This window comes from Rattus rattus, chromosome 1, assembly GCF_011064425.1.
Source record: "Rattus rattus isolate New Zealand chromosome 1, Rrattus_CSIRO_v1, whole genome shotgun sequence".
NCBI classification, from domain to species: Eukaryota; Metazoa; Chordata; class Mammalia; order Rodentia; family Muridae; genus Rattus; species Rattus rattus.
This window is the reverse complement of record NC_046154.1, coordinates 130,438,291-130,582,469: the sequence shown is the minus strand read 5'-3', so window position 1 is coordinate 130,582,469 and position 144,179 is coordinate 130,438,291.

Below are 144,179 nucleotides of genomic sequence, written 5' to 3'. Positions count from 1 at the left end.
GGCAGGATGGTACCCAGAGGATGCCTTCCCTTCTCAGAGGAGGACAGAAAGGGAAAATGAGAAAAGGGAAATGTGAAGCGTGAGGATGAGACTAGAAGGGTGTCTTCAATCGTGATGCAAATGGAATAAATGAATTAATTAAAGAGAAAACAGTAGTAATAGAATGTCTCTTACTGTCATAGATCATAGATTTTATGCCTTGCTCATCCACAATCAGAGAAGCTTCCTCTTACAGCTACAGAAACAAATACAGAGACCCACAGCCAGTCAGATATTATGCAGAGAATGAGGGAACTTGAAGCACATTCCTAAATGGGGTATCTTCATCAGATTTCTCCTGTCAGGGTTCAAAGCGCCCTGGGGAAGTAAAGACAGGAATAGTGTAAGACCTAAAAGAGAGGATACCAAGGCCCTCTAAATCACCATGATTAAAGCTCATATGAGCTCGTAGAGACTGAAGCAGCATGCACAGGGGCTGCAACAGGTACTCTGCAGATATAGAATGGCTTCCAGTTTGATGTTTCTATGGGATTCCCGAATGTGCAAACAAGTGGGTATCTGGCTTTTGTGAATGCCCTTGTCATATTTATGTTTTCTTATAATGGTTTCCCCAATTCTGAAGCGTTAGTTTATGTTTATCGTACTATATTTTATTTTATTTTATTATTGTAAAAAAATGAAAGAGCAAAACGAGATGGAGGATCCTAAGTTTATGCCTATGTCAAGGGACTACAATTTAAAAAGGAATGAAAGCAACATGAAGCTTATGAACTGAGAAGACAAGTACACCGTGTCAGTTATTAATATAGATACTTACAAATAGAACAGTGTAAATATACCATAGGAAAAAAATCTTATGTCTAAAGATTATGCAGAAAACTATTTACTTAGATATAATACATCAAACTGAAATATTTATACATGATTTTGTTTACTTTTTGAAAGTAAATCAACACTCTGTTAAACAAGAAGAAGAAAAAAGAAAGCCCGTCATAGCTGACCATTTGACTCTCTACTGAAGGTGATTTTGAAAATAAGATCTTAGAAGATGTCAGAGTGAAGAAGCATGGAACAAAAGAAAGAGAAGACAATGATAATAGTAGAGTACTAGTCAAAGGTCACACAGGTTTGGACGGATGAGTAACATCTTCACGGAACCTACGTGTAGCAGGGAGACTAAAAGTTACAAGTACTGGGAGAAAATGAAGGTTTATAAATTGCTTTATAATATGCAAATGACAAAAGATACTTTCAGTGTCTGCAAAGCCAAACTGTGATAAATATAAAGGAAGTCATAGAATGGTGATGACTGTCAGATTACATCAAAAGAATGCAAAGAAATGAACAACATAAGAAATAGAACTCAAGAAGTTAGACTCCAGAGAGCCAAACAACCCTGTTAAAAAATGAGGTACAGAGCTAAACAAAGAATTCTCAGCTGAGGAATATCAAGTGGCCGAGAAGCACCTAAAGAAATGCTCAACATCCTTAGTCATCAGGGAAATGCAAATCAAAACCACCCTGAGATTCCACCTCACACCAGTCAGAATGACTAAGATCAAAAACTCAGGTGACAACAGATGCTGGCAAGGATGCGGAGAAAGAGGAACACTCCTCCATTGTTGGTGGGATTGCAGACTGGTACAACCATTCTGGAAATCAGTCTGGAGGTTCTCAGAAAATTGGACATTGAACTACCTGAGGACCCAGCTATACCTCTCTTGGGCATATACCCAAAAGATGCCCCAACATGTAACAAAGACACGTGCTCCACTATGTTCATATCAGCCTTATTTATAACAGTCAGAAGCTGGAAAGAACCCAGATGCCCTTCAACAGAGGAATGGATACAGAAAATGTGGTACATTTATACAATGGAATACTACTCAGCTATTAAAATCAATGACTTCATGAAATTTACAGGTAATTGAATGGAACTAGAAAATACCATCCTTATAACCCAACCACAAAAAACACACACACACACACACACACACACACACACACACACACACACACACACACACACACACTGTATGCACTCACAGATAAGTGGATATTAGCCCAGAAGATGCAATCTCCCAAGGTACAATCCACTGACCACATGATGCTCAAAAAGGACAACCAAAGTGCGGATGCTTCAGTCCTTCTTAGAAGGGGGAACAAAAATATTCATAGTAGAAGATATGGAGACAAAGTTTGGAGCAGAAACTGAAGGAACGGCCATTCAGAGCCTGTCCCACCTGGGGATCCAGCCCATATACATACAGCCACCAAACCCAGACAATTTTGCTGATGCCAAGAAGTGCATGCTGATAGGAGCCTGATATAGCTGTCTCCTGAAAGGCTGCCAGAGAATGACAAATACATAGGTGGATGGTCACCGCCAATCATTAAACTGAGAACATAGTCCCCATTGGAGGAGTTAGAGGAAGGATTGAAGGAGCTGAAGGGGTTTGCATTTCCACAAAAACAACAATACAAAACAACCAGAGCTCCCAGGGCCTAAAGCACCATCCAAAGAATATACATGGACGGACCCATGGCTCCAGCTTCCTATGTAGCCGAGGATGGCCTTTTGGGCACCAATGGGAGGAGAAGCCCTTGCTCCTGCCAACGCTGGACCACCCAGGGTAGGGGAATGTCAGGGTGGGGAGGTTGGAAGGGATAGGTGGTTGAGTGGGAGAAAGGGAATAACATTTGAAATTTAAATAAAAAAATACCCAATAACAAAGAGAAATAGAAATGGGGTATGTTGGGTTAATGCCTGCTTATTTAAAACCCTTCCAAAAACTGACAAAGCAAAAATAACATAATAAGGCTATTATAGTGTATGTAACAGAAAAATAACTGGCAGTGACCGCAGCCAGAGAGGAAGAATGGAAGCATAGTGCCATGAAGTTCATCCTTTGAAAGTAGACTTGGGAAGATGGACTAATTACCCTGAGTTCACCAGCAACCAAGTAGAGAATTTTCTTGACCAACCAAGAAGAAATGGAATTATAAAATATAGCAAAGCTGACGGTAGTACTTTTTAAATTTAATCTACTTACTATTTCGTCCTCGAGATGAAATCCGAGTCTTGTACATGATAAGCAAATGCTCTGCCACTGCATTAAGCAAACACAAATAAAATTTGACCGTTATTAGAAGGACAACAGTAGTTTCTTTCCTCTTATAAAAACAAAAATGTCTCACAAAGGATTAATGGAATTCATATTGTTTTCCTCTCACTGATGTTCTGAGTTAATAAAGGATACCCAGATTTCTAATTCTTAGATTAGGAAACCTTGAAACTTTTAGTGGGAGTTCATATGAAGGATGCCTTCAGGCATGATTGACACATCCTTACTGAGGTAGAAATATGCATATGGTTATTGCTGAAATGCCCTGACTTTGTGCTAAGCAAGAATCTTAATCTACAAGTGGATGAGAGTGAGAATATCTGTAGTGAGAATTCTGGAACTTTGGTTTCTTGTAAAATAAAACACAGAAATATTGTAAGAATGTGCTTTTGATTTAATCCAGATATAGGCATGTGGGGCTGCTTCAGCTGCCTGAAGCAGCTGATTATGATTTGCTTCGTGCTTTAGTAGAGGCATGGTTTTGCTAGCTGCACATAATCTCTGTGATTGTGTCATGTTTGGGAATCTACCAATATCTACCACCAATGCCTTTCAATATATACTGAGAGGTGGGTGTTTCTATGATGTAGTGTGGGTTGTCTATGGTCTGTGTGGTACCTCAGAACTTATCTAGAATCTACCCATCTACGAATGACTTGAGCCTATTTCTTCAGGCACATCTGACACCATCAATAAAAGTCTTGCTACATGATGTAGTATAAATACTTCTCTTACATTAAAGTGACATGGTCCCCTTCACTCCTTATTTCCTAAGTTATTGTTCCTAGTTCAAAAATTTTTCAAAGTTTAACAGTCTACAGTATAATTCAAATGTGGAACTCATGCCATAGATCTGGATTTCAAACATGAATTAGTTGACTATGGTTTTAATGGGTAGTTAGATGGTACTCAAACAACTAGGACAGTGAGAGCTCTTGATTTATCAGTCTGTTTCAGCTTCTGTGTAGCCCAATGGGATCTCTTTCAAAGCAGTAAAAATATATTGAGGAACTTCCTATACCACATACTACTGGAAGATTACAGCAATGGACAAATGCTGGCTTTAATGAAGGTTCAGTCCAAGTAGAGGAAGAACAATGGTCAGTAAATCTGTATTATCTTTGGGAATGGGTAAAATGGAATGACTAAATACTCCCCTTTACATTACTATAATTTTTAAATATAAGGGCAACAACAGATGTTATAGTAAAAGATGTAAATCAGTAACTTTTGTCTATTCTGATTACATTACTTCATCATTTTTGTAGTTTTATTTGTATTTCTAGGCTCAATTAGAAAACAGTGTGTGTCCGTGTGTGTGTGTGTGTCCGTGTGTGTGTCCATGTGCATGTGCGTATGTGTATGTGGAGGGAGGGAAGAGACAAGGAGGTCGGTATCTGAGTTATGGTATCCCTTAAATAGCTGTGTGTTTATAGTTTACAGTGTTATAATTTAAATGATGCTTATGCTTACAGGAGCAAAATAGAGCAGGTTGTACTTCTCCAACATCACTTACTGGCTGGGTGTTTTTATATAGATGTTATCTTTTGATTGACTGCTCCGGGCAGACCACTGCTTTTATACAGCTCTTTATTTCACGTTTAAAACCAGGTCTCTACAATTAGAAAGATTGGCTGAAATCCCAACTAACAGGTGGCACTCACTGTGTTGCCAGGCAGCCATACCCCGAGCCTGGCCTGTCACCTGACAGGTGGATCTGCTGATGAATTTGGGCCCTTTTCAGGCCCAGACTTCACTTAATCAGCTGGATATTCAGGCTCAAAGCCTTCAGGTGTGACCCTACAGTGTCACGGAAGGAGGCATTTGTAAGGATGCCCACAGAGAGCAGATCGGCTTCGGGAAACACTACATACAACCTAATAAACATACAGTGATCATTTCAGATTGCTACTACCCTGAATAAGATGTCACCTCTCCTGCAGTGGGGCAGTGTAAAAGAGTATGTGTGACAGCTGACAGAGGAAGAGGTGCACTTGCAGCCCAAGCAAGCTTTTTGATCTTGGGCCAACGGGCCTCACCTGTCAGCAATTGTGACAGCACGGGCTTAGTGCCAAGAGCAGAAGCCCTGTGACTTTGACACAGCAGATGGGAGTAAGGTGTAACCTTGGGATGGGATATAGGCAACCAGAGGACATTTCCCTTCATTTTCTAGGAATGCAGTCTGTATAAAAGACCCCTGGCCTGCTAGCTAGACCTACGTTCATAACTGCAGCAAGGACCAAAGCTAGGGATTAAAGTTTTAGATTTAATGAGGTCTTATGGACCAGTACATAGCAGAGATATACAGATACTGTCCTTTTCTATAAACTCACCGGGATGATGAACATGGTCTCCTAGGCAAGAAAATGGTTATCATTTGAGGCCAATATCAGAATTACTAGGCTAGAAGCTAGAGAGGTAGGGCAAAACACAGATCTTCCAAGATCCATGGCTATGCAGTTTCTCAGAAATTTGTTTCTACTTTATCAGTTATTTTTACTTCACTATTAGGTTAGAATAGGGGTTAGAACAGTTTTAAAGCTAAAAAGAATGGAGAAGCTGAAATTAAACAGCCAAACCACTTCTGTTTCTTTTTGCTGTGGATATATGTTTGCTTAGTGAAAATTCAAGCAGCAACGTAATAATAGTTTAATATGCCCAGAAATCAATGAAGGGTTTTTAAATTGCATACCCAACATAAATACATACAAGTTTACCAAGTCCATTACAAACATGCTCTACCCTGTTTTTTTGTTTTGTTTTGTGGTTTGTTTTGTTATGTTTTGTTTTTGCTATTCCTATTCCCAAATGAATTTGCAAATTACTCTTTCTAACTCTATGAGGAAGTGAGTTGGGATTTTGATGGGGATTGCACTGAATCTTTAGATTTTTTTTTTTTTTTTTTGGCAAGATGGCCATTTTTACAATATTAATCCTGCCAATTCATGAGCATGGGAGATCTTTCCATCTTCTGAGATCTTCAATTTCTTTCTTTAGAGACTTGAAGTTTTTGTCATACACATCTTTCACTTGCTTGGTTAGAGTCATACTGTGGTATTTTGTATTATTGGTGACTATTGAGAAGGGTGTCCTTTCCCTAATTTCTTCCTCAGCCTGTTTATCCTTTGAGTAGAGGAAGGCTTGGATTTGTTTGAGTTAATTTTATATCCAGCCACTTTGCTAAAGTTGTTTATCAGGTTTAGGAGTTCTCTGGTGGAACTTCTGGGGTCATTTAAGTACACTATCATCTGCAAATACTGATTTTTTGACTTCTTCCTTTCCAATTTGTATCTCTTTGACCTTCATTTGTTGTCTGATTGCTCTGGCTAGGACTTCTGGTACTATATTGAATAAGTACGGAGAGAGTGGGCAGCATTGTCTAGTCCCTGATTTTAGTGAGATTGCTTCAAGTTTCTCTCCATTTAGTTTGATGTTGGCTACTGGTTTGCTGTATATGGCTTTTACTATATTTAGGTATGGGCCTTGAATTCCTGATCTTTCCAAGACTTTTATCATGAAGGGGTGTTGAATTTTGTCAAAGGCTTTTTCAGCATCTAATGTAAAGATCATGTGGTTTTTTTCCTTTGAGTTTGTTTATATTGTAGATTACATTGATGTTGATGGATTTCTGTATATTGAACCATTCCTGCATCCCTGGGGTGAAGTCTATTTGATTATGATGGATGATCATTTCGATGTATTCTTGGATTCGGTTTGTGAGAATTTCTTTGAACAATTTTGCATTGATATTCATTCATAAGAGAAATTGCTCTGAAGTTGTTTTTCTTTGTTGGGTTTTTGTGTGGTTTAGGTATAAGCATAATTGTGGCTTCATAAAATGAATTGGGTAATGTTCCTTCTGTTTCTACTTTGTGGAATAGTTTGGACAGTATTGGTATGAGATATTCTATGAATGTCTGATAGAATTCTGCACTAAACTCCTCTGGTCCTGGGCTTTTTCTGGTTAGGAGACTTTTAATGACTGCTTCTATTTATTTATGGTACTGTTTATTATGGGATGGTTTATTTCATCTTGATTTAATTTTGGTACCTGGTATCTGTCTAAAATATTGTCTAATTCCTCCAGATTTTCCAGTTTAGTTGAGTATAGGCTTTTGTAGTAGGATCTGGTGATTTTTTTGGATTTCCTAAGTTTCTGTTGTTTTGTCTCCCTTTTCATTTCTGATTTTGTTAATTTGGATACTCTCTCTGTGCCCTCTGGTTAAACTGGCTAAGGGGTTATCTATCTTGTTGATTCCAAGAAGTGCTAGCTGACTTCTAGATAGCCTGGTATAGCTATCTCCTGAGAGGCTCTGCCAGAGCATGTCAAATACACAGGCTGATGCTCACAGCCCTCCATTGGACTGAAAACTGAGTCCTCAATGGAGGAGTTAGAGAAAGGATTGAAGGAGCTTGTAACCCTATAAGAACAACAAGACCAAACAACCAGAGCTCCGAAGGATGAAACCACCATCCAAAGAATACACATGGACAGACCCATGGCTCCAGCTGCATATGTAGAAAAGGATAGCTTTATTGAGAACCAATGCGAGGAGAAGCCCTTGGTCCTGCCAAGGTTCGATGCCCCAGAGTAGGGGAATATCAGGGCAGGGAGGTAGGAGAGGTAGGTGGTTGGGGAGGGGAAACGCCCTCACAGAAACAGGGAGATGGTGGATGGGATAGGGGGTTATGGACAAGAAACCAGGAAAGGGAATAACATTTGAAATGTAAAAAAAAAAATCCAATAAAAAATTATAACTAAAAGTATCAAAAAATGAAACATGATCTAGAAGTATCACATAATATGAACATACTTTGACAAAATCTGAGATGCCACCCAAGGACAAGCTACAGTGGCATTTACATTGTGGAGTCTGATAAAGTCTTTCTAGAGGAAAATTGCTCTTTTATTTTGAAAACAGTTTTCAGACCCATTGAGTATAGGATAAAACCAAAAGCATGTATTCAATTCAGACATTAAGCCAAACGCTAGATTGGGTGACACTTTTTTTAAGTAGCTTCCTGAGGACCAAGGTGAAGTTTGCTCAGAAAGGGGGTGGGAGGCAGAGAAAGGATTGACAGATGAATCCTTGCTCAGAGTGGCCAGAAGAGAGTAATGTCTGCTATCTAAGCTCAGGTGATAGCTCTTCATATAGATAGCTGAGTTGGAAAATCTATTTTGAATAATAGTAGTTAGTTCATCCTTTCAGGCACATGATCTACTGGGGATAAGCACTTGTTTTGGTCAATTCTCTGAAGACACAATTTATCTATACTTCCATGTGTTGGCTGAGAGTGAAGCAAAGAGGTTGGGTGCATGTTGAGGCAAGATCAGCAAAGAGAGAGCACAACAGTCCATTGAGAAGCTAGCATAGTCTTAGTCACATCCAAGCAATAGCTACTCGTGAGTTATAGAAGACACTAATGCTGTCAGGAACAGAGCAGAATGGAGCTAAAATTATCAAGTATGAGCCAAGTTTCCATAGGGGAAAAATGATAAGTTGACACTAAATATCTTCTGTGTGCAAGTTACTCCTTTGATTACTTTATCCTCTGTCATAGTTTTAAATAAAGCCTATGTACTTCTATTTTAAGATAATATCCAAGTGCAATTAGTTGAATAATGCATGCTAGTCCAGCATCTAGAATGCTAAGAATATTGTGAGTATCAGGCTCACTGGAAATTCAAAGGCAGTTCAAGACCAGCCTGGACAATACAGCAAGCCCTTGTTTTAAATAAGCATGCTAATATCTAGTGTCATGTTCCTTACCTGCCAAACACCTTCACATGTCTCAGTGGCATCATACACTTCAAAGTTGTGTCCAGTAGTAATTTGTAAACTTGTCACTTCCCCTCCAGCATGTGTTCTTACCACTTTCTCTCTCTGTTGATGGCTGTAACAACCATCACCCTATTGGCCAATCGCCACCCTTGAAGCCATCTGAACAATCTCGCCTTGGTCCTACCTCTCTGCTGTCCCACTAACCTCCTGACACCTCTCTGTGAACTTACTCTTGCCCCGTTCCCCATCCAGGTATCCTCGACCCTATGCCTCCCAGTGCAATTGATCTGTAGAGCAGCGAGAATGAACAGTCTGCCTTTGCTGATTGCCCTTCAGTAACCTCCGTGAGAAAACTGGCTTATAGTTCTCCCAAGCATATGTGCATCTCAGTAGCAAGCACAGTGCTTGGCGCAGGATAAGTGTTTAATAATGTGTTTGTTCGCTGACTAGATGAGTCTAATATTTTTCTGTTTGTAGAGGGAGGCAGTAGGCATTGGGAGGTGTGTATTAGTAAGGTGCTATGTTCCCCTCAGCAGCTTTCTCTTCAAGGCTAATTTCACAGCAAACATAGGATTATGTTTTAACAGTTTCTGAGAAATGATATCAAATGGCAGAAAATCTGTACATTAGCAACATAGACAACTTCGTGGCTCAGGAAATGAGAAAATGCAAAATTGTGATAGCATAAATAGGGGGTTTATGTATATATAACTTCCTCATAGCCCAATCTTGTGTTGATTGAATATTCATTGGGGTATGTTAGAGCAGTGCACAATATTTTATGAGTTTGGCAAGGGGATAAAGAGCTGAATGGTTTATGTTTTCGCTACCAAGAAAGCTCTATAAAATGGGCTTAAATTGGGTCTTCACTGTGTGCCCATTAAAGATGTTTGAAAGGCAAGTCTACATCATGGCTGCTATTAGTGCAGCCTTTTCCATTGAGTGGATGAACTCCCATTTTGTGTTCCTTGTTGGCTAGTGACAAATGTTGTTTTATAAAGATTTTTTGTTATAGGTGTCTATCAATATGGCCCTTTAAATATGCACCCATATTCTTTCCAAGAACAAAATTTCTTTCTCAAACACTTTATTGTGAGAAGAGTTTTCTCCAGATGCAATATGCAATGATGTGTGAGTCAGAATATTGTGAGAAAATTCTCTCACATCACTACTACAATTATTTATTTAGTAGTAGTACCTATTACTAAAAATCACACCCCTAACTTGTATTCCTCTGTGTTAGTCTACTTTCTGAGGGTGTAATGGAATGTTATGGACTTTATACTTAGCAAATGGTAGAAATCTAATTGTTCTATGGTTTGGGAAGCTGAAGTTCTTAGGGCATGAAATGAGCTCTCCCTCCGAAGATGGCAGAGGGGCGAATGTACACTGGAGACAGAGAGAGGAAATGGAGAGAACTTACTATTTCTACAGGAGTTCATTCTTAGAATAATCAGCCCACTCTCATGATCACAACGTTGATTCATTCAAGAGAGCAGAGATTTCAAGACTAATCCCTTGTTAAAGGGCCCACAGCTGACAATGTTACCAGGGTGATTCACTGTGTTGGAGAAAAGCATAAAACATTCTTCAAATTTTCGTTTGGAACAACTGACTTCTGGGAAAAGACGTGAAGGATTCTTCCTGTCATTATTTTTATTAACCTAGTTGATTTATGTTAGAGCAATAAAAAATAAGTCATATCTACAATAATTATGACTGTCCAACTTCTTAAAATGTAGTGTGTATATGTGTGTGTGTGCATTTTAATATATTTGCGGGTACTTTTGCCAGTGTGAGATTCAGATAGCAACTCTAGGTGTTGTTTATGAGACAATAACTTTTAAAAATCTTTTTTTTAATACAAGGTCTATCATTAGCCTGAAAATTGCAAAGTAGGCTAGGTGGCCTGCCTAGAGAGCTCCAAGGAACTACTTGTCTCTGCCTCCCTAGTGCTAGGGTCACATGCACATGCATCCTGTGTGGCTATGTTTGTGTGGGAGGAGTCATTGGAATGGAATTCAGTTCTTCGTGCACGTATGTGCTTCATACACATAGGCACATATGCAAGACCAGCACCCTAGCCTTATTAGAGCATTTTAAGAAGTCCTTTACTCATAGAAACCATATTCATGAAAACAGTGAAAAAAGTTTCAGGCACTGAGTATCTACAGAAAACACTGAATGAACAAATGAGCAATTGATGAAATGAATAAAAGCATATTATTAGTAGAATTTAGACTCGGCATAATAATTTACAAGCAAGTATAAAATTTGAATGTTACTCGAATGTAATGGGCTAAGCAGCCAATAACCTTATGGTTATAACACATTATAGGATGGTTTATGTTGAAGAATATAATCCTGTCAAGAAGCAAGTGACCATCACCTAATATAACGTTTGAAATCTGGCCAGGTAAAATTATCAGCAAGAAGTGATTTTTATCCTAATTAAAAGCTAACCTTGCTTCGTAATCATATTATTTTAATTACCTTTATAGAGTTGTTAACAAGTTTAATCTTTATCAGACAATATTATCCTACATTTCTTAGATGAATAAAATTCAATAGCTTAGTATCTTATATTTATCAAACGATTAAAATTTCACATCAAGTGGATGGCTAAATGCCAAGGCAAAATTTGAGTCAACTTAGTTTGTTTTAAATTATTGTTAATCTCTGTTAACCTTCTGTGGTTTAAAGATCCCGCTTTCCCGAATCTGAGGAGATGGGTAAGTGAATACTTTTCCTGCTGCCCAAGCACGAGGACCTGGATTTCAGTTCTCCCGTACCTGCAAGAAAGCTTGCCAGGGTACCCGACACAGCTTACGGACAAAATAAGTGAATCCCCAGTGTTTGCTGACCAGCCAGTTTACCATTAGCAGTGAGTAGCAAATTCTGGGACAGAGTATATCTCCGCAAATAAGGTTGGCAGCAATAGAACAGATACACGCATGCGCAGACACACACGTTCGCCCCTTCCAAAGTGCTCCCACTTTTGTTTCTTCATCCTTTGGGTTCCGGTTTCTCATTTCCTGTAATCTTCTACCTCACTGCTCATGCTCGGCAATTTATGCTCACTGCTCATCTTGCTTTGCTTCTTTGTGTTGCAACCAAGAAGAAGACAGTGCCGTAGTTTGTCTCTTACGTGGTACATTCCTTACGTGTCCCCAATCCTCACTCCCCTTCGCTTCTACATCCAGAACTGGATCTATTACTTGTTGAACCTAATATAAACTGATACTGTGGAGTTATTAATTAAAAAAATTTAAGATTGCAGTACATTTGTTTTCCTCATTGCCACAACCATTTACACATTAAGCCACAGACACAGTTGGCATGCAGTTGGCCTTCCCCATGTCATTTCACAGCATTTCTGGATGTGAAGTATATACCACTACCCAACTGATGTTAAGCTTGAACATGACGTTGACTTTGGTCACTAAACTATGTACACAATTGACATATACCAGCTCTATCTGGGTCTTAAAAACATCAGTTGCCCCTGTTTGGTCCATAGTTACGTAGTTATATAACGTTCATACCCGCATCTCAATTTACCCATGGGACCACGGAAGTTTCAAGCTGTAAAATACACTTAATTGGAACTGAGTCCAGTCCACATCAGCTAATTCCAGCCACGCTTCAGACACAGGAGTGAAAAAAAATGGTATTTGAACTTTGATGTGTCTCATTAAATAGCAAAAGTCAAGCAATACGCTAAATTCAATCATACTTTATCTACAAGACCGTAGCAGCCAATACGGTAATTGGCTGGTCCTTTCAAACGTTCTCTGAGCAGCCAGATCATAGCCTCATTAGTCAACATACTAAGATCCTGATTTGTCACTCTGCTATCATCCTGGCTCCTTCATCCATGCTATAAACTCTACATGTCATGCCGGCCTTTTCATTTCAGGCTAGTTTATGACAAAGGTTCCGTCTTTCTAGTACTAATGATGCCATTTGAGGGAAAAAGGAACCAGTAATTGTGATATAGTTTGTTATTCTACTTTCTAGCTATTTTTTTCTGGTCTCTGTGTTGGGAGAATTTTGGAATGTAATAAACATTGAAAAGCATTGTGTGTTCTTATCACACTGATTTGTATTTAAATGTCCTCTTTGGTAACTAGAATGATGCCAAGAGCCTACAGGTAATGGCTTTTGCCACAAGGGAGCTCTATTTGGACAGAGTTAACTCTGTAGGATGCCAGGATGAATATGGTGTTTTTAGGTCATTGGAGCTGTGTTCTTTAAGGGGAATGCAGGACTCTGTATCCTTTGCAAGATAAAGCTTTGCATTTTATAATTAATTACCTCAGGAATTTCATGATAGGAATGGGAAGGTACCTACGTATGAAACAAAATCTAAACTTTTCCTAAGGTTTCTGCATTTTTTACCTTCCTCCCTTCCTTTCTGCTTTCCCTATAATCCAGTTACACAAGCCCCTCATTGCTTTTACCTCCCCAAAAGTTCTTTATTTTGATGAATATGTATTTTTACCTTATCTTCAAGGTATCTTTGAATGCAAGGTGCCCCCCACCCCAGTCTATTTTTTGACAGTCCTGCTACATGTACAAGGTGCTGTGACTTAAAAGACATTGTAAATTGAGCACAGAATTGCACCGTATACAGCTTAGCACTAAACAGAGGTAGTGAAAATGGATCAGCGATCTGATTTGTGATGCTGTGTGCTCTGATCTTTGAACCAAGGAATCTGACTGAGAATTCGCCCTGAACACCTTCTGAAAGAAAAACCTTAAATCAAGGCCTACTGATTCCTACTTTTCCTTATGAAGTAAAGTAGAAATGGCCATTCAAATGTGTTTAATCATCATGATTTCTCAGACGTATAACTGATAAAACAGCTTATGTGTTAAGATATGATTGATAGATGAAATAAGTCTATATTTAATGTATGCAAATTTGTATACTTGGAGGGGAAAGCTGTAATTGTGCAGTGATCACTTTAATTTATAGGAATAACTTGTCTGTGACTTCAATAGTCATCCTGCCTTTTTACTCTTTTTGTGTGCACTGAGAACATGTACCTGGTGGTCATGTATATGGTTTGCTAGAGGGAATGTCTACTCAGTTTCTTTGTCCATTTTAAAATGTCAGGTTGTGTGTTGCTGTGCTATTGAATATAAAAGGTTTCCATATTTTTTGCATTTTAACTACATATCAGATAAATATTTTTTAGATAGTCTCTCCAATTTTAAAGGATGCTTTGAATATAAAAGATTATTTTTTATTTGAAATTAATTCTAGGGCCTGGAGAGATGACTAAGCAGTTAAAAGCATTGGGTGCAGGGTTGGGGATTTAGCTCAGTGGTAGAGCACTTGCCTAGGAAGCGCAAGGCCCTGGGTTCGGTCCCCAGCTCCGAAAAAAAAAGAACCAAAAAAAAAAAAAAAAAAGCATTGGGTGCTTTCTATCAAACCTGGTATGATTCCTAGAACCTAATGTTGGCTCATAACCATTTGCAACTCCAGCTCTTGATGATCCAATGCCCCTTTCTGCCCTCCCTGAGCACCAGTCATGTATGTAGTACACAAGTATACATATGAGCAAACACTCATACACATAAAATAACATAAAACTTTTTAAAGAAAATTGAATATTTCTCTTGTAGAAAATTTGGAAAAGAGAAAAAGAAAAATATGATTCTATAAAACCTAGTTTATATATAAAACTTCTTTCTATGGAATATGGAATTTAACTTATTTAAGTATAGTGGTGCATCTTATTGTTACTTTCTTATAAGGCTAATCGTTAATTTTATTCCTATCTTAATGCATCCCCTTACTAAGTTCATATTTTAGTCACTTTTAGGGAAAAATTCGTTTGTAAATTTTCTTTTGTCCTTTATGGAATTTGTTCCTTGGTAACTTCATACACATGTACAGTACATTTTGATTTCTATCATTCTCTAACCCTCTCCTATTTCCCTTGCACTCTGGTTACCCTCATTCTTTCTAAACCATTTTTTTTTTTACCTTTCTGTGACAACTCAGATGGGCACAACATTTTTTTTTCTTTTCTCTTTTTTTCGGACCTGGCGACCGAACCCAGGGCTTTACGCTTGCTAGGCAAGCGCTCTACCACTGAGCTAAATCCCCAACCCCGGGTACAACATTTTTGACCTGTATCCTTTTGTCCTAATATTTTAAGTATCCCTCAACTGGAGACTTGATAAAGAAGACCTGGTGTATTTATGCCATGGGTAGTACTCAGGTGTTAGGGGGAAAAAAGACATCATGAAATTTGCATGCAAATGGGTGAAACTGGAAAAAAGTAATCCTGACTGAGGCAAAAAAAAAAAAAAAGTAATCCTGACTGAGACCTAGAAACACAAAGATGTTATGTACTCACTTCTAAGTAGATTTTAGGTATTAAATAAAGGATATTCATATTACCTTCGGCAGACCCAGTGAGGTTAAGAAATGAGGAAGGATCTAGAGGGGGAGATATAGAACAGGGAATAAAATAGATTTTGTGGGAGACTGCTGACATGTGAGCATGGGAACAGGAGGGATGAAGTGAGAGAAGGACAGAATACAGGACAGGCAACTGGAATTTGGGCCACTTAGGAGATGATGAGGATATGGATCCTGGCCAGGTTTCCTAGATATAGAAGATCTGTAACCTGGCAAGGCTCCATTGGTGGGACTGGAACACCAACCCAAGCACAGACACAAGGTGTCCTGACTGCAAGATGTGCTTGGGCTCAGATCTTATGTGAGTGCCCAATCACTGACTTGTCTAAACACACCAGGTTAGGGAGCCCATCCTTAACACAGGATGGATGAATGGCTAGAAAGCAGAGGCTGGATAGCCCAGGACTTAGAAACAAACATGACTGGGGAAAAAAAGTCAATGAAATGATTTCTAATGATCTTCTGCTATACTTAAAGATCCTTGCATAATCCTCTTCAGAGAGCTTCATTTGGCAATTGGTGGGACCATAAGCAGAAACCCATAGCCAAATATTAGACATAGCTACAGTATGGGAAAGCTAAAAAAGAGGGGGAGGAAGAGTGTAGAAGTCTGATGGGTCAAGGACACCACAAGAATGTGGCCCACAGAATCTACTAAACAAGGCTCATAGAGCCTCACAGAAACTGAGGCAGCATCAAGGAGACTGCAGGGGTCTGCCCTAGGTCCTCTGCACGCATGTTGTGATTTCTTGTCTTGGGGTTTTTGTGGGACCCCTAACTATGAGAGGATGGTTAGCTCTTGGAACTCTTCCTCCTCCAGCCTCGATATGAGTGTTTATGCCTAGCCTTATTGCACCTTGTTACACAGTGTTCAGTTTATGGTGAAGAGAAAAACAGGAGTAGTCAGTCTGGGTGAGCCGGTAGATGGTAGAAAATTGGGAGGAGTAGAGAAAGAGAAGCCTGAGAGCAGGATGTTTTGTAAAGGAAGTTGTTCCATTGTCATCTGACCTCAAGCATCACAGAGAAATGTAAGGCCTAACTGATACTTCTCCATCTTAGCTCTTTTTCTTCCAGAATGCTTTCAGGAGTCTTGCTTATTCAAATTTATTTTCCATCTGACTTTACCTTGCTATTAATATCTTAACATTAATTTACTTTTATACTCATTAATATAGTCTTAAAATCATTTTCTCACAGGACTCATAAAGATGACTATGGGTGATATCTTCCTCAGAAAATGAGTATATTTAACAGATTAAATCACTGTACACATAACTGGAGAGACTCAAATTCATCATAGTTTCTGATGTTTGATACTTTCATTCATTAGAACTTTAGCACATTCTGATAGCAAGTGGCAGGCTATGATTTTAAAAAAGAATGAAAAACTACAGCCCTTGTCCTTGGCTTATAACCATTTCTGAGTGATGAACCGTAGCAATCATAGAAGTTTGTGCAAGGATGAGTGTTGGAGGTATCTCATTCAGTCTTCAAAGAAGTGAAACAAAGCCTAGTTTATTTTCAAATACCACCTAAGTAAAATGGCCCTGAAGAATACTGTTGCATGACTAATAATTATACACTGTATATGTAAATATATTCATAAATATTACAAATACATAAATATAGGTACCTCACACCAACCGTGAGCACATTTATTATGTGGTAGCATCATATGTATTATATATATATTCACAAAAATAAAAATAATACAAATAAAACAAAACAACGTAGCTAGTATTCAATAGTAAAATGACTTCAATTGAACCAATCATGAATTAGTATTCTGCTATCAAGATCTAATTTTTTTCTTTTCATTCTCTTTTATGTAGAACTTTAATCAGATGTTCTCACATACATACACAAATGTTGATAAAAACTGACATAGATACAAGAGTGCCAAATAAGAATTTCTCAAGATTTGGACAACTGATGATAAACCATTGAATTAATAAAGGTTACATGAGAATTTTAAATCACAAACGGGTTTGAAATTTGCATTTAAATAAAAAAATCCATTCATGATTTTTAGAAAGCATATTGTGAAAATTACCAAGAATTTATTTCCGTGTAATTTACCCACAGAGAATAGGTAGAAGAGGAAAAATGAACACATCTAATTAGATTCTACCAGTCCAAGATGGTATTTATTATGATATGGATAGTATAAGGACACACCAAAACTATTTCTCATATGGATACTTTCACCTAAAATAATTCTTTCACTTACAAAACATTAAGAATGGATATTTACATGAATACATTTTCTGCTAATAGATTCAATAGACACTCCAGAAAGTTAAAATACATGGGAACCCATCAAACTTTGGTGTTGCTCATTATTCCGTCACCCTAGATCACATCTGTAGACATTTTTACGACATTCAAGTTCACCAAACACCTAACACAGTGAAGGAGGCTGACAGGAGCCATTAGCAATGAGTTAGAAAATGTAATTATTGTACTACTCCTTTCCGCAAAGGAAAAATAGAATGTATTTGGAGCACAGTTTTGACTACTTGTTTTTAGCCAATGTTCTTCTGAATATTCTCTGCAGTTTGAAACATAAGTCATATAATTAGGGTTATAGAATATAACTTATAATGATTCAGCCAAGGCATTGGAAGGGAAATAACTCAAACGCAAAGAAGCAAACAAGATAATTATGATATAACATTATATATTAAATAAGCGATATATTATTGTTTAACTTAAAGAAAAATAGTAAATTTAAAAACAAAAGTTGCTACGAGTTTAGGCTGGTGCAGAGATTCCCACACTTCAGGCTCATCACGTGACTCCTTGTGGGGGGTTTCAGTCAGACAACAAAGATCTGATTATTCAGTTGAAAACTGCGCCACAGTTTACCTAGATTCATATTCACGAGCAACAAAGGAGGGACATGGAAGCTGGGAGTGGGGCTGGAGTTGGGCTGGTGGCACATGGCTTGGGGCATGAGAACCATGGCCAGTCTGGAAAGTTCTGCACCGGGGGCAGGAGAGAGCTCTAAATGGATAATTAATGGTGGGAGCAGCAGCGTTTCTCCCCTTCCTCTTTGGCCTTGTTCTCACAGTAGAGACATCGCTTATAGCCCTGAGGAAGGTTCCACTTTAAAGATCATTCTCTTCTGAAACGATTGGTCTTTCTGGGGTTTATTGAGCTAGTTCTAAAGTTCAAGGGGGGTCAAGACAGAATGCATCTTCTCTAAGGCATTAAGCAGACATTAAAGGAATGAGGTCAGTCTAAGGGGTTTCCATGGGGGCTTCTTCAAAAGTGTCATCTACTGAACAGGCTTTGTGTCTGCACGGAAGATGTTTACTCAGTGACTTTAAGAGTATTCATTGCTATCGGTTTTCCTTTCACTAAAAATTTTAAAAACAAAAAAAATTAAAATAAATAGTGACAGTTTACATACCCTAAATCAAGTTAAGGGTAAGAGAGAGTTTATGTCAGATTTTGTCTTCATTCTCCTCACATTTTTATTTAAAAATAGCATATTCAACTGGATTTTATTATTCATTAATAGTTGCTGTCTAAACATAGTTCAAAGGAAGTGATATAGTGATTTCAACTGTGAACTTAATTTAAGCATGTAAGTTTCCTTTTTTGATTATTTAAAATATTATTAATTATTAATATTAAAAGTATTAAAAAATTATTTAAAATAAGAACGTATTATTTTATCAGGGCCTTTGGGCATATAGGAATTTGAAAGAACCCCTTCATATGCGTGATCTATGAAAGCATTTCTCTATGTACTTGCGATGGCAACAGGTATATAAGCCAACTATAGAACAGACATGCCTCAAAAATAGTAATATATACATTGAATAACTTTTGTCAATTCAGCCAATAAGCTGCTATTGGAATACTGTACTATAAGGAGAGCAATTATCTTTATGTGCTTTTATAGCTGTTCCTATTACAGGACTAGAAGCAATCCTCATAATATTTGAACAATGGCGTCTTGTAATTTTAGTTATGAAATAAACAGTTGCAGGATACCAGTGTCTAAAAGTTCCCATTTTGAGTACATATGTGTATATGTTTGCACACATGCACACAGTTCATGTGTCTTCATTTAAAAGCTGACGCTTCTGTAAAATTTAATTACATCTCTCCAAAGTTTTAAACTGTGAGTGGCAAGTGTGTCTTGCAAACAGGGGCAGCTTCTATTAAATGCAGTTGTGTGTCCCTCTGTACTGCACAGTGGCGGTTTAGCTGCTCGGGACACAGCTTCTGTGAGAGTGCAGAGTGAAAACGGTGGAGTGGGGTCGAGGCCCCTCCTGCCTCTTGGAAATGGCAGATAACACTGCTGCTTGACAGAGTCAAAGTGTTCTGAGAAAGCTTTAGTGATGTAAGACAGCGCCAGGAAAACTGAATTTCATGCCATTTTCATGTATGATATGTGTGTCTTTGGAAGCAGTCCATGTATGCTAATTCTTCAATACATTAAATCTGAATTCAAGTGACTGAGATGTAGAGAGTCTTTTGCATTATATTTGAATTTCAGAACCATATGCACCACTAACTTCTAGTCATACAAAAGGGATTACAGACAAAGCAGCTTGGAACTATACTTTCATTTGTTAAAAAAACAAACAAACAAAAAATTCTAGAAGTTATTTTTTATAATTTCTCAAAATGAATAATTTTTTAAAAAATGTCTTATTATGTGATTTTTTTCCTCCTACTTGCTTGACCACATAGGTTAATGCATTTGATCACACATTCATTAAATACTAAAAAGTGAATTTAACAAACCCACGGTAAAGAAAAACGAATGAATAGATCTCCAATAACAGGATATTCACATAGATCACTGTGTTGTTACATGGTTACTGAAGGCTAAAACGGTAAATTCTTATTACACACATGACTTAAAACATGTAGTGATATGTGCAATCTAAGTAAAATGAGTAGTCAGTCTTTCAAAAACATGTTTTATAATATTGAAAAATATATTATGCTATAATGTGTTATCATTACTATTATTTCTTTCCAAGTGTTAGGAAGAGGTTGGTTATCACAATGTCCATCTCAACCAGGGACATAGACTTTTGAATTAAATATTATTAAAAGCAGCAGTAATAGACAAAGAAGCCAATATTCCAGCAAATATTGCAGAAATTCATCTTTCCCAAACATTCTCAAGAAAGTGGTGTTTTTCCTTTTTTTTTTTTACTCCCCTTTTTAAAATAAACCTGGTTCTTTTTCCTAGGATAAAAACAAAAGTAGCCTTTTATTATTGAGCAAAGAAAATCCTGGCCAAGTGTTTTTCTAATTGTGTAGAAATAAAGTCACCTCCTCCGATTGGCGTTTCTGTTGACACACTGAGGTCTGCAGTGGGATGGTCTGGCATTGAGAATTGCCATGCACTGGTGAGACATGTTTACATTCAAATAATCAAACTTGTGATAAGACAGGAGGGGGCGCTTGCCCCTCACCTCTTTGGGGTCAACAAAAGGGATTGTATTGAACACAAATCCTTGTTTTTAACATACTTTTATCTTAACGTGAAACCTTTTCACTTTTTAAATAAATGAAGGGCCTGTAAACATTTGGTTTGCTTTAAAATAATAGATTTGGAAATTTTTCAAATGCTAGCTGTGTAGCTACAAAATATCATATCAAAGTGATCTCTCCAAACCTCACTTTTCTAAGTTAGCATAGTTCTATAAGTAAAAGAGTTGATTCTCAAGGGTCATATTTTTCTTACAGCCTATCTGTGCTCCTGAGAACAGAGCTGGAATTATTACCTCTAGCCCACCTTATTGGACACCTTCGTCTCACAGTGAGAATTCGCTAAAGACTCGTGTGCAGCCACGGGGTATTATCAGGGTCCTCTCATGCCATTACGGTTTCTGTAAAATTTATCAACACATCACAACTTAGCAGGCATACCTTGTAAAAATGATTTGTAGATTATTTGTTTAAATTATGGCCAGCGGGCTGATTGGTCGACTGTTCTCATGTCAACGTGCCCAAATAAATTACAAACCGAGATGTTCATTAGTAAATTGGGGGCACAAGGGTAGAAGAAAGGAGCGGAGGGCACAGAGCTTCGCTCGGTCCTGAGACGCTCAGGTACCAACATCTGTTCCCTCCTCAGCAATCTTTACTGAGTCATTTCCCCCACTGAATCGTAACACAGAGGTTTTTCACTAAATGGCAGCAATATTTCAATTTTCAATAAATACATTTTTACTGCATGTTACGGTGTGCTGTATATATGCAGCACTGTATATGCATATATGTGCACTAAATTGTAACGCTTTCTGCATCCCCTTTTCATGACTTCTAAATACTGTATAAAATAAAATGATTAAAATGTCACCAGATCCACATGCATTCCATTATTTTTTTTTCAATAAGCGTTTCTTTCTGCAGAATAGAAGTGCTGTTTAATTCCAGTGCGACTGTGAAGTTGGTAAAATGAGGATGTAATAACATTTTTACTTAAACTTATAGCATCTTCTGCTCGTATTGCATTTCACAATAGTTCCTTCATAATTAAAGTGTCAAAAAACACATTTGTAACAAGAATGATGAACTCCATTCTGAATAATCCCTTAGCCAATAATAACCTGCACTTCCTGCTCTCCAACAGCATCATTTACTACCTTTCAATCATCCGCTTCTCTCCTCTCGCTTTTTCTTGCTCCTCTTAGAAAATAACTTCCTGGAACAGCTGAAAATACTCTGTGGGCTTAATGGGAGGTTTTCTTTCACTGGGATGGTATATGGTTGGGAAATGTTTTGATGAATATGTAAAATGCTCTTTCCACAGCTCCTACTGGCTGCCTCCCAGTACAGAGTGTTTTCAATACAATAAACAAAGGCATTCTTAAACTAATCAGAAGTCCTCATTCCTTCCAAATAGCATCCATCCATTTTTCTATTGACTGAGGTAAACAGCAGTCATATTGTGGTACAGCCCCGCTACACTGCGATGAAGTCAGGTTGATATTTAGATGCTATAACATAGCATGCTTCTGATATATTAACGGAATAAGCCGCATGATTCCTGGGAGACTTTTTTCCTCCTAAGATTTAGTGCTTTTATTGTTTTATGTTAGCAATCACATTCATTTTATGACTAAATCTTTTAAAAGTAACGTAGAGAACATAACATATACACATATACAAATATGCTTGATGGAGATCCTGGTAACGTGCAAGTCAGAGTGTGTAAGAATTATACATGTAACTAATTCAGCCTGTAGTGCGAGGCCTCGGTGCTCTGGGTAGCTTACTATTTTCTACACTCTATGTTAGAAACTTAGCCTTTGGAGAATTATTGAAACAGGTTCTCTGTCAGGATGACAAACACATTTGTACTGCACACACCCAGTAGACTTCCACCTCTCTTCTGTGCATCAAGTTTAGCGCGGCATTCCGAAGATAAGAGAAAGAGTATAAATCGCTTTTGGATCTAAAGATTTTTTGCTCCAACACAGGTCAGGCATAATTGTAAGAGGGGAAAAAAGTCTTTTGCAAGTAATTTACTCTGTTTCAAATGCTTTGCACCCACTGCCGCAGCTGCAGGACCATGGTGCTTTCATTAAGGCTCACATCTGGGCTGTATTAGAACAGGAGCCTTGCCCAGTCCTGGAGTGCTTGTCAGGTTGAACGTTTTTCTCATCGCTCCTGCCGCTTGTCCAGAAAATCAGGAGCTAAGACAGAGACCAGACCTGGTCACGAGCTGGTACGGGGTTTAAGTACATTCCTGCTCTGTTATTCACAGTCTGGCTCTAATTCTGAGGCACATCTCCCTTGTGTTCACTTTACTAACTTACACATGACTAACTCCTTTGTTTAATGTGGAAATAAAGAAAGCCGAGTCTGCTGGAGAATGCTATTTATAGGATGAGACTTTTATTTGCTAGGTTTGCTCTTTATTCTTCTACATAGCGACTCTTCAAGCAGACTGTCTGTCCTTGAGTTGCCTGTATATTTTAAAAGGTAGATAATACACATCACTCACAGTAGACCTTGTTTCTGTGTCAAGTTTAGAGTTGGAGATGCAACGCATGTCTTGATTCCTATATTGATATTCCTCAACTAAACTAAGGCGTTCAAAAAAGTTTGTTATCCACAGACAGGTAATATAAAAGTAGCCTAAACTTTGGAAAAACAATTTTGAACAGCCTATTTCGAAGTTTGATAGAATGTCAGTAAACAATTAGGGTACTACGGCATAATAAGAATTAAGATGTTTTAGTAAAGCTTAAACAAAATCATAATGTATATCAGGAGGGAATAAGCCACTAACCAAACAAAAAGAAAGCGTTAAAGATTAATTCAGAAGATTGTCCATATGGCTGCTGGTGGTATGGATTGTTAGTGTCTATGGTCTTCCGTGATCTGTAGAGGATCCATACATGGCTTAAAAATCCTACTGTCTCCCGAGGCTTGGAGCAAAAGGAAACATAAACTCAGAAAGTAGGAAATTCAAAGTATCTTAAAGAAAATAGCTGAAGAAGAAATTATATTTCCTCTTGATGTGAACCGAAATAGACTTAGATACACCTTGGAGTCAGTTACTATTTCAGACGAGGCCGTCTCTCACCTGACCTTTGAAGGCCGATTACAAATCCGCCAGATCAAATGTTCATTGATTTTAGCCAATTTTTAACATTCATTTGGGGGAGGGGTGTTGTTTTACGTTGTCCAATAATCAGACTGTTGTTTTAATTTAGTTTCCATTGTTTCTATTTATTGATTCTGACTACCATTCTCCCAACAGGATCTTTCCTGCTTGTGTGAAAGCAGCAGATAGGTTCCACACACAACTGTGAGAAAAGTAACTTTAAAAGTAAGCAATAAAACCAAAATAATTGGAGTCAACCCCCTCTGGCTGATCCGTCTGAACGGTAACTTCACTAATCTCTTTGCGTTAGAGCTTTCAGGTTAGGAAAGGTAAAAGTATTATTTAGCAAACTCTACATTACAGAATGGTGAAATCACATGTACTGAGCATGTCTTCAATTGGGTGAGTAATTGGCTTAAACTTGTTCCCTTTCCTGGTTTACTTTCAGGATATCATGTACTGTGTATACATGCATTGGGCACTAAAGTTCTGATACTCGTAAATACAATTTATTTGATAATAACAATGGCATTAAATAAATTAACAAGAAAATATAGATTAACAAAGCATGATAAAATCTATTCTGGTGTCTTAATGGACGCGAGATCACATTCCTGTGATTTGTATCTCTCGGAAAAACATGTATAAGCTCCCTAAACAAGGAGGTTGCATTTCTCATTGCTTTCATCATCAACGTCTTAGTACCTAGTAAAACAAGTGCCAGTGGCATTTAAGAATTGCTTACTCCCTCTCAAAATTCGAATTCAGAATTTCCCAGAGAACCGGCATCCTCTTTTGTCTGGCAAGAAAGATAGAAACCATAGGTCAGCGAGAATGCTCAGTGGTCAGAAGCCCTTTCTGTCCTCTGTTGTCCTGAGTTTCCGGCCATGGCCCCACACAGTAGGAGAGAACAAAACTCCACAAATTGTACTCTGGTCTCTCTGATCTCCACTTATATGTGCCCCGTGCCATCACTTTACACAGACACACACACACACACACACACACACACACACACATTTTAGCTTTAGGGGGCACATTCACCCACCCCACCCACCCAAATGCCTTGCATGCTTGCCTTTACCAGATTTTAAGTCACATAGAACCCACATCCCCACCTTCAATCAAGTCACCTGAGTTTGTATGCATAAAGATCATATAGTATATAATTTTTATTCTTATAAAATACCAAACAAAATTTCAAATCGAAAGTCATTCCAATCAAAGTCCTCTCTCTTTACTTCCAATATTCACACATAAAGGAACGTAGGCTGGGCGCTGGCTGAGTCTTTCCTTTTTCTGTAACTGTTGGTTGGTTACACTTTATTGGGTTGTGAAGGTAAATGGACCTGTTTTACTTAACAAAGCCAGCTAGCTGTTTTTATGGAAATTCTCCTTCCGTTTCTAACTCATCTGAATGTCAATGTCAAACTAACAGCTGCACCACTGGGATGAAATGGGAAAACTCCTGGTCAGAAGAAGCTCTCTTTCCATTAAGGCTTGCCCTTCATGCTTCCCATTAACCACTGTCAGCTCAGCTTTCTTCATCGCGAACGGCAAGCTGATGGACGCATGCGTACCGCACAGAGCCACACGGGAACATGTTTCCCTTTCTATGCGCTTGTAAGACCTGCGTATGGAAAATGAATTTTGCTAGTTTTCCAGGCAACATTAATTTACACATGAATTGTCAGCGATTTCATTTTTTGAGCATTATGGGAGTTTTGATGCTGTGTACATGTGTGCATATATCCGTGGCGGCGGTTTAATCTTTTGGAGCTTCGGTTTGTTCACAGACGTGAGGGTGAAGCTTCCTTTAGTTTTACTTGGCTAAAGTGTTTCATTGACAAGAATGAACAAATACCATAGATCTAGACTTCAGCTACACAGTAAAGTTGGGAGTGGACATTAAATAAATCAGTTCATACTTTAGCACAGTTTTTCTTAACGTGGATGCTTCAGATTTATTTCCAACTGTGAGTATTTATTACTTAGAATGAAATATCAAAAAAGAGTCAAAAGTCATTCTCTTGAAATTAATTGCCTTTTACACTAATAGTAACAATCCTGTGGTTCCCATAATCTTCAGAACACATAATCAAGTTCCAGACAGAGGCAACACAATCCTAATAGAATTGAAAGGGAGAAGAAGAAAAAAAAACTAATTGTATTGACCACAGTGTATTTAGAACGTACCTGAAAATCCTGTTCTGTTCTCTTAAATAGCAAAGCTAATGTGGTATACTTATAATTGTTATGAAGTTACCAAGCAAGTATTTTTCCTCTTCCATTTTTGCTAGGGTAAATTGTCTTTATACTTGAATTATACTCAATTTGTAAAGAAAGTCAAATAAGGAAACGAATCCGTTCAGTTTAGCAATGTACAAGATGGCCCTGGATCTGTTTAATAACGTTGTCTCAGAAAGGTAGGAGCTGGAAAAAAATAAACGAGTATAAGGAACATCCTAAAGTTAATGAATGAATGATCTGTGGAGATTGATCAGATTAAGAGTCAGTGTAACAATGCTTGTAGCGTTCAAAACATATTACTGTGGGTGGGGACATTAGCTGGATACATAGCAAGTATCCTGATTAGGATTCCTCACCCAACACATATTAGGCCACTCGCTAAAATCAAAATTAAACTGATAGGAGAAGTTTAACTAATCAATGAAAGACCCTGTCTCAAAAGCTCTGTTGCCCTGTGATACAGGAAAACACCTCCCCTTGACCTCTGCCCTGACCATATGCATGAGGGAGCTTATCCTCCCTACTCATAGATATACATGCATCTGTCTCTGTCTCTGTCTCTGTCTCTCTATCTCTAACACACACACACACACACACACACACACAGAAAGACAGAGACAGAGAGACAGAGATAGAGATGATAGAGACAGAGAAGGAGAGTGGGGGAGAAGGAAAACCATTAAATAAGGTTAATCTCTTCTAGTTTTTAATAGAGTAAATTTCCAACAATTAAGGCATATGTCCCATCTGTAATATCTTGCCTTATACTCTTAGTAGGTTGACAGAATGTCTCTCTGTTCCATTTTCCCCCATTCCTTCTAGAAAAGTGGATTTGGAGAGACACTGTTTCAGCCCAGTCTTTCTTCTCTGGCACAGATTTCATTGGATTGACCTCTATTTATCTCTTCCCTTGGAATATAAACTTATCATTCAGAAGAGAAGATTGTGCAAAGTACACAAACTTCCTGCTGTGTGTACCTTTAGTCAACAAAATATCAGAGGATGTAATCTGTCTCACTTTTAACAAGAAGCACACACTAGGTAGGACCATGAGGACAAAGTTCTATATACATTGATAAAATATGGTATCTTTAGTCTATGTATACAAGCACTTTCTTCATTAGTAAGTCAGTTTAAACAGTTTCAGATAATGTAACTTACTTGAATTTAAGGAAAATAAAAATATTATTAAATCTTTGCAAAATCGTGGTTTCCTGATGAGAATAAAATAGAAAAGCATAGCATAATTAAAAATTCTTGAGTCCCTGTTGAGTAGTATTAGAAATAAAAAAAAGATATTTAAGGAAATTAAATACTAAGCCACAAATATTAGTTTAATTTATTAAATTTGATCCAATCTACGTACAATGCAGGATATAACTTACAGACAAAATGGTTAACCCTCTGTCATTAAGAATGGCCAGTACCAGCAAATACATAGGCGAATGCCAGCAACAAAACACAGAACTGAGAACTGGACCCTCGTTGAAGGAATCAGAGAAAGAACTGAAAGAGCTTGAAGGGGCTCGAGACCCCATATGAACAAACAATGCCAACCAACCAGAGCTTCCAGGGACTAAGCCACTACCCAAAGACTGTACATGGACTGACCCTGGGCTCTGACCTCATAGGTAGCAATGAATAGCATAGTAAGAGCACCAGTGGAAGGGGAAGCCCTGGGTCCTGCTAAGACTGAACCCCCAGTGAACTAGATTGTTGGGGGGAGGGCGGTAATGGGGGGAGGATGGGGAGGAGAACAGCCACATAGAAGGGGAGGGGGAGGGTTAGGGCGATGTTGACCTGGAAACCGGGAAAGGGAATAACAATCGAAATGTAGATAAGAAATACCCAAGTTAATAAAGATGGAGAAAAAAAGAGGAAAAAAATTAAAAAATTAAGAAAAAAAGAATGGTCAGTACCTTATTCTAAAGGCAGTGGTCTTGTTTTCTTTTTCTAAGTGAGCTTTGCTTAAGATGAATACAGTTGGAACTCAAATGCATTCAGTCATGTTGCAATTCCTTTGACTGGAGTAACTGCAAATTACAGTTGGAAGGTGATTGACCTCCCCTCTTTGCTAATCCTGTTAGAATGAAGTCACAACAGCAGCAATCAGCATAACCAAATTAGAGCCACTCACACACAAAGGCACGTACATAACAGATATATCCCTCAACAGGAAGATGACGGCTGATCAGATAAAATGCTTTTATTATTTATTTTCAACAGGTTTCTATAGCAGTACCATGACCATTGTTAAGTCATTTCAATAATCTTGTTATAGAGCTGGTAATAAAAGAAAAGACACTTCAGTAGACAGAAAGGACCTGCCTGCCTTCTGACGTCTCCCGAGGCTGCAATGACAGTGATGTGCAGATTACTTTTTTGTTCAAACAAACAGGACCATCGCTCGACCTTTTTAAATCCTAGTTTATAACGTCGAAGGGCTGATGTAGACTTGACAAGGAAGACCAACAGCCTACACTGCAATTTCACCACCACCGGTAGGGGGGGCAGCTGGTGCAGTTTGACAAGCAAAGCGGAAGGAGGGGTTCATGGTAACTTTATAACTACCTCAAGACATAATGGCTTCTGCACAGTCCATATCTCTTACATATAAACAAGTAGAGATGAATGATGATGCTTGGATACATAAAAGGATTTTGACCTTATTAAATTAACCAGGGATGGACATCTCACAATTTATGTGTGTCCTTTGTTTCTCAGGGTTCAGAGTGTAAGACATGTGTAAGTATTTTATCCTATGGTGATAGCTGAAAGACAGTTATTTCTTTGACATTTATATCTAGTCTTCCAGAAGAAATTTCTGAAAAATTAGCCCATCCAAACATTTACACATTGTTCTGTCTTCTTCTACTCTCCCATGGGACCATGATGGAAAAGACAATCTTGATATCTGATGCCACCCTTATTTTGTCTGTAATAGCAATGAGGTATTGTTATATTGAAAATGTGGATGCAAAGGACCTGCAAGGAGGAAAACCTTGTATTTGTTGGGAAGAAAGAAAAGAAAAACAGACTACAAGAATGACTCAGCAATTAAGAGCACTTGCTACTCTTGCAGAAAATAGAGGGTCAAGCCCCAGCACCCACACAGTGAGTCCTCTTTTCTGTCCTCCAATAGCCAGCTGCTACTCACAGACATGCTTGTATGTGAAAGAATAAAAAATGCAGCTAAGAAGTCAGAAGTTTAAAAAAGCCCTAAATACCTCAAATTCCAGACCCTGCCCTCTACCTGTACTAGCTGACCATAAAGTTAGATTAAAATCTTAGAGAATAATCTTGAGAAGCAGGAAGCTTCTCCCAGGAACTGATGGACCATAAAGTAAACAATCTTGAGAAACAGGAAGCTCCTCCTAGTGATTCACTGGTATTCTCGACATTTTCCAATGACGCCCTCCCTACCCGCTTGGGTTGAGGTTTCTTCCTTTAAATTCCCCTTGTCTTAGTTACTGGGGGTCGAACTCCACAGCCCCTGCATGGGATATGAGTCTCGACCCCAGTGCACTGGTTCCTATCAATAAACCTCATGTTTATTACAGCAAGGATGGTCTCACATGAGTTCTTGGGGGGTTGCATCATCCTGAGACTTGAGTGAGGGTCTCCTCACTCCGGGGGTCTTTTATATGCAAAACACCCATGCACACTTTCTTTTAAGAAAAAGAAAGAAAAGGCAGAAATAAGAAAGGAAAAGAAAGATTATAATGAAATCAGAAAATGAATCATGGCTGGCTGAGATGTAGGTCACTGGTTGAACATTTGTGTAACATACACAAGGCTCTGGATTCTACCCTCAAAACTGCTAAACACTAAATCAGTGGTTTTAGGCTTATATAACTCTGTGTCTATTTCTCGGCTTTATATGTATGTGTGTGGGCACATGTGTATTATGGTGTGGGTATGGAGATCAGACAATGACATCTGAGAGTCAGTTTTTCATCATGTGATGTCAACAATCCAGCTCGCATCACCACACTTGGAGACCAGAGCTGTAACCTGCCTAGCTGTTACTCTGGGCCTATTCCTTCCCTTTTTAAGTTGAGTTTGTGTTAACCAACTCAAATTATATTTTTGACCTTAAGTGACTGCTTGAATTGGTCCTTCAGTGTTTATGTTGTGGTATCTATTATCCCTCTGTAAACAAATGGGGAACTGATGTTTGGCAAATTGGCAGGGTTCTCCCAAGACCTGTCTTCCCTGCATCAAGGCCTTCCTAGAAATCACTTTCTATTAGCTGAAAATTTCCTTTTCCAGTGTTCAGTGTGCCCCTAGGTATGCATGACTTAGAAGGGTATGTAACAAAATAAGTATCAGGCAGCAGACTCAGTCTAGCTAAGAATCCAGCAGATAGGTCTCTGATTTCCTAAGAAGTTTTTACTTTCTATATTATAATATATAGTTATTAGAAAATATTTTATAGTGAATATTTAAATTTTAATAAGAGCCATTTCTTTAATTATCAGAGTTTTAGGCATCTTATCTACAAGATAAGCTCCAATAATGAAGTAGAATCCTGAACCATGTTTTGAATAGAAGAATTGGTTCATTATAGAGGTCACTGGAGGGTTTTAGAAGCCTGATATTTTTATGGTAACATGAAGACAATAGCATTCTTATGAGTATGTACCATCAACTAGTTGATGAGAAGTACCATCAACTAAATTCCATAGCATTATATAATTGTGTTCTTATTATTTTTTCCAAGATTACTATGCCAATATTATGTCTCGGGACATCAACACTATTGTTCCAAGTAAATCACTCCTGATAAGTTTTGTTATTTGGAGAACATATGACAAGAGAATTAAGTTCTAGCAATAGCTTCTTTGTTCTGTAGCACTATGGAGTTACTTCAGTTCTGAAGTATCTCTCATTGGCTTTACAGATTTTGTATGTCTGATTTTCTTGTTTTTGTTTTTATTTATAGGGAATAACATCGTCCAGGAGAATGCTGTTGCTGTTTTAGTCCTAGTGGAACTACATTGTAGAGTTACATTTTGGTGTCAAAAATTAAATTATATTCTAAATAATAGCCATTTGCATCGTATAAAGTAGCATTAAAAATAGAATTAAGCAGAATGGGCATATAAATAGTGTTTCTCTTATACTGATAGATGTGTCGAAGATGGGCCAGGCTCTTTTCCGTTCATAGCAGAGGACTAGCAAGTATACAATACATAACATAACATGTTATGTATTAGTGGTCAGCTTAGAATAGAACTATTGTTCCAACCATGTCATCATATGTAATATATGTGTTTGACAACAATAATCAATGCATTTAGTATAAAATGAAAGTATATTTGTTGTTTGTTTGTGCTGGTGACAGCTGTTCACATAATTTGCAATAATTAGATGATAGTAAAGTCTGAGCAAAGTGATATTTAACATTTCTTCTTGCTATGCCCTACACCTTGAAGTGAGCATATGATAAAATTGGAAAATGTGTAAGAAGAGCAAGTAATCACCTTTTAAAGACTTGGGACATCTGAGTGAGCAATTTGTGGAAAAACATAGGCTTTGAGAAGAAGGTGATGTTCATGGCAAATTCTGTGGAAGGTACTGTTGTGGATTTACAGTTGAACAACAAGGGAATTTATCACATTCATATCCTGATAACATCTGTCTTTCTCAGGGGAGATATTATCTAAGAACTATAACTGGTGTGCTCATTCCTGCAGGGCAAACATAACGGCAACATTGAGCTATTTTCTGAGAAGCTCATATGAACTTGGAGCTCAGAAGAGAAAATATACCTCAAGTGGCCGTTCTGTTATGAGGTGGGATGGTATGTGGAGACTCAAATCCCCCTGGTCATAAGGCAGGAAATTTGTCAAAGGCATTAGAAATTGAAGGGTATCTTTTCTTTCTTACACAGTGGTTTTTGAGTCTTCCTTGCTTACTAGACCTTCTTGGACCTACTACTAAACAGGCTTTTTGGCCACACTAAATGTTAATGCTTGAATTTTTCAACCTTGACATGAAGGACCAGCCACTGGAATGAAATCACTGATCTAAGACTTGTTCATTATGCTCCCTGAGAGCTTTCATTTGATCCTCTTTCAATACAGGTGTTTCTTCAACCAGGTACCCTAGTCCCATTTTGGAGAAATGGTAAAAGGTGATCTTGCTGCAATCTGAGTTGGGGAAAGAGCATTCTGAGTAGAAATCACTAATATATAATGTTTATTTCTCTTCTCATAAGCTGAGTTGTAAATATATTAAAAATTTATAACTTAATATATATATATTTTATGTGCTTAACAGGTCTCAATAACTGTCTTGAATGTTTCTGTACATTAACGTGTTTAATCCTGACTACAATAATCCACAGTATAGATATTATTATTACAATGCAGGAAAATTGCCAATATTTTACTCCTTTTGACTATAATGTTTGTCAGTTTTTAAATGGATAATGCAAATACTGCTCTTATTTGACAGAGAGAGATTAGAAGAATAGAGAAATGAACTTCCTATATAGTCAATAAACAACACACCACACAATGAAAAACATAATGCTTCTACTCTTTCTTCTCAGTTTCCCATGCTTTCACACTACATCAGCCTGTGAACCTTAAATAAGCCATCCTAATTATAAATTTCTTTTTTTTTTTTTGATCAAGTCCTTGGAGTAAACCATCACCTGTCAGACACATAATTTTTTTTAACGCAAGCAAATTTCACTCTGATTGGAATAATTTATGTGAGAAAGAACCACACGAAATTGTGCCCGCGGAGCAACTTAATCAACTCGACAATAAACAAGCCACACTGCTACATTTATTGGTTAAAATTATTTCAAGTATTCAGTGTGTGGGCCACAAATGTAACACTTCAAAAATTTAAGCAGTTTAGATTAGTCAAGATAGACCTTCCCTAATGAGATGGAGGAAATGGCTTTCAGGAATTTCCTCATGCTTGTAGCACAGTATAAAGTATTTCCCTTTGTGAAAAACTTTGAGCATAAAATTTCTTGTCAGATTCCCTGACTGTATTGGCTTGAGGTAGAGTCTGACTGAGAATTCTGCAGGCAAAGTAATTAGCATGGGGGCACTGTGGAATCTTTACAGAACTGCCAATTAGCACTTAAGAAATAATTTGCTTCTGGTACAAAGACAAAGTGATAGACAGTGCATTTGAAAAGCTCTAACTGCATTTGAGAGTCTTGTGTGTGTATGTGGGGGGTGGGTATTAAAAATGGAATATTTTCAGGTTCTCAATGCTGGTCATACTAATTTGTATGAATTCAACCTAGCCAGTTACATATCTTTAGGTGGAATTTATTTAATGAGAATATAAATGTTTACTTAGTATTTTAAAAATCCCATATACTAGGGTATCTTAATTTTCACAATATGCATAAGACAGAGATTACATTTTTTGTATCTTAGCTACTATTTTACTTTGTCCAGGAAGTCCTAAAATTTGAGTCATTCATACTCGTAACACTCTGACACTCAGTGCAAAACAGAATATGAAAGTGTGGTCAGTTACTGTCACCTCGTGTCATTGGTTCTATTGGCTGAAACATAGAAATAAGGAACTGCAATGGCCAAATCATTATTTCTTCTCAAGAACGGATATTTTGGGCCTCAAGTTAAGCCATCTTTGATGACTTCTGCCAAGGAGGGAGTTCAGTGTGGCCATGTTTGTGGGTTTGAAAACAATGTTGATAAAATCAGAGTCCTGGACTGGCTTTCACCTTAATGTTTGTGACTTTGCTTAGGGAAGGCTATCTCGATCAAAAGGCCAATTCTGCCGTTTGTATGTATGTGCTACTTGCTTTCAGAACAGCATGAAAAACAATTCACCCCATCTGAAGCCATAGTCAAACCAAACCAAACCAAACAAAAGAGCAAAACAACAATAATAGAGAAAACGCTTAAAATTATGTATAATTAATGGAGATGATATCTTCACTTTTGATATATTGCAAACGTAATCTTTCAACTGAAGTGTCTTTTTTGCATAGACATATATCACTTAAGGGCGATCAGAATAGACAATATTATAACACAGTTAAGGTAACTGATGGCTTTATGATATCATTAGTTTTTAATGATCTAGTGTACATTTGACTTAAAGGCTATTCTTTTTCCTTCCAAGAGTCAGTCTGCATGTACTTCAGGATTGCTCTGGTTTATTTCCTTTTATTAAAGCAAACAAGCAAGGAAGCAACACTACTCTCTCTCCCTTCAACACCAAAGAGCCTCCATTCAAAAGTAGCCTATTGGTTAAAGCAAAACAAAAGTATTTATTTAATATATTTCTTGGAATTCCCGAATGGTGGCGTTGAAAGCAGAGTATTACTAAATTATTAAAATAAAGTTTTACCTAAGAGATAAATGAACCCTCAAGGTTGATTCTATGTATGACAACCTAAAAGTTTGACAAAGCAAGCCATTGGTCAAGCAAGAATTGTGACCAATGATGTCTAATTCATGTGTATGTCAAAATACAGGTCAGCACTTTGGGATATATATTTATTCTTTCAGTCAATGAATGACCTATTGTAATCTTTATTTGGATGAAATCCAAGTGCTCAAATCTGCTGCAGTTAATTGTTTAGACAGGAAACCTATAGACATTAGAATATTAAAATGTTAATTAAGTGGTCACTTCCCAGAACAAACCTCTTTGAAATGGAGCATGGAATAATATATAGTGATGTACATCCAGTATCTATACCTGCATGGGGAAGGTAGGAGAACTGAAAGTCACAGTCAGCCTGGGTGTCATAGCAAAAGCGTGGTTAAATAACAGAAACCTATTACCGCCACCACAACCAAGTTGAATAGAGGTTCATAATTATTCTAGTTTAAACTAGTAATGGTGTTTGTTAATTTTAAGCTAACTCCTTTTAAACTCTAGACATTTCCACATTATGCATTGAACCTGTCATTTCCTCATCTCTACTCTGTCATGGATTGATTGACCCTGTGAGACAAACATTACTCAAAGTACAATGGTGAAGTTGAGACGCCTAACCAAAGACACTTGAGTTTCAATGTAATTTCCATGAGTGCACACGCATTTCTCCTCCTTTGTCTTCTGTCCTTGATTAGCTCGAGGCTTCATCCAGAACTGGACAGAGCTCTGACATTATTCAGCTCCTACGAACATGCTGACCAAATCTGGATCAAGAGGCCAACTGTACAGCTCTCTCCCTGGTGCTTGAACGGATTGGCATATATAATAGAGCATAGGCATAAAAGGTCTAATGTAGTCAGATAAGTAAATTTTATCCTAAATTTTGTTTTATTAGTTGAGTGCTCTTGGACAAAGCAATCTGAATGAATTTCAGAAAGTTGAGTAAGTGAAATCTGATAGACTGGAAGTAATTCAAACTTCGGCAAACTAAGAGTTTATGTGGTATTAGCTAGATATAATCAATTAAAATAAACTCAGTCATATCCTTTGGTTTTGATCCCTTCTATCTTTGATCCCAAAGCCACATATTTTACCTCCTCTCAAAAGTATTGTACATTATATTATATTATTCGTGGTCCTGACAATCTGACACCCACTGCATTTACCAAACTATGGCTATTACCAATTCTATAAAATATAAACTATAACTCCCCTCCACACCCATTAGCATCTGTAATTAACAGATCATAAATACTCATTTCGATTGTTTTTTTATCTGTATTACTGATGTAATTACTTCTTTTCTTTTTGAGGCCATATCAGTGCTTGCCTGGATCCAACTTCACTGTATTCCCTATGTGAACTAAGGTGCTTTCTGTCCACCTCTGCCTCACTGTTGGAGTCTGGGCTTCTATGCTGTCACATGCCCGAGCCCCTGCCGGACAGATTCATGAGTTCACTGAGCACATTAGTATCCTGCGGCTGCGGCAATAAATTACCACAATCTGGTTAGCTGAAAACAAAGCAATGAATTCATTCCCTGTTCTGGAGGACAGTAGCCTAAGATCAAGGGACTCTCCCTGGGGGCTCTGAAAGAATTGCTATCCTGCTTCTCCTCATTTCTGGTGGCTGCTGCATCCCTGATGTTCCTTACTTGTTGGTCGTTCCACGTCCATCTGTGCCTCTCCGTCATACTATGTCCTTTTCCAGCATGTCTCAAACTCTTTTGCTTCTCATGTGCATGGGGCTGCACTGTGGTACTCACAGACTAATAAGCCCTTCTCAAGATTTTGAACTCAACTACTTCTTACACCATGCTTTTGCCATCTAAAATATACACTAGAGGATGTTGACATGTGTTCAGGAGTACTAACGTTCTAGTGATGCTAACCAGTTTGTAAAATTTGTGAAAAGAAACCACAAGCCTGCAGTATTATTCTATATAGTGTGAATTTTTAATATTCCTCTGTAGCCAAATATAACATGCACCATATTCTCTCTCTCTCTCTCTCTCTCTCTCTCTCTCTCTCTCTCTCTCTCTCCCTCCCTTCCTCCTTCCCCCTCTCTCTCTTTCACACACACACACACACACACACACACACACACACACACACACACAGAGAGAGAGAGAGAGAGAGAGAGAGAGAGAGAGAGAGAGAGAGAGAGAGATGTTTGAAGATATTCTTCACAACCACATGTTGGAGTAGACAATCACGTCAGAGATTAAGCAAGAGAAAACAGAATTGATTCCGTGTCCCCCAGGCTGTTTCTCACATCCTAAGCCTGAGTTCTAGCAATGACCATGAGAAATAGGAAAAGTTGAGGGCTGTTGGCGTTTAATGGGCACTGTATTCACCCATGTGGGTAGCATGTGTGCCTGTGGAAGCTTGTGGGTCAATGCATAGAACCCCTTGAACACATTCACTCCTGGAACATGAACGTCCATTGCACATGTCCTTGAGAATCAACCATAAAGCAAAGGAAGGACGGAAAAAATAAAGGGAAGAAAGAAAAGAGAACTGCTATATTTATCCATTCTCTTACAACTATGTAACAAAAAACAAAGCTTTCTTTTTTCTAATTATTTTTTTAATTTCCCAGAAGAAGGATGGGAAAGCTGGCAAGGAAACAGTAGTGTAACGGAGACAATTTCTAGGCCACCCAGCTGCCTAATTCCTGGCAGAATCCTCGGAATTCTACAACAGTCCTCTTGAGACATCATCCTTTGAAAAGGAACAATTCTGCATTATAATAAAAACAAACAAAAATACATATATATGCTATTATATATAAGCAAGCCTGGGCCTTCTAATAATCCATCAGAAGATCCCATGCCATAACAGACAATGCAAAAGAATAAATAATGACTGCACAATTTCTGCCTCTATTGTAGTGTTCTGAGAAACCCATCCCTTTTTTAAAAATTAATTACGTTATTTATTTACATTCCAAATGTTGTTCCCCTTTCCGGTCTCCCCTCTGAAAGCTCTCCACCCCATCCTCCCTTTCCTTTGCCTCTAAGACTGTGCTCCCTCACCCACTCATCCACCCACCCACCCACCGCTCACATCTCACCCCTCTAGCATCTCCCTTCTCTGGAGCAGCAAACCTCCACAGGCCTAAACACCTCCCTCCCCACTGATGCCTGATAAAACAGTCCTCTGCTTCCTATGTAGCAGGAGCCATGGGCCAGCCCATGTATACTCTTTGGTTGGTGGTTTAGTCCCTGGGAGCTCTGAGGGGTTCTGTTAGTTGATATTATTGTTCTTCCTATGGGGGTTATGTTAAGGCAAAACACAGCTTTTTTATTAAACTTAGTACAATTTACTCCAACAAGATGAAAGCTTTGAACATCCCGTTTATTTCAGCGAGGATAGTCACATTGTTCCAGGCAGAACAACAGCAGAGACAAAACAAAACTAAAATGTGAAACCGGAAATCTCAGGGAGCCTAGCACTTAAGATGCCGAACTGTGTGGAGTTATTGGGCAATTCCCTAAAACATTCTCATAAATCTCTTACAACAGATCCCTTAGCAATATTCTTCAAGCTTGAGAGGCGGTAAGTGATCTATGGCTGTGTTCCTGGGACACAGCAACAGTCTATGCAGTTCAGAAATGGAGGGTGTGGAAACCTCCCTCCATCGTACCCTGCCAGCAAAGGTAATGTACACATGGAATAAATGAAACAAGTATATTTGATTATGAAATAATCCTTTTGAAAAGTTTTGACTTTTTTAAAATAGAATTGTCACATATTGTCTATTCTCGCTGGGGGAGAGAGGAACAATCCTGGCACTACTAGAAGAGAAAACCTTGATGTGCACGTTTATTAGCCATTCAGCCATTCTTGGAACAGACAAGCTCACCACATGGTGGAGTCTCTAAAGACTGTAGAGATATGAGGGCCAAAGTGACTTCCATCAGAAGCTTCTATCCCAGAGGAAAAGACAAAATCCAAGATCAATGATGGCTATCCCCAGCTCACTATCAGGAAGACCAAGGAAAACTGGCAGCTCCGACTGGGCATTGCCATCGGAGTAGAAAGAAAGGCTGAAGTGGGCGGAAGGAAACATCCATGTTCTTCTACACTGAGGGGGAAGCATCTTTGATGATGATTTCTGCTAACAAATATGCAGAATTCCTTTCAAACTTCCAGTCTGTGTTGCTCTTTGAAATGACAAGTTTCTTAATATCTAACTTTAAACACTACATATAGATTGCTCCTATAGGTAAACTATGGGAGCATGAAGACAGGAGAGGGGCAATGACATGGTTCCCTTGGGATAGATGACAGAAGAGATTACCTAAAGACAGTGAACCTGTAAAAGATCACATTCCTTTTTTGCATTGCAGGGCTATACTCACAAGCTGTGTGCTTGTGGACAAATCGTATACCCTTTATATGCCTCTGTCTCTTTAGCCATAAAGCAGGGAATTAATTATTTTCTATTTCATAGCACTGTGGATGAATCATTCGGCTAGCACATTCTAGGCCTTTAAATTACCTTTAACCCTTAAAACTTTAAATATTGTTGCATAGTGTTTTTTTTTAATTTTACTAATTATTAAGTAGGATGAGAGAAGTTTCTATTCTATTCTAATGGTGTACTAGATTTAATCAATTTCTACAAACTAAAACAATGTGTTTTTTTGACATAATTTTAAAAAAATGTTCATATAGAACAGACTGGCACATTGGGTCATACTTCCCTCTTCTAAAACATTGCTTTTTTTTTTAATCTTTGTGTTTGTTATATTTTACCTGCATGTTTGTAGATGTATGGTATGTATGTATGGAAAATTGTGTGTGTGTGTGTGTGTGTATGTGTGTGTGTGTGTGTGTGTGTGTGCATGTGTGAATGTGGGCGCACACATACAATAGCACATATGTGGAGGTCAGAGGGCAACCTTGGGTATTGGTTCTTGTCTCCCATTTTGTTTGAGACTAAGTCCCTTGTGTGTTTGTGTTCATTCTGTGTTTCAGACTAGCTGACCTGACCCATGAGCTCCTTGTTTCTAGCTTCTATCTCCTCAAAGGAATAATGGGCTACAGATGTGTTCTCCCACATTGGACTGTGTGCATCCTGGAGACTGATATTGAGGTTCTCACACTTCTTTCCAGCTCATCCTACTTTGACATCTTTTAAAAATAACCTGCTACATTTAATTTAATGCATGCTTGGGTATGACGCTGTTGACTGGGTCATGGGCCTCTTACTAGTAGCTACTTCACTGAAGGAAAACAACTCCCAATTCCACAACACCCATCAGCTCTCAATAACTTCTCAGTTATGGGTAGGGTTTATGAACCCCTCTCCACCCATCATGGTCTTTTGACAGACCTACTTGTATGCTAAGTTGATTTTTATTTTTAATACTTTGTACTAATGCTGAATCTATTGGTGTGTGGTCTGTACTAGCTTAACATACAGTTAATGTAAACAGTAATCAAGAGAAAGCTGTGGTACCTTCCTTGATTTCAGAAATAATTGATTTCAGACTGAGGAATATTAATCGAGCTAGGCTTAGATTTGAGATGTTTCCCAAATTTGAATGTTGATAGCTTGATTCTCTGTGTAGCAGTGTTCAGGGTGGCACCCACAGGAGGTGATTGTACCATAAGAGTTACAACCATAATTGATGAACTAATCTATTGATGAATCCGTATATATGCATATATATGATTAATGTATACCATATACATACATATGACAGTTTGAATTACAATGGCCCTCCATATGCTCACATATATGAATACTTGAACTCTAGCTGGTGGATCTGTTTGGGAAGGATTAGGAGGTATGGCCCTGTTGGAAAGGGTGTGTCACTTGTGGAAGGCTTTCACATTTCATGAAAAAAAAAATACATAGTATCTCTAGTTCTCTCTCTCTCTCTCTCTCTCTCTCTCTCTCTCTCTGTGTGTGTGTGTGTGTGTGTGTGTGTGTGTGTGTCCCTCTCTCTCTTTTTTTTCTCATGCTTGTGATCAAATGTACCATCTCAGCTCCTGATCCGACACCCTGTGTGCTGTATGCCTACCTGTTGCCATGCTGTGCATCATGATGGTCACGCATTCTAGACCCTCCCTCTGAAACTTTAAACCTCATTAAATACTTTTTTCCTACTAGTTGCCTTGGTTATTGTGTTTTGTCATGGCAACAGAAAAATTAACAAATATATATTATATAAACATATGTATATAAATAAATACATATAAAATATATATGTGTAGCAAATAAAGATGTGGGTCAATGTATCATTCACTTCAGTATACAATATGGAGAGAATTGCAATTACTATAATATATCAGTTTATAACTATTAGGGATGGCTAAATTAGCGGTTCTCAACCTTCTCAATGCTGGGACTCTTTAATACATAAAATTATTTTGTTGTTACTTCATAACTATAATTTTGCATTACAATTATGAATTTGTATGAATTACAATATAAACATCTGTGTTTTTCAATGGTCTTAGGTGACCCCTGTGAAAGGATCCTTCAACTCCCTTAATGGGTCACAACTCCCAGGTTGAGAACCGTGGGGCTAGAGTGACAAAGGAAACCAAATGTAGGCAAGGATAGAAATTAAATCATCATATCCTACCAGTAGAAATGTGATATAAAACAGACATGTAGAAAAGCTACTCTCCTAAAATATTAAACTATATCTATCATGTGATTCACACATTTTTGTTTCTAAAGAAATACCAGGGAGGTATGGACATAAATGTCAAGTGATGTTTATAAATGCATGGCAGTAACTGCTTCGTGTGAAATATCCCACACTGGGAATAGTAAAAAAAAAAATTAACATTAGATGAGTGGATAAAAATCAAAACAAACAAAAGGCCTATGATAACTATAATCTATGCAAACAGTGGGAATAAACTATTGTCAGGACTAAATACATAGGATAAACATGGGTGCTTCTCAAACAAGTAAAAGAATATAGATAACAAATTGTAGCACATTGTGTTACTCCATTTATTAAAGTTTCTAGGAAAGACAAACTAATGGCAGCAGAAAGCAGACCAATGGATTCTAAAGGCGACAGATAAGATTAGAGAGAAGGATATTAGTCTGAATTATATTTAGTGTTAGAGGTGTTAAATGTTTACACTTTGTCATGGTTCCAGATTCATGGGTTTTCATATGATCAGCATCTCCTCGTAAAGGTATGGTGTTTTTAATTGCATCTCAGTGACGCAGTTAAGCACATGTGAAAAGCTCAAATCACATGCCTGCCTGAAAGAATTTAAAATTTCATTTCAATAAACTATTAAAATCAGTTAGTAGGACAGAAAAGAAAATAATCTTTGATGGTATCCCTAGGAATAGGTAGGAGTTAGAGTAAAAATACACCTGGAGAGGTAGCTGTGTTTCCTTAAGAAATTTATCTGCATCTTAAAAATAGTTTTACAATCAGATGATACCATAGTTGCTATGGAGACTGTGCATCTGATAAAATGACAGTGTGTAAAACCCTGAAGTTTAAAACACCAGTACTCTGAGGCTTTGTGTCCCTGTCATCCACAGGCCTGTTTAGAGAGGAAAAAGTCATTTTTTAATGAACTTACGAATCTTTTTTTAAACCACTCTTTTAAAAATGTATCTGCTCACTACACCTATTGCTAAAATTAACCGCACTGAGTGCATAAGAGACAGGTGGCATTTTAACTGACAGGAAACAGAGTTTTAGAATTATAAGCTGTTTACAAGGATTGGGTGTGGGAGACTACAGTGACTTCTATTTGTTTTTCCTCATAAGTAAAGGATGCTGTGTGTGGTAGGTCAATGTATCCCAGTGAACGGGAGGAAAATGGCATAGTATTTGAAAACTCCGTGAGTTTTCCTGTCGTCTCCACTCCTGGATTCAATTTTTCTCCAGCAGATGTATAAGCTTTCTTTTCCTCTAGATACTTCATAGGATAAACATAGGAGGCATGGAAATGTGAGACTGTGAAGGACTGACCATCTAGTCCACAGAAGTAACTTACACTTTTCTGGAACCATGTTTGAGCCCCTATATTTATCCCAGACTCCCGAGCCAGAAAATCTGTAGCCTTTTTGGCTAGACATCAACCATAGCCTCAGTCAAAGATTTTTTTTTAACCACTTGGTTCACTTGTTTAATTACACCAGGTGGTCAGGATATTCGATTTTATTGAATCTACTAGATTTTCTCAAACCCACGTTTTAAAAAAAAGCTATAAAAACGAACTTAAGTATGAGCTCATTTGTAATTCTAATGGTTTGAAATTGTTTCTGTTTTGCTACTTACATTTGTTTCCTTTTCAAAGGGTGATGAAACGAGAATTGTGTTTGGTGTTCTCCGTCTTCAAGTTATTGCTTGTGATTATGGCAGCGTGAAAAAAGGATCTTTTTCCTGTCCTCTAAGGAAAGTTCATCACTATCTTTACAGTGCTTAACTCAGCCTGGAAGGAAATTTCACCCTAGGAAAAAACTATGCTTTCATTCATAGACCACATTCTGTTTCAAGCATCATTCTTAAATTTTGCACAAGGCTTCTTTGAGAACACTGTTGTTTTTTCCTGCCCCCAATGATGTCCCCAGTTTTCTGACTTCCTAAAGAATCATCATTCCTTCATCTTCCCCAGCTGTTCAAGGTTTTCTGTTTAAGCATTGACTAGAATGTGCTACACAGATGACAACCCCCCCCCCTTTTAATAGACTACCTGCTCTAACCAAGTTATTGGACTTCTATACTAATATTTGGCCAGAACCAGCTAAGGTCATCTACCATTCTTAGCCTGGTCCTCCTTCCCAGCACAATAAAACTATGTTAGAAACATAACTGTGCATTTTCTGTTCTGCATGGCATTGCAGACAAGGCTATGGACATTCTGGAATCATGTCCTGTCGTTTTCCCCAAGTTATCCTGAATTACGCAAGTATTAGAGACCTGTAAGTTAAGTGCCAGCCCCTGATTCCCAATGGAAAAGTCCAGTCCAAGACTGTGGGACTGCATGGACCATACTTGAGGTTGAAGTGACCACACATCCTCACCTGTCTCTTCTGAGTATTCAGCTGGAAGAAAGTAGATTAGGAGAACAGAAAATGACCACGTAATATGCCCATCTCCACTTACATGCTAGTAATGGATGACAAATCTCCTAGAGCAAATTACACCAGTCCTTGTGGATTCAAAACAATCAACTCGTTCCTTACAGAAAACAGGGAGGTCTAGAGAGGGAAAGTACAGGGAGAATTTAGAAAAACTATCCCTATTCAGGATAGATTGTAGTTAACAACAGTGCTAACAACAGTGCTCAGTTTTCTTGTACTAGATTCTCATGCTATATCAGTGAAATTTCTAGGACTCTATTAAAGTTGTTTGAAGTTAGTTTCTTGATGGCTTGGGTATCATGAACACAATAAAAATCATTTTCCACTAAAACTGAGAGCTAATATTTAGAAAATCTTATGTTTCCAATATTTATTTTCCATACTTTACCAAGACTAGCTCATTTAATTCTCCTAATAATTATATAAACTACTATTGTACTTACAACCTGAAGACCAAGAGATTCCATAGCTTGACCAAATTTATCCAAGTAGTAAGTGAGAGAACTCAGGTTTGTCCAGTCTTTAGCTGCCATGAGCCCATGACTAAGCCCATACTTAACTCATTCGTTGGTTCCAGAAGTCACAGCACTATGCATAATAATGTATTCCTTTTCAATTAATAATCTATATAGGAAGTATACTTCAGATGACTGGGTATAATAATAGTATTTAAACATCATTGTTACCTAACTTTTCCTAGGAAAAAGAGTTGAATGAACCCTTATTTGAGATTTATAGTTTGAGAACTTGGTGATGGATTTAGTCAACGTAACATAAAATAACTGTGGCTTGAGAAATTGCAGTGGTAAGAATCCAATTCATAGCATATGTCTCTATTTTTTTCTTAAAACTTAGAGATTTGGCCATTTTACTTGTAAGAGAATAATTTTCTTGGAAAAATTTTGCCTGTCCTTATAAATGTAATTAAATTATTTTAAATTAAGATGATATGTAGGTACTTTGTGAATGGACTCTTGAGGACTTCAAATTAAGTCAATCGTTAGTTTGCCCACGTGTTAATTTTCCCATTCATGCTTCCTTCCATTGTTTTTAAAATTAAGACAGAGCTAATGAAAATGCATTGCCCTTAGGAATTTGGTCATCATTCAGTAAGGAAGTTGCATTTAAGGCAAATATCAGCTTATTGGAAATTGTCCAATAAGAAACAATAACCCTGGTTTGAAAGGCCATATCTCCTGCTTTCTGTTGTGATGATATGCCGTAATTACACCAAGAACATTTGTACGCTATTATAAATCAGAATAACTTGCACAAAGTTGCCAGCTAATTAGTTGTGTTTTTTAATATACTGTTCTATTCATTCACAAGAAGTCTTCATTTTCCCGTGTATAAGTAGCTTTAGCAAAGCAAAGCTTACTGGAGTAGCGTAGGTTATTATGAATGAAGAGAAGCACTGCTCTAGGCATTGTACCAACTGACCGATTTGTGATAACCAAAACTTTTATTTAAAGGGTCAGTTCTTGTTATATTATCTTATATTACATTTATATATAATATAAATATATTATTATATTTATATATTATATTATTTTACCCTACAATAATTTACTAAAAGGTTTAAATGTTTGTATTTCAAGTCTTCTTTGCTCAGGGTTCTTAGAATTAATTTGATTCATTTGTTACATGTATGTGTGTGTGAGGAGGCACATATCCTGCCATACACATGAAGCTGAGGACAATTATAGAGGAGTCGGTTCTTCCTTTCTACCATGTGGGTCCTGGCATCACCCTCCTGGCACCAGGTTTGGCGCTCTTTCCCACTGAGCCATGCCACTAGCTCCTCAATCCTTAGTCTCAGCTCTGCATGGTACAAGCCACCGTGACGCACGTCCTTTGAAATCATTTTCCCATCTCACTATTTGGTCCTAAAGGCATTGGCACACTGCTGCATTTTTGCTTAGAACCTAACCTTACTCTTTCTTACTGGTTTCTGTATTGTCTGTTTTCTCTAGCCTTTCCAAGATAACCCTTTCTTTTTATCCTCTAGTGAACCTAGGAAATGGAGCATTGGCTGAACTGTGCCAACAGTCTACTGTCTTCTGGGGTAGGAACGAATGTTCTCATTTTACACTGAAAACCAGGGTGGTATGATCTTACTTCTAGGGCTGGGTGTTATGTCCAGATTGAGGAGTAATCGTACCTACAAAGCTGATGTAAACATACTTGGTCTTGAGAAGGGACTGTACAGTCACCAGTAAGTGCACCATTGCTGTGATTAAGTGTTCTCAGTGAAGAGACATTCATTTTGTCTCGTGGACACAAGTCAGATGGTTAATCTGACTCCCATGAGCTCACGCCAGTACTCACCTTTAATCGTATTAGAGTATATTTGCACACCTTCTAAATGTCCAGAAAGAAGTGGCAGCGACCGAGTTATAGAACTTGGATAATGAGTTAGAGCCAGAGAGTCTATGTGTACAGCCTGATGCCTACTCCAAATGAGAATTTCAAGGCAGACTATACAAGAAGGGAATTTGATGTTGAAAGGAAATGTGTTCAAAAGGTGTTAGCTTACTTTATAATGGATTCTAGTTCAAAAATGATCTCATCTGCTTTGTTTGGAAGTACAAATTATAGAATGGCATGGTTACACTCATGTTTTTTTTTCCCCCTTCAGTAACTGAGTAAGGATGTTAACACCAGTTAACACTTAGAATTATAGAGCAGGAGGTCACAGACAAATAATTAAGCAATGAGATATTGCCACTACACACACATAGTGTTGAAAGGATGGAGTAGAAAAGAGCACCCTCTTAACATTTCCATAAGAATGGCACTTAGATATATCAAAAGATTCCTGCTGACACTTACCCTTTGGAAACAGGACTGCCAGTCACTTTGTATTGTGCAGGGTGAAGGAAACGGATTTTGTGTTCTAATATTTCTCTGAACAGAAGGAAAGCAAGTATCTCTTGGGCAGTTGTGGCTATAAACCAAACTTCATGGAGTTCATAGGAAGTTACAAGAGCCATGCTAACTAAAAAATGTCTTGTTCCTTGTGCTCCCATCTGACCCATTTCTTGCCTGACTTTGGGACTTGTCTTTCATCATTCCGTCCATGGCTCCTGTTTCTGCATTTTATGTCTCCCTTCTCATGGTATTCTGCTTCATTTTCAGAACTATAGTCTCCAGTAGTTGTGTAAAGCATGAGCACTGGAAGTATATTTTGGAGCCTTTATGTGTAAAATATCACTGACAGCTCCTCGTGACCCACTCCTTTCTAAGCATAAACATGAGATTATAATTCCTTACTCTCACTCAATTTAGTTATGACTAATGGAAAGTAAAATGCATTATCTTCCTGCCCCAGGACTTCCATATGAAACCTCACATAGTACTTCTAGAAGGTAAAAGGTATCCTTTGCCTATGGTCCCTGGGTTTAAGAGTCAGCCGGTCATACTTACAGATTATAGCTCCTATTGTCCTTTAAAAGACAAAAAAAAAAAACTATTTATATTTTATAGTACATGTGCATATAATTTTTAGTATTAATTCTTTTAACATAGGTTATTGTCCGATTAGGATACACTTTCTTGGATAGCATAATCTTCAAATTAATTTTGTGTCCCTTTAAAGAAATACCAGAGGCATCCGATCTGAAGAGAGAAAGCATATTTTGGTTTCTCCTTTCAGGATCTCTAGTCCGTGAGCAAAGGAGAGCATTGCTTTTTAAGTACTTCACAGCCAGAATATATGGCAGAGAGAAATCCGACATCTATACATCTATCTGCCAACCAGGGGACAGGAGAAAATGGATGAGTCAAGAGTCCTGTGGTTTCCTTAAAGGGGCATATCCTGTTTGCTCTATTTGACTAATAGTTTGTATTGAGTTTTAAAAGTATTTTAAATTTTGAAGAAATTATGATGTGGCCTTTCAGGATGCACAGGCATGGTCAAGGGCTCTGGAATATTATGGGCCCTCTCTTTTTTTTTTTTTTGAGGTTTTTGTTTTATAAAAGATTTTTACTTTGATTTATGACATTATGGGATTTCAAGACAATGTGTTTGACTGGGCCTACTGTATTACATAGACTGGACTGTATATAAACGTTGTATATAGCCCAGCTTGGTTTCAAATTAGTGATCTCTCTGCCTCCCCCTTCTCACTACTGAGATGACTTCGTTCAGTGAATGCTTTATACCTGAGGGTAAGTGTCCTTCAGTTTTAAATGGATTTATGTACTTATATATGAGGATTTTTCTTCTCTTTCTCAGCTAGGAGTGTTACTGAAAAGGCAATGAAAATCTTATTACTATTTTTATATGTTGCACTGTTTAGTTGTATTGCTATATATTCAGTGAGATTTCTCTGATTTTTGTTACAAATATACTTTTATATATCAGGTGCTTTTCTTGTTAAAAATTTAAAGATGCCATTTTCTTCTGTTCCTCTGAACATGTTTCCTCTATTCAATGTTCTCACCAATTTCAAGATATCCTTTCCTGTTGCTTCTCTCCCTGTCTGGTGTTCTTGTACATTAATACCACTTTAAACACATTTACTATTTTGTGTTAGCAGGGTTTTGGTAGGGGCAAGAAATGAATACCCAATCCACCTGACAGTTCTAGTAATGGGATCATTCTGTGCAAAGTTTATGGTAGAGTACAACTGGAAATTGGATGTCACAAAAGTCTAGTGACATGTTATGCTTACATTTATTTAATTTCAGTATGTATATTGCTTGGTGTCATTAAGTGAAACAGTTCCAGGGCTGTGGAAGAGACTCAGGAAGGCTGTAGACAATTTCTCTTTGTGTTTTCTAGGATATCTGATGTCATATTACTTCTGGGTGACATTAGATGTGAATGAATAATGCTTACCAAGAGTACCAAGCTCCAGTGTAGTCTGGCTTTTAAAAATGAAGCCTCCACGGTTATGGGAAACTCAATTCAAGTACCACTTCAGATTTATTAACAATGAGACTTTCTTTATGCTTCTGAGTTTCTCAAACATTCTGAATCTTCTTCTGTAAAATGGGGTTTAATTATTGTGTGTACTTTGTAAGCCTGTTGTGAAGATTAACTGAGATAATGTAGTTAATGTTCAGAGCACAGCATCAGGTATGGGGGATATTGAGGAAGTGACAGCTGTTATTATTTTAATGGTACATAATTATACTTTAACAAAAGCTGTAACTCCTTACAAAACATTGGATTGTCTAAAACATATCAAAGCATATGCACGATCCCAAAATGAAGAAATATAAATGTATAAGGTATTACTTGCTCATAATAACTATTTAATTTGTAGTGAAAGAATTCTTCAGAAAACTAGTACATTAAAAATTCATCCAAATATATAGATGTGCCATGGAGACAGGAGAAAAGCATAAAGATTACTTATTAATATATAATATTAATATTATATATTATAGAATATAGAATATGTTAGTATGCATATATGAAAATAATTGTGTAATATGAAACCTTAAACTTATATGGGTGTTTCCCTCCCCATCCTCCCCCCATTACCGCCCTTCCCCCAACAATCAGTTCACTGGGGGTTCAGTCTTGGTAGGACCAAGGGCTTCCCCTTCCACTGGTGCCCTTACTAGGCTATTCATTGCTACCTATGAGGTTGGAGCCCAGGGTCAGTCCATGTATAGTCTTTGGGTAGTGGCTTAGTCCCTGGAAGCTCTGGTTGCTTGGCATTGTTGTTCATATGGGGTCTCGAGCGGGGAGGGGTGAGGGGTTAGGGGGATGTTGGCCTGGAAACCTGGAAGTGGAATAACAATCGAAATGTAAATAAGAAATACTCAAGTTAATAAAGAAAAAAGAAAAAAAACAAACAAAAAAGAAAGCTTAAACTTAATGTAAATAAATAATGTATCTTGGTAAATATTTTCGCTTGTTTCTCTTTTGTTATATTTTGTATCCATTAATCCTAGTTTAGTGCTTTTCATTTGTACAAGGGAGCAAGCATTTTTCTCTGATTTAGATGTTTAAGATGAAATTTGAAAACATGTGTGACCTTCTGGAATGAGTGTGTTATTTTAAAGAACTAAAGTGGTTCCTCATAGCAAAGATTTTTCCTGCAACAGAAATGAGCAAAATGGACAATACTCTTCACCACTTTAATCTGAAAGTAACATCAAGTACATTAAATTTGTATATGACTATTGGCCATGACTAAGGTATGAAAGCAATGAAAACAAAGAATGTAGTTGATTTCACTGGTCTTATGGTCTCACTGTTGGGGTCAAATGGGATGGATATTTTAAGAGGCACAGTCAGAATACAGCAAATACATAGGCGAATGCCAGCAGCAAACACTGAACTGAGAACGGGACCCCCGTTGAAGGAATCAGAGAAAGGACTGGAAGAGCTTGAACGGGTTTGAACCCATATGAACAACAATGCCAAGCAACCAGAGCTTCCAGGGACAAGCCACTACCTAAAGACTATACATGGACTGACCCTGATTCTGACCTCATAGGTAGCAATGAACATCCTAGTAAGATCACCAGTGGAAGGGGAAGCCCTGGGTCCTGCTAAGACGGAACCCCCAGTGAACGTGATTGTTGGGGGGAGGGCGGCAATGGGGGGAGGATGGGGAGGGGAACACCCATATAGGGGAATGTTGGCCTGGAAAACGGGAAAGGGAATAACAATCAAAATGTAAATAAGAAATACTCAAGTTAATAAAGATAAAAAAAAATAAAAGGCTACCTTTGAGGACTAGAAGCTATGTGTATGTGTTAAAGCAATAAAACAACTCTGCAATATGTTGAGTGTTTATTATGTTGTATGTTTGTATGACTGTGTGCATACAGGCATACATATGCATGTTTGTATGTGTTCAAATTGTATTCTTGTATTCATAGAACCATGAAGAGAGAATAAATGTATTTACTTTGCTAAACTTTATGATGCTTGAATATAACACCATCGCTATTTATTTAAATTCTCTCTCAGTGAGCACTGAATTTTTAAAAATGTAGACATCTTTTACATTTTTAATTAACTTTATTTTTACTTTTATTGGATATTTTTTAATTTACATTTCAAATGTTATCCCATTTCCCCTGGTTTCCCATTCATAACCCCCTGTCACATAGCCCCTCTCCCTTCTTCTATGAGTGTGTTCTCCCACCCATTCAACCCCCACTTCCCAATTCCCAGTCCTGACATTCCCATACACTAGGGTATTAAGCCTTGACAGGACCAAGGTCTTCTCTTCCTATTGGTGCCCAACAAGGCCATCCTCTTTTACATATGTGACTGGAGCCATGGGTTTGTCCATGTGTACTCTTTGGATAGTGGTTTAGTCCCTGGGAGCTCTGGTTGGTTGGGATTGATGTTCTTATGGGGTTGCAAACCCCTTTAGTTCCTTCAATCCTTTCTCTAGCTCCTCCAATGGGGACCCTAGTTCAGTAGTTGGCTGTGAGCATTCGCTTATGTATTTGTCATGCTCTAGTAGAGCCTCTCAGTAGACAGCTCTATCAGGCTCTTGTCAGCATGTACTTCTAACCTTTACAATCCAAAATTAGGCGGCCCCAGTCAGTCTTGTCTGTGCTCTAGGCCAGCAACAACTTGTCTTTCTGAAAGTTCTTTCCTTGGGTTTTTTACCTCTATCTCTACTTTAGTATGTGGAGGTAGAGGTAAAACATTGTCTTATCTGCTCCGATCACCCAAAGATGCTTCATCAACCATCCTATATAACATGCCACCCACTCTTACCCAAGGCACATTTACTTAGTAAAGAACACATCTCACTTTGTAGTAATTTATATTATTTTCATTTAAATTATATAGAGAACATTCAGAAAACAATTTGCTGTCCCTTCCCACCTTACTTGGTTGGCTTTTACCTTTCTGCTAGACCCAAAAATTGAAAAAGATAATAACTGCACCCATGACTATAACTCTAACCTCAGAAAGAATGGAGTTGATTATTGTGTTAGAAAATGAAAGTGAAAGACAAGTGGCCCAATACAGCTTGATTTTGGCTGCTGCAAGGCTAAGACCCAGCATTTGCTTTTGTGGAGCCTTAGTGAGTATTGAATATGTTCCTCAAACTTTCATGGGTAGAAAACTTCATGGCAAAATTTATATAGTATTGGCATTTTTAAGTGAAATTATTGGGAGATAATTTTGAGTCAAGAAGATCATGAAGTTGAGACTCCATGTGACACTTGCCATTTTAAATTTTGAAAAATTTTAAACTGACATGCTTGCCTTTCTTCCCTTATGATCTGTTCTTTCATGTCATGAAGCAGGGAAGCGGGTCAGGCAGAAGTCACTACTACATAGATTTTGCTAGTCTCTTGCATCCACAACAAACAGATGGCCTGTTGTGCGAAATATTATCGTCTGAGAATAGTTTGAGTTTTGTCATGTAGGGATAGCTATATTCTTGGTTGGACCCTACTTTAAAATTTTTTGGCACATTTCTTAAATGCAAAAGTGTTGAGACACATGAGAGATGCACTCAACCTCCTGATTTGTTTGATTGATTGATTGATTGATTGATTGATTGACTGATTGACTAGAAGAGTCATAACAACTGTATTTACAGGATCCCTCCCTAGACACCTTCTCTTTGTCTCTGTAACTATGATCCTTGTTATGGGTGAAGACTTTCGTGAGTGAGGAAGATTGCTAAGTCACTTGTGTGTGTGTGTGTGTGTGTGTGTGTGTGTATACGTGTGTCTGTCTGTCTGTCTGTCTATCTCTCTGTCTGTTCTCTCTCTTTTCATAAAACTATATTTCATGTAGAGTATCCTGACCTCAAACCTGCCATGCAACTAGAGCTGATCTTAAACTTCTGATTCACATGCCTCAGCCTCTCAAGTGATGGATATGTAGGCAAGAACCACGTTGAATTTCTGATCTTCCTGCCTCCATTTTCCTAGTGCTGAGATGAAAGACACATGGACAATTGCCAAGCATTTCCATGCTTTTATTCTTAAGGTCTTATCCCAGAAACACACCCACCTGTAGGCACAAACCAACATTTACTAAAGAGTCCTTTTCAACAGCATTGTAATAGGAGCAACATAGAGAACATTCTGACCATTTACAAGCTAACTAACCCATAGCAGTGTCATCACATGATAGTGAGGCTGGCAGGTGGTATGAGCTCAAGAAATGTTCATTCGGTGCTGCCCACTCTGTGTTAACATATGGCTCCAATCACTGATTAATTCAGCTTGTGATCTAATGTCTTCTGAGGAATGCAGTATTTGCTATACATTGGTATTGTGGTGAAAATTCTAATATGATATCTGGTTATAATCTGTTTCCCTGTTGGACCATAAACCCCATGAAGGCGGTGGTCATTTTTCTATTCTCTGCACTCGGCAAGTTGCCTGGAAATTTCACATGCTCCATAAAATGTTGCAGGAGTAGCAGAGTAAGTAAATGAACTGTATTTTGAACACAGTTGTAAAGATGAGTAAAAATAATAATTGTGTGATGCATTTAATTATTTTCCATTGGCAATAGATATTATTAGCTTGTAATTCTGAGGACCGTCATGAAGTGTAGGGCTGATTGCGAAAGATGTTGGGTAAGCCAAGCGTGACTCATCAACATTCAGCCAGAGATGTTTTATGAGGAAGCGGAGCCTTGCTTATAGTCCTCAAGTCAGAAGAGTAAACTTCAGGAAACCACATGCAAGTGGCTACTGGCAGGTTTTTCGAGTATTCCATAATAGCCTGTACACCTCTCCATCCTGAAACGATAAACCTATTCTCTGCGGAATTACCTGGCTGAAAACCAATCAGGCAACTGTACGCAATACTACAAACACCTGCACATCAGAAAATTTAACAGTGCCAGCACTGAATAGTTCTTTTAGTTTATCTCAAAGAATGTTCCCAGCTAATCCCCTCTTGGGGACATAGATAAACACTCTGAAGCTAATACAGTCCTCACAGAAATTAAAAAATAATGCAGAAAAGGCATTTTAGAGCATGCAGTATTTTGTTACCTTTGGATTTCTACTCCCATTTTGTAAGTCTCATTGTTGAAAAGAAAACATTCACAAATTATTGTTCTGGAGAGGCCAGTAACCCAAGCACTACAAACTGTGGTAGATTTCTCCCTTTCTTCCCTTGGTAACAACTTTCGAAAGCCCAGACGCTAAGCAGTGGAAGAGGGGCCCACAGAGAACCTGGCTTCTTGACAGAGAGCTCAGGTGGCTGGGCTGCTAACTGCTTTTCCATCTGAAGGTTGGTTTCAGATCCAAGATTTACTCCTAAATTTAAAATATCTAGATTCTTGACATATTGTCGTTTAAAAAAATGGAATGGTAAAAAATGCTATCCAACAAAGAGTTATATGTTACATTTAATGTATATTATGTTATTTTATAATGTAATTTGAATACTATTATTTGTTTTTTTTATATGACCTTGTTTTTGAAAGTGAGTCTTATTGTAAATAAAAAACAATTCTAGGATTCCACAGTAATATATTTTTTTTATTTTTAGAACAGTCAAAAATATCTCTCTTCCTGGCATATCCATATGCATTTACAAGCACTGATGCACACCATAGAGTGTCTTTGTAACAGGCCACTGTGTCTGAATAGATCTTATTTGAGGGGAAAGAATGACTGAAAGATCCAGGGAACCTGGACACCTGCTATGATATAGTTGCTTCTAGACTTGACATGGATGTTGTGCCCATGAACTCTTACAAAATGGTGTCTGCTTAAAACCTTCGCAATATTATAACAGTTAACATGGATGGGGAGAATTTTTGCAAGGCCCTTCTCTTAGATGAAGAGATACAGGCAGTTAATAGCTGTTGAGAGACTGAGAACCAGTTTTCTCCAAGGACAAAATATCGCTACTCAACCTTAAATAGTCAAACCTATGCATGTAATTTTAATTGGAGTTTAAGAGGTGTGTGTGTGTATGTGTGTGTGTGTGTGTGTATGTGTGTGTGTGTAAAAAAGGATATTCTGTCAAGAAATGAATATATTTGGAAGGAGTGGGAGAACAACACAGAAAAATTGGAGCACAGAGAGGAGCAAAAATAATATAGAGAGTATTCTTAAACGATATTCTCAAAAATATAAGTATAAATTTATTAAGAACATATCTTAATTAACTACTGACTATATACTATTTAATCTAGAAATTAATAAAACGCTGTCTATGCATTATTTTGTGCAGTCTTCTTTTCTCATGTGATAGCATTTTATTTTTATGATTTCTACTTTTCACTATCTGATTCTAAACTTCTGCAAAAATGATAAGTAGAATTTAGACAAAGGCTTTGTTTCTAAAATGTCTTGATATTTTTAGTCTCCCTTTTGTCAATGCTTCCTTTTGTGATTAATGTACATTGAAGTTTTAAAATCTCTTCCTGTTATTTCCCATGAGATGTGTTTTCTTTCTTTTCATTCCCTATCAGGATTCAGTAAATCCACTTAATAAAATGACTAGGCTATTGGGTGAATCTGTGTGTTATAGAAAAAAATAACTTTGCAAAGATACATTTTATGGATACTTCATGGAGTTTGGATTTATATTTCTAGTATATTTTTGTAGCTAGTATTTCAAATGGTCTGATCCTGAAGGACTAAATCACATCAATATATTTTGTTAGATGCAAGAAAGAAGAGAATGGAAATGATTCTAAAATGAAAAGATGTATTTGAAAGTCTATTTAACTTCACTACCTCATTATGACTCACAATGCTACTCATTAGTTATTATATATTCAATATATATCCAATTATATATCATATATGTATATACACACCCAATATTTGTTGCGTCTTTAACATGGACATGTAGCTACTACTATTTGAAAACAGGTTATATGTTGATAGAAAAACCTCTTACCTTGTGGAGATGCATAAGCAAGAGAGAGTATTCCTTGAATTGATGGGTCTACATGTGGGAAAAGCGAATCCTAGGAAGAGGCCTAAGAACTAGTAGTGAAGAATACAGATGGTAACAGATTGAAAACTTCCACAATAGATTTCATGGGTCATACAAGCCTTACTCACACCTACCTTCAAGAGTTCAAGGTCTGTTGCCTGGGTTTGTTGCTGTTACTAGAAAGATCATAAGGTATATTTCACATATTTCATCTTTAATTTGCTGTATTTTCTTTCTGCTCAGAGCATTGAATAATGATACCAACATTGAGCTTTTCTTAGGTAACACAGCCTAGGAGCTGCTGTTTGGTTTCTTTCTCCTGACTGAATTCAGTGACCAGCTAGTCTACTTTTCTTCTGCACTCATTGGCTTCCCTTTTTACTTTTTCCTTCCTCTCTCCAAGGTTAATCTGTTGCTTGATAGAGAAGAAACAAGTAATCCAATGTGAATGCTGGGTATGACATAGACATGTGACTTCCGCAAAAATAACTGGGTGCAATGTGGATCAATGTTTATTGCAAAATCCTGGGGCATTCTGGGGCTAACCTGAGGCTGAATCCTGAGAGTGACCTATCAGTAATGCTGCGATTAAGGTTTGAGATCGATGTGTTTACTGTGGTGTGGCTCAATCAAATACATGAGCATTTTCACTGATTGTTAAAGCATCTTAGTCATTTTATAGACAGTCTAATTCTGACAGGATAACCGTGAAGAAATGTAAGACACAAAGTACAAAGAGGTTTCTAGCCCGACACTACAGATTCATGCCAGCGTTTCTTTTTCTGACATCTTCCTGGATGAGTTATTTTCAACTTTACAGAAGCTAGATTCATCTGGGAAGAGGGACTCTCAAATGTGAAAACGTCCCCATGATATCTGACTGTTAGCAAGCCTGTAGTGTGTTTTCTTGGTTAACAATTGATGTTTGTGGGTACTGCTGACTGGGTGCTGTGACACATCTGGAACTGGTAGTCCTAGCTGATCTAAGCAAGCCAGCTGAGCAAGCTAAGGAGAGCAAACCAGTGAGCAGCATCCTCTGGAGAGTCTGTCTCTGTTCATGACTCCTGATTCCTGCTTGGACTTTCTGCTCTTCTTCCTTTGATGACGGAGTGTAATGTGGAAATGTAAGCTGAAATAGCCATGTCTTCCTCAAGTTGTTCTGGTCATGGTGTTTCATAACATCAACAGAAAGCCTAACTTAGAGATGTAGGGATAAGATATATTATCTATAATTTTGAGCGTAGATATTCATAACTCAAAAAAGTATTGACAATCAATTAAAAGCTAAGTGTGAATAATTCAGCTTGGATCATTAATCACTAAGATCCATAAAATTATGTGAGTTCTAGATTATAATTTATCATTTCATTGTTACATTTATTTCTCTAAGAAATACATTTATTTCTCTCACTGGGCTTTTCCTTCTGTTTATTTTATTTCTATAATCTTATATTTACTATTTTCTGCCTTCTTTTAAGTCCATGTGTCTTCTATCACAGTGATCAAGATTAAACTTGAGCTCAATTTACTTAAACCAAAATTATATTATAATCATTTTGAGTTATTTATAAAAATTTAATGAAAGGTAATTCTTATTGTTTTAAAACAATTGCATACTAAACACTCTCTTTACATGTCTTTTTTCTAATGTTTGTGTTTTCTCTTCACTTTATCAAGATACATTTCACATACCTAAAATTCACCTGCTCAAAATAACCATTTAATGGATGTTTTTGCATATTCACATAAACCATCAGAGGCTTAAATCTGAGTAAACTTTCTGAAAGAAAGAAAGGAAGGAAGGATGGATGGAAGGAAGGAAGGAAGGAAAAAAGGAAAAAATGATCAGTACCACTGGGAGACACACCCAATTGATTTTGAAATTTCTAACATTCTTTAACAATTTCATAAATGAATACAATGTATTTTTATCACATAAATATACAATTCTTACCTCAAACTCTCTTTGCTCTTACTTGGCAACTCCTCCTAACATGTTCCTTTCCCACATCCATGTCTTCTTTGTTCTTGTTTTAACTCCAATTAATGATACCTGCATGTATATGGGATTTGGGCCATCCATCCATTAGAACACAGCTACCTCTTAACAGCCATAACCTAAAAAAATTACTTTCTCCACCTCCTCACCAGAAGCTGTGAGCTGCTAGTAGGTCTTCAGGATACCGTGTCCATGAAGTCTGAAATGTTGACTGACTTGATCTTGTTCCCATACATGATGTGAGTTTATGAGTACAGAAACTCTGTCATGTACAGAAGGCAGCATTTCCCAGTACTTTTCCCCATCCCCTGCTCCTAGAATCTTTTTGCCTCCTCATAACCTACATCAGCATATCTCATTTTATTTATTTTTAGTTGTTTCTTTCATTTTCTGAGATTATAATATAATCACATCATTGCTTATTTCCCTTCCCTCCCTCCACACCCTCCTATATACTCCTTCTTACTCTCTTTCAAATTCCTGGCTTCTCTTCCAAAAAATTAATTGTTATTAATGTATGTATGTATGTATATATTATTAAACATAACCTATTAATATGCCTAAATATAACTATATAATGATATTGGGATATATTATATTATATTTGTTATTGGATAACAAACTAATGTGCTTTTTTGCTCTTTTGGGGGAAATCAATTTCTCCTTCTTTCGTGTGTGTGTGTGTGTGTGTGTGTGTGTGTGTGTGTGTGTGTGTGTGTCTTTAGATAAATTCTCACTATGTAGTCCAGGCTGACCTGGAACTTGCAGTATAGACCAGAAGTAAACCTAGCTGGCCTGAGCTCATGGATATTCCTTGTCATAATGCAAACAGCGCATTCAGTCCTACTTCAAACGTTCCTATAATATATAACAATCTCAACATTGTTTAAAAAGTATAAAGGTCAAAGTCTCTTCTGAGATTCATGGCAATCTCATAACTATATGCCTGACAAAATCAAAATAACATAGCAGGTCATATAATTCAAACATATAATAGCATAGAACATACATTATCAGTCCAAAGTGGGGAGAAAGGGGGTGTAGTGAGGAAATACTGGACCAAAGAAAGACCTAAAGCCAAGAAGGCAAACGTCAAATTCTGTATCTTCATGTCTGACATCAAAGCGTTTATCAGATCTCCATCTCCTTTCAGCTTTGTTGACTGCAACACATTTCTCTCTCTCGGTCTGTTTCCATCCCCTGTTAGTAGCTATCCTTAGGAGAAATCCTACAACTCTGACATCTTCAATGATTTGTGCTCTCCAGCACAATCCTTGACACTGACCTCATTGAGCCTCCATTCAGGGACAACCTGGACACATGCCTGACCTCATCAGCTCTCCGTAGTCATGGAGACAGACTCCATATGCACTTTCTTGTATCCTTAACTCCAAAGCTGTCAAGCTCTGCTGCTTGATGGAGCTGGAACTTGACCCCTCAATCACCTGGACTTTCACCAGCTTTGTTTCCAGTAATTCCTTTTACTTCTTAAGTTTTTATTTAACTCTATTTCATAACTTGGAAGCTCAGCTGGGGAAGGTCTGGAGCCAGGATTTTCTTTAAACTTTTTACCTCTTTGAGCTCTTAACTAAGATCCATTACACTTGCTGGTACTCCTTTCCTCTGCAAGCTATACATTTTGTGGTTTTCCTTGCTTAGTTTGCTCATTTTCATTATAGATCCACATACATATGAGGACTAACAACCACACAACACAGTCAACCCCAGACTGCCTTGAAATCTCTTCCACCAACACCATCGATCTAAAACTCCTCAATTAAGCCCCACACAGATTTTTCTGGACAAGGCAGAAACCAGCCACATTCTTTGTCACAACGTCACAAGGACTGAAAGAGCTTGAAGGGACCTGAGACCCCATATGTACAACAATGCCAACCAACCAGAGCTTCCAGGGACTAAGCCACTACCCAAAGACTATATACATGGACTGACCCTGGGCTCCAACCGCATAGGTAGCAATGAATAGCCTAGTAAGAGCACCAGTGGAAAGGGAAGCCCTTGGCCAGGCAAGACTGAACACCTAGTGAACGTGATTGTTGTGGGGAGGGCGGTAATAGGGGGAGGATGAGGAGGGGAACACCCATATAGATGGGGAGAGGGAGCAGTTAGGGGGATGTTGGCTGGGATACCAGGAAAGGGAATAACAATCGAAATGTAAATAAGAAATACTCGTTAATAAAAATGAAAAAAAAAAGGAAAAAAAATCTAGTGTCATAGCTATGTGGAATTGCAATTGATTCTTCAATTCAACTTCATTGATCAACAAGTTTTTGTTCCAAAAAAAAAAGAATGGTCACTAGGCCACTTACTAATATTATTGTCATGTAAAACCTTTTGAGCCATCATAATCCACATTGTTTCCAGAACAACTCTCTTTCACACTACTAATAGTATGCCCCATTAAAGCATTCAACTGCTTTTTATATCCAAAATCCAAAGTCTACATTCTGCCAGTAAGCAGCATGGTCATGTCTGTCACAGCAATACCCTGCTTCCTGGTACTAACTTCTGTCTTGTTCAGTGTTCTATTGCTGTGAAGAAATCCCAAAACCACAGCAACTCTTACAAAAGAATGTAGTTGTGTTTTGCTTACAGGTTCAGAGGTTTAGTCCATTGCCATCAACAAGAACTATCACAACATACAGGCAGAGTTCTATATCTGGATCTGCAGGCAGGGAGAGAGAGAGAGGCAGAGAGAGAGAGAGAGAGAGAGAGAGAGAGAGAGAGAGAGAGAGAGAGAGAGAGAGAGAGAGAGAGAGAACCACTGAACCCAGCTTGGGCCCTTGAAAGCTCAAAGGCCATGGCACACTTCCTCCAACAAGCCACACCAAGACCAGGTCCCCTAATCCTTCTCAATTAGCGATACTCCCTGATGACTAGGCATTCAAATTCATGAGCCTATCAGGCCATTTTTATTCAAACCACTACAAAGGATATAGGTATTTCTGTTCATATCTTCCTTTCCACCACCATAGGAGCCTAGCTGCATGATCAGGAACCTGTTAGAGAAAGAGGCTGATGTTTCACAAAATCAAGGAGTCACAATCCTCACTGTCAAGATAAAATATAACAGCTCACTCCAGTGGTCTAAGGGACTCCATTGATAACATATAAAAAGAAAATTAATTCATTCCTGATAATGGGTTTTCTATTGAATAATGTATGGTATCTAGTTGGTTATTGTCTACTCATTACAAGCTAAATCCATTTAACTATGTATATTTATATGTTTATGTATATATTTTAGAAAGCATTGACAGTAGTAGAATTTCCACAAGCACAGTTACTTTATAAACAATGTTATATATCAATTCAACTATCATTCAAAATTATTTAAGTAGAATAAACAAGTTTTACAAGAAAACACAGGTTTGATATCTTGTGTTTTTAAAACATTATCATTTTATTATCTCATTCAGCAAGACTATTAACCACTTTTACTTTTTATGATTTTTTAAAATATTTTTCTTAAATATCTTATTTTAATGATATTTTCTAGGTAAGACATACACTTGCGAATTGAATTGCTGATATCCCTTTACATTTTTGTTTTTCCATAATGACAGTTAGTTTGGTGGTTGGGAGAGATGGAAAAGCTTGCATTGTCTATATCTGTCAGGGCAAATTAGAAGGCACAGAAATTTCTACTATTAATTTGTTATAGTACATAATTCAAATATCAATTGATTAAATCCAGCATTCAGCTACTCAGTGAACATTTATCCATCATGATTGGCTCATAGAATTAGTTTCATATGAAATTATCTTTGTGTTGGATGATAAAGTACAAGCTTAAATATAAATTATAACAAAGACTCATTATAAAACAACAGATGCGCTTTTCAATTTTGTGTTCTGAAATGAATACATGTCAGCCAAGGCCAACAACTCTTCTCCCTCTATGTCACTCAAACATGCTACACTCAAACATGCTTCTTTTACTGCTCTTTTTTTCACATTTAGGTACTTTCTTGTATGTTCTAGGATAGGGATTTATAATGACAAATATCATATTCCCTTTCCCTGGTGTAATGGAAAAAATGTACCAGAATAATCATTGTGTTGATTGTAAGACCAATCCCAAAAATAGCATCTGAAAGCCCAAAAAGCAAGACAGTGTTCTCGATACCATATGAAACAGTTTCATTAACAGACAAATCCATCACTGCTCCATGGAGTCCTGCTGCTACTGTGAAACTCTGGTGTCTCACTGTGCTTTGGGGCAGGGTTGTATGGCTTTTGCCAAGAAGATAATAAAAATATGATCCATGCTGTCTTTAAAAAAAAAGGATTTGAGCATTCCTGGTCATATCTTTCCTTTCTACCACCACAGGAACCTAACGGCATGATCAGGAACCTATTAGAGAAAGAGGATGATGTACCACAAAATCAAGGAGTCACAATCCTCACTGCCAAGATAAAATGTAACAGCTCACTCCAATCCAGATATTTCTGCCCAGACCCGCCCACATTTCTGACCCACAAACTAAAAAGCATCACAAATGTTTATTTTTACTGCTAAGTTGTCAGAGTCTTATGAAATATATTATCATAGCAATGGCTAACTGATACCTATTTAAATTTTCAAGTAATAGCCATTCATAGTCCTAAAAATGACATTCCCTGAATGCCCTCTTCTTTACATAGTAATGTTGGTAGCACTTAAGGTAATTAAAATTTGTCTAATATTTTTCATGACTCGTTTGGAACCTTACCATTTAGAGCAGAAAAGCACACTTACTGCCTGAACTGTTCAGACACAGGCTATTGTGTAATAGCCACGTCTTTATTTGCATTTCATCAGCAGGACTCTTTAGAATATGAGTAAAGATTCTATTGGTTATGAAAATAATATATTAGTATTATAGGAAATGTATTACATTTGATAAATCAAAACGAAGATAACTGTCTCTAGTTTGGAGCAATTACTAATATTTAATACATTTTATAATAGTATATTTTAGTCTATTTCTTTGCATATAAATTTGTTTAACACAGCTATGACTAGTTTGTGTAAAATTTTATGTTCTTTGGATTTATTACAAATTATAAGTAAATATTATGAGAGTTCTTTTTAATAGCTCAGAAATAGATATACCACAAGTTTTGCATTTTCATTGAGTGTTTAATTTTCATGTTTTTTCTTTGGTATTATTTGATTGAATTGCTAGTATAAATAATGCATTAGTGGATGTTGGCTAACTCATTTCTACTTAGACAATGTAATATAGAGTTCTAAAACTGTAATTATGGAATTATAAGGTGTAATACCTAAGGTTCATGCACATGGAAGAATTACTTTTTCAAGAAGCTAAAACTAGTTACCTTATCAATAACTATTTATGACACTTAAAGCAGTTATTTCAACAGTAATTCATCTTGACTTGATCACTCATGATCACAGTTGGTCATTTCAGTCATTGTACTAAGTGCAGAGACCATTTTGGAAGTTACTGGGGATTTTGATTCTGTTTCCCTATTCTGCAGTGACACTGCCCTAAACTTAGTTTTGGCTTGTTTGGTATTGTTTTCTGCATTTTTATCTTGCCAGAAATACAAATGGAATATCAAGTTTGGGAGAAATAGGTCTGGAGTGTAGACAATGCAAAATCACAATTGTAGTTTCCTGGGGTATAAATTGATAAACTTAGGGAACCTTTTCTAAATTCTCTAGGCTTGAACATGAGTCTGTCACATGAATCTACAGCTCCTTAGTATAAGCACACATTAGACTAAGAAAAATCACACATGTAGAGAGTAATTTTATCTTAAAGGATGTTTGCCAAATAATTTTAAGAACAATGTATAATAAAAAGGAAATAGTTCAAAATAATGATATAATTATTAAAAACATTTAAAAGAAAATCAATAGCCTGGGAAAGATTAGGGATGTATTAACTGAAAATAACTTTTATAAAGGATTATTTGTAGCTTGCAGACAGCATGGCACTAATATTCATTCAAATTTGTATGCAGTTGTCTAAAGCTAAGGAGGCTCACAGTACACTACCAGGGCCTTTGCATGTGACTGGACTATGGCTAATTGTAGAACTTTTGTTAGCATTCTTGGTGTTCCACTTATATGATCTTACTAGGAGAACATGCATACTGAGTGTGGAACAAATGTTAGGTTTATGGGTATCGTGCATCCATTCTAGCATAGACTTTGATGCCTTTAAACTCCTCAGGTACTTACCTCCTGCTCTGATCCCAGGTATCTATTGAGGCTGACGGGTAAATTACCACCCAATGGCTCTATCATTGTTCCTGGGCGATTATGTGATGAATGGTTCCCTTGATGTTTGTCCTTCTCCTTTGTCTCGGATATAATATATACCTTATTATGATTAGTCAATTGATCTATTGAAAGTAGCTGAGATATGAAATTTACTGTGTCCTAAAGTTAATGCATTGTGAGTCATCACAGAGGTTATTTAAAATAAGAAAAGCAGATTAGCAACTGACTGTGTGGGGATGAATGGAAGAGCTCTCATCGCTGTCCACCGTCAACTGACTATGGCAAGGAAGACCATTGTCTTTGTGAAGTTAGCTCTGTGCTATTTCAAGAAAGAGTAGAAACCTAATGTTAAGTTGCTGCTCTAGTCTTATATCCTAACTATTAAATGTATAGGCCACAGACACATGGCTTCACATTTTCTTAGTTCTGTCATCAGCCTCTCTCTGATTTCTGATGTTTAGACATGTCAACATGCCAAACTTGAGGTACTTAGCAAGCAAAGAATCCTAAAAGAAGATCAATAATTTTGCAGTGAACAACAAATTCAACTTCTGAAATAGACATCTAAGCATAACGTGACTGAAGGTTCTCAAAGAATGAAATGGCAAACAAGTGAGTCAATATCTTTCATCTTTGTACCCATAAACTTCATGTGAACAATTTTAATATTCTTCTATGCATGTATGTCCATTACATAGAAATATCATAAAATCTTAATCCTCAATGTGTATAATACTCTTCTGCTATAATAAACAACTGCTCTACATGTCACCGAGAAGTGAAATATGGTCATGTCCAGGGTAGGATGAGAGGCTGTGAATATCGTGACTCTGATCAATGCCTGTGTTATTTTTCCCTCAGAAATGCTTTGGACTAAAAGAAGATGGGATGAACACATTGGTAATTGTAAGCAAAACCAAAAGCCATAACAGCAATAGCTTGGGGAAGGAGTGGTGTGTGTGTGTGTGTGTGTGTGTGTGTGTGTGTGTGTGTGTGTGTGTGTGTGTGTGTCTGATATACCAGATAACTATCCCAATGTCTGATTTAGAATAGTTACCCTTTTACCCTTTCTTGGAGGCAGAGCCTTATTTTCTCTTGATGCTGAATAGAATTTAACTTGCTTACAACTAACAGAATGTGGTAGCCCTAGTAGTGCATGCCTTCTGTCGCTTCTTGGTAACAAAAGGCTTAAGATCCTTGTAAGTGATGTCATTGAACTGAGGCCACCATGCTGGAAATGCCCAAACTTGTGTCTGTAGAGCAAGAGATAATGTGTATAATTCCTAAGGTTTCCCCTCCAATGCTCAGTTGAGTTTAGCCACCATCTATGTGTACCTCCAGGTGACCTTGAGCCAGAAACAGCCATCCCATCAAGTTCTCTCCAAGTTCATGGCAAGAAACTGTAAGAGATGTTCAAACTGTGCTTGTTAATCTAAAGCACTAGCATTTCTTGCCCATTCGCTAACAATAATAGGAGAGAATTTGTTCTGGGGCTTTTCCTTTCAGCCCTTTCTTCAGAGTTTTTCAAAAAATTCCAGTCAAAGTCTAAACAGTTAGCCCAGGACTAGATACTGTCCACTCTTGCACTGGTGGTTCATTAACAATGTTAAGAATGTGTGGAGGGCTGTTCATAATCCAGTGATGGTCTGAAGAGCACTCGAGAAAGATCCTGAATGCTGGATAAAGCTAGGTCTGGAGTCATGAGTACTCAATAATGACCTCATTCAGAAGGGTTAAAAGAATTAAATGATTTTCCTTCTCCAATAAGGTAAGAAGTCATCACATTTTCTAAGAACAGGGAAAGCAAGACAAACACTGACTACTCTATCACTGTTCTGAAAAAGAACTAGGGATAAGTTTACACTGGCTATAGGTTTCCAATCTTTGATAACCTTCTCAGTCTATATAGCAAGTGACCCATCCTATGTAAATGAAAGATATGCTCATGACATAACAACCTCCATGTTTCAAGATACTACCATATAGAGTATACATTGATTCACTATTCATATTATTCCAACTTGTACTTTAAAATTATAAAGTATATTATTTCTAGGATACAAAGAGAGAAACCAAGGCTTCTTATGTTATCACATTGCTCCAATAATTGTAGAGGAAAATTTGAATCAAGTTCAAGACTGACCTGCTACAGCAAGGTAGAAAAGACTCTTGCAGTTCTTCATAATTTCTGTCTGAACAAAAACATTTGATGGAAAAAAAATCTAAGGAAGAGTCTCCTAGCGCTTCCTTTAATCACACTGAATAATCTGTGATTGTCAAGTTACAATGTTCACCAGCCTGGCCTAAATGCACATTTTCATTAATATCATAAATGTCACTTTTCTGACTCCTGGGGCCTGAAAACTGGGTGCATAGCATCCTCCTCCTTCCCCAGTTTGAGAGTGATGCAGTTAAGTATATTGGTAGCAGCTTCACTCGTCTGTTTTCTTTCCATTCCATCTAAAATCTACCATGTTTCTGTGTTATGGGAAGTGGGTGTGGCCTGGATCATCTCCCTCGTTCTCACAGGAGTTTTCTGTATATATATATATATATGTATATATATATATGTATATATATATATATATATATTCGATACATAAATATGTGGACCAAAATACTTTTAAGATGAAACAATGCTGGAGACACTTTACCTACATTGAAATGCAAGATATTTTACTTCTTGGTCCAGAAACCATAGTTCTTATTGTTATAGTTCATAATTCCATTCTAATAGTCCAAGGAGAAGATAAAAGACAATTTCACACACACAAAACATTGGAGTTTCCTCTATATATTCTAAAAGGGGAAGGAAAATAAAATAAATACAGAGAACGTTCAGGTCACAATGCAAACTTATGAAAGGAGGGGAGAGGATTTTGTGTAGTTCAAAGAGCCTAGTACTACAGTGAAGTTCTGTAAAATCTTGGCTGGTCTCATAAGGAGTCATAGAGCAAATATTACACAATAAAGGAACATTTTTTGATAAGCTAACATGATTCTAGTGCCCTCCCTGTGGCTGGGAACACACGGGCCTGAGGCAAGTGCTATATTAACTTTCCCAGTATAAGGCCCAGGTCAGCTAGTGCTGAACACTCTCATCATGAGTGTCTTAAGGGGAGGTGTGAGCCTACTGGCTGATGTTCACAATCACCAGGTAACCAGTTATTGTAGTTACAAAGTAGTTTATTCTTTGGAATGCATTGAAAACAGTACTTTGTAGACTTAGGTTGTTCAAAATCTGCTTTAATAAGGGTTATTAAATGCTCTGACCGCCCCCTTCCAGCCCACCATCTTAAGGTAGTGGAGAGAAGATTGTAAACAGGACATAGGGCTGTAGACCTGTTTAGAAGTAGTTCTGTAGGGCGATTCCAGTCTCTGTCAGGATACCAGTAGTCCAGTTCAGTAGTGTCAGGTTACCAACAGTTCAAAAGTGTCACCAAACACAATCGACAATGGTGGCATGATCCAGCAGAAACCACCAGGCCTCTGCATAATCAGCAGTAGTCAGCGGGAGCAACCAGGACTACCGGGAATGCCAGTTCTCTGCTATACCTCTCTCAACAAAGTGAAGATTGGTGAAGGCTAGAGGCCAACAAAGAGTTGCATAGCTAGCTTTGTTAGTCCTCAGTTACTGTCCTTTGAGTCCTACTTATACTCTCTCCCAACATCACAGGTCCTCTCACAGGATTTGCCTCAGCAAAATATCACATGAGCCTGTGTCACGAGATAACCAGATATTTCCACTTTGATACTTTATGCATACTAATATGCAAAATGGTGGATCGGCCATCTATCCCCACCCTTCCACTCATACACACACACACACACACACACACACACACACACACTACTGGTACTCATTTAAATGTTGCATTAAGTATGTTTTCCAACTGTATCCGGCCACTCCAAATTTCAATTTAAACCTACACTTTAAAAATGAGGTGCATTCTTAAACCATGAAACAATCTGCAAAATATCATTTAATAAATTCTAGGTATTATACTAAGCACTGCACTGTGCAATATCCATAGCTATTGGTGGTCTTCTCTCACTATCACTAGAAATAACAAATCCCTAAAGGGACAAATCTGCTACTTCTATTTGCTGCCTGCCTGCTTTCTTCCTTTCTCCCTTCCTTCTTCAATCCTTCCTCCCTTGCTTCTTTATTTCTCCCTCCTCCCAACTTCTGTCTCTCTTCCTTCTTCTCCTTCTACTTTTCCTACTACTTCCCCTCCTTTGTCTTCACCTTTTCCCTCTTGTTGCTGCTCTCTCTCTTGCTCGCATCACTGTTACAATGATTGTTTTGGCAAATATATCTTACATGCTAGAAGTAACAACCTCATCTTCTGTCAAACACAGCATAATGACCATGCAGCATTTCAACTACAGAAGTTTAGATCTGGGAGGGATATAGTGTCAACAGGATACTCACATTTTACACACATCCTATCCTTTACTCTCCCAGCATCCCCCAGTTCTACTTGCCATTACCTAGCACTGCACCCACAGCAACTTTGTGTTTTGGTGCCCCAGATACAGGATTGAATTTGTTCTTCCTGTGATTTTGTTTACCACAAGGCAGAGACAAGTACCACATATCCTATTATTTTAAGCAGTTTTTCCAAACAGGCCATGTATGGGGGTACAGCTTACAACCTTAGCACTCAAAAGGTTGAGGCAAGGAGATTATGATTTTTGAGTTCAACTTAAGCTCCATATTGAGATCTTGGCCAAATAAACAAATAAATAAATAATGACACTTAAAAACAAACAAACATGAGAACAGAATTGCAGCAGCGAATAGTAATGAAACAACCCAATTCAGCATCTCTCAAGCCTATAAGACATGCAACCCATCACACTTGAACCAATAAATTGTTTGCTTCTACCATTGTGTCTAGTGCAGCGTCCTGCTCACACTGGATATGTATTGAAAGACTGAGAAGCAACTTAAATTTTGCTTAAATGATTTCATCACAGATGGTTTCTGTTGTAAAATCATTGTCATCAGTAGCTGTGCAAGGTCTAAAAGTGACCAGTCCCTGGAATTGGTCAGGACAAATTTGTCGGGTGAAGTCAATAAAAAAGTATTTATAAAAAGGCATGCATGTGCTAATATGCATGTGCTAATATGATGGCCGTTTGAGAGTCATTGTCTACAGAGGAGTTTGAGTGTGTGGGTCGTGGTATCTTGAAGAATTTGTGGTTTGTTCTCAGGCTGTTGGGCCAATGCTGCTGGCGGAGGTGGAGTTTAGTAGAGTTTTCATGGCAAGGTAACTATGATATGCACCATTATTTTAATTCATTTTACAACTGAAACCCCACGTTGTTACAACTTTCTACTCCATAACACTCCCTGAATATAACCCCGTATCTCTACCCTCCCAAACACCCTTCAAGTAAATAATTCTTGCTTAGTGCTCCGTGGTAAATCCCTGACTTCTTGTCCTTCGACAGTACAAAATCATTTTCTGCACCTACGCTTTACCAGCATTGACCTTAAGTGTTAACACTTTGTAAACACAGGTTTCAATTCTCTTTGCACTCCTTACATTTTTGTATTCCAAAACAGGTCTCCCAAGCTTCCCAGTTCATAATTTTCCAGCGGAGTGTATATGAAGATTAATTACAGTAAGAGGCTGAGGTAAGATGTTTTGTAAGTAAATGTTCAATTGTTCATGTTGTGACGCGCTCGTGAACGAACAAGGGTTGTAATTCCATATCACCTTCGCAACTGGAAAAGCTGCCACCATTTCCTCCCTAGCTTTTGGAAGAGTCTCAAAGAGCAGGACAGGGAAACTGCAAAATCAGAAAAAGGAAAGAGAGGTGAAGGCTGGGGAACAGGATAAAGCAGAGTCTCTTTGCATGCAGTCCTCTGTGGGCATGCTTTTCTATTTTGTGGCGGTGTGGTCTTTCTTGGAGGAGACTGAACCTCGGTGAGAACACGGGTCTGTGCTTCTAAACTTGGTAATGTCTCAGTCCTACCACTTTAGGAAGCTTTGCCCTTAAGGGGATGTTTAGTGCCTCCCCTATGAGTGGCAGTCAAGGGTATTTTCCATTGAGATTGCAACTTTGATGAGATCTTGAATTGCAAAGCACATCTGAACGCAATGTAGGCTGTGGGCCCTGAGACCCAAAACGTGCTGATTTAGGCTTCTGAAGCACCAGCCAGTTGACCTGGCAGCTCTGGTGTGAGATGAGGTGGAATTGAAATGTGCAAAGTGGTCATTTTCTAGACATCTGCCATTTGGACCCAGATTTTTTTTTCCCGAGGATAAGAATCTCACCCATCTCTTTTCCGTGGGCAAGAGTGTCTGGACCATCCATAGCAATAAGAAGCCGTCATGATTCTCACACAAAGTCGTATCACAGGCCACATCAAACAACGTGTCCGTTATCACGTTTGATCCTTGAAGCAGTTCAGTGAACTAGAAAAATGACTGCAGCTTAAGATTAGGCGTGTGCTTGGAGGACACATGGCTGCTAGCATTCATGTGAGTGTGTGTTCTTGCCCCTACAGACAGTGAGCTCCTTCTGCTCGGTGTATATGCTCTGCTCTTTAAACTTTAATTTTTTTATAATCCATTTGACTTTTTAAAAATCTTGCTATCCTCTGACCTTTCCATCTCGTTCTAATAGCTCTGTAGCATTAGTAAAACCAATTATTGAGAAGCAAGGCACATTAAGACGAGGCTTTTGGCTGAATTTCTCCTGGTTACGTTCCCTATAGCCGGTGTTAACATTAAACTCCCTTCCTTTCTATGTCCCTCCTTTTCCCCTCCGTCTCTCCTCTTTCTCTCTTTCCTTGCATTATTATGAATTGCACATATTAATTAGAGGAGGGTAAGGATGATGGACAAGGAAGAAGATGACCCCGAGAGAATCAAAGAGAATGACATCATGCATGGACTCAAGTACATTGCTTAGATGTCAATGAGAGAGAAAACACACTTGTGAATTCACTATGATTTTATAGAATGTGCCTCATTTAGGGGAAGAACGTCTTCAAATGAGTCTGCTCCTTAAGTCTGCTGCTATATACAATCATAACTAATATCAGTGAAAGCAGATGATTTTAATTTAACTTTCAGTTAGAAAATGTATTCTCTCCTAGTTTTTAGTCACTGATGTTTAACAGGTGAACACACATTCTCAAATGTGTGTGATAAACACAGCACAACAATGATCACGATCCTATTCCTAAACGAGTCTGTCTTATATTTCAAGATCTTGATTTTGCCAGATGGCACTGAGATCACTAATACAGCAGTCAGGAGTTCCCACACAGGCAGAAACATAGCCATCAGAAATGGTGTTAACGGAGTGAAAATTATACTTTTTGTGCTTGAGAATTTTGGGTCCTTCATGAGACACAAATGTTCTATACGTACTGGAACATGGCAGTCTTTGAAACAAATATAAGTTAAGCTAAATGCATGCCTGCCACAAATCCTATCCTCAGTATTAATAAAAATAATAGTCTTTAAACTGGGAAAAATTAAGAACAAAACCTAACATATGGTAGAAGCATGCACCTATTACCTGACACATTTTTCACTTGATTTAGGTTGAAGTTACCAAATATTTTGATAGAGCAGAAACTGCTTAATGTTGTAATTAAGATCTGGGGCTCTAGAATCATAAGGAGCTAGATTTGACTATGAGTTAACCCTATTTTTCCCAGCCTTGACTTTTTTTCTGTACAGTGGAGAACCGTATCAGTAATTAACATGGTTTTTGAAATGATCAAATATGATATAGAGCGTGAGGTGCTTAGCAAAGCATGTAGCACAGAAATAGTACACAGAGATTGTTCTATTTGCATATTGGTTCAATTGTACTGGCTGTATCTTCTATTTTGTAGAATATATTTTCCTATCAGGCTAACTAAAAGTAAACTTTTCTCCATGCTGATAAGTACATTTATTTCCTTTCCACTTGTTCAGCGAACGGCCTTAGATTCCTTATTAGAACATACATTGAGGCAAACTAGCTAAGCGAAATGTGTTTTCTCCTGGAATTTACAGTCACTATGGGAAACAGGTAAGGAACAACGAAACTAACAAATCTCCATTTGTGTTTTGTGTTTAGCAACAGAGCATTGGTCCAAGTCTTTCAGTCTTCTAGAAGGTGAGCTGGGAGCATTTGTCTTGGGATCTTGGGATAAGGAAGGGAGTAGTTAGCAGTAGAAAGGAGTCAAGAAAAGAGTCCCTCACTCTGGAGCTCTGAGGAAACAGGTTGTGCACACTTTTGATCTCTTTCACATTCTGAAAGATAGAAGTGTGTGTGTGTGTGTGTGTGTGTGTGTGTGTGTGTGTGTGTGTGAGCTTACATTACTAATACCCAGCAAATAATTGAAAACATTAAGCAGACGAAGGGTCATTCTTCATAAGGAACACAGTTTGGGAATACATAGCTTCTCTAAGATCTGTGAAACGTAGGCAGCGATAACCAAAGCTATTCTTTTATCTTCCTTCATTTTCCAACAAGTCCAGATAATCTCTGTATTCGAAATCTTAAGGGAAGTTAGAAAGGACTCTTCAAAGATAGCCTTCCGTAGGGTGGGTACAGCAATGGAGGGGGCTTCACGGCGCTTTTATATGTCTGGGAAAACTTGGGAGTGTGAGGTGCGCAAAGCCTTTCTGGGGGTTCTTGGCCTCTGAGCTAAGGTCAAGGCTCTTCCAATGCCTCAGGTGTTCTGGTCAAATGAGCCCAAATCAAAGCCCCTAGAAGGAAAGGAAAAGTTTGCTTCCTGGCTCTCGGTAGTGAATTACAGACTGGCGTTCTCGCCTCCCATTCTTAAAACTCGAACGGCGGTACAGGCAGCGATGCTGACAGTGTGCATTCGCAGATGCCACCATATGGGTCTCGAAAAACTAGTTGCACTGATGATTCCCTGCACATGTAGGAGACAGTTTGCATTGTTGGCATCGTCCCCACACAGAAACATGCACAGCTTAGCGAGGCTGAGCAGATGGCACTAGATCTGGTGCCAGGGAAGCAGTGAATTAAAGGTTATACCCACCAGGTTTGATGTGGTGCCAGTTTGAATTGGTACAGAAGCTTCGGCCCACCTGCTTATTGGCCTCATGACATCTGGCAACTTTTTATTCATTTTTTTTTAATTTGGATTGAATTAAAGGCAGCAAGGAAAAAAATGTCATTTTAAAAGCCAGCTACAAGTCAATAGATTTAAACTCTTAACCGAAAAAGGGGGGGGGAGGGGGGACTACGGGCGTCCCACATTAATGTTTTATATTAATGATTCTTATAAAACCTTGGGGGAAATTATACACCGATGTGTTGAATTGTGTTGCAATTTATAGCATCATACAATGGAGAGGGTGGGCTGTTAAAAACTGGCTCAAAGTCGCTAAATAGTAACAACAGCAAAGGGCTATTATCTGCAGCCTGTACATTGTAATTAGGAAACAGGCGAGCGAGGAAATACATTTGCTTCTGTTTGCTCTAATGATTTTCACATTGTAATAATTAGAAAACACTGTGGCGGGTCATATAAAAGCACACTCTGAAAAGGTGGTTTGCACATTCAGTTTGCTCTGATAAAGTCTTTTTTTTTTTTTTTTTTTGGTGGCAGTATATATTGAGTTCTGCTGTATTTCAGCTGTAATCCCCACTTGCTCTGCACATATTCATGTAATATGTACACAAACATGCAGCATACCCAGCCCCAGGGTAGCAGTGTATGCATACTGGAGCCTGTTTGTGTAACTCCTCCATTTGGGATTTCCCTGCCTGCGCCCTGGGTGTGAAACAACAGCGTGGAGCAGAGATGAATTTCTTAGGTGATTAGCTCTGCACCAAGTCTTAGTGTTCAAACTTTGGAAGCCGGGCTTGCACAGCACACTCCCCATTTTAAGTTTGCAAGTTTGTTTTTCACAATTTCCTTTTGGTGCCAACCCCTGCAAGAAGCCATTAAGGAAATATATTAAGTATCTCAGGTAACTTCAACGCTTTGTCACACAACTCTGACATAAATCATGGTGACCCTCCCCCACCCACACTAGTTTGATATTTGTTGTCTTTTTAACAGAAGAAGAACTGCTGTCATTCTGTGCTAGTTAGAAGGGCGGTAAAACAACTGAAAAGTGCTTCTAAACTGTGCTCAACGAAAAAATTATGAGAAATATATAGATAACTTCAATGTAAACAACAATAAAGGGGATTGAGAAATCAGTAATTTGTTTGTGTGTTAAAGTCACTCTGAGCTACACAGACAGGGAGAGTGAAGAATTAGCGATGGCTAAAGAGTCCTCACGATTTTTAAAAGAAACAAGAAACTGTAAGAGTCTGACAGGGAGACTCTAATTCATTTGTTTCTGTCGTGATCTGGGAAACTACTCTGTTTTCAATTCTTCACCATATAACGAATGACTCCATAATATGAAAAATGTAATTGATTAATAATGGCCAAATTAAAGCACTTTATAAGAACTTTAAAATAATAAGATGTTAATTATAAATGTTGAAATATTAATTATCTTATTCTGACTTGCAGGAACTACAACTATCTACTTTTCAAGAAAAAAAAAAAACTCTTTCCAAAATAAAAGAAGTTATCATAGAAGTAGTAAAGAAAAAATGTAAGACAGAAAACTAGAGAGGATAGTGTCACTTTCTCTTAAACACAAGGAGGAAATATATTTCAGTTCGTGGGATGGAATTTAAAGGTTGCACCTTAGCCAACACTGTAGCATCCGAGCAGTGTAATGGGTCAGAATAGAACACCACGTTGCTATGCTTCCCTGGGGTTTGAGCTCCTTATAGCTTCTCTGTTCATGGAACCAACTCATCTATATTTGATATTTCTTCATAACTCTATTAAACTGGAATTTCTTTCACAAGCTTCTAAGGTGTTTGGAATAAGGCTCCTTCATTATTGGGGTCCAAAGACATCTTAGAATTGTCACAGTCAAAACTTATACATTATTCAGTGTTGTTATAAATAATTCTTGTTATAGACCAGGTACTAAATTGCTACCTTGTATTCACTGTGGTGAAAAACCTGTCTCAAGGTTCTCCAAATAAATAGGCAGACTGAAAAAAAATGTTCTTCTATTTCCTCAGTAGTGCAGTTTTAATGAGGTGGTGGCTCAGGAAATTCCCCTAGGATGGGACAATGTAACTTATAAAGTTATAGCCATTGTGAATTTCGTGTTCTGTTTTCAGATGGCTGATTTGAGAGGATATTTGAGAATTAGTTCACTGACAATATAATTAACAATATTAACTTTTGGTCATCAGTGATGTTTTCTTAAGTACCCTTATCACAATGGAGTTTCAATTTTGTACTTACTGTCACCAGAACCAAAGGCTGAGAAAGACAGAGCTGAGGCATAAGGAAGGAGTCCCTAGGGTTCTTGAGACATACGGTCATCAGAGCTCCTCTCTCAGCAAACCACAAACCAGATAGTGCATTTTATATTTAACGTTTTAAAGAGACCTTTGTCATCTGTCTCCAAAACAACCAAATGTGAATCTCAGTTAATGGCTATGTGTCACATTTTCAGAGTGAGAATTTTTCCTATACCTGGTAATTCTGAAACCTTCTAATTACATTCTGATTTCTTAATATTATTCTATTTTTAGTTGGTGCCATTCTTTAAGTAAAGCTTGCTCATTATAATTTTTCTGGAAAATGTCTATTTTGTAGAGAATGTTTATTCATGGAAATTGAACCTTACACTTGACCATATGTAATATTTCCTCATTATTGATTTTTATATCCTCTTTATATAGATATTGTAGTCTATGTTATTAATAGTCAACTGGTTATTTTGAAAAATAATAAAATAATAGTCAAAGATGGTTGTTTTAAAGAATAAATCAAGAAAACTAATTAAATATTTAAGTTAATGAAAAAAAAAGTTAAAGTTCCTAAAGAAATTCCATTTGAATAGACTCTGTATTGAGTCTATTCATGAATCCAGGTTTCATGGATTTAGCTCAGGGACACTCGGTTTCTGACTTTCCATCCTTTAACGAAGATTCTCTCATTTTCTACCTAATGGCCTTACCAAAAGGGAGGTAAAATGTAGTTCCTGGCCCAAAATAGGACATCAAATAACTGTCAATCGGATTTATGAATCATGCAACAAATCATTTATTCACTCTTTCTGTCTCTGACTCAGTGAATATTGACAAAGCAAACATCCCAGATAGGGTGCGGGCACAGGCTGTTGAGCAGGGCACTAGCCTCACGTCACCTCTGCCTGCCCGGCAAGGTAGGGCAGGCTGCTAAACTTGTCAGTACCTTAGTTCCCTCTTTGCTAAAAGAGAGAACGGGTGGGTGGCTGGGTGTGGGAAAGGGGATAACATTTGAAATGTAAATAAAAAATATCCAATAAAAAAAAGAACCTCAACTACTTAAGCTATACAGTAACACACTTTATAAAGCTTTATGAGTATTGACTCATTCCACTTAAGAATTTGTATCAGTTATAGGTATACAATTATGAATTTAAAAGTGTTTATCAGTAAAATTACTAAAGAAAAATAGATCATAATATTCTCTTCATAGACCACTGGTCTCGTTTTCCAAGGTCTAAAAAACAAAATTCATAATATTCTAGCCTAGAAAACACTTGACATGCATAAATATACAAAATTAATTTTATTTTATTTTATTTTTATGGGTGCTTTTGCTTTCACGTACGTGCGAACTTAATGCCTGTGGGGATCTCCCAGAACATGACTTATAACCGGTTGTGAGCAAGCATGGCATTTGAACTCAGGTCCTCCGGAAAGAGAAGCAACAGCTGAGCCATCTTCAGCCCTCAATTTTGAACACGAAAGGAAGTTAAGGCTTTGAGCTTGGAAAGGTAAAGTTTACTGAAGGCTTTAGATGACAGTCCATATTCCTTCATGTCAGCATAGCCTGTTTTATTTCCAAAGAAGCGCAGTAAGGTTTTTTGTCTCAAGGGAATACAGCAGAGAATGTTAATAGACTTTTTTTTTTCATCTTTATTAACTTGAGTATTTATTTACATTTCGATTGTTATTCCCTTTCCTGGTTTCTAGGTCAACATCCCCCTACCCCCCCCCCCCCCCCCCTTTTGGGTATTCTCCCCTTCCCCCCCCTCCCCCCCTCTCCCCCCTCCCTCCCCCCCTCCTCCCCCTCCCTCCCCCTCCCCTTTTTATGGGTGTTCCTTCCCCATCCTCCTCCCATTACCGCCCTCCCCCCAACAATCACGTTCACTGGTGGTTCAGTCTTTGCAGGACCAAGGGCTTCCCCCTTCCACTGGTGCTCTTACTAGGATATTCATTGCTACCTATGAGGTCAGAGTCCAGGGTCAGTCCATGTATAGTCTTTGGGTAGTGGCTTAGTCCCTGGAAGCTCTGGTTGCTTGGCATTGTTGTTCATATGGGGTCTCGAGCCCCTTCAAGCTCTTTTCAGTCCTTTCTCTGATTCCTTCAACGGGGTCCCGTTCTCAGTTCAGTGGTTTGCTGCTGGCATTCGCCCATGTATTTGCTGTATTCTGGCTGTGTCTCTCAGGAGAGATCTACATCCGGTTCCTGTCGGCCTGCACTTCTTTACTTCATCCATCTTATCTAGTTTGGTGGCTGTATATGTATGGGCCACATGTGGGGAAGGCTCTGAATGGGTGTTCCTTCAGTCTCTGTTCTAAACTTTCCCTCCCTATTCCCTTCCAAGGGTGAGAATGTTAAGTTACTTAACATCGTCTCTCTTCCTCACGTGCACGCACATGCGCACACGCGTGCTTTTACACACGCACACACGCACACACGCACACACAGAGGAAATACAGTCAGTCATTGCTTATGGATCTTTACAGTTTTTATGAAGAACAGGGCCTAACCATCAAAAAGCTTCACAGGGACCGAGGGCTCTCGCTGCAGAAGGCTACTGGGTCAAAGAATACACGAGGTTGCTTAGATGCCTTAATATCCCCAGTGGTGGTATTTTCTCAAGGCGCTTTCTAAAAATAACCTAAGCAAGAAGCTCTGTACTTTTTACCAGCTAGCATGGGAGATCGCATGTTATCACTTATTCTCTGTTCTCCTGATCAAATGGAGCAATCCTTATGATTATGGGGGCTCTTTGCCCCTTTCATGGAGCAAGCTCACATTTCCCATCAACATGGCATTGCCTGCATAGTTATGAACAACAGAGTGCAGGGGATAAATTGCTACACACTTCAGTTGGAGAATGGTGAGGGATAACGTAACACTTTAAATACTCTTGCAACCTTCATCGTGAGTTGGTTTTGTTCAGGGGAGATGTCATCTCTTCTTTCTATGATAAATTATACAAGGGTTTAAAAAATCATGTCCCGTGAGCATACATTTAAATGATTTGAGTTTGGAGACATTTGTAGCAGGACTAAGTTTTCTTTAACTTTGTCTGTGCCAACAGTGTAAAGTCATTTACTGTCACTTAAAGTCGCCTGGTAGAGGACATGAGGGGATGTACATGTTTTTGGAGTTTGACAAACTGAGATGGCTTTGAAGGACACAGCCTTTGAGAAGGCAGAAAAATCTCCCTTTTTGATTGGAGGAGGAATGGTGGTTTCCTCAGTATAATGAATTCCTAGGTAGTTGTACTTGACCTTGAACTCCCTCCGGCTCTCTCAGGCAGGAGTGAGAAAACTGAGGAATTTTAAAAACAATCTTATTTTATATCCTCAGAGTTCCCTTCTTAGACTGAGTTTATGCTTCCCAGGTAAGCTTAGAATGTGTTCTTTGGGTTCATATACCAGCAGGAGAGTGGAGGAAATTTCCTCTCCACTGGAGCAGAGACTATGATTGTTTATATTTTAAAGATGACCTAATCCTATTGTTTACATCATAGGACCAAAAGAAATGCCCATAGAGGACATTGTGGCAGAAATGTAACAAGTGGTCACAGCTACAGGGTCTTAGCCAGGAAAGAACCAAACGAAGTAACAAGGAAATGAAAGTTCCTAGGCCAAATCTGAGGGCCAATGCTACAAACGCTACAGGCACACACACGTTCTCCCCATTCTTACCTCAGTGCTCTTACCTTCTGTCAAACCATATCATCATGGGATTGCTGGTTGGTTACAAGTGCTGTGTGCCGATTTGTGTCCATATCATTTCTCCATAATACCCTGTCTGTATGTTCTCAAGCACACCAATTCACAGTCCATACAATGGTGTCACTTATTCTGAAGTTGAAATTAAACATGATCTATTCATGTATTCCTATAAGAATTATAGAAGTATTAAAAGAAACTTTTAAATTGTGATGCAGTATACTAGAAACATTTACTATTCATTCAATCAACCAAACTTTGATCTTAAACAAAATTCTAAGGGAGCACTGGGGGGTAGAAGACAAATGAAAATGATGCAAAAATAAATAAATAAATAAATAGATAGACAGATAAATAAATAAATAAATTGCCAAACCTTGTGGATTCTATTTTCCTTTGCCCTGTTAACTCCAGATAATATTTGTTTATCAATGCATCTCTTTCAGTAAATAAATTTTCTGTGTACTCTAATGGCAGCCAGACATGGTTCTTTAAAACTATATCCATTCCTTCATTATTTTGACAACCTGAATGGAGTGCTAAAATTACAGAATGAAACTCTTTTATAGACTTTCTTTGCAATTGGATTGGAACACAAGACAAATAAAAGTACACATAAAAAGGGTCGTTGGATTTTGAAAGTTTTACTGCTAGAGTTATAGGTCCACATACTTAGGGATAAAATACTGGGCCTTTCATTCTGCCATTTATTTTGCTTCAACTCCTTAAGAGAATAGGATGTGATAGAAAGAAATATAAATTTTCAATCTGTTTTCCTTTGGAGAAGCATGCATCTTATTGCTAGGATCTGTAAGAACACTGGGTGAGCAGGGCCATGTATAAATCCAGAGTCACTCTGTGCCCATTGGCCTAAACTGAGCAGGAGCACAGCACTGTGCAATCTGTTTATGTTTACCTCCATCTCCAGGTGTTTCCCCAAAATGTTTTCTTTCTCCCTTTACTCAAGATAGAATAGCTATTTCCAGATAATTATTTTATACATATATACATATATACATTTATACATATATACTATATATTATATATGTGGATGGTTTAAATATTGATTTTTCCATAATTGCAATGTTAGCGATTAACTAATTCTATTAAATGCTTAGTTAAATGGTAAATGGTTTCACTGTGCAGTCCAAGTGTGAATAATTGTTAAATTCTATATTATTTACATTATTTATATTTTAAAAATTATACGTTATTCATTTTTATGTAATATGCTCCTCCTGCTGTTGTGTCTCAGGCTACTGTGATTATGCAAGCAAATTACATACACACTGACACTTCTCTGTAAGCAGAGGCACACAGCACACTTTCTGAAGCTGTCACAGTTTTAGAAAACATGGGGAAATGCATGATTCTGGTGTAAGCACTGTCCTTGGTTGAGGCCTGTGAATGAAGTAACTTAGAATTGATGCTTCGTAAAGTTCATAGTAGATTAATGTCAAGTGAGTGAGTGTGTGTGTGTGTGTGTGTGTGTGTGTGTGTGTGTGTGTGTGTGTAGACAGAGACAGATGAATGGATAGATAGATAGATAGATAGATAGATAGATAGATAGATAGATAGATAGATAGGATATAATTAATAGAAAATTTCTAAGTGAAATTTTAAGAGAAGAAATATTCCATGGAAAAGATAAAGTCACACAACATACGTAATATTTATACCCTCATAATTTGTGTGTATTTGGAGTATACTACACTTTTGCATGCAGAACAACCTGTGTGAGCATGTTTATGCGGATCAAAGGAAAATATCAGGTGTCTACGAACATTGCTCTTTACTTCAATATTTCACTGTACCTACAGCTGACCAATTCTGCTAGGCTAGTTAGCCAGTGAACGCCATGAGCTACCTGTCTGTGTCTCCTCAGCTCCGGGTCAACAGATGTGTGCTACCATGGTTCGTCTTTTATGTGAGAGACAGATATTCAAGTCCAGGTCTTCATGCTTCTCCAGCAAGTACTTTTCCATCCCAGCCATAGCCCCATTCCCCATTTCCTTATAATTTTAATGTAAGTTTAATACTTGTTTCTGATTTTAAAGGTATTTACTTTTGCCTTAATAATTACTGTGGCCTGTGCATCAGGTTGCTATCCATTTCAAAAATGACAACAGCAATTTATTGGTTGTTATAAGGCATGAAACACTACTTCTCAGTTTGCAGAGTCCCAAATGCACTCTTCATCCTTCTTGTTTGTGCTTTATTTCTTTCCCTCCTTCGTGTTTGCTTTGGCTTGCAAACTTACTCCTGCCAAACGAGACAGTTGAAATGGGAACATTAATTTTTATGCATGGAAGCATGTCAGCTACATAGGGAGAGAGGGGGAGGGTGTACACTGAGCAGGCAGAGCTGTCAGAAGAAAAGACTCAGACATTTGTAATGCAATGTAAGCTCTTTACCAGGGACCCTATGGATGAAAGCCTGGGGTTCAGTTTCATGAAAATCCTATTTGGGGCTTTAAAAAAATATCTTCTTCTAATCATTTGACCATTTTGATTCACTCCCGTACTGCGCAGTCTTGACCTTTGAATCTTTGCCACCAACCTAGGCTCAAGAGCATTTAAAACTAAATAATTAAAAGTAATTTAGATGGTGGAAAAAATAAACCCGTAGCAGTCTTGGTTCACTACTCTGGTAGCAAAGGGCACACGAGACATGGAGATCCAGCTACCACAGCAGAAATTCCTAGGTCAGAGTCTGTACATAGGTCCTCTAAGACTATTCAATAAGTTCATAGCCAGGCATCAGATGGATAAGTAATAATGTCCCTTAGTGTGCGATTAGCTGGCTATGATAATCATTGGACATGATATGAGTATTTGTATTCTTTAGTCTCCAGAGGTTGACTAGTCTGGGTGGGGGGGGGTCATGTCTTTATTCCCAGCAGCAAGGAGCCAGTGGCAAGAGACTCACAGATCAAGATGGGACCCATGAGGCTCTGACTCAAAAAATTCTTAAAGAACATATAGGTAATTTAGCTATGAGATGATATAGAAAAATAGACCCCTGGCAATATGTAAAGGAATATGAAATTCAAATCTTAAAACTCTGCAGAAGACAGTTTCAAGATTGCAGCTTTATGGTAATGGAGTTTTTCTTAGCAGAGGTTAATACAGTTGATAATTGCAGAAATGAAGAACTCTGGAGTTCAGGGCCACAGCGTGTTTCTGTTCTATGTCAGTCACGGACTGCAGGTAATTAGCCACTGAGACAACTCGGGTGCAAGCTGGGTGACAGCAGCCATCTTGGACGTTGCCACTCACCGTGGCTAAGGAAGGAGGGACGTGCTGGGGAAGAGTGTGGATGGAAAAGTAAGAGACACATGCTATTCCCAAACACAGCTGGCGGAGATGTTTACCCAAACAATGAGAACGTTCTGTAACATCCTGTACTTCACATGGATATAGCACTACTACACGAGGCTCGGTAAGGCTGCTGTGAGGAGAATGAGGTGAGACAGCCTGAGGAAGGCTTAGATGATTCCTCAAAACATTGGTTTTCCCAATCCTTAGGCAACCTCTACCACACTTATTTTCTTAGAGCAAATCTCACATGCATTCCGATTTGCTCTGTGGCTTCTTCCCAGCCTGCACGTTTGAAATTTATTTATATTAAACCACCTTTATTCATTAAATTAGCTTTACTTGACTTCTATTTGTGTCCGTTACTCTTTCTGGGTTGTTCGGTTTATGGACTCTATCGAGCCCTGATTTTCTGCATCCACTGCGACTCCAGCACTTTCCCTGCAGAAATATCCAGCAGCGCTCCCAAAACCTTCATTTCCTCTTTTTTTATAAGCATGCCTGAAGTACCTTCTTGCTTTAATTCAACTTGCCACTGGCCATGGTCTGAGGCATTTCTCACACTTGCTATAGACAGCCCTTCAGAAGGGTCTTCCTTGCATAAATATTAAACATTACGGAAAACTGAAATTCCAGACAGCAGGATGGGAAAGTACAGGTTGCTCCTTAGTTAGCAACCTAGGGAGCCATTTTCATAGTAGATCACCATTTGTGTGACTACGTTCTGTCTCTCTAATGTACCCTTCGTCAGCATGGGTCTGTGCAAACATGAAGAGTAGAAATGGAATTTGGTTCTTTGATTAGTCGCTTCATGAAGGTTTGAGGTGACACCACATGCTGTACCATATAGCACAGTAATGCCATGGTCAATGAAGAAAATCTGGTGTTCTGTGACGGCCTGCTTCTTTCCTTCACGATGTTCTTTCTATAATGTATGTTTTTCTCTCTTTCTCCTCTCCCTCTCCCACTCCCGCTACCTCTCCCTCTCCCTTCTTCCCTCCTTTCCTCTCTCTGTGCTTTAACTGATTATGATTACATACCACAAAAATCACTTTGTCCTTCCAAGGTAATCTTGTCTGTGTATTGTTAGAAGTTATGGTATTTTAAGGAAAATCAAGGAGCATCATGCAGTGCAACTAAAAAAAATGCAATTTATAACAATCCTCAGAAATAAAGAATTCTGTCCTATTGACAGCAATATAGTCATGCCAGAATATGAGGCCATCTTGCAATGTTATGATGTTGTTATCTTTGCTGTGACAGTGGTGTAATTACAGGGTTCTGCCTTCCTACTTTGCTCTCTTGTCTTTAGTGAGGAAACTTAGCCATTTGTCTGGGCTATTCTGAATGAGAAGCACTGGTGTGCCGCTGAGTGATATGAGGTGATGAGCGTGCTCCTCTCAGAGAGGCTTGTGGGCCTGTCCTTGCTGGAGTTGAACGTGTCTAACCATCGTTATCATGAGACTGGAGAAAAGTAGGATAGGAGAATATCTGTAGAGGGGCTAAAAATACACGGATGGCAGAGGCACATAGCGGGATTCATTGGGACGGTTCTCTTAAGTGACTGTCATGTGAGGAGGGAATGTGACAGAAGTACTGTGCCATCCCACGTGAGCTGACAGGGAAGAGGATCGCTGTCTAAGGCTGTGATATAGACTCAGCGATGATGGAGATACTTCTGAATGGCAGAGAGAGACTCAGCCTAAAGAGAAGCCTCTTCAGCTGTGCTCATCCCTATCAGGCAGAGAACTGAGTCCTAATTGAACTTCATCTTTCTGTGACTGAGACTCAGATTGAAACAAATGCAAAGTCTTATTTGCTTAATCTGTGTACCAGTAACTTTTCATTCTTGCAGCGTGTGCTTTCATAGTGCCAAATCATGTGACATTATTAAAGTAGAGTCAATATATTTCTGACTACCTGATGAGAAGTCAGAATACAGAAGGCAAGGTAGAGCAAGAGGAGTAAAGTGAGAACAAGGTGTACCAGATATCCACACCCACGTGTGCAGCTAAACTACAGGCCAGAGCTGGTACCACAATCTGCTCTAAAAATGTCCTGCCCTTCTACTAGAACTTATGTGCAGCGAGTGTATGACTATGTCTATGTACACAGAGTCAATGCTTAAGATGGAAAGATATTTAAGAACTCATACGTGTCTTGCTTATTTTTCCTATGATGAGGGTTGGTTACTCTGATTTTATTAATGAGTTTCCCTCTAACTACAAAGGGTCTTAAGATAGTTACAATTTTCTAGGACTTTTGTACATAGTGAATATTGTAAAATGTGTTTACTGGATATTTTGAGTAACATCATATACCATTTCAGGATTTTCCAGAAAGTTAATGTTAAATCTAGCTGTTAGGAGAGGAAATATTCATTGCAGAATGTGGATCTCTCTTTGCACAGGACGTTTTGATTCCTTGGTTTATTACATGTCATCTACTGATGCCCACGCATGCTCAGTCTGCACTTGAGAGAGTTCAGTGAAGGACATTTCGAAGCCATGGTAATCATCATTCTTGTTTCTGTAGCTCAGCAGAATGCTGGAGGATTCAAAGAAAAGAACATTTAGAACAAAAACTGAGGCTCGGAGCTGCAAATGAGTAATTAAGAAATTAATTCTAGTTAGTGTACCTAGTTATAAAGTATTATTTCCTCATGGCTCAGTTTCATAGTCACATGTAGGCCATTACATATAGAACACAGGCATTTGTTGTTCCTGTTTATTAGCAAAGTAATGTATTCCAAAGTTATTGAAATATTACTTGCATTACATTATAGATATATAGGTAGAGATATTATTTTAGAAACTCTTAACGTTTATGTTGCCTACATACAGGGACAGAGAAAATGTCTGCCCAAAGGTGGCTGTGCACTAGTGCATTTAGAGCAAAGAGGGCATTTGTGCAGATCATTTGCAAGTCCTAGTTGTAAGCACAACAACCTTGAATTCTGCAGGCCAAAGGGTGTCACGCCAAAGTATTATTGACATCTGGCAAAGGTCTTAAGCACACTAATTTAAAGAAACTGATACAGTAGAAAGTGGAGATCTAAACAAAAGTGAACTAGTTCACCAGAGCCTTTCGGAGCAACCTCCTTGCACTTGAATGCAACCCCTCGGATAGGAATTTGAGAGACAGAGAAAAGCACCACCTGAGAAGATTGGTAATTGAATTGCTTCTCTTTGCGCATGCCAACACGGCGAAAATATATTTATCAGCATACTTTTTAGTCACTCAAAATGGGCACGGTCTAATCTAAAGGAGGAGACACGGGGCTGCACAAAGGCGCCGTTGAATGTCTTCGGAGGATGATTTGGAGAGTGGAATGTAAAGCCTGGATTTACAAATATTACACAAGTGAACACTGTTGCTGCACTCAGGCTGAAAAATCCTGTTCAAATCCAATAAGTGGTTTAAGATGTGCAAATAGAGGCTTCTGCAGGGAGTCAGGCATTAGAAGCCACCTGGAGCATGTGGTAGAGATTGTATCCATCAATCCAGCAGCTGGGCTGAAATTAGAAAGAGAGCTGCTTTTCAGCACGCTTGTTTTAATGCATACATTTCTTCTGTCACTGCACCCCAGGAAAACGACTAAGCACAAAAATGAATGGTGCCCATTACCTGATATTCATACTTGTGACAACAGAGGGAGGAATCACAACACAACAGTAAGCAAAAGCACTGATATCCAAATTATTTTCATATTGCTGCAGTAGGAGAAAAATCTCGAAAACCAATAGGCAATATTTTGATGTAACAGTTGGGGAAAGGGGCTGAGTTCTTTCCTGTCTGGTTATAAATATCCATCAGCTGACATATTACAGGCCATCCAGACTATCATTTTTGAAGCAGAATCACTATTTCCTTAAGGGTCACAATTTAAAATATATTTTATAAGAAAAAAAAGAGAAGAGATACACTTTCTTTCATACAAAACCCTGGCTAGGAAGACGACCAGTAGCCTATGGATGTCTCTAACCCATTCTAGTAGGAAGGACAAGTCACCTTCTCTGAAGGCGGTCTGGTAACTATTTGGCTGATAAACTGAGGTTCAGACCTTTCTAGCATTTTATAGGGCTCACAACTGCATATCAAATGCTAGCTATTGGCTAACTGTGTATTCACGTTGATAGTACAACCTATAGAAAACCATCCTAAATGGATGCCGTCAGAGTAATCTGAATAGCTAATTATTTAAAAGACAGAGTGAATATGACAATAAAGGCAGATCATCTGTTGCAGATGAAGTTGATTTTCAGTGGGATGAAGAAAATGTAAAGGTGTATGTTCATTCTCTGTGTCCATGGTAGCACTGTGGTACAGGTGTGCGAATATGTTGAACGTTATTGAACTTCACCTCTAAAACAGATATAGTTTATGGTACATAAGTCATTCTTCAATAAACCAAAAAATTGTACTTTAGCATGTTGTAGTTTTATAGAAATTATATTTTACCTAGCTCTAACAATTTTTTCTTCTTACCTTGGAGAAGAGTGATAAGTTGAGTTCCTACATTGGGCTTATTGAGGTCATTAGATATAAGTAAAAGTAAATTATCTATCAAAAGTAAGTCTGAATATTGGATCATCATTGGTGACTTAAGTGGGAAAACAGATCTGTCACATACAACTCCAGGTCCAGTTGATGGACTTAATGGCGTACGGAGTTTAGAACAATGTCTGCTTTACATGGGTGCCTGATGAAATAGTTTAAGGCAAAGCACATCTTTAGTTATGGCTTGAAGAGTTTGAACTTGAAAGATCACAAAGCCAACAAGGTTTGCCGCCAATTCTATTAATTTCAGCATCTTAGCCCATGTCACCTAAACTTCCTGAGCCTAACAGTTTTTAATTGAGGTTATAAGAAGCCTGCTACTTATATAAATCAAACCAAAACTATACTCCTCAAGTTTATTCACTTTTATTGACAAAATTTTCATTACAAACACTAAATTTTACAGAACACAGAACTACAGTCAATAAAAATGGTAAGAAAAATTGTATTCTGATTGAAAGTCACCCTGTTTGTGGATACAAACTCTTTGAAGCCCACGATTGACTCAGATAAGTGTAAACCTTCCATTCTTTTATTTACCACAAATTTTACATTTTAAAACCCCATGTACTGGAATACTGATAGTATACTGTTACACATTTTTAAAATTGGACTCAAAGAACATTTATTTGCTTTAGAGAAAATCACACAAATAAGCAAAACCCCAAGAGCAGTCAATAAATGAAAAGGCTCCCATTTATTTTGTTAAGTAAGCATCTTTCATGCATATTTTTAGAGAGATATTATGATTGTATATGTAAAGTTTTTCTTTTCTTGTAGAACCCCATGCCAATTTTCTACATATTATACAATAATGTTTCACCGAGTGAATTTACTGTATTTACCATGTTCGGATAATCACTTCTCTGTTTAAAGTTTGTAAAACATTATTTAAAAAAATTACTCATCTTAGCCCATGGTGTAATCCCAGCATTTGCAAGGATGTGGCAAGAGAAATCCTTTGAGTTCAAGATGCTTAGTTCTGCCACTTTGGTAGAATGGGGACTTGAGATGGGCCTCTGGACAACTGTGTGGATCTCATGTTATGTTATCATGTTAATTGGGTTTGAAGACTCACCCACTGTATACAAATGAGAAGAGGGACCGAGGAGAAGCAAGCATCCCTTGCTCTCTGCTTCTTGGCTGTGGATGAACCATGACAAGGTGCCTGGAACTCATCACTCTATGACATCCTTACCAACATGGACAGAATCCTTGGACTCTGAGGCAAAATAGACCCTTTCTCCCTTAAGTTGCTCTTGTCAAATTGTTTACCACAGCCACAAAAATGGTAAATAAGGCAGCTAAATAGTAAGTTATTGACCATCCTGGGCTACAGAGTGAAATACTGTCTCAAAACAAAACAAACAAATCCAAACAAACAAAAAACATGTCTAATTTACATGTAGAAAATACACTGTACCAAAACGTTTTCAAGAAAGCCAAGAATAGTTTATTCCACCATGAATACTAGATGATAAATAGTACTTAATCATGGAATAAGCATGCTACATATTCTCATGCTTGGTGTTTTATCATCTTGAATGCTACTTATTTTTTTTAGGTTTAATCTCACTTTTGGAAAGTCAGATATGGCCTTTTCTGGCCACACTAAGGTCAAATACTTAGAAAAGTCTCTTAGGAAACATTTTTTGTTTTTTTTCTTTTGAAACAAAGTCTTATTAGACAGTCTTAGCTGTACTGAAATTTACTAAGTAGTCCAGGCTAGTCTCCAACTCTAGCGATCCAACTACTTCTGCTGGCTGAACACTGGCATTAAAGATGCAGACCACTACTCCTGGCTAGGATACTCTTTTAAATCTACCTACCTTCATTTTTTATTCATTCACTCATTTATTCATTCATTCATCTACTCCCTCATCTTTTATGTATTTGTTGAGAAGCAAATACATGCTAAGCACTAATATTGAGATGCAGTATGAAGTAAAATACATGCAGTATGAAGTAATCTAGTGGCAAAAAAGTTATGTCCTTTTTTATCCAATTTTCTATTGGATATTCTATGTATTGACATTTCAATTGATATTCCCTCTCCCGGTTCCCCCCTCTTTCATTCCCTCTCCCCCTGCTTCTGTGAGGATATAGTAATGTACTCTTAAGAAGTCATCTTTGTAGTTCGGAGGTAAATCCTGTACTATGAATAATGTTCTCAGTCACCTTCATGTAGAAATAACAGCTGGTTTGTGGTTTTAGTATTGAGTCATGTGCTAGACAAAGGGATTGGGAGTGATGGGCACAAAATTAATTTAGAAGGCCTGTTGAGAGATCTCCAGAACTGAGAGTGTGCATGTAAGTGATTTTTTGGTCAATATAACAAAACAACAAGGCATATTATGAGAGGAAATACTTCTTTGGCTCACGATTTCACAGATTTCTGCCCCATTGTTGGCTTGCTCCATTGATTTTTCAGACAACAGTGTGGCAGGATATCATTTTGGTGATTGTGCGGTAAAAGAAAGTGGTTTTCCTCATAGTAACCAAGAACTCAGAGGAATGGGGAGCGATCAGGACAAGGAAACCTTCCGAGCCATACCTTCAGTAGCCTTTTCCTGCAACCAGATCCATCTGCCGCTGAGTTTCTAACACCTCTCACGGTGTCATGAAATCACGAATCTATCAGTGACTAATCCTCTCAATAAGCGCGACACTATGTGCCAGCCTTTAGCCTTTAGCCTTCAGCCTTTAAGATGGTTCCGATCCTGACCAGAACAGTGTGGCTGAAGGTAAGTGCCATCTGGCTATCACTCATGGTTGTAGCTGCCCTGTCCTTGTTATGGACTGGAAAGAGTGAGTTAAGACTCCTATTGTCAAAGAGGTCTGTCAAGGTTATTGAAAATACTACCTTATGTTTTCTTTAAGGTGGATTTCCTAGGATTTTGTTTTAAAATATTTTAAATTAAGTACTCCCTTCCTTCTTCTTATCTCTTATATCTAACATGAAAGGGTAAAAAAACACCTTAACAGTGTATTTTTGCTCTTCCAAACTTGCACTTTAAAGGTCTTTGAAACACTTTTATGGAATAGATAATAGTTTATACCTTACTTAATCCAGCCTAGAAAGCCTTCTAATAATCTCTTTAATAAAATTTTCTGAAGATTCAAAGTGGTAGTGCTAGTTAAATATTTAAGAAGCATTAAATATTCAGTTGTAGATAGCCTATTAGAAAATGTCTGTCCTTGGTTTGGGGGTTTTATGATTCTGGTTGATATTCGACTTTGAATGATTATCTAGCTATTTTACTTCTATGATTCAAATATGTCATGGTATTGATAGACTTGTCCCGTCCATACTGACACAGAGGTAGAGCCTACAAGCATAAAGATGAGATGTAAAATCGGGAACCTCTATAAATATGCTTCCTTGAAAGTTAATCAATAAACAGTGAAAAATCTATCACTGTATGATTGGATTAAAGAGTTCTTTTAAGCTTTCTGATGCCAACACAATTCTGAAATATGCCAGAATAATTCTGATTGCCCACAATAGACGATCCAAGCTGACTCAAATCACTTGTATATCTAACTCTGTGGATCTCTCTTCAACACTGCTGTGAATCATTCGTACAGTGGACTATGAAGAGGATGTGCTTATCTTGAAGAGCATTCCTGTCACTTTATTTCAAGAGTAGTCTGTGAGAACAGGAGCTAAACATGGGGCCCAGTTATTCCACCCTTCACTGTGCAGCTGAAGAGTCAGGGGTGGACACATTTGCTTCTCCTCTGGTCACGTTTCACTGTAATAAGAAAAGGACCCTTGCTATTGCCCACCCCCCCACACACACCCCTTTGGAAGAAGTGCTAGAAAAACTACAAAGAATTTCTTTAGTGAATATCGAATTAAAAGGAGGAAAAACATGGTACTCCCTGTGCATGGAGACAATTCACTTAAAATTTCATTTACTCTAAAACAAGGAAATTGGAGGGAATTATAAATGTTCCTGTTCCTCTCTTGTTTTTTCTTTTTCTTTTTTCTTTTTTTCACATGGTTTTCTTAGTTCATGATATAGCTGGCAGTTAAGACTACAGTTTCTTCTAAAACATTTGATCTAAAAACAAGTTTTGAAAAATAAACAATTTACTTAAATATCTGTCTTCTAAGTTAAAAGCAGGGAGTGGATACTTTGGTTAAGAATTTAACTTAGCTCTGAACAAACACATTGAATTTCTATAGGGGAAATTTGCTATTAGTTTTTTTAAATCAGTTGTAGTTTAAGCCATTTATTCATGAATAATTCAAAGTAGTAAGGCAGAGGCTCCAAGCTCTGATGGCCGGTGCTGGAGTCTCTGAGGAAAGAGAACCACAGCATATTTATCTTGGAGAGCATTCTTGTCATAATTTTTAGTGTGCACATATATTTTGTGGGCAATTTTTTAAATCTGTTTTTTCTATTTCCAGGTAGAATAAACCAAATGAAAACAGGGGACAGGGTAGAAATACTACTCCCTAGTTCTGGTAAAGCTATTAAAGAATTACAGCCCCTTGAATCTGACATGTACCCCCTACTACAATAAAGTGAGGGAAGAAATCTGTTCTGTGAGCACAATGGGAAGAAAGTGGTTGATTATTAAAGTGTCTGTCTTTGCTGGCTTGAAAGTGACATGAAACAGGACCAGAAGTATTCTATTGATAACCTTGGGCACTGGAATGAACCTAGATCACTTAATATAGGTCCAGCACAAAGAGTAGAATTTTGTGGAGTGGAGTCAGAATGCATAATACAAATGATGTCTCCACCCACCACGCTTAATGAACGATAAGAGTAAAAATCCAAGTACATGGTCAATGATATGAGTGACCTGAAAATTGGTCTGAGATCTGGTTTCCACAAGGGTTAAAACTAAAACATTGGCTGGAATGATGTGGTGTGGCCAACGGTGTCTGCAAAGTTGTTTGAATTAATTTGCTCTCACAGAGTCCCGGATATTTCTCACACTAGAGTGCAGAAGTTTGAGCTGAAGTTACCAAAAGCTGCTCTCACTGATACATCTACACAACTGCCCTCAAGGCTCAGGCAACATCGTGGAACTGAGGACGGAAAGACTGTAAGAGTCAGAGGACCAGGAGGTCTCTGCGAGCTCGTGCCTTCTCTACCTATGACAGAGAAGCTATACCCATGAAATGTCACCTGGGCTGTCTAAACAAATATGAATACTTCCAACAAAAGTTTGCATCCTAGTGTGCATAGGGCAAGTCTCATGGAGTCTCCCCATGGATAGAAAGCTACAAGAAAATAACAGCTGAGAGAGAACAAACTTTTTCAGGGTTGAATTCCTAATTAGTTATCCAATACAAAGTGATCAGCCCTAGAAACACAAGCATGCAGGCAACACTGGAAAGACTCGGCAGGTTGTATTTATATGTTGATTCATTTATATGTATGTAGTTAAGCGATAGTTAAAATGAGGAACCTGTAGATTTTGGGGGGATGGAGGCATAAGTGGTGCAGTATAGGTGAAAGAAAAGGTATGAGACAAATGATGAAATTATATTTTGATTGGATAAAAAAGTAAGTCCTAGTATTGGAATGAATTGATGAAATGTTTACCAGCTATGGGAGGTCTGAGGAGATGGTTCAGGAGATGAGGAGCTTGTCTCGAAGCAAGAGGTCACATAAAACCAGACAGAGGTAAAGGCCACAGGCCATCCCATTACTTAGAAGGTGAAGACAGGGGCTTATGGTGAGGTACGTGGATGAGCTAACTTAACAGGTGAGCTAATTCTGTGGGCTCAAGCTTTATAAAAAGATCTTAGTACACAACATGAAGAGAAACTGAAAGGATACTAGGTGTCAACCTCTGAACTCCGTACATGCTGCACACAGGTATGCACATTCGTGCTCCCACACATGTATGCATGCATACATACTGGACAAATGCACAGGAAAATTGCATGGGGTAAAATGATTTTGCCTGATGACTGAGATTCAAATCCCATTTGAAGATTCTGCTAGTTGTTGAACCTGAGTCTGTGAAAGGGAAATATTCATACCATACCAAACCATAGAGGTTAATTCATTTAATTTTGGAGAGGATTTTCCAAATATTCACCTAACACATTCTCAATATATATGATGTATTAAATTTCCAGTCTATGCAATATTTCTATGCTTGGTGATGGGCATTTTTATAAACTACTTTAAGATGGTCCATCTCTCAAAATACCAAATTTTGTGCCTCGGGGAGAAAATACATTTTAACATTTCTATAAGTTTGTTTCATTCCTTTTTTTAATGCAGAATTAACTATTGTAATATAATCTGAAAAATAAAAATTAAGTTACAATTGTATTACATTGACCAGAATTTAAAGTTCTTTTTCTAAGATCACTATTGAAAATGTTTTATACATTAGGGAATGTTAGTATATAGGTTCATTATTTTCTTGTTTGATTTTGTAGGTAAGATTGAAAAAGAATTTACTTGTTGAAAGCTGTGTCAAGTTACCCAAAACACTTAGTTCTATACCAACATTCTCCAACACTAGTTGTATATTCATTTTCAAAAGTCTCATAAAATACAGATATTTTAGAGTAGGGCAATAATTTTTTTACCTTAGAAAGAAACTTCTGTTTTTGTATTTTACAAGTTATTTTTGTAAAGTAAACATTTTTTATCATTCGTTATAGTTACGAGTTCTTCTTGTATCCATTTAAGATCACTGGAAGTCATCTTTCCCATCTGCCCCAGAGTTTATGATCTTCAGAACAATGACAAGCTGTTTGTCTTAGCTACACATGCAAAACTCATCAATAGATTCTATAGCAGAACCATTTTTAGACTATTGTTTGTTTCATTTTATTACAGAGCATTTTTTTTGTCCACGAGGAAAACATTATATTTTTATAACTGCATCACCTATTTTGTAGGAGAGCTTTGGGAGGGGATGAGTACTACTCAGAGACAAATATGTGAGTGTGAGAATTGTCCCCACATTCATTGGTTTTGGAATTTAGAAAAATTCATGAATTGCACCCTGATTTGTGCTTCTCGTTTGCAAAATGCAAATAGTTCCATTATGTTCCTCGTAATGATTCAAATGCAAAGAAGAAGATTAAGTGGACAATGAATTAAACCACATAGGAGAACTACGTCTACTGAATGCTCATTAAATATAGCTTGTATTACCATTAACTAAGCCTACTTTCTCACATATTCTTGTTCCACCAACTTGTACTAGATTACAATCTATTCTAAAATCTGATTTTTAAACCTGGGTGTATATTAGTATATCCAACGTGTAATGGACTTCTGCCCATAGTAAGTAGAAAATTCCAGTATCACATTATGACCAAATTAAAAGAAGTAAATGCCAACAAGGACATTTGACATCTGACAAATCTCCATTGTTGTGGTGTCGTCTCTGAAGATGAGCAATCAAGAAAAAGACAGCCAACTCACTTGATGTGGTTAGAATTTGAGGACCTAGACTTCCCAACCAAGGCCTGATATACACCTAGGCATTGTACTAATTGAACCTATCATAGCTACTTAGCTTGCTCTTTTACACCACAGTTTCTGGGTGCTGGCACCACTGACATCTGGGTCTGGAAAGTTCTTTATGGTGGTGACTGTTCTGTGCATGACAAGTACCATCCTTGACCACTTTTCTCCAGAGAAGCCAGCAGCAAGTCCCTCAGATTGTCAAAACCGAAGATGTGTCTGTGTGTGTTTGAATGCTAGTTTCTCTCATCTATGTTAGTGTTGGGAAGACGGCGAGATTTCCAAGGCATTTTCTGAACGAATCAGCACAAACGCTGAACCCCCCAAACAGAATCTAGTTAATGAATGTAGTGATGATGGATGGTCACAGATGTCGGGAGAGAAGTGAGAGAATGTGTCCAAATATAAAAGTAAATGGCTTTTATTAATGTTTGATGTCGTACTTGAAAAAATAAATACAAACATTTTGAGATAGCCTACAGTAACAATAAATCCAAATGTAGTTCAAAGACATAGAAAGAACATTCTTTTCCTGCTACCCACAAGAAGCAGACTCGGCAGCTGCTGTTACAAATGAAAAGGAAAATTGTCATGCACAAGGTTCATGGTCTCATGACTGATGGGCATTTTCTTTTGAAAACCTGGCTATTTATAACCATAAATAAAATTTCTGTTGTCTTATGAACAGCAGACCATGAGTCTTATGGATTTGCCTCCCAAGAGTTAAATAACATCCTAATTCCATTTGACAGTAAGGATAAGGCACCCTTCTACTGTGATAGATAATCCCCTGCACGGAGAGGAAGAACTGGGGGAGCAACAAGGAGGCAGGGGAGAGGGGACATCCATCTTTCTGAGCAATTTATGAATTGAGCCTTAAATGCTTGATGTACTAGATGGCGAGTCTGCGCTAATGCATGCTTGATGGGAGTTGCTTTAAAATGCTAAGTTAAAGTGTGCAGGTGGCTTCAGCAGGTGCCCAGGATTCTGCTCATAAACAGAGGACGTCAAACCTGAGGCAAAGCTTATTTTGCTGCATTAGAGAAATTTCACAGACTTATAGAATGTCCATGAAATGCTGCCTTGGGACAGGCTATTCATTCCCTGTCTCTTGAAGCTCTGCAAATCAAGACTACAATGTGGCTAGTTCAACTTTGCGCCACGGCGTTTTTCTCTCTTAAACATTTCAAATGAGATCTGCTGAGGAGTCCCCTCTATTACAGTATCATTGTACTTATGTAAGTAGTGCTGAGAAATGCTGTGTCATTTTGAAAATTCGAAAAAAAATCTATTGATATACTGAAATCATATCATGGTGTATTTTTTTTTCTGAAACACTTATGAGCACAGTTGGGGTCCTGGTGTCATAATGAAAAATTGCTGTTAATTTTCAGCTTATGGCTCTGAGGAGATGGGAGCACAGCCTGCACTGGGAATTAGCTTGTACACAGTACAGAGATCGGTTATTTAAGGTGCAGCAAGATTTGAAGTAGCCTTGACATCATGATAGAAGGCTTACCGGCAAAGGAGTGCATTCCTTTGGAGTGGTGACATTTTCTAGGAAATAATTCCATATGGGAGGCATCTGAGGAAATGAGGTGTAGTTTCTGTAGGGGCCCAAGAAGATTTGAATAGGTCCCGGTGTGGCAGGTCATTGATGGGTATCTTTGGGTGGTATTATTCCGCACCTGCAGTTCTGTATGGTTCAGGAGCCTCAGGTCCAATGATGAAAGTGAGTGGAGATGTGGTGGGAGAATGGACGTCTCCCTGGGCTAGTAGGCTGCTCAGGACAGCCTGACTTGGTCCAGAGAGCTCAGAGAGCAGGAAAGATGGGTGGGGAAAGAGAAGCTTACCTGTAAGGTTCAGAAGTCTGTTAGAGTTAAAGGAGAGGTGGTAGAATGGAGGTTCCCCTGGGAATGCCCAGTTAATAGCTGGCCCAGCTTGAGACCCATCCCATGGGCAAGCACCAGTCCCTGACACTATTATTGATGCTCTGTTATGCTTGCAGACAGGAGCAAGTTGATCTCTGAGAGTCTGAGAGGCTCTACCCAGCAGCTGACTCCGACAGATACAGGCACCCACAGCCAAACTGTGGATAGAACTTGGGGACTCACGGAAGAATAGGAGGAAGGATTATGGCCCAAAGAGGATAGGCACTCTAAGGAAGACCAACAGAGTCAACTAACTTGGACTCTTGGGGCTCTCAGAGACTGAACTATCAACCAAAGAACATACACAGGCTGATCCTAGTCCTTCCCGCACATATGTAGCAGATGTGCAGCTTGGTCTTCATATGGGTATCAAACGACTGGAATGGGACTATCCCAAAAGTGTTGCCTGTCTGTGGGATATGTTCTTCTACCTGGTCTGCCTTGTCTGGCGTCAGTGGGAGAGGAAGTGCTTAACCTCGCAGAGACTTGAAGTGGCTGGGTGAGGGGTTACCTGGAGGGGAGAAGCACCCTCAGAAAGGAGAAGGGGAGATGGGATGTGGAAAGGGGTGGAGGAGGGGGTGATTTGGAGAGGGGCTGTGAGTGGAATTTAAAGTGAAAAAGTAAAATTGAACTAAAAAAGATTTAAATAGGATGTCATTGATAATATTTTCTCATATAATGCTTTAGAACTGTCACATACTTTTAAGATATTTATTAATTTATCATTGCCAGGGCCACAGCAAGTGACATGGTGGTCTGTGCACTGAAGGGTTAACTCACTATTCTGTCTTGGAAATTATCATTTAATAGAGGGACTATAAGCACTCTCTCAGTGCTGTGAAAATATGCTTGATCGAATGAGGCTACTTAGGGGAGGATCCTGCAGACTCATTTTTGTCTCCCGGCTTTAGAGAAACTTCAGTTCTTTATGGCAAGGAAGCAATGCTGGAGATGCTTAGTAATGGCATGTAACAGAGCTATTCACATGGGTGAGAGGCAGAAAGGGAAGTGTGGCAGAAATGAGACTATCTATCCACGTGGAAGACTAGCTGTTTATGACCTAATTCCACCAGCAAGACCTCAACTTGCCAGGGCTCTACAGTCTCTTAAAATAACACCATTGACAGTGGACCAAGGTCTCAAAGCATGGGTCTGTAGGACACTTTCAGATTCACATTACACTAAGTACTTTTCGTTGTTACAGTTGCATTTCTTTCCTGCAGTCTATAGAGCTATCCATTGAACATGTCTTATGCTAAATATTAAAATTACAATTATCTAATATATTTTGGGAAAGACTAATTATATGAAGGTGGAGAAATCCCTTTTTATAATATAGAAACAAGTTTTCTATTTGCCAGCAGATATGTCCTTGACTGTGTCTAACTGTCCCTAAATTGGAAAAGAGTTAATCAGAAGACATTTGGAGAACGATTGTAAGCAAAGTTTAGAATGGTCTATACACTAGCTTTCAAGGTTAAAGCCAAATTTCCCCTTTTTTCCTCTTTTATGTTCCTGACACATTCCCTCAAGACAATACCAACTCACATCAACTACAATCAAGCAACAGGTCCCACATTTCCCAAAGAACCAGAAAAGAAATGTCAATTTCTAAATTTCAGTTAATTATTATTAAACATCTCAAATTTTCTTCTGGGTTTAACCCCTCATGAATTGGAACATAGCAAATTAGTCATAGCAATCTGTCCAACTCTGAAGATTTATGCAGAACCCAACAAAAAGACTTCCTACCTCAGATTAAGATGGTCTTTGTTCTCTCATACCTGTGATAGTTTTCAGCACCTTCTGAGTTAGCTAAGAAATCTGACCATTACCACAGGTATTTTGTGCTCAAGTAGGTACCTGTCAGTTACAGAGGGGAAATAATGTGTTCATAATCACAGTGTTGTAACTCATGGTGATAGCATCCAAATGACCTACTTTAGAAAGGGAGACAGGGACTTAGAAGCAAGCCTGCTCCTTCACCATTAGTACGAATCAACTACAATTGACTGGAAATTTTAGTTAACCCATTGTGACAAAGCATGATTCTCACAATTTTTAATCCAAATTTATGAGTAGACTTGTTTACTTCTCAGAAGAGTCAAGTAATGATAGTTGGTTGTCAAGTTCCCGTCTTGCTTCTAAGACTTGCTCCTACAAGAGAAGTTATTGGCTTTCTTAAATCTGTGGAGGGCACAGAAGACTTGTCAGTCTCACTCCATCCTTCTTGCTAACTCTCAGAACGGCCAGTCTCTTAGTTCACTTTGTTATATATAAGGGAAAATGAAGCAGTCTGTGGAGAAGTTCTTATCTCGATCACCTCAGAGTTGGTTAACTCTATCAGAAAAGGTTGAAGGCTATGATTTCCCATGTAGCTGGATTTGCTTAAGATCCCCCTTCCTTCATCCATTTAGTGCAGGCTAGTGATATTAAATAGGATTGATCTCAAGGGACTTCACACCAGCAGTTCTAGCCCGATGGAAGGTCCGTTCAGTCTACCTCTCCTTGTTATTCTATAAATAGAAAATAGTCTCACAAAGCGATCTTTCGGTTTTACTTTGCCTGGTGCTTTCAGCAGCTGAGTTTGTCATCAAAGGTTCAGCTCAAAGGCCACTCGTGTTATCTGAGAGTCTTACAGTAGGCCATCTAGTGTCATGCGAGTTTAGAATCACTGTGGATGCTTGAATGCAATATTTGATCCATGAAAATTTGAAAGATGTGACTCTACTTTTTTTTTTATTTTCTTTCAGTGTACAATGGTTTTCAGGATTCAGACCCAGAATATTTCAATTTTACTGAGGAATTCTTACTAATCTACAAAACTATTCATAGTTTATGTAGGACTTCACTTTGAAATATGATCACCTGTTAGGGTAATTTGACTACTTACATAGCTTCATACCCTTCTAATACATTGGTTCATAATTTTATTATGCATCAATCACCAAGAGAATTTATTTATCCTAGCTTTCAGGGTCTCTTCCTGCCCTCTACAGTTTCTGATACTGGAGGTCTAAAATTTTAAGTCTGTATTTCCAACACATTGCCGGGGTGATGCTACTAATGAGACTGGTCCAGACTGCTTTTGAGGACCACTGTCCTTCATCACCTAGTAAATGCACTACGGTGGCTTGAAGGTCTTAATGGAATGACAAATATTCCATTTGGGAAGAGAGCCTTGATAATCCTAGAAAAAAAAGACCTGCTCTCCTTTCCCATCAGTTTGAGTTGTACTCACACATGACGAGCATGTTTTTTCTTTGCTTGCCTTCTCCCTTATGGGGCATTCCTTGAGTAAAAGAGTGTCGTCTTCCTCATATGCCACCACAGAATGCCTTGATTTGCAGAGTATGCGTCATAGGAATATAAAACAATAGGAAATTTCTTTCTTGCATGATGCTTAGATGATATACCACTTGACAATGTCATTAATGATTGGAATGATCTTAGAATGTTTGGCGCTGAGCCATACAGGCACAAGAGAACGCCTCGTTCAGATTGACATACTCGATACATCAAAGGAGCCAAAGAAATCATTCTTAATCCAAGTACACTATGAAGGAAGTCAACTAAAAATCTTAAGTGAGTTACAAAATTTAAGAAAATAAAGAATTTTGGGTGAAATTAAACTTCACTGTAGACCCCCAAGCCAGACACGGCTTCATTTTCAGTCCCAGTTTCTCCTCATGTCGATAAGGTCCCACATGTCTGTCTGCAGTAATCATTCTAGAGGAACCATCCCTGCTAATTGAGAAGGCAATTCCAATTTACCTGGAAAGGAAATCCCCAAATTATTCTCAATGAAATGAGCGGTTTCCTATGTGAATTGTTTTTAAACCTGGGAAAATATATAGTTAGGAAAAGAAATGAAGACCTGAATGAACTCATAATTCCACTTGCTATGCCAGAATAATCTATTATTTTGATATGTTAGGAAGGTACAATATTTGAGAGAATATAGCCTTTAAAGTGTTTAACAGGTTTCATTTTAAACATATGAGGGAATGATGGATTTAAGTTGCTACATTTATTTGAAAGTTGAAACTATGACATATCAAAGAGTGGTAAAATATTGAAAGTAATGTAAGATTCACCATGTCCATAACCTTAATGTATTAATTTGGTGTAAATGTAATTTAACAACTCCGACAAATTGTATTCACTAATCAAAGCCTAAAGTATGAACAAATGAAATAGAATTTTAAATTTATAAGTACCATTCATATTTTTTAAGAAGAACAAATCAAATTATAAGTGTTCTCAGTAGTTATCATCAAAACTACGTGTTATTAAATGCAATTTGAATTGCATAGACTAAGGAAGAAGCAGTTTTATGAATGGTTCCTTTACAAATTTAATGTTAAAATTAAGAACTAGAAGCAATTAGCAAACAACAATTTGTCTCTAAAAGCCACTCAGTAGGAACACCAAATACCTCAGATTTCCAAAGAAAACGCACAGTTGTACAGGTGTGGGCACACAGGGGGATTCTACTCTGGGAAATGACAGAGCCCACCCTAGAAAGACTTAGGATATGTACATTTGGCCGTTGTCGTTCCAATCAAATGGAAAAACAGAGTCTTGGTGAAATGAGAGGTCTTCTTTTGTTTGTTTTGTTATTCCGGTTTTGGTTTTGTTTTGTTTTTCTGTAAAACACATGGTGTTAAATGTACACTAGTCTGTCATTCTTATGCAGAATATGGACAGAGTTACATTTCGAAAGTCAAACAATGACAAATGATATCTGGGTTGTTTTTAAGCGTCCTTGCCATTTTCATTATTCTTTTTCAGTACTAGGGAAAGACTTGGCCTCATGTTTGTGAGCACTGAGCTATGGTCCAAGGCCTCTTTTTAATTCAATAGTCACTAAACTGCGTGGTCCGAGAAGACAGCAACTGCTCTCCCATGATCCCCCCAAAATCCTTACAGACCTACTCAACTGTAGAAATGATTCCATTTCATGATCACTTTGGATGAGCTGTCTCTGCTGAAACCAACATCCATGAATGTCCCCATTAGACTTGGATGAGCCTTTTCACTTTTTAGAGGACACTCCTAATTTATATTCTAGATATACAGTGTCAGTTTTAAAACTTTATTTAAAAATTGTGTTCTGCCCACAGTGGACGTGTTTGCTACCATTATTTTTTAAACGCAGACAATCTCTCTAAACAAAACACTAATGGTTCTAAGTTTTTTGATTAACAAACAGTATAAATGTTTTTAATGGTTTTTTTTTTTTAAATTTCTTAGTAAGATATAAAGACACATGCTTGAAATCTTAGCATCATGGAAGTGGATGTAGAAACATCGTGAGTTGGAAGCCAGCTTTAGCAATGTAGTGAGACTCTCTAACAACCTCTTCCCAAACGTACATCTTGGAAGCTCTTTACTTGTGAGAAACAAGCCAACAAATTATCTACAGTATCCAGCTATTATTCTTTAATACATAAAATTACATATTATTTATAATAAAACTATTAGTAAAACATTTAATCTCATAAAATGCTTCAAAATTCAAAAAATTACACATTATAGGTGTGTGTGTGTGTGTGTGTGTAAATCTAAAACAAGATTGTGAATTCAGGGATATCTTGGAGTATATAATGAAACACTGTCTCAAACATTAAAACAAAACCAAAATCCAACACACACACACACACACACACACACACACACACACACACACACACACACAGATTTATATTATATACAAAATAACATTTTCATCAACCTTTGCAATATGTCTACCAAGTAGATATTTTTAATTTGTTGTGAAGATAAAAATATAACTCATTATAGCACTTACTGTGACCCTGTTAATTCCCCAAGAATTCTCAATACTCTTAGTTTCTCAGTGTCTGCAACTCTGGCATACACAAGTGGAGAAGTAATACACACTTGCCAAGCTGAATTAGCAGATGCCACATAGCTGGCTGCTGCGAAACCTGCTAACTTGAATATATTTTTCTACTGCATCAGACTTCATCATTCTTGTCTTTTAACTTTGAGTCACAGATCAAATAATGATCCTTAAGAATGGTCAATACAAGCGCTCCATCAGTGCTATCTGACCACAGAGATGAGGTGTCAACTTCTGGTAAACTAAATTCACTTTAAATCAACAGTATTTTCTACAGTCAAAGACCATATATTATAAGCTACTAATAGGCTATGTGAGCTGTCTCTATCCACAAGAAAATTACAGTTTGATAAAGAGGAAAGATAAGGTAGATATAACTATAACAATCTAAGTGTATCCAGTGAGCAAAATTAACAAGTTAATGTAGGTAGGGGACAAAATATATAGTGATAGCATAGAACTAAAGAAGAGCTGGAGAACGCTGTGGTACCAAAAAGCACCAAATTCAATGGCTTCAAACCGCAAACTCTTGCTTCACACTAGGCATAGGACAGTTCTGGGCTTCTCACTTTCTTTTAACTCTGAGATTGAAGCTCACAGATCAGTCACAATATTGACTATTATTGATTGCCAAGGCACAAAGAAAGAACTAGGAAGACCCCCATGATATGTCTTTTCCATTCATAAGTCACTGATCAGAAATAACGACTAGGTTTTAACTCATCACAAGAAGGCAGAAAATGTACCACTATCACAGTGGAGACCACAGCATTACTTAATCAACTGTGCTAATGACTAACATGCTGTACAGTAAAAAAAAACAAAAAACAAAAAACAAAAAAAACTGCATATCCTGGGTGAGGTTAATGCAATTTTATATCCAGTGATCATTGGCCCATTGCTCATGATTCAAATTGTTTAAAAAATTAGAAATACTGCTAATACATAATCTTGGAGTTGCAGGCATGGTTATGAGTAGTGACTGCTCTTCCAGAAGACTTAGGTTTGGGTCCTAGCACTGACACAGCAGCCAATAACAACTTGGAACTCCATTTCAAGATATCCGAAATCCCCTTTGGTCTTTATGGACACCACATGCAGATAGTACACAGACTTACAAGTAGGGAAAACATCTGTACATATTAAAATAAAATCAAAACGTATAGAGCTCTTATTTTCCTGAAAACAATGCACTGTCCTGTTCTAGTATGCCAAAAAGATGTGTGTGTGTGTGTGTGTGTGTGTGAGAGAGAGAGAGAGAGAGAGAGAGAGAGAGAGAGGGAGGAGAGAGGAAAGGAAGGAGAGAAGAAGAGGAAGGAAGGAAGGAAGGAAGGAAGGAAGGAAGGAAGGAAAGAAGGAAGGAAGGAAGGAGGGAGGGAGAGAGAGAGAGAGAGAGAGAGAGAGAGAGAGAGAGAGAGAGAAAGAAGAGAGAAAGAAAGAGAAAGAAAGGTCCAAATGCAGAAAAGTTATTCTTATTAGGACCTGGGAAACCTGAGATTCAGCCTCAGTTTCCTCCGTAATGTCCATGTGTTGAATGTATCGTTTCCTCTTCACTGGAAGTCCTCGTTACTCACTGCATCAAAGAACTCCAACTGCCTTTGTGTTTTATACCAGCCATAAATATGCAAGGGCGTCCAGTTGTTATTTGAAGATAACAGTTCCTGCAGCCTGAAAGTACTTGCCAGTAATCAGGCAACCTCCACGGTGAGAGAGTACAGCACAGTAGCTCCCTCAGCAGTAATAGGACCCATGCTAGAGGAAGGGCTGCAAGAGTGGCAGAGCAGAGAGCACAGAGTCCAACTATGATGGATGCTGCCAGAGGAAAACACTTGATGTGTTTCTGCTGACAGTGATCAGAGGGAGAGGGGACCGCGGAGTTCGTGTGTGGAATTTGTAGCCCCAGCGATAATAAATGTCAGATATTTTTATAGAATGGCATTGCTATCTCACACACTATAGATCAAACAGTTTGATTTGTCTTTGTTTTGTGTTTCCAAAAATGATAAATTGCTTTATTTTGGAAACTGTTCTACACCACCAACATAAAGTAAAATAAAATAAAATAAAATAAATTTTAGTACAAGACAAGCAACATAAATTCAAACAGAATGGGTATATTTCTTAGTACTTATTATATAAATGAACTGACATAGAAAAATCAAAGATTGTGTTGAATATTTTCCATTGTTGATGTTCCTCAAATTGTTCAAGGGAATAACCTCAGTTTGTTTCTTGCCCTGATAATTTTCAAGACTTTTAAATCTGAGCTTTTCAGAATATATGGGCTTTCTGATTGCTGATTTATAATTCACTGTGATACAGAAACATGCATGACTCTGACAGCTCAAAACCTCTGAGGTCTCCAGCATTGTTGATCTTGCTACTTTATATATTTAATTTGCTTTTGAAAATGTACCGTAGTTCTGTGAACATTCATTTGCTTTTCAAATTATGGCTGCCTAGCTAAGGCTTGTGTACCAGGTGCCATGTAAAAGCATGTTAAAAGTAGATAAAAGCAATTTATCCTGCCCTCTAATTAAAGATGTCTCATCTTCACCACTGACAATAGCAGTATGCAGCTGTGGCAGTGGAGAGATAATAGGAGTGGGAAAAGGGAGCACAGAGAAATTAAGGATGTACTGGCTGATACAGAGTGTCACCTCTCCATTGCTCAGCCTGGGTGGGCTCCAGGATGAATGGAGACTTGGAGAATTTCCTCTTTCCTGGCTTGACACATCTATTTTTACATGAATAACAGCTTTCCATTTTATGTTGTTTTTTTTTTTTAAAGGGGAATCCATAGGGTAAGAGAGTGGGTTATAGGTGGAACATTCTGAATGACACACCATATGGAATATGTCACTGCCTAGCTTCTTAGCTCACATACACTTAACACCTGTTGGGTACTCATGGATGTATTTAAAGTAATGAGTTTTCAAAATAAGGTAGGGACGGCACTACATTGAGAAGGTTTTTTTGGGGGAGAGGGGCAGTAGAGATCAAGACAGGTCTTCTTTATGTAGCCTTGGCTGTCCAAGAACTCCCTTTGTGGTTGAGGCTGGCCTCAAACTCAGAGATAAACCTGCCTCTGTCTCCTAAGTGCTGGGATTAGAGGCATGTGCAATCGTGCCTGAATCTAGGGTTAATTTTATATTTTAAGTTATCTGATGTCTGAGAATCTCATGGATATACTTAATGTGTTTTTATGAAATCCACCTTCTAATCGCTTACCTTTAATTCCTCCCCTAATCTCCAGATACTTCTCTCTCCCAACTTACATCTTTTATTAAGAGTTATTTAGTCTTTGTTTTATGTTTAATTGTGAGAACCCACATCTACGTGTGTATCCCACATGTGTGACTGGTACCACAGGGGACCAGAAGAGGGTGTTGGATCCCATGGAACTAGAGTTACAGGTGATTTTAAGCCCCCATATAGATACTGACAACAGAATCTACGTCTTCAATGAAAACTATCAGTACTCTTAGCTGCCAAGCTAGCTCTCCATCCCTGAGTGCTCAGTTTTTAAACCCATGTGTCTATTAAGGGCTATCTGTATATGCTTAGGTGTAGAACAATCTACTCAAATATGTATAGCCTCTTAGGAACAAGAACCATTCAGGGACTTGATTTTTTTTTTTAATTTTCCTAGCAGGCATTAATTACCAGTATTTCCCCAGCTAGGGATAGGACATCATGAGACCTTCCTCAATAACTCTGCGATTTTGGCTTTCTTCATTATGAAGTCTCACACATGCAGTCAAAGCTTCTGTGGGTTGATGTGTTTACTGTCCTGTCTGGCAAGTGTTCCCTGCCTCTGGCTCTCACCAGCCTTCCCCCCATCTCTTGCACTATGAGCTCTTCACGGATCTGCGCTTGTGTTCTGGGGGGAGGGTGGATAGAGATGTCTCCTTGAGAGGTGAATACTCTACGGTCTACTTCTCTACACATTGACCTGTTGTAGAACTTGGTATTGTTGTCAATTGAGAATAAGTTTCTCTCATGACAGTTGAGAGATGCACTAACATATGGGTATAAAATAAGAAATTAGGGGCATTCTACTACTGTCTGTTTATCCAAGTATTAGCTCCTTGTCTCAGTCCAAGACCTACCCAGACAGTTTTTGCCTCATTAACTTAAGTTTCAGGAGCATGTTCTCCTATAGAGCAGGCTTTAAATACAGTCAGAAAATAGTTACTTCTATGACTTTTATATCGCTATTATATCAGTATACATATACTGTCAGGCCAATCATTGTTCTAATACATACAGTTCACAGAAACGTAAGATTGGTGAGGACTTTTCTCCCATGTTAGCAAACGTTTACCTCTCCAGTAATGTAACAGCTAACCAGTAGGAATGCCACTTCCCAGTTAGTACACATCTGATTCTCCATATTCTATGACCCAAATGCGTGGTATCTTTAGCAATATGTTCTTACCATCAATTTTGTAACTAAAGACAATGATGATAGCCTGTAGTGTTTGGGGAGATATATATGAGCCCCATATCAGCACAAAGCTCAATTAGAGGTAGCCAGAATTGACACCTGGGTGTTTGTTTGGATAGCCTTCAGTTTCTGGTATTATCCCCTTATTACTAGGAAACTCCATTTAAAACTGGTGTGGTGGTGGTGGTGGTGGTGGTGGTGGTGGTGGTGATGTGTGTGTGTGTGTATGTGTGTGTGTGTGTGTGTGTGTGTGTGTGTGTTTCTACAGCAATAGAACTATACATGGCTTTTTCAAAGGTCTTTATTGTTATTTCTTCCTTCACGTAGTCCCTCCTCTACCCTGACTTCCCATCTCCCATTCCCTTTAACCTTTCCTGTTCTCATCTCTCTTTTCCCTTTCATATAACCTTCCTTTTAGTCCCCTTCTCTTGAAAGCTGTCTCCCAAAGCTCCTAGATCAGCTCTGATATGTCGTGATAATTTGTCATGTGCAGAGGAAAGATAAAGCTGAAGGTAGTCTGGTAATGTAAGTGTTCTGAATATGCTTAGAAGAATTAATAAATGTTGAAAAGTGTACAGGAAATGGTCAACTTGAATGGAGGAAGAGAAGAAAGGGTTATCTCAGAGAAAACATGGGGAGTAGACGTAATGAACAGCAGGAGCACATAAGAACAATTGAGAAAAATGTTTTCTTGTTGTAGAGTACAAATTCCGTTAGCAAAAGACCTTCAAGTGCTTCCAGGAGACCAAAGTAGTAGGACAAACTTAATATTAGATCACATCTAACAATGTTCTTTAAATGGCATTTTCAAAATCTATGACAGTAAATACGTATTCTGGTTGTATTTGAGGAATAAAAAGTATTAGTGCTAAAATGAAAAGAAAGACAAGTTCAAGGAGCAATTTTGGATGGGGATTGGCATCACACAGTGCGCCATGGATGAGCATGATGCTAAGACTGCAGGATGTAGTAACGTAGGTCTCAGATGCTGTGGTGGTTGAAGAAATTAACAACACACAAATCATTATATTAGACAAAATGTACAAAATACAGGCTTCCATAAGAAATTAATGACACCCTTGCTTCACAATTTAAACAGCATATGTGCACAGCTGAAATGTAGAGGTAAAAAGATCTGGATCTCTCAGGATCTCTCAGGTTTGGGATGTGTTTGGCTAGCTGTACCAGCAGGACCCTGTCAGTGGGTGAATGCTGCATGAGTAAGAGAAGTGCAGTGTTAGAGAATGAACACCGGGACTGTAAGGAGAATATGGGATGGCGAAAGAAATGGGATGGTGAATGAAATGCAGTGGGGGTAACCAACAGGGCTAATTACCAAAGACACCCTGTTAAAGGTAGCAACAGGAAGAAAAAGTTTGTAGAGAAAGCAAAAGAGCCATGGTTTTCCTAGATGGAGACAGTCGGTGACGTCATTCAGTGGAGTAGTAATAGTGAAAAGACGTGAGGACTGGTAACCAAGCGCCCCATAGTTAACCATGGGGACAAAGCCTGCTAGAGGGATTACCAAGCTAGCAGTGTGAGCAAAGCTTGGGAGAATATGAACAGTTGCATATTTTTTAAAGCAGTAATTAGCTAGACATGGATGGAATGCAGAAAGGCGAAATAAAAATGAGATAAAAGTGGAAAACATGGGTAGACATTTCTCGTTCATGCTTCTATCACCTTGGGAAATGCACAACCAGTTTCTTTTGGGGGGAGCGAGGCGGGGGAGAAATCCTTTAGTCCGAGGATGGCATCAGAGCTATCTCAGGGAATAATTTCTTCTCATAATAAGATGTGAATTTATATTGGTTTTTCTTGATATCCTGAGAACATTGCTAAGGTGCAATATGAAATACAAAATGTGCTATGCAGCTTTGCATAATAACTTTACATATCCACGGCATCCAAAAGGCAGAGAGATAGAGGGAAAGAATTAAAGAACAAGATTCTAGTGATGGACTTCAGGATATCCCACTTGGTGGGGGAAGTTGGGAGGGTACAGTGAAACCAAGGACTGGAACTTTCCCATTGAAATGTGTAGTAGGAAACATTCATTATTCACCAGGACAATGGTCTAAATGCACACGACATTTAAATAAATAAATCTTATGTTTTCCTAAAGTCTGTAACTCTCTCCATCTTTCCATTGACTGTTAAAGTAATCAAGAATAGGGGATTTATTTTACAGCTGGGTTATAAAAGAATATGTAGAGTTATAAGAATAACTGAAGTCTTTGAGAGATAGAACTTTAGAATAAGTACAGAAAATGAATGTCTTCACAAATGTCTTTCTGACCAACAACTGTATCCTGACTCCCCAGAGACACTGTGGTAAGGATTTTGGGATGGGCTTTTACTTAAATCCTAAAAGATAAATCATGTCCAAGTTCTGAATGTCCTGCTGTTACCTACAGGCTATATTTGTGATTCATATGGGGTACACAGAAACACACACACACACACACACACACACACACACACACAAAAATGTGCGTGTGTATAGAATATGTAATTTAAATTGTAATAATAATAATAGATACTTGTTTCTTGATTATTAAATACTGTGCTGATATCAAAATCTAAGAAATTAGAATTCACATTTAACTGCAAGTTTATACAATCAAAATTGCTGCTACATTATAATCTTTCAAAAAATGAATATCTGAAGCAAAGTATTGACTTTTCCTGTCTCTTATGGTCACACGTGAGGACAACAAGTACATTGTGGCTCATCAGATAGATATTTGAACTAGATAAATTTTATGTTCACAGTCAGTGAGAAGTTATAAACAATATTTGCCATGAGACAAAAATATATAGCATTCTTTGAACAAAATTAGTCAAAATCCAAACAAGTCGTGTGTAGACATGTAAAGTGCATGCTGTATTATGGAAATTAAAATAATGGATATGTCCATATTTGATGTCACTCGAGATCAGGGGATTTTGTCTGACAGAAATGATGAGAAAGAGCTATACTGAATATTGCCCCACAGAAAATTATTTTTGGCTCCTTCTCTTCAGGGATGGAAAAGCCTATGCTTGGTCTCTTACTTAGAATTCTGCTCACCTTTAGGAAAGTGGAGCTGTTTTGAAAAGGCCACGTATAAGTCAATGAATTTCCCAGGACTTGATTGCCCTTGCCTTAGCTAACAAGTAAGACACAGTCACATATTTTATTGAAACTCCTTAACATAAGGAAACATACTTAGTTTTCTGAAATTCACCTCCAAATTTTCTTTGGATGATTCTATGGGACAAAAGTAGCTATTTTTTTCTCCTGCTTCTTAACCCAGACCACATAAATGCTCTCAGGTTCAAATCATATCCTTCAAGAATAGGCACTCAGTGAATAATTCACCGGATGATTTACTATATCATTTACTGTATGAGAGCTTGGGAACTCTCAAGACAGATGTTTCTTCCTGGAACTTACATGATGAGAGAAGCAATTTTAATATATAACATCCCAGTAAACTATCATACAAAACAAAAGTGAAATTATCAATCACTTGAACTCAGGCCAGCTCACCTATAACCCCTACATGCTCTTAAATATATTGAAATAGGTACTTTTAAAATCTATAACATGAAGGTATCTAAACTATTATCATGGAAACAGTAAAGTTAAATTTTAACACTAACTATAAATAGCAGTGTACAGTGTTATTTTTAGCCACTTAAATTAGTTTATTTTCATCAGCAATGCCATCTCCTGTTTAGAATAGAATCCATTGATTATGACCCATGGCTTAACAAGATGCTGGTAACAAAAATAATCCATTGGAAAAATGAAAAGCATAAATAAAAAGTGCTGATTTCCAGTTAGGGAAGTGAATCTATTTGTGTCGCAGGCAATAGGACAGAATCAAGGACCTTAGAAAGATGTGTTCGGAAAGCCACCTTGCAAGAGTCGCATAATGTCATGACTAAAGAGAAAAGGGACTGTGAGTGTCTACAGTATAAGTCAAAGGAGAAGCATTGAACACAAACATGTCTTCAGAAGTCAGCAAAGGTTACCAGAAAACACCAGTGTGACCAGTGTTAGAATGCAGCTACCAATTTCTAAGAAGTCTATGAAGAACCCCTAAAATACCACGGCCAGGCTTAGGAATCACAACTCGAGAAGTCAAGATTAACACAGAGAAAAGACAAAGTCAACCTGGGTATGGAAGACACAGAGTGGCCCTCGCGCTTAAGAGGAAGCTCAGGGTTCTCGCCCCCTCTTTCACAGTCCCTTTTCTACTTCCACACACCCCAGACATACACATATGTGAGCACACTACATAATTTTTAATATGGATTCAATACATGAGAGAAAAAAACAATATCTGTTTTTCTGATTGTGGCTTCTTTTACTTAAAATAATAATTTTTAATTTCTTGCAAATGTCATGATTTCATTTTTATATTTGAATGAATAAAAGTTTTTATAAGATTGAGACTGTAATACAAGTATACAATGTGATTTCACACATCCCTCATTGCTTCCTTCCATCATTCTTCCTTCCCAATTTTATGTCATGTGTCTGTCTGTCTCTGTTTCTCTGTCTGCCTATCTGTTTGTCTGTCTCTGTCTCACTGTCTCGGACTGTCTGTCTCTCTGTCTGGGTATAGGAGCATCTACTAGAGTATGGGCAGTCTTGCAGGGATCTATCAAATTCCTGAAGAAAACTGGCTCTCCATCTTCCTACCGCCACTGATGGCCAATAGTTGTTCAGATGTGAGTAGAATTTCCCAACCATCCTCTCACCTGATGCTAGGATTTATGTCTGGCTTGATGTCGGGCATGATCTGTGCATGCAGTCACAGTGAATGTCAGGTCATATATGCAACTATCTGGTTGTGACTGGACAACACTGTTGGGCTGTGTCACCCACCACTTCAGGCTTTTACAATCTTTTTAACCCCTGTTTGACAATGATTCTTGAGCCTTGGGAAGATGAGGTATGATATGGATATCCCACTGAGGGATGAACACTCTACAACTTTTTATTTTCTGCGTGCTGGCCAGTTAAGAATCTTTGTGTGTGTTTTCTTCTACTGACAAACATCTAGGCAGGTTTCATTCATTTTCTATTGTGACAATGAAGCAATAAGCATGAATGTGCACATATCTGTGTACTGTACCTACTTATGAGTCCTTTAGCACATCACCGGGAACAGGTGAGTTATATAGTAATTCTAATTTTAGGTTTTAAGGAAATTTCATATTGATTTTAGTTGCTGTACCTGATAAGAATTATTTCTCTACACCTTTACCAGGATTTCTCGTGTTTCTAAATGGCATCTATTCAGATTAGAGTAAGACAGAATCTCAAAACAGTTTCTAAGTTGCATTTCTCTGATGGCTAAGAATCTTTCCTAACGTCTCCTCAAAAACTTACTAGCAGTTTTTTTATTTATTATTTTGAGAATTGTCTATATAACTCATTATATATAAAAATAGCAGTCATTATTTAGAAGACATCTCAATGGAGATGAAGGAAAAGAAAAATGGGAAGAATAACAGTATGCAAGTGACATGAAAGCAAAAGCAATTATGGTTTAGTGGAACCAATGTGACCAGCAAATGGGGAGGGGTGGGCAGGACTATGGGAGAGAAAAATAAATAAATAAGAAGAATGTATAATGCGATATAAGAAGGAAAATAATACTGAAACTTATCATCTTATATGGCAACTTAAAAAGTAATATAAGGAACTACTGTTCCACAGAGATGCGACTGACAGAATCAGAGACAGATGCAGAGGACACATTCTTATGGATAATGATCCCTGTAATTTCAACAAACGACTCTGAAAACAGTCTAAGATTTGTCTCATTATGCCTGAAATATATATTTTTAAAAATTAGATCATAGTAACATTCATCCAACTGGAGCTAATATTCCCAAATGAAACTTCTATGTACAACGGTTTGCTTCTTCACCCACCTTGTTTATCATGGTACATTCCCATCAGCCACTGCGCCTTAGACACAGCGCAGCAGGAAGTCTAGGGAGCAGGGCATGAATATATACCAGCAGTTTGCATGTCTGCTGGGATTGCTGAAATCCAAACTCAGTAACTGTCACACTGTGGCACTAAAAAGGACCTGTGTTTTGAAGCTGGACAGAATCATGATTCTCTGGTAATCGACTGTGTCACCTTGATCCAGGCATTCAGACTGAGACACGTGGACAATGGGAAATACATTTGCAAAGTGCCTTTTAGGTGTCTGACTCATGTAGCGGACCAAGGTGTGTCACTTTCATTTGCTTCTTAGGAATTCAAAATAAAACTCTGGAATAAAAATTAAAGAACTAGATTCTAGCGTGGGCAAAATGTTTCTTTTTCTTCAATAAAATATCTGAGAACTGAACAAGAAGCAATTCTTCTCTCTCGAGGTTGAATAGATTATTAAACCCTGCCAATTTTCTTCTTTCTTGTTGTCCCTGCCTGCATACCAATAAGACACATATATCCCAGTGGTACTTCAGACTCAAAATGTCCAAAGTAAAATAATATCCGCCAACCAAGGACATCTTTATGAATTCTCCATGACCATTAATGACATCAATAGTCTCCCAGTCTCTGTGGTATCCAAGTATATGTTAGCACAAACTCTGATTCTCTGTCTCTGTCTCTCTCTGTCTCTCTCTGTCTCTCTGTCTCTGTCTCTCTCTGTCTCTCTCTCTCTGTCTCTCTGTGTACATGTATGTGTGCATGTGGTGTGTGCATGTGTGTGTGTGTGTGTGTGTGTGTGTGTGTGTGTGTGTGTGTGTGTGTGTTTGCTGGTTGACTGGGATGGTTCCCTTAACATAATACTATAATACTCCAGGGATCATAGGAAAAGTAGAAGACTTTCACTTGCTATATTGAACAGAAGGTGTTATAAAATTGAGTAGCTAGAGATCAAAGATGGGGAAGCATCTGCAGTGCCGGGAAATTGTATACATTGTACATCTGGATCCGTAAGATGCCACTGGGGTCCACAGTAAGAAATGTGTTTAGAATTTGCATCTTCAAACAGCATATGCCTTCTCCTACATTCTAGCCTGCTTCTATTGTACTGTGTAGGATCTATTGCTGAAATCATAGAACACTTTAGCTGGAAAGAAGCTAAGTCATCTGGATGTGGAAAATAAAACCACAAGGGAAAAGTGACCAGTTTGAGTTTTGTGATGCTTGATTACGAAGACAGACCTCAGAACTGATTGACCTCTTCCCCTAATGCTTGCCTTTAGGCTGCCTATTTGTCCATATTCATACTCATTATTTTGCTACAGGAGAGAGCTGAGCACAAAACCATAAGACCCACTTCTGGAAGACCATCTCTCATCCAAAACAACCCTCAGTTCCTCCACAGTGCCTGTTAAGTACACGTTCCTCATTCTGGCATCCTGGATCTTCCATGGTCTGTGCCAAGCGGGCCTTTTATTGGTATTTCACCCTAGCCTGCTTCTGCCTATTTTTTTCTGAATGACAAACTGTCCCCCTGGCTAACTCCCAAGCACATATTGGGCATTTATATCTTCCCTCAAGCTGCTGCATTTGCCTAAAATATTCCCCACATTCTCTCCTTGTCAAATGTCTACTGGTATTCAAATGTTTCCCTCTCCGTGAAATTTTAAAAAGAAATTACCTCAACCTATAGTATCTCTTTCTTTACCACCTTTCCTAGGTAGTTTCCAAGTTACTATGGTCTGCTAGACACCTTAGGTGTTTAAATGTTTTGTCCTATGTTAGGACAGAAGCTAGCTAGCCATACCTCACACAGGTAAGGGACACTCTATATATTTAGGTATAGTTTCACAAATTCAACACAGTGAGAAAAACAGTTCAGAATGAAAAACAAAGCCTTCTACCCATAACTGTCAATTGAGGAAAAAACATGAAAACACTTTTTGATCACACTTCAAGAGAGACTCCTCTAGTATCATAATTTAAGTCACTTAGAAATATATTTCAACTTCAAAGAAAACAGAAGGGAATGACGTCACCCTTGTCCTCCATGCTGCCCCCAGTGAAAGTTACATTTATCTTTGTCATCAAACCTATGCTGTGGGCAGCAAAGATGGAGTTTTATTAATGAACTCAGAGGCTTCTGCATTGCAGAGGCGGGGAAAGGTGTCTGTTAGACAGTTGCAATTCATCTACCTGCCTGCATAACTGATCATCCTAAACCAGTGTCTCCAGTTGATTATCAATTGAGTTCAAAGCCATACTTTGAGAAGGGAACATTTTGGTAGGATCTTTCTAAATAGTTACTGATGTGTAATCTAAAGTTTTATTTGGAATAGCCTAGCAGATAAAATTGAGAAATGAAATGTAGCTAGATTCTTGGTAGACCAAGATATTTAGTTATTTGATGGGTATTTATATGAAGAATAAATTTACTCATACCTTGCAAACCTTCTATGAGTTTTGTTGATGTGCTTCTACCTGAAGAACGTCATGATCAATTAGGTCCAATGTAAGTGAGATAAAATACATAGCAAGCCAGAATTTGTGAATATGAGAATAACATCAAAGAAATAGGAATATTTGAAAGGTCTATAAACCAGTTTAGAAAATATATTATCAATTTCCAAGCTCTGGACCCACTTCAGTAACCTATTGCTTTGTGCTTATTGCTAAATTCTGAAGATGCATTGAACAACAAGTGGCTTCGTGACTTTCTGAGTTACTACTTTTGTGCAATGGTGAAACTTGTGGTGTTATTGAAATTAGAATTACTGTGTTGACTGGATTTTCAGTTTTAGACTCAAAGGTGATTTTTTAAGTGATGTTCTCCCTCAGGTTGAGAAGAGGACTACTTTGTCAGAGCTGCATAGCTCTGATGACAGTCATTACACCATATCGTGACTTAATCAGGTCTTATAAGATGGTGTATTCAGTTCAAAAAAGTTACTGAACAAAATCCAAAATCTGAATTCTTTTTCATACCATGTCCCCCACCTTCTGCTCTCTGAATTCTGTCTATAGCTACAATTGTGTCACGCTCACATCATGTTGCAAGGTCTTAGATTTCATTAACTTACATTCCTTTTAAGAAAATAGAATTCAGTAATGAATGGGTGAGTTGGAAATTACTCTATAAATAGTTAATGGCATATTTCCCCCAAAACCTGATAATTCCTTTCTGTGCAGAAAGGGCATGCCACATCTCAGCTGGATGCTCCATTGAGTCATATTTACTGTAACCAGGAGACAAAATTTCCAAACAAACCCTAGTTGTCGAAAACACTTGGAGAGGCATGTGGCCTGCCATTCCAGTCTCTAACAAGCATGTGTCCCACCTGCTTTTTGGCTTTGGCTTAATAAGTTGGTTGGACCACAGCACAAGTGTGAGAACATAAGAATGTGCCATGCCACAGGCCAGGTGACATGCCAGTGTTGAAAGCTGGTACATGGCAGGGGACCATTGTGTACATAGAAAGGCCACATGCCACACCAAAATGTAGCAGCCACTTCTCCCAAATTAGATGAATATTTTTCTTTCCATTATGTTCTCAAAAAACATGTTGTGAAACAATGAACATTGAGCTAGACTAAGTACAAAAGTTCAGGGTTTCAAATGAGTGACAAGTGAATATTCAGAGCTTTTCTGTATTGATTGACAACTAGATACATTTTTTGAGCATGCTTATGTGTAAGTTGAGAAATACTTCTTTGAGGCAATAGTAATTGCTCTCATAGGTGTGAGCCTTCTGATAGGATCAAATGCTGTAGAACAGCACATTTTTTTTTGTCTAATGTAGCAGAAGAGAAGTTTCTAGAAGAAATATCCCAAGATTGAATACATTTCTCAGCATTTTCACAGTTGTATATATCTAGATGTTATGACCAGGCCAATGCAGCTAACACCACTCCACTTGAATTCATTGTGAGTATCACTGGGGAATGAAAAGAAATAAGATAATTAGACTTTTAAAATTCTCTCTGTTACAGTGTAGGTTACAGAATTCATAAATATGTAATGTCATCTAATGCAAGGTCTTTCCTGAGTTGACTCCACTACTGAATAAGTATGTGGACATAAGAGTTGAATCAAATTTTCCTGACTTGTTTTTTTTTTACTTTAATAATAGAAGACAATATAGACCCAAAAATACTCATAAATTTATGAAGAAGTAGTGATGAGAATTTCTCTCTTGATGAAGTGGCATAGCCAGAAACTCTAGAAGACTATAATGTTCTTTGTGCTTCCCAAATTTTGAACACAAAAAAGATTATGGAATTCGTGACTAATAGTAATTTTTAGCATGGCACACTTTTAAATTCACGAAGTTTTTAAAAATGAGTTTAAGCACTCACTCAGTGCTTCCTGCGAGCAGAACAAATGCATTTATATCCTTTTTAAAATCAAATATACATAAAGGTAAATAGAAATCAGAGGCAATGCATAGAAAGCTAGCTTTATATAATTTTATTTGTAATTTATATTAACATAATGTAGCTCTTGGCTCTGACAGACACTTCATGCGTTTCCTAAGATAGTTCTTCAAGCTTCTGTGTAGGTCCTGAAGCTTCCTTTAGGTTAACCATTTGTTTTAGAGGAATTGATTGTGGTGTCATGTACTGTTGCCTTCATCAGGAATACAGCATCTCTTTTCCTTTGTAAGAGGAATAGCTACCACCTGATACACTGGTATGCTCAAAATGCTATGATGCTTAATTAAGGGAGTTGGGAAATTTTATTTATTCCTTTTTTGTATGATGGATTAAGTGTTGTTTCTCAAGAGTTATACCTTCCAGGGAATCAGTAGTGATGATACAGTTCCCTTTATTCTGAGTGCCAATGATTTCCATCATCTTCGAAGCCTGCTCTTGTATTAAGTGTCATCAGTTTGGAAGAGTCTGTTAAAGTAGAGATATTTGGTTCAGACACTGTCTCTGCTTAAGCACACAGACCGAGAGGGAATCCTGGGCCTGTGAAACAGACGGCTTCTCAGAAAGTTCCTATAGTAATTTCCAGTAGGGTACCGAGTGGAGATTAGACACTAAATGTCACTGAAAACTGCATCTTAGGCAGAACATGTGGATAGAACTCACACTTTAAAACAACTCCGTAGTTTAAAACAAAACAACTATTCACTGCATTTTATATTTCAATAGGGAACCTATGAGAAAGAAAAAGAAGCCACTCAACACAGAGATGCACACTGACTGCAAATTGTGTAATTTCCAGAGCTGTGTCTCTTATAGTACTTAAGGGTAGGAGGCAACTCATAATAAACCAAATTAAACAAAATCCCTTCATTTTCACCTGGAATTCACTCTTGCCTTTCCTTCTGTGGCCGTTCCTCATCTCCCACTCACAGTTTTCTGTGTTCTGCATCGGTTAATAATACTTTCTATTCAATATCCATGGTTTCCCATGTCTCTAGTCATGGAGATTTATACTGTCTACTATTTACTTTTTTTTGTTTAGGTAAATGTTGTTTATTGCTTATTTGTCTTATTATCTTTAAGGCCCTCAAATATGAGGCCACATGGCCCTACGGAGAGATTTATAACTCAAGAAAGGAAGAAAATTAAACCTATTTCACCTTGTCTTAAAGTTTTTGTTTGGCTAAGTTTTGTTTGTTTCGTTGACTGTTGAGACATCACTGGGTTCAGTACAGCCTTGAGCTTCTCATTTTCCTGCCTCCAGCTCTCAAGGGCTGAGCTTTAAGGTCTATGTTCTGGAAGGTTTGGTATACTTGAGTGTATCAGGAAGGCAGTTCAGTAGTATATTCCCATGAAATGGAATGCAGTCAACATAACTTACTCCCTATTATGGTTTTGGCAAACTGAATTAAGTCTAAACAAATTTGTAGAAGTAAGGTTGACCCCACCCGTTCACCTCCAAATTGGAATTAGAACACTCACGACATTTCAACCACCATTAATACATAGAGTATGGCAGTCTATTATATCAAGTTGTCTGTTCTTAAACATTTGATAAGAATTATATTGTGATAACTTAGAATTGTTGTATTATGACAAACAAAATAATTATCAATTTTCTCCAAAGACTACAAGTATGATAAAAGACATCACTGCTGCAAAAGAACGCAGTAATATTTAAACTGATAAAAATATTTTCTAACACAAGGTAGAGAGTGGCTATAGTAGCCGCTGGAAGAAGTTTGAAGCCTTTGGCAAGCAAAGCAGACATTTCTATGTCTTACTCACTGCAGTCATTTTTGTTTGATTCTAATCTTACTCATATTTTTAATGTCTGAAAACTGAAAGGAGCTGATAGGTGATATCATCTATTTGTCATATTAAAATTTATTTTTTTCGTAATATGTTCAGACACATGTCACATGATAAATTTAAAACAAAAACTAGTGCCTACAAGAAAACTGTCATTTGCCTAGATTTAATTAGGTATTGCCAAATCATAGAAAAGTATAATAAATGGCAAGTTATTTTTTCCTGCTTTATGAGAAAATATCTCCATGGTGTCCTAATGGACACAATGAAAATATATACACCTTGACAAAAGTACAAGCTGGCCAAGGGGTGGAATATCTTATAGCTTAGTGTAACAATTGTTTGCAAAGGGAAATTCAAGAATAAACAGTAACAAAATGAAATAATGCTTATAACATAGAAATAAAATCTGAATATCATAAGTTCATCAAAGCTACTACACTCCTGAGCTCTACTGTGACTTTCTTTATATACATATAAATACTTATATACATACATATACTTATATTATATATTATATATTATTATATATTATATTATATATTACTATATTATGTTATATAATAATGTATAATAATATACTTATATATAATATACATACATATCACATGTATACATACATATGATATATATCTAAAGAATTTTTTAATTGATGCTAACAATACTCCCTCTAATAGACCAAGACTAGCTAATAAATAGGCATGATAATCTGTATAGAAATCTGGTTTTCAAAATGATCCCCTAAACATGACAGATTATCACTACTTCTCCTGGTTTCTCCCTAGGTGTTTTGTACCAGAGGAGAAAGGTAAGGTCCTATTGCTGTCTTTATGCATGTGTGTATGTATGTATGTGTGTATGTATGTATGTGTGTATGTATAAGTATGTGTGTATGTATGTATGTACATATGTATGTGCGTATGTGTGTATGTATATGTATAAGTATGTGTATATATGTATATGTTTAAGTATGTGTGTATGTACATATGTACATATGTACATATGTATGTGTGTATGTGTGTGTATATGTATGTATGTATTTAACATAGATCCTCACGTCATTCATTCTACTTTCAGGTTTTGTACTCTATCTACTGCTTCTGGCCTTTAATTTTTTTCTTACAGTTTAAAATCTTTGGTTGCCTTATTTTTAACACTCATATAAATAATACAGGAGACCTGAAAAGCTTCAAATTTATCAATATGTCTTCATGGTTCGTTAGAGGACATGTTCCACCAAGCTTCAAGAAAGCAAGATTGATAAAGGACAAGATTCTCATGTGCGTTTGTGCTTTCTTTAACTACATGAGTTGCCAAGACACACATGGAAATTTCAAAAGAGAGATTTCTCTCTGACCTGCAGTGAAGACCACACAGATACTTTAGTGAATTGAAAACAGCTGCAGACAGTCTTTGGCCCAGGCAAATTTCCTGAAAGATTACATCTGTATAGTTTGGGTTTTGATGCTATTGAAATTATTTGCACATAAATAAAAAGATACATTGAACTATGTGAAAAACATTTTTAAGAATTTAGGCAGCCACTCCTTGAATTCAGTGTCCTTTTCCCCCCATCATTAGTTTTTTTTTTATTTTATGATGTTGCTAGTTTAAATAAAATATCAAAGAAAAATATTAACCATTAAATTTGCAGTATGATAGCACCTTTAAAAGGAATATGAAGAGTAGGAACTCTTTAATTTCCTTTGCAAATACAAGATACTTTACAAATGACTTAGTCAAGACATTGTTCATTGTTCGGGTTCTTGAATGCTGCTAACATATCTTATTATTTAGTGAAGTATTCTTGTAAGAAAACCAGAACCATATTGTCTTAAAATGATTTCTACTTTTACACATTTTTTTTATGGGAGTAAATATTTTCTCACTGTTTTTCCTCACTTTTTGAAAGAAGATGCAGTATGTTTTATTTTGGGAAATTAGACTGCAATGAATAGACATTAAATTTTCATACATTTATTTATATATTTTTATCTATTTGTATGCATGTGGGCCTATGTGAATTCATGTATATCACATTCATGCAAGTGTTCATGTATGAACCGGAAGACAGTGTTTGATCATCTGGAATGGAGTAACAAGTGGTCATGGGCTGCCAGGTAGGCACCAGGAATTGTATCTGGGTCCTTTATAAGAGTGGTAAATGTTACCCACTGAGCCCCTTTCTACCTCAGGTTTGGATAAAATCTAAGTGGAAATATAAAACAGAATGAATGTAGTATATCAAAGACCTTTTAAATTATACACTAAACAACTCAAAACAACATCTACCGAATCTGGTAGAAATTTAAATATAAGACTCCATAGCAAATAGCTACAGTGATTACAACCGTCAAGGGTAACTGCCAACCCAAAAATCATTACAAATATCTAAGGATACACAGGTATTGTGTTTGAAAGGATTTCTGTTTAGCCTTCTGGGTTTCCTTCAGGATAAATTTTAAAAGAGTGAAGAAACCAGTTCTATATATACACTTTCCTACATATCAGTTTTCTTTGAAATAAATTTAGAAGGATAAAAAATAATTGAGTAGGTGCACGGATGTTGGCTCTAAGAGCTTTCACCATGATTGAAAGTAAGAGGAGAGGTTAAGAGGGGACAGTTCGCTGCTGTAATTTGTAGAGTGATGTGATAACCTCGTGTTCAATATTTTATGGGGTAGGAGGTGACTGCACAGGGAGAAATGTCACTTGGAGATAAGGGAAGTCACATGCTAAGAATGTGTATAAGTGCAACTGAGAATTAACTTGAGCGTTTCTTACTAATTGATAGAGCAGTGTAACATGATGATGAAATAAGGGAGGTATCCTAGCAACCATATTTTCATAACAACGCTAGCCTGTAAGAGTGTGATGATTATCAGGCACATTTTATTAATGTAGTATGGTGAGAAAAAAATGATTTAAGTTAATACATCCTTCCTGTAAACAAAATGTAATGTATATCTCATCTGGCTTTATCAAAATTTTTATTTATGAGTGTAGATCTCCTGGATGGATTTATAATATTAAATTATGGGTGTCAGCAAAGGATTCTTCTACTTGTTCAGTTGATATACAATTGGGGGAAAATATGAAAAAAATTACCAAGACCTGTCAGGATTACGAGACCTGATTTTAAAACCAAATACCAAAACGAATGTTCACTTACAAATGTATATGTTGCTTTAATTATTTTACTTATTCTCTTACTTCAAAACAAAAATGAAAACCTTATTCTTCTAATACAGTTTAATTTCTGTTTACAATTTTTGCTTTAAAAATTTACACCTAAAAACTATATATTAGATGTGTTTCAACATTGATACATTGATTTTAGTGATTATGTGGGTCAAATGTATATGGTATTAATACTAATAGCTGTAATCCACAGGAGAAGATCATTGAGAGTATTTTTTAACTTTTTAAAAAATGAAATATAATTACACTATCTTCCTCCTTTCTATTTTCCTTCTGTCCTAACGCATGTACCACTTCTCCCTTGCTCTCTTTGAAATTCATGGTCTCTGTAGCCAGAATATAGGTATTGAATTTGTTTTCAAAATATTTTAAATGCTCCGTGTGTGTGTGTGTGTGTGTGTGTGTGTGTGTGTGTGTGTGTTTGTGAGAGAGAGAGAGAGAGAGAGAGAGAGAGAGAGAGAGAAAGAGAGAATATGAATTTGTACATGAGCACACTGCCCTCGGGGAATAGAGGTGTCAGAACTTGCAGGAAGTGGAGTTACAGGAAGTTGTAGGCTACCAGACCTGGGTGCTGGGAACTAAACTCAGATTCTCTGCAAGAGCAGAATGTACTTTTAATGGCTGAGCCATTTCTCCATGCTCTTATGTGTCTTTTTTTTAATTAGATATTTTATTTATTTACATTTCAAATGTCATCCCCTTTCCTATCCCCTGTTACCCTGCTTCTATGAAGATGCTCCCCTAGCCACCCACCCACTCCTGCCTCACTGCCCTAACATTCCTCTACAATGGGACAGTAGGCCTTCACAGGACCAAGAACCTCCCCTCCCATTGATGCCACATAAGGCCCCTTCAGCTCCTTCCCCTAACTCCTCCACTGGGGTGCCTGTGATCAGTCTGATGATTGGCTTCGAGCATCCTCATCTATATTGGTCAGAATCTGACAGAGCCTCTCAGGAGACAGCTGTATCAGACTCTTGTCAGCAAGCACTTCTTGGCATCAGCAACAGTGTATGGGTTTGGTGTCTGTATATGGGATGGATCCCCAGGTGGGGCAGTCTCTGGATGGCCTTCCCTTCAGCCTCTTCTCCACTTTTGGTCCCTGTATTTCCTTTAGACAGGAGCAATTCCTGGGTAAAATTTTGGAGATGGGTGGGTGGTCCCATCCCTCAACTTGCGGGGTATGCCTAACCTCTAGATATGGTCTTGACAGACAGGTTCTCCCTCCCCTTTGTGGGGTATTTCAACCAATGTCATCCCCATGGGGTCCTAGGAGGCTCTTTCTTTCCTGGTCTCTGGGACTTGCTGGTTGCTACCCCCAGTTCCTCATCCCCCATTGCTACAATCTCTGTTCAATTTCCTGACCCTCTGTACATCTCCCCCATCTCCTCCCATACCTGATTCAGCCCCTTTTTCCCCTCTCCCTCCTGTCTTCCTCCCAAGTCCCTCCCACCCACTACTTCCCTTTATTATTTTTGTTTCCTCTTCTAAGTAGGACTGAAGCATCCACTCTTTGGTCTTCCTTTCTCTTGAGCTTCATGTGCTCCGTGAGTTGTATCGTGGGTATTCCAAGCTCTTTGCCTAATATCCACTTATCAGTGAATACGTAACATGTGTGCTTCTTTTGGTAACTTTATCTCTCTAACGTGACACCAGATCTGAATTCATAATAATATGTGGCTAGGGGTTGGGGATTTAGCTCAGCGGTAGAGCGCTTACCTAGCGAGCACAAGGCCCTGGGTTCGGTCCCCAGCTCCGGAAAAAAAGAAAAGAAAAAAAAATATGTGGCTAAGTGAAGGAACTAATGTTGGAACAAGTTCTAGTATCAATTAAACATAGGTGCAATGTCTCAATGCTCCAATTAAGTGTTGACCCCACCCACTCAACACTCCATTCAACACCTGAACAAGCCACCACCCATACTGTCTCTTCATGCACCTCCAGCCAGAACTCCTTTTCCAACAACTACTGACCTGATATGATCTATCATCAGATCACATTTTCTATTTTAAAATCAACATGAATAAAATTATGCACTCTGTATCTTTTATCTTGGACGTGCTATGATTAACATTAGATTTCGTGGATCCATGTTTCTTGTCTTATGTATCAGTAATTCGGTGCATTTTATTTCTATCATTAAAGTAGGCATTAACTAATGGACAGTTTGGTTGTTTCCAGTTTAGACTATACAGACAAAGCTGATATGGTCAAACCAACAATGTATGTTCGTGCATCTTCTTGTCTCTGTATAAAAATGTCATCATAGGGTCACCAATCCACAGAGACTGTGTGTTTCACTCAGTAAGAGATTGCCAAATGAGTCTCCAGTTGTATATGAGTTACACATTTGTCTTACCTTTGCGTGGTGTGGTGTGTGTGTGTGTGTGTGTGTGTGTGTGTGTGTGTGAATTGTTTTGTAAGATAGACTGAAGTCATGGATAGGTTTAGACTCTTACAGCACTCCAACAAAAACACAGCACTTATGGCATTAGATGCTTCCACGATCCAAAGACTAAGGATCTTTTTCTGTGAGAGATTTCCTGTTGTTATTGTTTACTATTTTATACCAATCCTACATGTCCTTAATAAAGGTATACCCAGATTTATATAATGTTTTGTGATTTTTGAAGCTTAATAGAACATTTATACATTTTTAAAAGATAATTATGAACTCTCTCAGAACCATTTCACACGTAAGTCTATATGCATTTTTACAAGTATTACCTGGAGAAAATACATAACAAAGGGTGAGATCTATGGCTATTAGGAAAAGGATTCTTCCCTTTGCTCTCTCTTCACCCACAATCATAATATGAAGTAATTAGGGGAGTTAATTTATAAAATGGAAAACAAAATCTGAACACTCAAAAGTATGTTCTTAATCATTTGGATTGATTAAAATAGTGGCAGTTCAGGAGCTGGCTTTCCAGACTCTGCGTGTTTCTAGAACAATGGTATATACGGAAGTACGACAACAAAATCTTCTTGTCAATAAAGAATTAAGCAAAACAACTGGACAGACTCAACTACAAGTATGGGGGGGCTCTGATATTTTCATTCAGAGAGTAACCTGTGAAGAAAGTGCTGCCCCACTGTGTGTGCTGCCCTACTGTGTGTGCTGCCACACTGTGTGTGCTGCCACACTGTATGTATTACATTCCCTGACTGTTCTCACAGCATGCTTCACCCAGGAAAGATACACTCCTTAAAATCGTTGACCACTGTTACCACATGAAGCTCACCCCCTTCTATTGCCAGGCAGTCTCTGTACTGGGACAGGAAAGCCTTGTCACATGTCTAAGTCACAAGCACAGATGGAAGTGGGTACCAGGCTTTAACCCTGCATTCTTCACTCTAGAGACTCTAAAGATTTGTTTCCATCCACTAGGTTGCAAATTGTCCATAGAAGACAGGATCTTACTAATGGTATGTTTGTTAACTGGGCCACAGTTGGAAGGGAGGAGTATGTCTTCTGGGTTAAAACAGATAATCTAACTGACTATCAGTGGTAGAATCTTAGCGAAATATCTTAGTGTGTTCTATTGCTGTGAAAAGGCACCCTGACCACAGCAACTCTTACTAAGAAAAATAATTAATTGGGGGTTGCTTCGCGTTATCAGAGGTTTCGTTCACTATTATCATGAACAGGGGCACGGCAGGATGTAGGCAGACTTGGTGCTGCAGCGGTGGCTGGAAGATCTACATCTGGATCAGCAGGCAGCAGCAAGACAGAGATGCTATACCTTGCTTGAGCATTCGAAACTCCAAAGACCACCCCCAGAGGTCAATCTCCACTTCCTCCAACAAGGCCACTCCTACTCGAACAAGGCCACACCCTCTCCCTAATCCTTAGTAGTGCCACTCTCTGAAGGTCAAGCACTCAATTCTACGTGCCTATGTGGCCATCTCTATTCAAACTACTACAGGAACTCAAAAACAAAGCACCACCATGAAGTTCTGTACAGATATTGATGGACCTGTGTGGAAATATCTTATGTGCCCAGTGTAGTAGACACTGGGTATCTCTTCATAATCCTTTTGTGTATGCTGAATTACACAAATTGTTTTACGCTAACGTATAGCGTGCACATCCAATCACAATGCTTAACTATTTTGAAGGAGTCCTAATCAAGTGATGCAATGGCATTATTAGTTCTAATGAGTGCTCATTAAAAATAAAAACCAAAGAAGCAAGGACTCTTTAGGAACATTAACAGTCAAAGAAATGAAACGATACAGCCTATTTCCTGAGTCCATCTGCAAATGGCACTGCTTAAATGCATCGAAGATTGCGTATACTCATGGGAAAAGGTTTTTATAAATTTGACTAATCTCTCAGTATGATTCCTAAAAGTTTTTAGATAGACCAAAGTGTAGTCTGTCTCAGAGGTATCTGCTACATTTTAAGTGGCTGGAATTTATTGGGTTAAACAGCCTCAAGCCATCTGGAATATTCAGCTGTTCAGAATCACTCACTTCCAGGGAGTTCTGTATAGTAAAGGACTTACTGTATGTGTTTTCACGTAATGTGAGCCGAAGTGTGACTATTTGCAACATTTAAACTCACAATTTCCATAAATGAAAGAAAGTTCAGTGTGAGATTTCTCATGACTCAGTTTTTCTCTTCTCTGCCTCCTGCAAACAGTCCGTGCAGCTTGCTGGGAGCTGCTGAATAGGCAACGCTGTAAATGCAGAGCGTGCTGGTGAGACACTCAACAGCGTCTGCGCAGGATGAATCGTGTTCTTTCCCAGTCAGTTGGCTTTTCAAGATCTTTGCTAAAGAAAAGATGCAAAAAACTCTCTGGGACTCTTTCATCAGCCATCAAACTTGTGGCTTTTGGAGCACATTGGATTTGAGAAGCTTTTCATGAAGCACCTTGAAACAGCTTGCTATGGAAATGGAGTAAAAGGAAGGCAGATGCCTGAAAAGACATTTTTTCTTTTAGTTAACATATCACAGGATGGGCTCGGTGCCCAAACTTGAGAATTCAGAACTCGTTGACATGAAAAGGAGCTCTTTCTTTCTCTCACAAAGCTGTTGGATTACTCCCGGGATTTGAATAAAAATCTCTCTCTCTCTCCCCCCCCCCCAGTCTATAGATGCTTTCTACATTAAATCTCGGTAACTTTATGCTGCTATAAATTGTGAAATAAATTGCTGTAACTCTCTGGATGTTTCTAGAAAGGTTTTATCTGATGGGTTCCTAAGGAAATAACAACGGTCATGTCCTTATCAGAGAAAAATAGTGGGAAGCAGAGTCAGGACTGCCTTTCGTCAAGGTAATATTTATAGCTAAGCAAACCAACATTTCAGCTCTGGAAATTCTAAACTTGTTGCCAGACAGTATCTGGAGATTATTGTGGGTGTATCGATGGAATACAGATCCCATCAACTTTTCTGAGAAAAATAAGCTTCTATGATGGTCCTCTGTCATTCATGCTGGATTTTACATTAAACCTGGAGTCTCATAAGGGAATCATGACAGAGAGTGGAATGGCACTGTCACTTGAAAAGACCTTTTCTGTGCTTTGTAGTTGTAAATGTTATAATGTGAAAAAGTAAAACTTTAATTTGTTCAAAATGTTCCTCTCCTGGTAGGAAGAAAAGGTACTATATTTAATAATTGCTATATTTTTCCATTTCTGGATATATGTTAGATTGTCCAGGCTTAGTGAACAAACATTAATGGAGTGTCTCCCCTACATTCCAGGCATTGTGGTAGATTCTGAAAGAACAGAGTGTCAACCCAGGAGACTTTACTGTAAGGTCGAAGAAGGCAAAAGCAAGGTAAATCAGTCTGTGAAGTAATGTGCATGTTAAGTTAAAGGCTTCTTTTCATTAAGGTGCACAGGGGCCCTGCTCTGACTCACAGGGCTGAGGAAATTTTTAGAGAAATAAAAAAGAACTAAAATACTGTCTGATAAGACTACAGGATGGTACAACAGCACAATAAGACTTTACCAGAGACCTCAACGCTGAGTACCAACCTCTGCTCTCTGTATTTTAGGCTTCTTCTTGGACCCATGTGCCAGGTTAGAAAACATTAAAAAAAAAATAACCCTACTGTCTGGGAAGGTGGGTCAGTTGTTAAAATATTAGTTAGTAAACTGTCTGACCTGAGCTCAAATCTCCAGCACCCATGTAAAATGTTGACTACCATGATGAATTTATGCGATCTGAGCAGAAGGGAAGAGAACTGCATGTACAGAGCTCGCTAGTCAGTCAGCCTTTCCAGCTAGAAATCTCCAGAGTCAGTGAGAAACCATGCCTCAGAAAGTAAAACGGAGAGGTACTGAGCACAGATACTTAGTACTGACCTTTGCCTACCGCATACAGTTACACTCACATGTGCAGGTATGCAAACATAAATATGCCTACATACTTAAAACACACACATGAATGTACACATGCCCAAAGGAAGAAAACTCCTAAAATGAACCAGAATGTGTTCCACAGGAAATAATAGCAACACAACATTTTCCACACGATCACCATGGCCAGAAGAACCCACTTGAAACAGTATGAAGAAGGCACATGAAAGTAAGTACTGATGATATTCTTTGGAAAAGATAGAACTCTGCAGGTCTACATAGAGGATGACAAAATGCAATTGTTACTGGGAATATGGCCTGTTCATCCTCAAAAGCTCTTGAAACCCTGAAAGTCTTTAAGAGAGAAAAGAAATGGAAGAGATAGTGTGATTTTAATTTCAAAAACGTTTTTAAATGTAAAAGAAAGCTAAAATTACAAGGGTGTGGAGCAGGAGTGTTAACTGGAGCCCAGTTAGAGCTAACTGAAGTGACTTGCTAATAACTCTTCATATTATCTGTCCAATCTGTGTTATCTGAGCAGATCTGGAGATTTCTAAGATCATCTCGGCAGAGAAAGGATAATGTAGAGAGGGAAAGGAGGCTTATGATTCAACTCGGAGAAGATGGAGTATTGATACAGCCCATGGAGACATGGCAAGCTTAGACATGAAGGAGAATGAAATCAAAGTGGTTGGGTAAGAACTGAGAAAACCTGACTGCTTGAAGGACTTAGGGGGAGGAGCAGGCAAATGAGATGGAGAGAATTGCACGTTGCTTCAACATTTAGGAGTTGGACCTTGGGGTACGTGGCAATGACACTCCCAAAGCAAATCCTTGTGGAAACAAGGACATATTTGCATTTGGAAGATGAACTCAGTAAGCATTGCTGTTTTAGATGCAGATGGGTTTGGAAAAGGTTTGGACTCCATGTTGTTTCCTTTTTGTACACTATTATTCTACTTAAAAGGTCAACGTTGTTGGTTGTACCACCTTAGGTTCAAGGCCAAGTAGGCAAGCATTTATGAGGCAATGTCCATAGGAAGAAAAGTAACAGAAAGCTAGCTATAGATAGATGTGCTGACAACATCTCTTCAACATTATAGATTTAAATATGCAACAGATTTGAAATCACAGTGCTTAAAGAGAAATTACTTTCAATGGGTTTTAGGTCGTTTGAACTAAAAATATTTATGTTCCATCTGACTCGACATGATATTACTATAGACTAAGGCAACTGGGCATTGAGGTGTCTGTACAGATTATGTGTAAAATTAGATTTTTAAGAAGTTAACAGTTCTTGGCTTTCAGATAAAATGGGAATCATGGACGTACGCTAGGTAAGAGCTGCTTTGGGTCTCATACCTCATTTTTTCCTGCTAGGTAACCTTTTAAAGTATTTATATTTCTACCATTTTACATCTCTAAAATGATATAACGATGTCATAAATCATGAAATAGGTCAAGTACACTATCTTTTACCAATATGAAACCTCACTAATAACATGGAAATATTAGTAAGGTAAATATTAAATTATACATACTTAAAAATTTTTGCAGCATCTTTAGTAATGCAAGGTAAGCTAAAAGCCAATAACTATAACTTATATGATTTTGCGTTATCCTAGAAAATGTAAGACTCTAAGAGAAGTTTAAAATGTCCATTAAAATATAAAAAGTTCAGTATTCAAGGTAAATGTTTAAATAATTTAAAAGTATAAAATATTACACGATTTGTAAATAGTTCTTTCTAAACAAAATGGTCCTTACACTCACAAAAATATGGCATGTATTAAAAAGAACTAGTAGTTAAAATTAAAAAAGTGATATTCAATGGAATAAAGTTAAAACTTTAAAAGCTATTACACTAAAACTAATAGATTAAGAACATTTATTCATTGTGTTAAAATTTTTCAAAATAGCACTCCAATTAATAAATAGATTCAAACCATACAAAACTTGTGTTAGTACTTAGCTCAGCATAGTGGACAAGCTGAACTCTGTGGTTTCTCAAGGACTATTCTTCTAGCCAAGTGCTAGGAAGTATAGTTTGTTTGAGGCTAACACACAGTTTTCCCACAGAGTAAATCCTCTGGCAATTTCACTTCCCCTTCTCTCTATGATGGTAGCCACCCCTTTGTGGTCAGCTTCTTAGGACCAGGGAACCAAATAGATGTGGGGTTTAAATAGAAGGCCACGAGCTCTTGAGAGTTATAGTGACCCAATTGACATTACTTTCTTTGTACAGAATAAAAGGACAGTGAGTGACCTAGATTAAGTGGAAAGAATTCTTAGACAGAAATTACTAAAATTGATTCAAGAGGAAATAACATTTCACAAACTACAACAACCAAAAGAATTAAATTAATAACCCAAACCCTCCCACACAGAAAAGCTCAGGAACATATAACTTTGCTGGAGAAGTCTCCCAGGCATTTGAAGAACTAAGACCAGTTCTTCACAAAATATAAAAAAGAGAAAATGAGAAAAAAAATTCCCTTCATCTTAGACCACACGACTTGACATCAAGACATTTTTTTTGAGAAAAGGAACGTTATAGATGTTAACACTATAAGTGCAAGGAACCCTTTCCCCCAACTCCCCAAAAAGACTTTGTTATATAATTCAATACATGTTCTGTGGTTCCAAATAAGCAAATTCATAGATGTTGAGAGAAGATTCATGATAGGCAGTGTAATGCCGAAATACTTCAGAAAAGAAATCAGGAAAGACTGCTAACAGAGATAGAGGAACCATTACAATGCCTACAGATGAATCACAGTGAGAGTTGGATAGACTTAGAAAAATACTAAACTCTACTTAATTATATTCATGACATCTAAGTTTTATCTTTGAAAATAAAAAAATGGTGCATGTAAATATCATAAGATAATAATAATTGATCCAATATATGGTTTTAGAATCTAAATAGTAAACTGAGAAGGTTCATTGGCATATACCTATCTAAGGCCTTAGAAAACTCTGTTCACATGACTGTGTTTTTCACCATTTGAAAAATGAAGTGTTTTAATTACGATCAGTTAAATTCTTACTACTTTTAATTACATTTCCCACTTCGGCACCTTCTTGTGTTGGAAAGCATGAGAAAAGCTGCAGACATTTTGGAGAAAAGACTAAGAAATTAAATCAAATCACTTAATGGCTTTATAAAGCCGAGGTCATTATTGGTGTGAAGCCAGTGAGGAAGGACTATTACACCAATATCCCAGGTAGTGTACATCTGGTTGTATAGGCATGGTTTCCTAGTACAGAACCTACACCTAAAACTTACAAATAATTGAACACACAAATTTCCATCAATTATGCTTGCAGATTAACAAAAATAATAAAACCAGAATCATTTGTTACTTCTACTCACAAAACACCATACTGCTTAGTGAAGGGGCATTCATGGGATGCCACAAAGTTAAACGGAACTTAACAAAAGGGTCACTTAAAATGTAAGCCACTTAGAGTATAAGACAGTTATTATACGAAGTCATTGTATTATTGTACAATGTTTTGTATTGTTTTGTGATATTGATAGTATTTGACAATTCTTAAACTTACAATTTGTTTCTCATGCAGAATAAAATTAGCATTAGTAATTAACTTATGGCATTTTTTCTAAAGAGATCATTACCAACAACATATATTTAGACCCCACAAAACTTGAACCCCTCACTTGGCAGTCATTACAATTAAATGTTATAAGGGGTTGGGGATTTAGCTCAGTGGTAGAGCGCTTGCCTAGCAAGCGCAAGGCCCTGGGTTCGGTCCCCAGCTCCGAAAAAAAAGAAAAAAGAAAAAAAAAATTAAATGTTATAAGAGGAGAAAATTTTGTTTCTTCAGGAAATCTCTGCACAAGCTTTAACTTTTTGACTCATTACCCTTTTCTGTGGGAACAATGTTTACAAAGACAGTGAGTGTCACAAGATAGGTCCGTCTTGATTGAGTCAGTTGACTGATGTTGGTAGACAGCTCATTCAGCATGATAACACAACAGGGTGTGTGCCCACCTAACCAAGAAATAATCAAATTAAAATGTTCCTGTTCATGGAGAACATATGATCTGGTTTTTCTGTCACCTTTACCCAAAATGGAAAGGCTTGAAATGCCCAGAGCACACAGAAGGAAACTAATCCAAAGAAATCTTTTTTTTATTTAGAACTTCTCATCTAAAGTATACAATTGACTTCCAAAATAGTCCTGTCATTATAGATATTTTCAACACTAACTAAAATAACTCTCCTAATACATCTGTGTCTCAAAAGCTCTGGAGTTGTCATGCATTTCATAATATGAATTAAGAAAGTGTGGATGAGAACAGAAGGTGCTCACCTTTCTACTTTGTATGCGGATACCAAAGATATCTCAAGAAGGGAGGGGAGACTCTGGTGTCACATTTCTGGTTTCTGTGCAAAACACTTGGCAAGAAGACTACTTAAAGGTGGAGGGGTTTGTTTTGCTGACAAATGGAGAGCTGAAAATGGAGAAGCCATGGCTAGAGGAGCAATAGATCACTTAGTTACTGAAAGGAAGGCAGGACTTTACAATTTCAAGGTCCACTCTCGGGGGTCTACCTCCTTCAATGAGGCTCTGCCTTGTCGTGATTCCACAATCTAACCAAACAGTATCACCATCTGAAATCAAGTATTCACAACCCATCACCCTGTAGGGGAATTCCACATGCAAGTTCCAATGGGAATCAACATGTAATAATCTCAGATGAACCTCTCTGTATTATTCTAAATGTTGTTGCCCAACATATTTACGCAAGAGACATACTGAAGTGATATTTATAAAGGCAGAAAAATAACTTTTCTTTGCTTATTGGTCACTGCTTGGGATTTTCACATTAGTGAGAAATGTTTTAAAATATAAGGTCTCCCAGGTATGAACTTAATGCTGCTAAGAATGTTTGAGAAACAAATCCTGGGCTCAGAACACAAAGCAATGAAGCTTTCAAAGGTGGTGTTTCATCCAGGAGGTAAAGAGTGGGTGAAAAATCTTCTGATGCTGAAGGCAATGTGAGGGATTCCTACCATTAGCTCATGCGGGGAAGCTACAAAGGCCAACGGAATCCTCTGAACTTGACTCCGTAAGTATTCATCCTCTGTTTAAAATCATTGGCTTTCCTAACTAAAAGGATATGCTGAGTGGTGTGAGAGAAGCAGAAACCAGGCCCAGTGCTGTAATGATTTTTCTAAAGAGAAGATCAGAATCTACCTGTATGCTTGCCCTTGTACAAGAATGTTCAAAGGGAAGAACGGAGCAGTTTAGAAGCACAGAGACCGGAAGGTACAACACTCCACACTATCTGCTCTTAGGCTGCAGTATTACATCTGTAGATCCATCTCTGTTCTCCAGTGACTCTTCTCTGCCTCTCCTGAGTGACTGTGTATGGAAACACAGGGAAAAAATAAAATTATGCATAAGCATAGATGCCGAGGTGCAGCTCTTACAGAGAACTTAGAGGACATTATTTGACTCATGTGTAGCCCAAGAAAGGACATGGTGCGCCCTACTCATGTGTAGCCCAAGAAAGAAATGTGCGTGATGGTTACATGTCAGGTCTTAGCACCTCCTTCATTCTTCCTTTGCATAGTGTTACAGCACAGCTCAGAAACACAGGGGTCCAGAAGCCATTGAGCACTTGATTGAACGCTTTGCAGTTAAAGGGAAGGAGCTGAAATATTTGTATAGACAGGTAGGAAATGCTCTTGACTTCTCATTGTGCATCTAACATTTAAGCTTTTCTTATGGCAACCATACCCAAAACCGACTGGGTTTCTGTTCAAGAAGATATGATGGTGTCACAAGCTGCTTTGTGTGCCCAGCATTGTCCAGGGAATAGCAAAGTTCACGTTTTGGGGAGAGTTTTTATCGTCAGCTAGCTCTGTTCTCTGAGTAATTGCATGATGGCCATTTCTCCAATTTAAAGGATGCAGCTGTACTGAAACTCGAAACTATTTTAAAATCTACACATCACATCATACACCATGATGATTTAATCAAATCAAGCCAAGCTGTGTGAGGTGATTACCCTGGGAATTTCATTCTTGGCGTTGGCTACCAGACTCCTCCTCTCTGCCTTTGCCAGACACTATTGGGTTCTCCAGTTAGAGGCTCCACCTAATTCCAGTTTATTTTGATTTGTTTGCATGAAAATTGACACTATCTGCTGTCCTATGACAAGAATTACTTCTTACAGCAAGGATTTTAGCTAGAAGACCCAACAATGGCAAAGAAAAGTCACCTCTCACTTTGAGTTGACCTGCTTTGCTTTATTAGGAGAGGAGTTAGAGTGGATGAAATCTGGGGTTACAAGAAGTCATTTCACAAGTTGGTTGGCAGAGAAGATAGAGAAAAGAAAAATTGGAAAATATGATGATAGAAAAATCAGAAATATTAAGAGTATAAGTAACCATATCCATTGGCATCTCAGTGATTCTTTCACATTCTGGGTGGGTGGGATTAATTTGGTTTGAGATCATTATGCAGCAATTTGTAAAGCAATTTGTAAAGAATTTTCTGATAATAGTAGATATGAGTAAAAAAAACTTAAAAGAATTTGAGTGTACGAAGTGGCAATTGATTTTGGTCATTGTCTCTAAGACAATTGTCTTCTACCTAGAAAGATTGATTTAAACCCAGAAACCTTATGCAAAATTATAATAGCAAGTGATATCCATGTTAGGGTTAGAATCTGCCCCACAAACAAATTATTATGCGCCAGTTGTGAACACAAAGTCCAGAAATGGACTAAGATAAAGTCATGACCTGAGAGCTAGATGCTGACTATGACAGAAAGAGAAACTAACATTTTCCTAACCAGAACATCTCTTGATAGGACGGTTCTGTACCCACACAGGTACCCATTTCTGAACAAGCTTGCACTGGTGAGAATACTAGAGTCAATGAGTCTTTTATTAGATTTATCAGTAAGATCTGGGGAAGGCAATAATCTCATGCATATTTTTCTGGAGCATCCTATATCCCACGTTAATGTTTTGGTACAAACGCTTTATGCTACCCAGGCCTCCCGATGATCCTCATACACTTGTTAATTCACACAGAAACAAATACTACAGCCTACTGTTGCTCCCTTTCTTTGCAGCGAACAGTGTATTTTGCTCACTGTGGAGGAAAAGCAGGAGGCAGCCCATTGTACTGTAACAGTTATCTCCTAGTGAATAGAAGGAATTGCTTCCAAATGCAATCAGAGAATTACTGTAGATTAGTGTGCTCTGTGAGTGTCAGCGCTGAGGTAAAAATCGTTTCCTCTCTTCCACGACCATGATCTTGAAACTTTTCATTTAAGTCCAATAATGGAGGTGCTTGGTCACACACGGAGTCAGGTAAATCAGCAGTCCTGAGCAGACCATAACTAACGCCACAGCCAAAGACTGAGTTAACCACAGTCTGATAAAATACATCCCGGCACGAGATCATTTGATATGGTGACAGTGTGAATGTGGGCTTTTATTGAGAAATATAATGATGGAATAACAACAATGGTTCTCGTTCCACATTGTAAAAGAGTCCATCTCTGTAGTGCATCAGCACTGAGGCTAGGACTCTCGAATCACAGCACTAGATGTGCATGAAGGAAGGAGAAACTGTGAGTTAAAGGGACTGTGCATATCGCAGCTATTTGAGGATGTAGAGTCAAGCGGTGGCAGCACTGTAGGATCAATTACAATGACAAACAGGTGGTGCTTACAGGTTTTCAACTTGAAACATGAAAAGAGATTGTGATTGGGCTTAGCAGAACATAGGACTAGCCTACCGCTTTGGCTGTGAAGTAACCGACCCACTTTCCTTCCATGTGTTCCTACGAAAATTAAGGAGCGCCTTGCTTGAAATGTTGACAAATTTCAGCTCAGTTCCAGCCTACTCTTGCTCCCTTCCTTTGCAGGGGACAGCGTGATTTGCTCAGTTGGACTGAGACAGCAGCCTCACATTGTGAAAGGTGCAGACTGAGAAGAAGGAATTTTCTCATGTTAAAATGTTACCCAGGTAAAAACTGGATCTCTCTACCCTCATGAGTGTGTGGTCAGCTTGAGGGAGTCGACAGATGTTAGACTTGAAACATCCTGAAAAGAAATGGCCTGCACAGCCAGGATTTTGAAATAATAGTAGAATTAATAAAGTTCCAGGCAAACAAATAGTAAAAGTTTATTAAAGAAAACATTCTTATGACTATTAAGCCTATCCCCATTAGGCTTGCCAGATAATGACTCCATGTGAGCTCCTGTGTAAGTTACAATACCATAAAGATTTAACTGTGTATATGTTGAGCTGACAGAGAAAGGAAAATTTTTATCACTGAGAATATATCTCACTGGTCATTCCAGAACCAGAAAAATATAAAGGAAGGGAAGAGGAGGGGAGGAGAGGGGAAGGGAAGAGAGCCAAGAGAAGGGAAGGGAAGAGTTTAACATAGAATAGAGGGTTTAAGGTGGAGACTTGCTTGTTTTAATGTCTCATTCTCAATACACAAAATATGATTGTCCATTGTTAGAAGTCAGTTTTAGTTTGAATAATATGTCAAAAAAAACCACATCGGGAAACTCTACACTATCTAATCTCTACTTCTGGGTCACACTTCTTTATCCAAACAAGACCCCCATGCAATCAAGTACCCAAGTAGTAAGGAACAACTAAAATCAAAATCACAAAGTGCCTAAATTTCTGTTGCTGGCTCCAGGATTCTGCTGAAGGGGTTTCTGAACAGCTGGGCTGTGGGCTTGGCTCAGACTCATGGCTCAAAGTAGTCTCTGAACTCACCCATGCTCAGCTGCAGCTGCAAACACGAGTTATTGCTCAAGGGACAGGGAGGAGGCTGGTGCTATGGGACCTCATTCAAACTGAGAACTGCTGATTTAATTCCAGTGACCACCTTGTTTCTAAACAGAGGGTGGCAGTTGGGTATTGTGGTAAATTCTCCAATCCAGACAAACCCAATGAAAACACAACTCAAATAATATGAATACGAGATGTGCGCCTAGATTGGGCAGACCTACCACTACACTACACTATTCCCCAGCTATGAGATCCCTTATAACTTGTGGTTTATCCAGGCCATGTGTTTCATCTCCATCTTCCTTTCACCTCTTCTTCCTCGTCTTTCTCTCCCCCCCTCCCCTCTTCTTCTCCCTCTCAACTCTTAGGTCCGCCTTCCCTTCCCCTGCCCAGTCACTGACTCTAGCCTTTATTTTACAAGTTAAAATGGGGAGAAGGTCCTGATAAAGTCATCAGAGTACATGTTTCCCTTCTTGTCCTAGGCAACCCCTCTTGGGTAAGCATAATTAGCATCAAAATACAAACAATGCCAGGGCAACCCACAGTTGGGAGAAGCAGGATAAAAATTAGGGGAGAACAGAGACTCCAGTGGAAAAGGAGTGAGCTTAGAGTACCACTCCAATCTGGAGACTGGTTACTCATAGAAACCATGCTGAATCTCCCCCTGTGGATAGCTGTGCTCTTCGATAACTAGAAGAAGGGATTCGCATTCAGGAAAGGAGTCAGATCTAGCAGGAACATGAACTGTAGTGTCAACACAATGAAATATGTGCATTATGAGCACATGAGCCAACTCTCAGAGATGATAAAAAATGGAATGATTTCTGAGATGAATGCAAGAGTGTTTAGAAAGGGTTAAAATGCCCATCAAATAAGGTCTTGAAAGGCGAAAGGTAGCTTTTAGTAAATCGTTGAAATAGCAAAATTTTGTATGATTGGCAAAAAGGAACCTAGAGAACACTCCAACAGTTGAAGACAGGGGATTGAGAAATACCTGGCATATATGCTGGGGGTTTGTCTAAAAATCTGGGTGAAGTGGCAAGAAGACGGGGGAAAATGATCAAGAGAAGTGTGTTATTGCCAACATAGGAGATACTTTAGTGTCCTCACAGTATCGTGAAGAGAAATGATATAATTAGGTTCGCGCTGACATTATTCTGGAACTGTTGACACTATGGAGGATGATGTGAAGACACAGGTGGGAAAGGAGCTGCCGAGCAGATGGCTGCAGTGGATGTGAGCTACAAGAGAGGTAGAGAGGAGGACGAGTCAGCCCAGCCAGGAGGATTACTCAGAGACACTTTAGACAACCGCGAGGTAGAGCTATCAGAGCTTGTTTGGAGGCAATTTGACATTTTAGGGTTCAAAGATGCTAAAACTGTGCAAACAGAGCAAAGAAGAATGTTGGCGCACTTCTTTACACGCCCAGTTTTTTGTTTTTATGAAGGTGGGAGCTGTAGCACTTTCTAGGCTGCTCCTGTCTCAGAGAAGGCTTACTCAGTGATGTGGATCTCTTGGCCTGGATGCTATGGATGCTATTAACTGATAGAGGAAACTCAGACTCAAGCACTTCTTTCTTTGAGAAGAGATGAGCTTAGTTTGGGTATTTGAGAAGGCAAGACGACAGGCTTCAAGTGGTGATATCCAGTAAGATTTGGCATGTGATGGCTCAGGCCGCTCGTAAGACAAAGGTGGAAAAACAGAAGCTGGAGAAATGTCTTAGTTGCTCAATGCAGTGGCTCACGCAGATCTGAGTTTAGTTCGCAATGCCTATGTTTGCCTATGTCCAGCTTCTGAACCATGGGCACAAGCATAGGCACAGGCACAGTGGGATGTGTATGTGTGCGTGTGTGTGTGTGTGTTTGTGCATGAGAAAGAGAATGTTGAGTGTGTGCAAACATGCTCAGAATAAAATGAAATCTTAAAAAAAAATAAAAACGGATGTGGGTAAATCATACCAAACTGCACTTCACTCACCATAAGAAATAGCAGGTAATGGTGAAATATATAGATGCTGGGAAAAGACAAAGGCTATGTATTTGTTTAAAGCATAAATAACCTCTTTTTCATTCATGGTAACATGTTCTTCGTTTTAGTCTTTAGGTTGTGTAGACCATGAAATTGTAAGGTTACTGAACATCAGTCACTTCAGAGGAGGGGCCAATGTCTTGGTCACTTCCTTAGTTCATACTTGTGAACCTTCTGGTTATGGTTCCTTTTGTAGACTAAGACCACTAGAGAAAAGGCCTGACAAAAAGGTCAGAGTGGCTCAAAACTCCCTAGTGTCATATACATAGTAGTCATTCAGTTAATGCACGTTGCATCAAAGTTGGTGAGGATGTTGTTGTTGTTGTTGATGATGATGATGATGATGATTGATTGATCTTGTCTTACATGTTCTCTTCAGCTGCATTCAAACTAGGAGGCAACTGTGAGTCTTCCACATCTATTAGCATCAGCTTTCTCTTCTGAAGGAGATGGCAAGAGGGATAATGAATCAGAGCTAGTTAAAATGACTCTCAAATTTTTTCTTCTATCCAGACATCAGAAATTGAAGTGTGATGCTTAAATGGTTATGAGTAGCCAGATTCTGGGATTTCGATCACAGCTTCAGCACTTCCTACTTCCATGATTTATTACGCAATGGATTAAGTTACTTAACCTCCTGCACTTCAGCTTTCCACTCTACAGATGTAGATGAGAGTATACTGTCCCACAGGATTCCGTCATCCATTGAATTTTCTTTGTGCCTGGTACCACTTAATGCATTTTAATTATTAATACAGGTTAGAACTCAGCCTGGCATATAATACCAGCCCAATGACTGTTTGGAATAATGCAAAAAAATAGAGACTAGCAAGTAGGTTAGTAATAGTTTTGGAATCTGTCATTCTTTAGCTCTATGACCTCAAGTAAATGGTATACTTTCCTAGCCTCTGGTAAATAATAAATTTCTCTGTCCTCCAAACGTACATATCTCAGAGAAACAGAAAGAGAGAGATGGGGGGTGGGGTGTGTAGGCACACTGTTCAATCGCTGAACTTTCATTGATATTTAAATAGATTTGGACTTGTAAGACCATCATTGTAAGACTATATGAGTTATAATTACATTTCTAGTTATGTTAACACATGTGCCACACATATTCATACTTACAGACATACATATCCTCATTCTCAGATTTTTCTCTTTGCTAGCTTAACAATCTAGAGTCTCCTTTCACCTTGGTCTGCATACTCTATCAATCTATCTTCCTTCTGATTAGTTATTTTTGCTTTCCCCTCATTGGCCTTCTGGTTGTATTAATTAATATGGTTTTCGCTATCCAGAACTGAAGATATTGAACAGGCAGCATAGGTATGCCCATCTGGAAGACCACTTTACAACCGTGGATTTTTATCATGTGATAAGATTTGTGGGACCTGAGCACTGAGCGCCTGTCTAGTAACAAGACTGGATTATACTGTTGCAAGGCTCTGCCATCTCTACGACCCAGGTCCGATCTTGCCTCCTTAATTATTGCTGAGAACTTGGGTGTTTCAGTTTACTCATTGACTGACAACTTAATTTTCAACACAATTAGTAAGAAAATGGTGGGATTACTACCATGATTTCCCCATCTATAGCTATTAATTTGTTCATAAAATAAATGTCCCCACTGTATTCTTGGCACTAGGCTCATTGCAAAGAATATATACTATTAGTGAGCTCCATCTTTGATCTCACAGAACTCAATCTTAACAGAGCAATGGAATAAAGTAAGCATCATACTGTAGTCAGTAGAGTTCTTTAGGAGTCCATAGCAAAACATTGTACCTCTCTAATCACTGCAGGAGAGAAACACGTATTAGAATTCAAATTTTATGTTCTCTGAAATCTTATATTGAAATATGTCCCCCCAAAGTGGCATTTATTGGTGGGTTTTGAGGGAGGTGGTTGAGGTATAAGACTTCTGCCACCGTGAATCAGGTAAATTCCCTTACAAAGAGGCTGTACAGAGCTCCCCTGTACTGTGGCCATGTATATCACAAGGAGATAGTGTCTGCAAAACTGTAAATGAATGCTCACCAGATGAATCTGCTTTTACTTTAATCCATGACTTCTGAGCTAGACACACTATACAATTAAGGCTCTTTAGTTCTTGACATTCAATCTATGATATTTCTTATAGAAATCTGATTGTGGTAAGACTAAGATTAAGAACACTTTGCATATAAGTCAATATTTGAACTATTGCTTTAAGGAAAGACATACCATGAGTATAAGAATTGCCAGGCAGAGCTAACAGAACAGAGAATTGAAGACGAATTGGAAAGAAAAGAACATAAGAAAAGAAACACACAATTATAGTGTATGTGTTATGCATAGAAAGTCCTTGAGGTCAGTATAGTCCAAGACTCAGCAAACAAATGGCCATCCCTGGAAACAAATACATAAAGTAACATCAAACACCTAGAGCAGGTTGTATTTATGTATTTAGGAATATGCATGTATGTATCAGCAATTAATGAAAAGAAGAGGCCATGAACCGGGAAAACAGGGAGAACAAAGAGAGATATTTGGAAGGTTTGCGGTATGGAAATGGAAGGGGGAGATTATGTAACTATACATTATAATCACCAAAATAGAAAAGAACAAAAAAGACTGAGTAAAATCAAAGAACTTAATAATTTTTAACATACAAGGAAAAGTTTAGATTAGTTGGAAAATAGTTCTCCTCATTCTGTGTCCAAATGGGCTTAGAAGAGCAGAGATGTTTGTTAGTCTACATGCTATTGGTTATTGAATAGATTTAGTATGATCCTTAGTGGACCATGCGACATTTCCTATTTCTCCTCTAATTCATTGATACCTCAGTGAACACTAAAGCAATGAAGCTGGCTTCATTTCATTCCTGCTCTGAAATGATGGCCTTTTAATCTAGAAAGTACTCTTTAAATTGTTTATTTGAGAGAGAGAGAGAGAGAGAGAGAGAGAGAGAGAGAGAGAGAGAGAGAAGGGGGGACGTGTACACATGCATGTGCACACATGTACATTTGTAACATGACATCCATTTAGAGGTAAGTTGATAACTTGCGAGAGTTGGGTGTCTCCTTCCACCAGATGGAGATGGATCCCCAGGATAGAACCCAAGTCATCAGACTTTCTGGAAAGTTCTTTTCAGCTGCTAAACTGAAAGAGGAGACCCTCTTTTGCTTTTATTTTTAATTTTTGAAATCATGCATGAGAAATTTTAACATCTTCTCCTTTCAAACCTCCATATTCACCTCCCCACTCTCCTTCAAATTCATTGTCTTTTCTTCAAAAAATGTTACTGCATGCATATGTATGTATATTTATGAAAATACATATGGCCTCCTCAGTCTGTATAATGTTACTTGCATGTATGTTTTCAGGGCTGACTATTTGGCCCTGGATACCAAATCAGTGTACTCCTCACTGAGGAGAACCACTTCTGCTCTCAGTTTTCCTGGTTGCCTGTAGTACTTTGTTTAAGGCTGAGGCTTTGTAGACTTTTCTTTATTCTCTTTTGCATATGAATAGGTGTTGACCTTGTTCACTGGTTATTTAGCCAGCCCTGTTTGTAAAAGTTTATGGAGGTAGAGTCTGACATCACTAGGAGACACTGTCTAGCAGCAAATTCCCTGGTCCTCTGGTTTTACAACGTTTCCATTCCCTCTTTCCTGGTGTCCCTGAACCTTAGGTGCAGGGATGTTCTGTGCATGTATCAACTGGGCCTGGGCTTCACTGCTGCATTTTGTCTGCTTGTTGTTTTCTGTGATGGCCTCCATCTGTTGTAAAGAGAAGTTTCCATGATGAGGGGTGAAGAATATACTTAACTGTGTGCACAAGGACAGATGTTCATAGATTGTTGTTAGGGATTGTGATGGTCATATTTTAAAGACTTTATTAGTTTCTAGGAGTCAAAAATGCAATGAGAAATCACAGTATTATTAAACCTCTAAAACACAGCGGAAGTTTTATGGCATTAAGTCCGTCGATATATGAACTCATTATAGACATATTCTTCAGTGTTTAAAGTAACTCAAGAATTAGCATTTCCTTATGAGTCCTAATCTTCTTGTTTTGATATTACAAGTGGTAGAATGGGTGCATATGTTTATATATGTATGTACAAGTATGTATTATGTTGGTGTATTTATGTATTGTGTGGCAGAATATGATTGTATATATGTGTATGTGCATGTGTGGCATATGTGCATTGTATATGTGTGTGTGTGCTGCATACATGTGTCTATATGTGTCTGTGTATTGATAAGTCTATGTGTACATGTATGTATGCAATCACATGGTCTATATTGTTATTCATATTATTACTTTATTACTATTCACTCTACAATTCTACAGCCTTTCAACTAAAACAATGTCCTGCATATTTTCTACTACAGTATACATAGACTATTATTTTAAATTGTTTAAGAGAGTTGAATAGTCTCTGGCATGAAAGCACAAAGGGCTTGTTGGAGGAGATGAAGAGCATAAGGAAGGGAATAGAGAGGGGCCCAAAACAGCTCTTGTTTAGAAATCTCCCTACACTAGGCCAGAATTTATGATGAACATTTAAATAATTTTCAGGCTTGCATTACTTTTAATGACAACGTAACAGTTAATATCCTTGAACATTTATCTTAGTACATTATAATAGTTTCTGTAAAATTAGTTTTTTGAACACACAAGTAATTCGTGCTAATTGTTTTCAAATATAAATTGTCATTATGTACCCAAAAAAGTTTAATTATCTGAATCTTTAATAACCTTTCCAAAAGCTTAATACATGCTGCAAGCAGGAAACCTAAGTAGATGGAATAATTGTCCCTTGTCTAGACCGAGGCAACTATGGTGACATTTGCTCTCAATTATTAATTACACACCCATGGAAGCCTTTGGATGAGCAGGTGATATGGGTATTATTAGATATGTTGCTTGTTTACAGTGAGAACATTCTTAGAGACTGAGATCGAGGGTCTCCAGCTGACACAGAGCAGCAGCATTGACTGAGCTAAGGCCCGGAACTGTAGGAAACGACACCAGTCACATCACTCCATCATTATTTTGGGTTTGTTGCTTGAACCATGAATGGGTGCTGGCAGCCATTAAGCAAATAAAATCCTGTGGCAACCCATGCCCCATGCTGCTCTCCTAAGGAACAGATGATGTACTGTGTGCATGTAAAGGCTGTGGATTATTGTTCATCCATTACCTTTTACTGTAAAGCCATTAGTAAATGGCTACC